This window comes from Neolamprologus brichardi, chromosome 11 (genome assembly GCF_056152115.1).
Source record: "Neolamprologus brichardi isolate AB-2024 chromosome 11, ASM5615211v1, whole genome shotgun sequence".
Classification (NCBI taxonomy): domain Eukaryota; kingdom Metazoa; phylum Chordata; class Actinopteri; order Cichliformes; family Cichlidae; genus Neolamprologus; species Neolamprologus brichardi.
Window position 1 is genome coordinate 30,134,951 of NC_142114.1, and position 142,550 is coordinate 30,277,500.

General features: G+C 41.8%; 4 protein-coding genes, 6 long non-coding RNA genes and 1 pseudogene across 13 annotated transcripts; 5 read left to right on the plus strand and 6 right to left on the minus strand.

The window, feature by feature from the left end:
* Window positions 1–4,608: 4,608 nt before the first annotated feature.
* On the minus strand, window positions 4,609–26,647 carry scn1ba (sodium channel, voltage-gated, type I, beta a). 3 transcript variants are annotated; one of them, XM_087848538.1, is made up of 7 exons: window positions 25,440–26,647; window positions 25,278–25,336; window positions 12,339–12,505; window positions 10,306–10,543; window positions 8,865–9,006; window positions 8,579–8,650; window positions 4,609–6,497 (listed from the first exon to the last, which is right to left on the minus strand). In XM_087848538.1, exons 2-6 carry the CDS (start codon window positions 25,333–25,335, stop codon window positions 8,584–8,586), a joined length of 672 nt encoding a protein of 223 aa, XP_087704664.1. In that variant the 5' UTR covers window position 25,336; window positions 25,440–26,647; the 3' UTR covers window positions 4,609–6,497; window positions 8,579–8,583. The 3 variants fall into 3 exon arrangements, with proteins under 3 accessions (XP_087704664.1, XP_006809315.1, XP_006809316.1); XM_006809252.2 differs by having other exon boundaries at window positions 25,278–26,647; XM_006809253.2 differs by lacking the exon at window positions 8,579–8,650 and having other exon boundaries at window positions 25,278–26,647.
* A 4,754-nt stretch (window positions 26,648–31,401) lies between these two features.
* LOC118455930 (uncharacterized) lies at window positions 31,402–44,136 on the minus strand. The gene is made up of 5 exons (XM_087847864.1): window positions 44,039–44,136; window positions 39,604–39,963; window positions 38,412–38,681; window positions 31,685–31,738; window positions 31,402–31,558 (listed from the first exon to the last, which is right to left on the minus strand). Exons 1-5 carry the CDS (start codon window positions 44,130–44,132, stop codon window positions 31,461–31,463), a joined length of 876 nt encoding a protein of 291 aa, XP_087703990.1. The 5' UTR covers window positions 44,133–44,136; the 3' UTR covers window positions 31,402–31,460.
* On the plus strand, window positions 34,565–36,479 carry LOC148100716 (uncharacterized; annotated as a pseudogene).
* A 4,608-nt stretch (window positions 44,137–48,744) lies between the features above and the next one.
* On the plus strand, window positions 48,745–58,846 carry psmc4 (proteasome 26S subunit, ATPase 4). The gene is made up of 11 exons (XM_087848539.1): window positions 48,745–48,854; window positions 49,351–49,449; window positions 51,980–52,166; window positions 52,497–52,643; window positions 53,392–53,501; window positions 54,118–54,211; window positions 54,320–54,487; window positions 54,594–54,670; window positions 56,412–56,580; window positions 57,004–57,059; window positions 58,408–58,846. The coding sequence occupies exons 1-11, from the start codon at window positions 48,822–48,824 to the stop codon at window positions 58,519–58,521; spliced, it is 1,254 nt and encodes a 417-aa protein (XP_087704665.1). The 5' UTR covers window positions 48,745–48,821; the 3' UTR covers window positions 58,522–58,846.
* A 369-nt stretch (window positions 58,847–59,215) lies between these two features.
* On the minus strand, window positions 59,216–59,975 carry LOC148100717 (uncharacterized). Its single transcript, XR_015719749.1, has 3 exons — window positions 59,888–59,975; window positions 59,527–59,780; window positions 59,216–59,446 (listed from the first exon to the last, which is right to left on the minus strand). It is a non-coding gene; the product is annotated as an uncharacterized LOC148100717 (long non-coding RNA).
* A 2,459-nt stretch (window positions 59,976–62,434) lies between these two features.
* Window positions 62,435–89,197, plus strand: LOC102786339 (beta-1,4-galactosyltransferase 3). Of its 2 annotated transcripts, none has more exons than XM_087848540.1 (7): window positions 62,435–62,619; window positions 76,371–77,580; window positions 81,992–82,227; window positions 83,126–83,313; window positions 84,958–85,080; window positions 85,427–85,531; window positions 86,300–89,197. In XM_087848540.1, exons 2-7 carry the CDS (start codon window positions 77,307–77,309, stop codon window positions 86,511–86,513), a joined length of 1,140 nt encoding a protein of 379 aa, XP_087704666.1. In that variant the 5' UTR covers window positions 62,435–62,619; window positions 76,371–77,306; the 3' UTR covers window positions 86,514–89,197. The 2 variants fall into 2 exon arrangements, with proteins under 2 accessions (XP_087704666.1, XP_087704667.1); XM_087848541.1 differs by lacking the exon at window positions 62,435–62,619 and adding an exon at window positions 62,678–63,481.
* Window positions 89,198–97,909: 8,712 nt separating this feature from the next.
* LOC148100718 (uncharacterized) lies at window positions 97,910–99,155 on the plus strand. The gene is made up of 2 exons (XR_015719750.1): window positions 97,910–98,042; window positions 98,588–99,155. It is a non-coding gene; the product is annotated as an uncharacterized LOC148100718 (long non-coding RNA).
* A 20,195-nt stretch (window positions 99,156–119,350) lies between these two features.
* Window positions 119,351–123,199, plus strand: LOC148100719 (uncharacterized). The gene is made up of 4 exons (XR_015719751.1): window positions 119,351–119,506; window positions 121,764–121,847; window positions 121,945–121,970; window positions 122,978–123,199. It is a non-coding gene; the product is annotated as an uncharacterized LOC148100719 (long non-coding RNA).
* A 3,698-nt stretch (window positions 123,200–126,897) lies between these two features.
* On the minus strand, window positions 126,898–130,892 carry LOC148100720 (uncharacterized). Its single transcript, XR_015719752.1, has 3 exons — window positions 130,691–130,892; window positions 130,242–130,577; window positions 126,898–127,095 (listed from the first exon to the last, which is right to left on the minus strand). It is a non-coding gene; the product is annotated as an uncharacterized LOC148100720 (long non-coding RNA).
* Window positions 130,893–131,462: 570 nt separating this feature from the next.
* Window positions 131,463–132,262, minus strand: LOC148100721 (uncharacterized). Its single transcript, XR_015719753.1, has 2 exons — window positions 132,135–132,262; window positions 131,463–131,692 (listed from the first exon to the last, which is right to left on the minus strand). It is a non-coding gene; the product is annotated as an uncharacterized LOC148100721 (long non-coding RNA).
* Window positions 132,263–133,227: 965 nt separating this feature from the next.
* LOC148100722 (uncharacterized) lies at window positions 133,228–142,469 on the minus strand. Its single transcript, XR_015719754.1, has 3 exons — window positions 142,347–142,469; window positions 134,035–134,124; window positions 133,228–133,938 (listed from the first exon to the last, which is right to left on the minus strand). It is a non-coding gene; the product is annotated as an uncharacterized LOC148100722 (long non-coding RNA).
* Between the last annotated feature and the right edge of the window lie 81 nt (window positions 142,470–142,550).

The following is a 142,550-nucleotide window of genomic DNA, read 5'->3' on the forward strand; positions in this document are numbered from 1 at the left end:
AGGACGAGGAACGCGCTCCCACTTCTCCCGGCTCCGTCAGGGTTTCACGTCTTTTTCAAACTCATTGCGTCCGACTGTTTCCTGGACCATGACAGTATTTATTGTTGCCGCTGACTGTCTCGTCCTGCTCTGAAGAAGTCATGTGATGCCTGTTTCCTGCTCTGATTTGCTGTTTTGTGTGGGCCAAGAGGGGCTCCACAAGAACGATCACTGGCCCCAGCAATAATAGTGATTCATGTTCTGAATGTTTCAAGCTGAGTAGTACATAGAGATACATATATATATATATATATAATGGTAATAATGAACCGTGTGTGAGTGTGTGTGCAGCAGAGGACATTTGGAGGTGAGAGACGGCGTTCGTGTTAGTTTGTTTTTGAAGATTTCTCTTTCATGTCGGGTTCAGGTGGAAACTCTCAGGTCTGATCCGTGACGCAGCGACTCCTGCGAGGACCAAGCAGACCTGTGAGGCTCCCGGAGAAGAAAAAAAGGGAATTTTTCTGGCAGTATTGTTTTTCTGTGTGTGTGTTTGTACGATTCATTTTCTTTTTATTCAGTTTTCATCTTCCGTCTTTGATTTTTGTCGTTATTCGTCCTCCCCGCTCACTGGACCTGAAAACATTTCACCCACCCGAGAGCTTCCTCTCTGGTTTTCTTTCCTGCTCTTCCTCACGCTCTCGTTCTCTTTCTCTCTCCATTTCGTTTTGGAAAACGGCGTCTGCTGAAGCACGCGGGCCCTGCTGTGCACGGCCGTGCGTGGGTAACAAAAGGATGTAATATTTATTAAAGGAGGGAGAGAGGGATGAGGAGCAGAGATGGGAATGTACTGTAAAGATGTGATTGTACACCATGCCATTGGAGAGAAATGAAAAGCTCTAAACACGCAACAACGCCTCACTTTTCTTTGAGTCTGTGTTTGTCTCCTTTGGCTTAATCCATTTTGGTTCACAAATAAAGTTCCTGCAGTCTTCTCCAACCGAGGAAAACCTCCGTCAGTGCAGGTAGGACATGTTGAAACAGGAAGCAGAGTCTCCAAAGGGTCTCATCTTTCCCCCCACCATGTCATCCCATCCCGGGAATATCTGAGCTCCTCTGCTGTTGAAACAACAGTGAGGATAAACCAGGCTCTGCTCTACTGTAATGCCTCTTTGCACCACTAGAAGGTGCAGTTAGTCTGTGTGACTTTCACTTAACCGCTTTATTTACAGTGGTGGTGGGGGTGGGCGCAAAAATTAAAAGAACAACAGAAAACTTATCAAGACTAAAGCTGGGGTGCCCTGATGCAGTTCCCTCTCTCGGGATTGCTGACCATGCGTGTCCCTTTATGACCTCAGCGTGCCATCTTCTTATTGGCTTCTCCTGGCATGCTCAGAAAGCTCAGATCATCTCAGCACCTTTGGGAAAGTTGGAACAGGACCGAGTGCAGCAGCTGTGTGATGTTATCACATGAACATGGTCCAAAATCTCAGGTGTTTCCTGCAACTTTCTGAATCTGCGATGTGAAGAATTGAAAGGGGCTCAGACCTGGTGCTAGCAAGGTGTAGCTAATAAATAAAACTACAAAAAGTGCTTCATGTGTCTATGAAATAAAAGGTCTCAGCTGCGAACAGACAACATGAAGTCCAAGGAGCTCTCCATGCAGGTGAAACGAGCCACCTTTAACCTGCCAAAGCAGAAAAAACCCATTAGAGAAATCGCTCCAATATTAGGATTAGCAAAGTCTCAGTTTGGTACACCATGAGACCGAAAGAAAGCACCGAACTCAGCAACGCAAAAAGTCCTGGATGTCCACAGAAGACAGCAGTGGTGGATGATCACAGAATAATTTCCATGGTGAAGAAAAACCCCTTCAAAACAGCCGACCAAGTGAACAACACTCGATATCCAAGTCTACCATAGAGAGAAGACTGCATGAAAGTAAATACAGAGGGTTCACTGCAGAGTGCAAGTCACTCATAAGCCTCAAGAATAGAAAGGCTAAAAAAGATTCTTTGGACGGCTGAAACCAAGATCAAGAAAAAAGTCAAGAGAAAACGTGGAACCGCTCATGATCCAGAGCACATCACATCTGTAAAACACGGCAGAGGCTGTGTGATGGCGCTGAGACACGAGTGTTTTTTAATGGTGTGACTCAGGACCAGAGATGGGCAGTAACGCGTTACTGTAATCCGATTACTTTTTTCAAGTAACGAGTAAAGTAAGGGATTACTATTGCAAAAACAGTAATTAGATTACCGTTACTTTCCCGTAGGAACGCTGCGTTACTGTGTTACTAAAACCGTGATTTTTGCGAGAATGTCTCATGACAGTGACGTAAGCGAGTGCGACGTTCGTGACAACAGCTGTGTGCAGATCAACAATGGATCATATATCGAGTGCAGAGAGAGTATGAGCGTGCAGCGTTTAAAGCGTGGAAGTACTGACCTTACTTTGAGTTTGATTCCATAAAAAGTGACAAAAACATTAGTGTCTGTTGTGCGTGGGAAGAAAACTTCTTTTTACACCGAAAAAAAAAAACCCCTAAACTTCCGAGCAAGCACCGAGTAGCTACGACGTAATGGGAAACTCACAGAGAAACTCGTGGATTCTTCCACTGACCGCTGCACACCTGCACCAGGGTAAACCTCCGCCTACCCCACTCCTGCTTTACAGGTGAAAATAGAGCAACAGGACCGCTAGTCTTTGACTTTATTTATTTTCTGCTGTGTTTTACTTGCATCTATTTGTAAGACTGAGTGTAAACACACAAAATATTTTATTTTATGTGCTGGAATGTGCAGAAAATAGGTTTAAATATTAAACAAATTTCTTCCAGTCAGAGAATGTTGCAGATAATTAAATGTTTGCTTGATGCATAAAGTTAAAAGATTAAAACTAATAAAACAAGTTTTAAAAAGAGACTTTTCCATTTGATTACATTTTGTATGATGATTATGTAGAAAAAGTAGAATTGGGCTGAAAGATCTATCACTTTATCACCTATTCAGGTTGTAAATCGTGTTTTTAAAAAGTAACTAAGTAACTAAGTAATTAATTACTTTTGAAAATAAGTAATCAGTAAAGTAACGGGATTACTTTTTGGGGGAAGTAATCGGTAATTAGTTACTGATTACTTTTTTTAAGTAACTTGACCAACACTGCTCAGGACAGAAGCAGCTGAATAACCTCTGAGGTGTTCAGAGACAGACTATCTGCTCACATCCAGCTAAATAAAGTCAAACTGATTGGGCCTCATTTCATAATAAAGATGGAGAACGACCCAAACCAGCAAAGCAACTCAGTTTATTAAAGCAAAGACGTGGAATATTCTTGAATGGCCAAGTCCGTCACCTGATCTTAGCCCAACAGAACATTTCACTTGTTGAAGACCAAAGTTCATAAAGTCACTGTTACGCTGAGCTCTGCACGCTCTCCTCGTAGTAAACTCAACTTTGTTCTTAGAAAACCTTTCAGCTCCTCTGTGAGGTGACATCAGACTGGAAAAAAACGGTCTTAAACAATTTGACTCACAAACCTATAACATGAAGAACTAACATTCCTAACATGTGACCAGCCAGGAACAGAATCTATAACATGATACAGAATCAGTGTTGGGAAGGTTACTTTTAAAATGTATTCCATTACAGATTACAGAATACATGCCCCAAAATGTATTCTGTAACGTATTCCGTTACGTTACTCAATGAGAGTAACGTATTCTGAATACTTTGGATTACTTAATATATTATCATGCTGTTTACAACTACATGAATGTACTATTGCTGTGATTTATTACTGTTACTGAAGGTCCGCGGCTCCGAACCGTAGTAAAGGGACCTCTGGCTAATACGGTGGGTTCTGTGTCTCGTAGCCGAAAACTAGCTTTACTTTGTTGTCTGGGTCAACTTTGCTAGCAGAGACAGAGAGAGGCGTTGAAAGGCTGCTCCAACAGAACTTATTGTTTCAGAGGAAAACACGAACACGGTGTACAGTCGAGTCTTAATAGCTTACTTACAGCTGGGCTCGTCAGGCTCTCTTCTTGGCTGCAGTGGTTTTTATTATATTTACATGCTTCCAGCTCCCGTTTCTGCTCGATGACAGCTCGTACTTTTCCTTTTTCTCCCTCCCTCGCTCACAGACACATAACGGGTATGGCAGTCCATTCTCCCTGCAGCACGGACTACACTGCCCATGATGCTACATTCTTTAGAGCTATACCTGTAGCATTCTGCCTGTTAGCTTAGCATAACAACAACAACAGGCGCTCTCTCACCCAGGAAACACGCAGAGCGAGAGCGTCACCCTGTAACCATGGCAACCGTAACGCTGCCGCCTGGAACAACAGAACGTAGCTGTCAAACAAAACCCAAACAGTCCTGACCCGCCACAATATGAAACAGGGAAGTACCGCCGTGTAATCCATTTATTTCAACAAAGTAACTGTATTCTAAATACCACCTTTTTAAACGGTAACTGTAACGGAATACAGTTACTCATGTTTTGTATTTTAAATACGTAACGGCGGTACATGTATTCCGTTACTCCCCAACACTGTACAGAATTCACTTTAAAAACTAATTTGTGTTTGCAGCTCAGTTTAACTTCATTCACAGACATCCCTGCACATTAACCCGACACACATGTAAAGGCCTCAAACAGCTTATTGTGTCAGAAGTTTGATTTATTTCAGTTTGTTTCCAGTAAGCAACATTTCCACACCTAAAACTGCAGATTCTGATTTGCTGAAGCACGAGCAGTGCAGCGGGGAGGGCTTCTTCTCGTTTCGCCGGTTCCTTCATTTGTGCAGGAAAATGTATTCATCGCTTACAAAGGAGGGCACGGACGCTCATTTGTTCTTTTTTTAGCATCTCAAACTTTTGGTGTTTGTTCTGAAAAGAAAACATCACATTTCCGCCTTTGCATTATTCCAACACGCAGCATGCAGGTACGTGTGTCTCGTTCTTCTCAAAGTATGAAACGTACTTTTGTACAATAGACGAGCAGTAAACATGCAGACTGGCAGTGTTGAGCTGCCATCTAGTGGCTTTCTGGAAACATGTTTTTCTTAAAAGCTTTTAAGAAAAACATGTTTCACATTTTTCCCTTTTGTGTTTCCACTGGCTTCTCTCCGGGAGGCACACTGGGCACGGTTTGTGGTGCATTTGCCCACGGCAGTTTTATAATAGTTTGAGTCCTTAAGTTTTCTACAAAGACACTAAGACATTGGTGTGGAGTTAAACATCAGTGGGAAACTTTCAGCTGCTGAGGGTTACACTTTCTCAGGGGCATCAACTTCTGATCTGTGACAGGAAGTCACTGTTTTTTTTCAGCACTGAGGCTTGTAAACAGCTTTGAAGGGCAAGTTTAAATGAGGAGCGAGCCTCCTCGTGTCAAACAGCCAGTTTAAACAGGCGGTGATCTGCTGAAAAGGCCTGTCAGGCTTTTTTAACCTGGCCTGTGACGTACATGAGATAAAACAGGATCTAATATTAAACCTTAAAAACTAGCTGCTGTAGACCTATTCTGCTCATTCCTGCTCCGTTTATATTGCTGGTCTGAAATGGAATAGCTTTGCATGCCTTTTGTTCACCAGTGCAAACAAAAAGTCTGCAGCAGTAACTAGCATCACCACAGCACACGGCAAACAGCTGCAGAAGCTGCAGTTCCCCTAACGTCCACCAGGGCGTGCCTCCAGCAGTGAGTCGTAGACTCTACAGTAAACTTTACAGCAGAAATAAACATTTTTACAGCCTGACACAAAAACAGGATTTGGCCTCTGAGGAGGAGGATGACAGCTTCATCTGGGGCTGAAAGTTCAGGGTTTGAATGGCATCGTAGGAATGTATATATGACTGAGAAAAAGGAAAAGCAGAATATGTCCACTGTAAGCTAACAGTGAGGTAACATTTGCACCTTCCTGCTGCGTGTAAAGGTGAAGCTGTCGTGTTTCATGTGCTGCAGGTTAAAAAGGTGTTTGGACTCTTTATCCGGCTGATGAACAGTGAGCTGCACGTAAGATAGACCAGCACTTATATTTGTATTTGACATTATTTTGTGGTATAAACTGATTATCATGGTTATAAAGATAAGGATGATAAACAGTTTTTATGTGGCTCCACAGTTTAGTGAACCTGCAGAGGAAACCAGTGATTTTAACGCTCACGCATGGAGAGTGATGAAGTATTTCTTGATAAGCTTGTAATCATGCAGTTAGTGAATACATAGCGTATAATAGACCCTACATGTGTTCTGTGCAGACGTATACACCTATATACAGCATGACTCCCTCCCTCTGTCCAGCTTAACAAAGACCTGATGCATCTGTGCGTTCCCTCTGAACGTTCGTCCTTCATCCTGCTGCAGAAAGTCACTTTAGAAAAAAAAAAACTTTCCATGAAGATCTTTCTCCTCGCTGTGGTTCCATGTTTCCAGCTTGTGGAGAGGATGGTGAGAGGAGGAGAGGGCACACAAGAGGACGAGCAACTCCTCAAAGAAGCCGCCTTGAACGTTTCCCCGAACTGAAGATTTAAAAAAAACAAAGAAAACTGTAAGTCGCTGACAGCGAGTGATGTGAGGCAGTGAGCTCAGTTTACATCTGATAAACGAAATTTAAAGCACGGGTTTCAAACATGAGGTCCAGGGGCCATAAAAAGCCCACATAATTCATCAATGTGATGTGGCTCAGAGGTGTGCAGCACTCCTGACTGCTCCTGATCAGGTCTGTGGGTCTGATATGTAAACTCCACAGCTCCTCTGCTGGATTCAGGTCTGGGAAATCTGAGGGTTGGCCGGTGACAACGCCAATCATCAATAATCTGCTTGCATGACTACATGAAGCTGGCCAGTGAAGACTGTCCTGCAGGAGTTATGCACCGCCCACTTCACCAGCTGATGGTGGTACCTAACAGCATTCAGGGTGCTGTCGGCTAACAGGTGGAGGTCTGTGCGGTCCTCCCTGACCATCGCTGACACACCCAGGTCGTGACAGGTGTCGACAGCAGAAGAGTCACCATGGCGTCTGCAGACTCTTTCGTGTCTGTTGCACATGCTCAGTGTGAACCTGCTTCCATCTCTGAGCACACCGCAGGCCCACAGCAGTGGTGGACCTGCCAGTGCTGGTTTTCTGGACAGAGCTGTGCTGTGAGCACAGGATCAGGTGTTCTTACAGCATAAAATCTGAAAGTATTAATGTCATGTAATGCTCTCTAAATGTTCCTCGAGATGTTATTTTGAAGATCTCCCGCCTGAGTGTAGCTATCTAACGAGAGGCGCTTGTAAGATGAAGCCTGGGGTCACCAGACTGATTCAAAACACATAATTACTGGAATTTTTCAGTTTCATTATTAATTTATGTAAAAGTAAAATCAGAATTCAGTAAAATGATGAGAAAAGTAAAGCAAGACCTGACCCACAGTGAGCTTTGCTGCAAATGTATGACTTGTATGTTGTAGGGCTGCCACGATAAGTCGACTAGTCACGATTACGTCGACTATCAAAATCGTCGACGACTGATTTAATAGTCGACACGTCGTTTGAAGCTTTGTAAGATCACAAAAGACGCAGGAATAAGTAGTAGGATTTAAGAGTGTAATAACGGACTGAAACAGAAGATGGCAGCACTGCATGTACAAGGATGCCAGCTGCCGTTAAACCCCGAAGAAGAAGAAGCTGTGTCCCAGAATTCATAGCGCAGCCCAGTTCAGTTTCCAACAATGGCGGCAGCTAGTTAGTTTAATATTACTCTTATTATTCTTTCTGGGTCACAAAATAAACGTTTAGCATATTTTCAGGCGAGAATGTAGCTGTGTAAACCTCAAATATCTGCTCAGTTTATCAAGACACCACATATTTTCAAAAGCGCTCCGACGTTTTCGGAGACGTCTGTTACCCACTAGCTCGATAGCTAGCCGGGGGCTAGGCTAACTAGAGCCGTGAGAACACCGGACTCCCGGCTAATCGTTTTCAAACCCACCGCCGTCTTTCGCTACTCAGGTTAAACATGATATATAAGTCACTTAGATAACTTAAAAATGTTATTGTTTGGCTTTTTCAGTATTTTATTTGTTCCTGAGTAAATCGGTTTGGCTGAGATTAAAGTTATAGTTTTTACACAGCTGAATAAACGTCAAGCAGACAGCTGATTATCAGAAGTGTGAGATGCTCAAGAATTTACTCCGGTGTCCTGTTATATTTTAGATAGCAAGGAGTTTATTAAACTTCACAGAAACAATCTGCAAATTTCATTAAAATTTAATAAACTATCATCTTGTCTTTATTTTTAGTTAGCACATACCTTAAACACTTCAAGCTGTAAGCTAATGATAGTTATATAAGAGCAGATGCTGCTGGTGCAATAAGCTGTACGTTTTACGTCCAATGGATGATGATCTGATTAGTCGACTATCAAAATAATCGTTTGTGGCAGCCCTATTATGTTGACATGAAAACTACTTACACATGTGTTCTTATGTGTCTGCGTGATTTTTGGATGTAATCTGATTACTGCATGACCTCCTAACCCGCCCTTTTTGCATCTTCGTAAAATGAAAAAGCAAACAAAAGAAACTAAATATGGAATTTCACGGTGATCGAGACCTACCCGTGCTATTCTGCCACTTGTGCACCTGCACAATTATCTTTACTTTCCGATGCTATAGCTAAATACTCCTCCCTGGAAGAAAGCGAGAAGGAAAAAGGAGAGAAACAAGAATCAGAAGATGTCAGCTCAGTGAGAGGAAAAGGAAAATGTCATGTTGAAAACAGCAGATTGAAACAGTAGGATGGAAACACGAGGTCGGAAGGTGGGAAGTCGGGACATTTGGACGGCCCGGCGGGATCTGGAAACAACGTCCTGCTACTGCTCGTGTGCTTTAGGCGGTACTCACGCGCTCTCTCTCAGAGCTTCCTCTCCTGCTGCCGAGATCTTCCTGTAGCAGTAAATCATCTCGACCAAGAGCCAGAACTGCAGCCCGATGATGGAGACGTACATCATCACCTCAGACAAGATGGACGCCATTCCCCGGGTAACTAGAGACACGCACAGGGTTAATTTGGATGTTTATGCAATACGAGTTTTACAAAGATACAACTCCTGGATTTAAAATCATCATTTCCTGAACTTCACATAGTTCAAAATCTTCAATTGTCTTGATTCGATCTGAAACGAGCTGTTTTAACTCCACCTGACCCTCTATGACATCATAAAGATCCAAGAGAAGAAAAAAAGTGTCTGAAAATGAGTGTTTAACTCGTAATCTTTTACTTAAGCATAGACTGACCTCATTACTGAGAGGAGACCTCCAGGCCGAATCAGGACCCTGGAGAGCTCATGTCTCTCATCTTTGTTAGGAAGGGAATTTATAAAGGATGCGCTTAACCTGTAGAGCCAAGTGCATCATCATCTTCTACATCATCAATATCAGTTTTTTAAATTAGATTACATGATGCATTTTGAGTGATAAATAAATCAGTAAGAAATAGAATCTAATTGATTGCAGAGGCGATCGTGGCTCAAGAGTTGGGAGTTTGCCTTGTAATCAGAAGGTTGCCGGTTCGAGCCCCGGCTTGGACAGTCTCGGTCGTTGTGTCCTTGGGCAAGACACTTCACCCGTTGCCTACTGGTGGTGGTCAGAGGGCCCGGTGGCGCCAGTGTCTGGCAGCCTCGCCTCTGTCAGTGCGCCCCAGGGCAGCTGTGGCTACAATGTAGCTGCCATCACCAGTGTGTGAATGGGTGGATGACTGGATGTGTAAAGCGCTTTGGGGTCCTTAGGGACTAGTAAAGCGCTTTACAAATACAGGCTATTTACCATGATTTGGTAGCACAAACAATAACTGTTTCCTCTGTATGGTTGCAGGTCTTTACCTACAATATGAATCACTTTAAGGAAACTGTTGCTTTGTGATGTGATGCTGCAACGTATTTTAAACCAGCGTCACGTTCAAAGCCGCTGACGTGGCTCATTTACACACAAGGTGTCCTTTGGTGGTGAACTGAGTGGTGACATCACTGAGACAGGGTGTTGCTCGCCCTTTTTCAACATCCAGGGCTGCTGTTTTGGAAGGGTGTGGTGCTCTCTCCCAGAGGAGGAAAGTGATGAATAATCTGTTAAATACTAGCTTGCTTAAAAAGATGCACCAACAGAGTTGTACTGACTACTTTACTACACGCCAAGTGATCGTATCTGCCAGATAATGGCATTTAACACAGCCAGCATGTCCAGTTCAGTAACTCTGGTTAGTGTGAGAAATGAGGCCCATCTCAGAACTCATGTAAAAATTAGGAAACCAGAAATGGAAGTACGAGTCAGTTTTGAGTTCAGTGCTTACGCCGTGCAACCACATTAATGGTGATGTTCTTCTCTTTGGTCTTTTCGTAGGCATAGTTGCTGTATCTGAGGGTCCGGCTAAATTTGCATTTGTAGGTTCCAGTGTCATTGTAGGTCACGTTGAGGATGTAGATGGAGCCATCCTGCAGGTCCCTGGTATGTTTGCTGCCGTTCCAGTCCAGACGCTTGTAGAAACGTGGGTCAATGATCTCGCCGGGTTCATCTTTATAAATGTACAGCTGGAAGAGGAGGCGGAGGGAGGGAAAGACATCATTTTACACTTCTGGTGTGTTTCTCTACCTGTTCTTGGATTGGATTACAGGCTTCACATGAAATCACTCTAATCATTTCATCACACAGAAGACTCTCTGCATTTTAAAGGTTTTGGTTTTTGGAGCTATATTTGAAAGGAGAGTGTAGAGTGCTGCTCTGTCCATCGCCCAACACAAGCCTGATGAGAAAACTGCATCCATAAACTACACAGGTGCAACCTGGGTGTCATCTGCATAGCAGTGTAAATGTCTTCTAATGATGCTGCCTAAGGGAAGCATGTATAATGTAAACAGAATTGGTTCTAGCACTGAACCCTGTGGAACTCCATAACGCTCGAACGCTCACTGAGGTCTAGCAGGACAAGCACAGAGATGAGTCCACTGTCAGAGGCCAGAAGAAGATCATTTGTAACCTTCACCAAAGCTGTTTCTGTGCTGTGATGAACTCTGAAACCTGACTGAAACTCTTCAAATAAACCTCTGCAGATGATCTCAGTCCAATCTTTCATATGTCTTGATGCATGTTCAATCATCCAGGTAAGGAAGTCCCAGAAAGTGGATTCTGTTCATCTGGACATCCAGGTGAGTTCTTCAGTCTGACTGCAGGTTTCCAATCTTATAAAAAGTACATTTGCACAATGATTGAAGCTAGCACCACTGAATGAACAATGGGCTGGGAGGTCAGTTCCTTTAATATGCAAATTGTCATGACCACTGATCAATAACCATGAGTCCCATTCACAGAGAGTTGGGGAATGGCTGCAATCACAGCATGTAAGATGGTGACAGATGTACCCTTAGGCCCCCTCCTCGATTCAGAGATGGTCTTTCCCTTTTCACGTAAATGGCCTCCTTGGCTCCGCCCTCAAACCAGCGTTCCTCCCTGTCCAGGATGTTACATCCTCATCATTGAAAGAGTGTCCACAGGCCTGTAGGTGTAAACAGACTGCAGAGTCCTGGCCTGACGAGGTGGCTCTTAGTCACAGGCTGTTTGATGAATACATCATCCTCCTGCGTTCACACCATCTTCCAACGCTGTGAACGCAGCCATCCCCCAACTCTCTGTGAATCTCAGAGCCATTGATCAGTGACTCATGCATGTTTAAAGAAACAGACATCTGGTCTCCACATCTCTTCCCGATATTGACTGAGCTGCAGCCTACATCTCATATCTGCACTTGCTGGTGAATTAATGGATGCTGAAACTAAAAGGCAGCTCAAGGCTAATGGGATCTTCCCTGCTGTATGCATGAGGCGTAATGGCCTTTTGCTGTGCCTGGTTGTGTCTCATTAAGTAAGTAGAAGATATTTTCCAGTCGGTGCTGAAAACCTGTCATGGAAAACGCATCTCTCTGCTCTGCCTCATGATAAATGCATTGGCATCCTTTTCCCAGAAGAGAAGAGGCTGCTGTGATGATGTGTTGAGACATCCAACATCTAGCTTCAGAACATTTTACTATATTTCTGGCTAAATAAATTTCACCTCTGCTATTTTAGGGATATGCAAGCATAACTGACAGGATTTGGTCCCTGCTTGAAGAGCATCTACAGCTCATCCAACCATCTGATAAATAATACGACTGCTGTGGGCCTAAATGTGCTAACGCAGCATCCAGGAAGTGAAAGCACCGAATAGGCAGTATGTACATGCCACACATTTCACCTCCACAGTTTATGGATGCAGCTTGTTAACCAAACACCAACCAAAAACTGAGGCTTCAGAAACCGTGAATGACATGCATATTCTGTGCTAAAATCTTACGTCTGAGAAGTTGCTGTCGCCTGAGCCCTTGAAGGACCATTGGACTTTGGCCGTGGCATCCACCTCGCCTCTCATCTTACAGTAGATGCAGCCCAGCTTGAAGCCGTCGTTGACAACAGCCTCTGTGTCCGAGTCCACTTCCACGCAGGCCCCGTGGCACAGCGGAGCTGCAGGGTGAGGGAGACGCAGTTAGTCTCTGTCTCTCGGCCTGTTTGCGGGTCACGGGGTCAGAGGTAAGTGCCGTGAGTGGCCGTCTTCCTCTCTGTCGTGTGCCCGTGACTCGAGGGAAAGGCTGGTGTTTTCTCTCAGTACTTGCAGGCAAACTGTCTAAACTGTACTCGAGAAAACAATGCTCGCTGCTTGACTTTTACGTGCTTGGTCCCAATGCTCATTACATGCAAGTTTTTTCTTGCAATTTTTTATTTCCCCTCATTGTTTCAGCTCATAGATGGATTAGATTTGGTAAGTTTGGGTTCTCTGTTTGGCGTCATTTTCACTTCTGGTGTTTTTAACTGAACCTGGGGGGAAATAAAGAGGTTGCAGTGAGCGACACCATTGTCTTGCATTCTGGCCACTGCTAACTGAGCTAAATCCATATATAGAAGCGTGAGTCTATATATGCCATCATCATCATGACACATACTTCTCATCGGCCAGGAGTTACACACCTGCAACTCCAAATGTTTCTGTCTCACACTGCACCTTGCAGTTTCCACTGCGGCCTCAGCATCGCTCTCAACCAATGATCTTGTGCTATTCTCAACTCTCACCTCTGGGAAGCGTTTGATTTGAATCGTAAGATGGTGGGGAGGGGAATGAGGGAGAGGACAGAAACACAGCACACAACGCTGATCAGAAAAATCATTAAACAGCAGCCGCAAAAACGCCGCTCTGTTTCTTTACTTCCTGGGACGTTTAAAAGAAACACGCAATCGAAAAGCCACCACACGGAGGGACGTGGAAGGGGAGACATGAAAGAGGGCAGAAAGAGAAGGTTAGCACAGGTATCAGTCGTTAACAGCCATTTCTACAGGAAAAGCACGGGAGACGGGGAAGCAGGAGGGGAGAGGGGTAAATGCTGTATGATGCACTGCAGAGAGGAAAAAAGGGGAGGAAGGGGGAGAAGAGAGAGTTAAAAACACAATTTAAGGCTTCACAAATATAAACCCAAACACTACTGAGCCGACAGCTGTCGCATTACAAGAAGAGACTGAAGCAGACCACAAACCCCCCAGATGGACCCGAGAACAGCCGAACCCGAGCCAGACGGCAATGATTGCAGAGGACTTGGAGAGCAGGGATGAGTGATTACATGAGTGTCTCATTCAAACAAGCTGTATTTGATTTTGGGCAGAAAGCGCGTCGTGATGAGCGCGCTCAGAGAGAGCGGCAGCTGTCAGTCCTGACGCCCGGTTCACTCGTCACGACGTCAGAAGATCTGTTGAACTGGTTCAACGCCTAGCTGTGAGCTGATTTTATTAGTTTGTGTTGTAAACTCATAATTTATGAATGCTCATAATTCAGAGCTCCACCCTCTTATCCAAACAAGTATGCACGCTTTTGGCATCCCCTCCAAAAATGATAGTGTGGCAGACCACTAGGGGGCTCCACTCACACCCAGCGAGAAGGGAAGGGCTAATGTTTTTGGGTTGTAGGAGGTGTTTGCCGCCCTGTGAATTCGGTTGGTTGAAGCCGAGATTAAAGTTGGAGTAAAACGTGGCGAGCTCTCGTGTCGTCCTTACGTACCTCCACAATGGTGCCCGTGTCTATTTTTAATAAACAGTTTATTACACTTTAAATATACAGTGTGGTTTGGGTGAACTCGTTTACCACCATTCGCCGTCACATGCTCGAGTCTCGGCACCTTCTTCTCATATGTTATTATAAACATCTGAAACAGTTGAATCATGATTTTGCTCTAAAGCGCGGGAGCTCGGGGTTTGGCGGTTTTCTGGGAGGCGAGCCTGCTGAACACCAAACAGGCCTGAGGCAAACGCCGTCTGCACACACACCGCTCAGAGGACAGAAGAAAACATTTTTTCCCTTCAGATTCATATCTGCTGTAATTGGCTCTCGTCTCTGTTACAAATGCGATCTGATTGTTTGCGTTAATTGCACGCTGCTGTAAGCTGCACCAGCTGTCAGCGCCGCGGCTAATCCTCGCCACCAATAGAGGTTGATGAGAGTCAGTCATCAGTTAATGCCCCTGTGAAATCCCACAGGGGGGGCATCTGCAAATCAAACGATAGCCATTTCTTTCTACAAAGAGGTTCCACCGAGTTTCCAGCTGAGCATTAATGTGCAACAACATTTTGACTCAGGTCTGTGTACTGCTGACTTTACCTGATACAGATTCTACCATGAAAAGCAAAGAAAGGAAACAGGAAGGCAGTAAAGAGACACCAGGAAGAGGACGTGCAGAGACACATAGAAGGGTTTGACATGAGACCTGGAATACAGACAGCAGAGACACATTAAAACAGGAACTAACCACAGCACAGATCAGGAGGAAGATAGAAGAGAGCGCTCTGGCTGCAGAGCCACAAGGCCTTTCTCAATATGCGTACTTGCGTTGTCGTGATACGTCATCAGTCAGAGACCAAGTACCGCTCCAATTCGAAGTACGCATCAAGCCGAGAACGCAAAAAAGTCCCGGATGCGTTCTCGCTCCGCCCGTTTTATCGAGCATGCATCGGTGGTGACTTGTGTGGACTTGGTACAGCTAAATATCCCAGAATGCATTTCGTCCAAAACTCAAACAATGGCGGACGAGCGGGGCTAAAAACTTTTAAATATTACTCTTTCTGGGTCACAAAATAAACTTTTAAGTTCTTTTCAAGTGAGAATGTAGCTGTGTAAACTTCAAATATCTGCTCGATTTATCAAGATATCATATATTTCCAAACAAGCTCCGACGTTTTCGGAGACGTCTGTGACCCGCCAGCTCCACAGCAGACAGCGAGGTCGAGGAGTATTACAGCCGACGAGAACAGCGGACTCCCGGCAGATCGTTTTCAACCCCCCCGCGGCCTTTTCGCTACTCAGGTTAAACAAACCCCAGTAGTTGTCTATTGTATTGAGTGTCCACTAAAATAAAAATAAAAGCGTTCTAACATCTCACCTGCTTGTGTTTATTAAGGTATGTACACGTATGTATATGTACACTATTTTTATTAATAGAGATTTCACTACTGAGGTTAAACATGATATATAAGTCACTTAGATCACTTCTAAATGTTAATGTTTGGTTTATTTCAGTGTTTTATTTGTTCCTGAGTAAACCGGTTTGGCTGTGATTAAAGTTAAGCTTCATAACATATTACTCACAGTTAAATTAAGAGGGGGCGGCAGTAAAACCTCCGGACCTGTGACATCATCAAGTACGCTGGTGTTCCAATTGTACAAATCGCGAGTCCGTGCTCGCGTTCTTGGCGAGTCCGTACTCCCGTGCGTTCTCGGCGAGTACGTACTCACCGAGAACACGAGTACGTACTCGCGTACTTGAGAATTGAGAAAGGGCCACACTGTAAACCCGAGAAAGTTCAACTCAGAGTCAAGCTGACAAGGCTCAGTTCACATATAAATTAATTAAAACTGCTATTAAACTTTTGATGATTGAGTTTGATCTTTTTTGCAGTATTTGCAGGACCTTTGTTGCTTTTCTCTTGTTATGCTACAACAGGTGCAGGCTGCTGGGGGGTTCCCACCGGGTGTTTCTTCTTCCCTCACTATGTGTTTATACACCTTTCTGCACTGAACCATTACTCATTATTAATCTCCGTCTTCCTCCCTCACCCCAACCAATCACAGCAGATGGCCCCGCCCCTCCCTGAGCCTGGTTTTGCTGGAGGTTTCTTCCTGTTAAAAGGGAGTTTTTCATTCCCACCGTTGCCAAAGTGCTGCTCATAGGGGGTCATATGATTGTTGGGCCCCTTGGGGCAACTGTTGTTGTGATTTGGTGCTATATAAATAAAACTGAATTGAACTGCAGAACTTGAAGGTAGTTTAATGTTTGCAGGTCAACCCGCTGCACTCATGTTGTCACCGATTAGCACAATATGAACATCTTAACGTTCATAAATCTAATTAAACAAACATGTGATGCAGAATATTTTAACCAACATTTGTAATCTTTGCTGCTGCAAACATCACCACACCCACTGACCTGATGACATCAGACACACACGTTCATGTTGAAACAGAAATGAGTGCCATGAAATTATTCCATCAATGCGTGTTCATCAGAAACTCCTCACAACGGGAGAAAATGTCACAGGAACTCAAAATACTTTCCCCCCCTTGTTTAATATTAAGTTTACACAACATATTCTGTGTAATTACTTTATGCATTCAGGTTTACAGTGCAGATGTAAATCCAGCTGCACACAGACAGCATGAGGCTCTGATCCTGAGGGAGGGTGACACAGTCAGAGGCCACACTGTGCAAGGTGAGCAAGGATGTTGCTGACTGTCCAAAGCTGAGGCAGCGAAAAGGCAGCGAGACGAACATGCAAGCAGACACAAAGAGGAGCTCACATCCAAAGTGCAGACTGGACAGTCAGCAGAGTCCCCGAGCAACGATTCCTCAGAGCAGCAGCCGCAGCAGTGCACAAACACAGAGCATCAAAAATGCAAATCCATTGCATAATCTGCAGACGGAGGTTCAGGATTATGCAACGGATATTCCAGAAAATGCCGATTAGGAGATTTCTTTTTCCCCCAACAGGCTGGTTAATCTCTCATTTCAGTTGCCGTTTGCCTCCTGAGGTCTACAAAGCAAAAACAACCTGACTTAACTGCAAAAAAGATCATCCGCCCAGTGAGGTGAGCTAGCTTAGCATGTCACAGGAGGCTAAAGAAAATACAGAAAGGATCAAGATTATTTGCTGAACTGGGCACAAGAGGAAGAGAAGAGAATTGGATAAGCGACAGGAAAAGAGATGAGAGAGGACGACATCTGTTTCCATGGCCGGGTTACCAACACCCACAGACACCGTGGGCATATATGACCCGGGTTTAATGCCAAGCATCCGTGACATTTCCCCCGACACAGAGCCGGTGAGGGACTTTCTACTGGAACAAGGGAAACAAAAAGACACACAGCTCCGAGAGCATCGCTTTCGTTTTACTCCACAAAGACGCCACTTGATGGCACAGACGCAGGGCTTTACTTCGTGTGTTTTCCTCTGCAAGAGCAGAGTCTGTCCATTTCCAAAATCTAAATGAAACCGCTCAAAAACCAAAACAAGACCCCAAAACTACCAAAACCAGTGCAGAATTTTTATCACAGCTAACTGAGCTAGAAACTAAAACTACATATGAAACTTGTTTTACTTGGCTGGGATGTCTTATGTCTTAAATTTTTACTCCATCACTTTAAATAAAACCTCAGAAAAAAACTGAACGATTTTAAACAATAAAAGCTAAATAGAAACAATCAAGATCACCATGGAAACCAGCTGAAAGTAAACTGAAAAAAGACTAATTAAAAAAAATCACAAAACTGTAATAAGCATTTACATTTTTCTTTCATAAATGACATTTCCAATGTTTTTCATGGGTTTCCAGTTTGGATATTTGACAAATAAACAATTTTAATATAAGATTTATTTAACAGTTTATTTTTAAAAAGATTATTTTTTATGTTCACTAGAGGCTGACTCCTAACAGCGAGTCATTCACAGACTCCCATGTTAAAGTGTTAATGTTGACATGTTTATAGCCACAGGTCTTTACTGGCAATATTACAGATAATTTCCCTTTCATAACGACTGTACTGCAGTTCATTCATTCAACTCGACCAACTGGATTTTGTTAATGTGAAAATAAGAGGTCAGGGTTAAAAAGAAACAAATAAATAAACACTGAAAAGAACACAGTGGAAAACGTTAAACTAAAAATAATACAAAAAATAGACACAAAATAAATATAAATGTTGTATTTATTGATGTTCAGTTGTAGCACTGTTAGTAATATGAATTATATTATTGGCACATTTGACAATATTTCATTTATTTATTGGCAGTATTGGGCCTCCACACACAGACAGTGTTGGGAAGGTTACTTTTAAAATGTATTCCACTACAGATTACAGATTACATGCCCCAAAATGTATTCTGTAACGTTACTCAATGAGAGTAACGTATTCTGGATACTTTGGATTACTTCATATATTATCATGCTGTTTACAACTACACGAATGCGCTATTGCTGAACGATTTATTACTATTACTGAAGGTTACTTGCCATACCAACACCAATTAGATGTTTAAATCTTAATATAAATGAGTAACAGTAGGTGGACATTAGGTAAGGCTGCAGTTTTTGCATCGATCTTGTATAGAAAACTATTCCGCGTGTATATAAAACAGGTCCATGGCTCCGAACCGTAGTAAAGGGACCTCTGAATAGGGCTGCCACAAATGATTATTTTGATAGTCGACTAGTCACCGATTATTTTTGCGATTAGTCGACTAATCAGATCATCATCCATTGGACGTAAAACATACAGCTTATTGCACCAGCAGCATCTGCTCTTATATAACTATCATTAGCTTACAGCTTTAAGTGTTTAAGGTCTGTGCTAACTAAAAATAAAGACAAGATGATAGTTTATTAAATTGTTGACAACTGAGCTGGACTGCGCTATGAATTCTGGGACACAGCTTCTTCTTCTTCGGGGTTTAACGGCAGCTGTCATCCTTGTACATGCAGTGCTGCCATCTTCTGTTTCAGTCCGTTATTACACTCTTAAATCCTACTACTTATTCCTGCGTCTTTTGGGATCTTACAAAGCTTCAAACGACACGTCGACTATTAAATCAGTTGTTGACGATTTTAATAGTCGACATAATCGTGACTAGTCAACTAATCGTGGCAGCCCTACTGAATAATACGTCGGGTTCGTGTCGGGCTCATAGCCGAAAACTAGCTTTAGTTGAAAGGCTGCTCCAACAGAACTTATTGTTTCAGAGGAAAACACGAACACGGTGTACAGTCGAGTCTTAATAGCTTACTTACAGCTGGGCTCGTCAGGCTCTCTTCTTGGCTGCAGTGGTTATTATTATATTTACATGCTTCCAGCTCCCGTTTCTGCTCGATGACAGCTCGTACTTTTCCTTTTTCTCCCTCCCTCGCTCACAGACACATAACGGGTATGGCAGTCCATTCTCCCTGCAGCACGGACTACACTGCCCATCAGGCTATGTTCTTTAGAGCTATACCTGTAACACTCTGCCTGTTGCCTTCATATTAAATATTTTTTGACTAATTTTTAAAAAAATTTCTTACCCACGGGCCGCAAGTAGGGGTGACATGGGCCGCTTCAGAGCCTCTTAATGTGTGTTTTGTTTGGGTTTCCACCGGCTTGGAATTACCAAAAATAGAGAGGGCATAGCTGACCATATGAAACAGGGAAGTACCGCCGTGTAATCCATTTATTTCAACAAAGTAACTGTACTCTAAATACCACCTTTTTAAACGGTAACTGTAACGGAATACAGTTACTCATATTTTATATTTTAAATACGTAACGCTGGTACATGTATTCCGTTACTCCCCAACACTGCACACAGTACATCCAGGGAGTTACATTTGTGCTTTAATATCTTTAAAACATCTCCAGTGAGAGAAATCCTTTGATTTCACTTCAGCTGTAATTACGTCTACAACAGGTCTTCAGTTTTTTCCTGTAAGCTAAACCAAAATACTTTCCCTTCAATATTATCGAAGACGTTATTGGATCAAATCTGTTCCCAGTGATTGTTTTTACTCTCCAGGCTGTGTGGAAGGTCACCTCGTCCTTCAGAGCCCATCAAAGCCCATCAAAGCCTCCCCTTTAAAGCAGCAACAGCATCTCACCGGGATTACAAACCTCCACACAGCTGGATGAACAGAGGCTCAGGTGTGCATGCGTCTGCCTGTGACGTGTTTGTGACACTATCGAGAGGGACACACGAAGCCCGCAATTAGGTCGTGGCACAGTCTCTCGCTCCAGATTCGTGGGTTAGAAAGGATCTCGCCTGAAACAGAATCAAAACGAAGCTGCTTCCTAATCAAAGGCGAGTGGCAGCTGCAGCCTGAGAAGACGAACATCATAACATCATGTTTTTGTTCCTGTTGCATTCAGATGAAGCACATCAATCAGCAGCATCCAAGATCCAAGCATCTCTGAGCTTTCAGTGCCACGCATTTAGTTCCTCTTAAGAAAGGGCTGCAAAACTTTGTAGTTTCATCGTGGGCTGAAAGCAGTGTTGGGGAGTAACGGAATACATGTACCGCCGTTACGTATTTAAAATACAAAATATGAGTAACTGTATTCCGTTACAGTTACCGTTTAAAAAGGTGGTATTTAGAATACAGTTACTTTGTTGAAATAAATGGATTACACGGCGGTACTTCCCTGTTTCATATTGTGGCGGGTCAGGACTGTTTGGGTTTTGTTTGACAGCTACGTTCTGTTGTTCCAGGCGGCAGCGTTACGGTTGCCATGGTTACAGGGTGACGCTCTCTCTCTGCGTGTTTCCTGGGTGAGAGAGCGCCTGTTGTTGTTGTTGTGCTAAGCTAACAGGCAGAATGCTACAGGTATAGCTCTAAAGAATGTAGCATCATGGGCAGTGTAGTCCGTGCTGCAGGGAGAATGGACTGCCATACCCGTTATGTGTCTGTGAGCGAGGGAGGGAGAAAAAGGAAAAGTACGAGCTGTCATCGAGCAAAAACGGGAGCTGGAAGCATGTAAATATAATAATAACCACTGCAGCCAAGAAGAGAGCCTGACGAGCCCAGCTGTAAGTAAGCTATTAAGACTCGACTGTACACCGTGTTCATGTTTTCCTCTGAAACAATAAGTTCTGTTGGAGCAGCCTTTCAACGCCTCTCTCTGTCTCTGCTAGCAAAGTTGACCCAGACAACAAAGTAAAGCTAGTTTTCGGCTACGAGCCGACACAGAACCCACCGTATTAGCCAGAGGTCCCTTTACTACGGTTCGGAGCCGCGGACCTTCAGTAACAGTAATAAATCACAGCAATAGTACATTCATGTAGTTGTAAACAGCATGATAATATATATAGTAATCCAAAGTATTCAGAATACGTTACTCTCATTGAGTAACGTAACGGAATACGTTACAGAATACATTTTGGGGCATGTAATCTGTAATCTGTAATGGAATACATTTTAACTGGCTGAAAGTGCACACGCAGAGGAAGAATGGTTTGTGAAGAGGACAGACGGTGATTATTTTTAGATTTTCTCACCTGACAAAGATGCTTGGAAAACCGGTTCATCTCATGTTTTTGTATAAGTGCCGTCCATAAATCATGTTAACTGCTTTTTAAAGGTTTAGTGCACTGCAGCTCTAGAGTACTCATAATTAGCTTATCTGGCAAATCTATGAGCTCCTCTGTAATGTAATCTTCCTTAGTGATGCCGAGGATGGAGTGAACTGATGTAATGGCGATGGAGCCGTTATTGAAACAAGCCATTCGCAGACTAAAGGACTCTGCCGTGTTACAACTTTGGACGCAGAGTTTTAATACGGTTCGGGTCAGGCTTGAAAGGGAATCTCACACAGTGCTGTCAAATGATTGTCGTGGCTTTTTAAAAAACGCAGCTTGTTATCAGATCAATTGTTTTTTCCCACTATCTGAAATGAACGATGTGACAAACATGCGACTTTTTACCAACAGAGAGGATCGTGGTTGTGACAAACAGAAACAATTCTCCTCATTCCCAGATCTGCGCTCCACAGGCAGCTTTGCATGATTCACAGTTCAAAATAAGTTCGTTATTCAGTTTATTATGTTCGTAAAACAAGCTCCTTTGGCTCATCCCATTTAAGCCAACTGTCGCCTGACTGGCTATCCCACAGCAGGTGGGCGGGGCATCTGTGTCTGATGTCAGGATATCAGGTCTCTATGATATCACACAGACCCAGGAGTAAAAAAAGTCAAGTCACAGCACGTTTATGTATGTTTCATACACTGACCTCGTTATTTGAAACTTAAATATGAGCACCATTGTAACAATATAAACATGACAGCACAAAAGAAACAAAGAAGTCTCACAATTTTTATCCTATCAAAAAAAAGAAATCAACAAAAAAAAAAAATTCAGAGGACCAAGTACGGCACCTTGAGGGACACCTCTTCTTTGAGTTATGTCGTTTTTCTTGTAACAGTATTAGGTCAGTACCATTCAGTTTGGAACAATTACAGCACCAACTTTACTCACAGTCTGCCTTTTTCTAAGACGATTATGTGAAACCCAACCACTGTCTGCACTAACACTGAAAATTATATAAATAAATACTACATTTATTTATTTATTTATTTTTCCTTTTTCTTTTTCCTTATGTATTTTTTATTTATTTTGTTTGTTGTTTCCTGTTTTGCTTCTTTTTCTTTCATTCTTATTGTATGGATATTTTAGTTGTTTAAATATAGAAAAAAAAAGAAAAAAATGTATGTACTGACAGATAGCTAAAGTTGATGGTATTGTATAGTAATTCTAAAATGTCAATTTAAAAAAAAAGAAAATTATATAAATAAATATAAAGATAAATAAAGATGTAAATCTTAAAATCTGTAAATAAAAAGCAAAATACGTGTGAAATATCGAGCAGGCTTCTTTTCAAAACAAAGAAATATCACATAAATACTGAAGCCATTTTTTAATCATTATTTTGTCATCAGATACAGGGTACCTTTTTTCTATGAGCTAAACTCAGTTTTTGGGTGGATTTAAAAACATCAAATAAAATGTGCTTTTGTTTGGGGGGGTTAAAATTCTCAAAAAGCTCATAATCTCATAATCTCTTCTGTTCCTCTTTGTCAGTTTCCATCCAGTGTGGTGCTTCGCCTTCTATCTTCCCTGTCTCCAGCTCCAGATGTAGAAGCTGACTCTTAACCTTTAACTAACCCACCGGCCCACATCCAACCCGTCCCTCCCGCTGACAGACGTTGTGTAACCTTAGTACTTTGCCCAGATCGCTTTCCTGCAGCTCTGACATGTGTTCACTTTTGGGCGGATGAAGCCGTGTTAACACGTCCACGTGCAGCTCTGAGTGACTGAGTGTGAGTTAAAGAGCAGCTGGCTGATGGAGATAAGAGCTCAGTAAATCTCACTCTCAATGCTTTGTAGAGGTTTCTGAAGAAATTCATCAAAGAACACTCTTGGTTAGGCATGCTTTGTTTTTATGGTCAATACTGATTTCATTTGCATACTGTTATGTTTATATATATGAATTGATGGCTTTACATTTAGAAACATTTTCAAACGCCTGCTGGTTTCATGAGACTGGCAGTAATTAAAATGTGATGGATAGCGAGGTTCAGGCTATTTTCGCACATCAGTGGAAGGTGTTTCTCCTGCTTTAAATAAATAAATGTCGGTAACCAGATTCCTGTGAAGGTGAGAAAGTGAGTCGTGATATCTGAAAGGATCCAGAAGGAGCACAGGGAGCTGGTTCGAGTCAAAGGATGATGGTTTTCACCCAAGTGCTCGACTTCAAAAACCCCTCAAATCACACACCTGCATGCAGCGTGATGCTGGCAGGCTGAGCTGTCTGAGAGTGCGTGTACAAAAGCATGAATGATGGACTCCATCAGCAAAACAGGGGACGGTGATAGTCCATTTCTCTCTGTGTGTTTTGGAGGGCAAAAACGGTTCATATTTAAAATTGGGTAGAATGTAAATTTTAGTCTTAGGTTTGAATGATTAACTGTTTAACTGCAAAACATAGAAACATGGTTTGTCCATCGCTGGCTCGACGCTTCATCGAGTGACAGCCTGAGGTCTTTGTTCTTTGTGCACCTCGTACCTGACATGTTAGGTTACCTGGTGACTCTAAATTGGCAGAAGGTGCAGATGCTAGCAAACATGGCAGACGCCATGAGGTTATCCCCCTCGTCATGTTTCAACAGCAAAAACTGCACCAAAGATGGACAGATGTTGTTGTTTCAACAGTAACCAGTCAGACTGTTGGTTACAGAGCAAACACACGTCTTTGTTCGATACAAGATTTGATTGACAACTTATCTGGTTAGAAGATGATTTGGACACAACATTCACTCCACCCACGCAGACTAATGGTACCGAGCGCCTGCCGTGTTTGTGCGAGCAACATTTATCTTTGTGTGAATTCTGTCTCATTATGTGCTGCATGCAAAAGGCATCAGTTCTAGTTCGATTTGGCTCATCTTTTCCAGAGCTTTTGATGTTTGGTTTGCTTTTTGTTCCGAGTCCTTAAAAGAACGACCTAAAACAATTCTCAGAAGGACAGAAAAGCTATGTCTTGAACACAACTTTGATCTTTGTCCCGGTTTCTAATCAAGACCCAACAGTTTCAGTGTTTGCTGAGACAACATTCAAAATGAATTACTCTTATAATAACCTAATGGGACTCTTGCACCTTAAAACCAAACAAAAGGATCAAGTCCAGTTTTAAACCTGGTTTCCATACAAATAAAAAACAAGCTTCAACTTCAGAGAGCAGGCAGCTCTGCAGGAGCTCATCACTGTTACTGATCTTTGCCAGTTAATCGATCATTTAATTGTTTACGTTATCCTCGCTGACTCCAGCTTCTCCAGCCTGTTTGTAGCTTCGGTCTGTTTATCGACGTAAAACTGGACGACATCCATTTCACAACGATTAACCAAACATCATGGGCATGTTAATAAATAATGAAAAGCAGTCATTAATGGAGGCTCCACTCTGTGAACACAGGCACACATTGTTCCTGACTTTTAAGATACACACCAGATGCTGCGTCGGTATGTGTGAGTGCGTTTGCGCTCGGCATTTTAAAGCCGCCACCTGGCCTCATGTCATTTCAAATTTTGAACAGCTGGGCGTTTGGCTCCACGGTGGAACAACAAACAGTCGGACGCACACGGAGAGCAGAAAACACCTCAACAGAAACCATCGAGGTCACCACTCACCTTCAAGTGGCAGGAGGACCAGAGGCAGCAGCAGCAGCAGCTCCTTCACCGCGGACATCCTGACAGAGGACAGAGGGGTGGTGGCGTCTCTCAACAGTGCACACACAGACACACACATACACAGACAGGACAGATCTGGAAACCCTCAGAGCATAAACACACCAAAGACGTCCCAACTGTGACTAAAAGTCGCCTCCTGTTTATCTGAGGGGTGGGTGGTGTGGGTGGGTCCTCCTCTTGCTCTGCTCCTTGTTCAACAACAGCTCACATCAGCAGCAGTTCGTTCGTGCGCCTCTCAGTGTTTGAGCATCTAGAGTTACCAGAGGGAAGAATCAGACCAGGTCTCAGGTTTCGGCCTCTTTGTTCAACTATTTATATTCCGCGGCACACCCTCGGGTCTCCTTATTGACACTGCATGCACCACACAATGTAAGAGCCAATGGAAGCCCGGTGTTTGAAGCTCAGCTGGTGGGGGATGATGGAAACAGTGCTGGAAATGGAAGACGTGAAGTTTGTGAGAGCTGGTGATGACTGCGCAGCTCGAGAGTCTTTCAAAATGTTGCATTCATGAATCCACGAGAAACACCGAGCTGACTTTGTCCTCGTGGGCAACCTGAGTTTAAAAACGGAGGAGCGGAGCTCGGCTGGGCCAAGTGGAAGCAGTGGGAAGCGTGCGCCTCTCTTTGGCTTTGGAAGACTCAGTATCGCGTCTCTCGGAGTTATTGCTGTCTGCAGAACCTTTCGGGGAAGAGTCTTGTGTTTTCCCTCTTATGAAATCACCCGCTGTGCGCGCACATATGCGTGGTTTGGCTGCTGTCTGCGCATGAGCTGCACAGGTGGCACGCACCGGGCGGTGATCCCGCGCGTTTCTGGGAAAAGTGCGCGTTTCCCGCTGTGCGTTCCAGCAGTGCAGCCGTCTTTAAACTCACCTCCGGTCTCACAGCGCGAATCTGTCGAACCCGAACCGTCAGCGCCCTACTGGCCGTCTGTTCTCCCTGTGAATCAAACGTAGTCCCGTTTACCTGTACAAAGAATCCTCCTCTGGAGGAGAAATCCTGCGCTCCTTCCTGAGTTCCTCGAAGCGCCTCCTTCTACTGACAGGTTAGAGATGGTCTCTCTCCCACATCGGAGAGATTTCACGATCACACAAGGGGAGAAAATCTTCTTTTCGACCTTTAAGAACGAGCAGAGCTTCACATTCCTGAGTGAGGACACACAAACACACACACAGAGCTCCAGAAATTACGTGACGTGTCAGCGCAAGGATGCCGCGCTAATCAGTCTTTGGGATGGGTGAAGGCTCGGGGGGAGGTGCATGGAGGAGGAGGAGGAGGGTATTATGCATTACAGCAGCAGAGGGATGGAGAACGAAGAGGAGGAGGGAGAGGTATAGAGCCGTTGTTATGGCAACAGCGATGGTTTCTTCCCTTCCAGAAACCCCACGTGCTGGCAGGAGAGTCAGGTCTGAGTAACGGAGCGGTGTCACGTGACGCCTGGATTTAGACTGAGCCATTAACGGGGTGGGAGGTACAAAATAAAAGATTTATGCCTAAAATACTGACTTCACGACCTGTGATTAGACGTAATTTTCCCCAGAACTAAAGTGTAAAACGTTCATTTTAATGGAGAAAAGTGAATAAGAGACATTAGAAATAAACAGTGTGTACAACAGAGTGGTTTGTACTGAGAAAAATGGTTCCTATATATGACTAAATTCATATAACGTGTGGGAGTAAAAATTATACCTCCTGTGTGCATAAAGCTCAGCCTGACTGCTGCTGGGATGAAGGAGCTGAGCTCCACGGTCCCATCCGGGGGTGAGAGGTGCTGTCCATAATGGACATTAGCTTGGCTAACATCCTCCTCTCACTCATCTCCTCTGTCCAGGACAGAGCTGACCCTCATTAACTGTAAGCCGTTTCCTGCCCCTCTGTGGCAGACAGCCACATAAAAGCCTACAGAAACCACCACAGTGCTCCTCAGTAATGTCCTGCAGACCTCAAAAGACCTCAGCCGACTTTTTGATGGAGCTCAATTTTTTCAGTGTACGATGAAAATGAGACAGAAAACAAACGCAAACATTTCAACCAGGATTAACCTCAGACAGTCTTGTCCCTGCCAGGGGGGCTTCTGCAATAAACAACACTGGATCTCTTATCCTGTACCTGCAGTGGCTGACAGAGCTGCATCGTTAAAGTCAGGCTTACATGGAATCAGTCTAAATGCAGCTGATGTCATTATTCAAAGTCAGAGTCTGGATTCAACCGTCTAGTTGAATAGTTCCAAAATAAAAGTGTCAGAGATTGTACCTCATTGCCTGCTTCACACCTTTCTTATCGTCACCTGGAAGGAGAACTTTGTGTTTTTTTATAATCCCTTCATCAAATAAAACAACATAAAGGAAAACAAATCAACCATGGGCGACTAAACTGTGACTGTAATGGGCAAGCGAGTGCATCAAGTAATAATACACAATTCACTAGGGATGCAACGTTCCCATTTTTTCAAACCGATACTTGGATCTGAGTACTTGCCGATACAGAGTAAAAATCGATACTTCTACTACACACACACACACACACACAAATGCAATGAATTGGAAGACAGGTTTTATTTTATTCTCTGCCGATAAAAAATAAAATCTTAATAAAAATGACCACAAAAAAATTTCAAGTGAAAAATAAGCACTTCTGTTAAATTATTGCAGAGTCTCCACATTGTAATTTAACAAAATATCACTGAACTATTGGCACTGTCTCGAGCTTTCAGAATAATAAATAAACACTTCTGTTCGGAATAAAATAAATACAAATTAGGTTTGAGAATAAAATAAACTTTTAAATTGTTGCAGAGTGTCCATATTGTAAACAAACAAACAAAATAACGAAAGTATTTGGCATTGACGAACGAACTCCCCATCTGCCCGTGGATCATCAGTCCACTGCGCCGTTAAACCGAGGACTGACATCGCGCACACACTGCTTGTCTTTACCTCTTCAGAAAGTTTTGGCACCATTATCTCCCTGATGTGTGGGCGGCTGGGAATTTCATATCGCAGCTGGAGTATGCTGAGAAGACGGTGCAATCCTATGTTTTCCACGACCAGCATTGGCTGGTCATCCAGAGCGATAAAATGAGTCAGAGTCTCTGTTATTTTAACTACCCGTGGATTTTCTCTTGACATTTTTCATCGCTTTTCCAAAACCTGAGTTAAAGTTGGCTGTTCCACACTGCTGACATTTTGTTTAGCCTAGCTACAGCAGCCTCCAGTTTCTCTTTTTATCTGGAGCCGCCAGTCTCACTCGCCTAACCCTGTGCCTGTTTAGCGCGGGATGTCCCCCTAGTGGCCAATCTAAAAAACTACAACAGAAATGACAAGCCACCCTCTGATTAATGAAATAAGTTAGTATCGGTTCATGGTATCGGTTAACTTTTACGAGTATGAGTACACACACATTTTACAGTATCGGCCCCGATACCTGATGCCAGTATCGGTATCGGGGCATCCCTACAATTTACAAATGTGTTTATACTCTTAAAAAAACAAACAAAAACAAACATTTGTCAACTAAATTGGTTAAAATTCAAATGTAATCGAATACAAAAAAAGAAGGAAGCATTTCCTTCTTTACTGAAATAATTGGAATAATATTTCTTATTTCGTAAGACGTGTCGACTGAAGGTTTCTACTGGGAGAGTGCAAATGATTAAAATACACTTATCGGTCACTTCATTAGGTACACCTGTTTAGCTCCTCTGCAGTGTAAACAAACAGCCGATTACATGTCATTGACTCGGTGCATTTAGGCATGTAGACATGGCCAAGGCGACAGAAAGGTGACTGCTGGGATTGCCCAAAACAACCATCTCCAGTGTTTACAGGGAATGGTCTAAAAAGAGAGTGAGTGGCAGTTCTCTGGGAGAAGAGGTTTTGTTGTGGTCAGAGGAGAATAGTCAGACTGCTGCAGGAAGGCGACGATAAGTCACATATCCTCTCATAACAACCAAACTGTGCAAAAGTCTCTGAACCTTGAAGCAGATGGGCTTGTTACAGTTTTAGCAGGGCCTGAATGGGTACCCTGTACGTCCTGCCTTGAGGGTCACCTTTTCTGGGGCAGCTGGTTGTACTCAGCAAATACTCAGAGAGTACTTCAGGCCAGCGAAAGAAGAGCTGAGTGCCAGCTGTGCTGTGTGTGGCGGCTTCTTTCTGCTGGTCTGTGGAGAGGAGAGCGTGTGTTTTGGTGATTTAACATTTTTAACCTGCTTTTCTGTTTCATGACCAACTCGTTGATTTTCTTATTTTTCCTCTCTTTTATAGGAGACAGCGGTTTGTCCATCACTTTCAGTTTATTAGTAATCAAAATCTTCACTACTACTACTTTGCCTTCATGTCTCCCTTTTTCAACCCCGACACTATTTGTTACTTTCCCCACACCCGCTTGACCTTTTAGGGGAACATAAAAGGGTCACGGCAGCAGACGACCAGACAGAGTGTTGCTAAGAACATGCCTGCAGGGAAACGCAAGACTGTAAGATTCATAAATTCAAAGAAAAAAATAAGATCAAACAGAAAGAGGCTGACTCGTGTGACTGAATGGGCACAGAAAGGAAATATTTAGTCATCATAAGTCTCCAAATGTTGAAGCGAACAGCAGGCGAGGTCCTTATTTGTCATTCACAGCTCAGAAGTGACAACCACACGGAAAGTGTTGTTGAAAATCAATCCAAGCTGCGTGTTGTTGAAACGACCGTTGGTGGGACCTTTTAGCTGTCACAGCTTCACTGAGGTGTTTAACAGCTCAGACGTGGTTTTAATATTCATGTTAGAGATTCAGTTACAATAAAATGTATTTCTAACAGTATTTTTAACGGTTTCTGGGCTGAAGCATCCTTTCAACACGCTGCAGGGTTTCTCTTCTTTTTTGAAAGTCCCCAAAATACTGTTAAGCTGTCATTTTACCTCTCTGTGCATCTTTATCAACACTGTGTTTGTTCTTTTAATGCTTCAGTAATAAATCCCTGTCGGGGCAGCTGAGATTTCAGTGGAGATGAAACTCGAGATGCTGGTTTTTGATAATCCAGACTACGCAGCAACGTATGAATGACTAACGTCACCTGAGACGTTAAAATTACAAGAAATGTTTCAGTTCACAAAGAAGAAACTCTGAGTGTAATCGTAACGATGGTTTTATACCTGTGAGGAGCCAGGAAAAGTGGCACCTGTGGAGGAAGTGACAGCTAACAAAACAAAACACATTTCTGATGAAAGAGGAACCAGAACAAAGTTTTACAGCAAAACCTTTCAAAATAAAATGCACAAAAGACAAACAAAGACCTGTAAAAATCACGGTTTATTCACATATTATAGTTAGATTAATAATTCATTCCATTAGTAATGCATGTAAACATTATTACATTAATAAAGATCCCATGTATGTAGGAGTTAGAGCCATAGCTGATAGGTAGATGTTGTCCCTGGTTAAGCTTTTAAGGTACAACACGCTAATACAAACCAGGAGCATCTAAGAAACAGAAACGTGCGCTTTAAGGTGCTTATTGTAAAAACTCTGCGTTTAAAATGAACTGAAGCTGTTAGTAGAATTTAATGAAGTAGCCGCCGTGTCTTTATGTCAGCATAGTGTCTCAAACAGATATTATCTCGAGGTAAAGACATGGCTGAGCTGTCCTGGCTGACTTTGACATCTAATACTTTTATTTCTGGTGTTTTATTGTGAAGCACTTTGTGATTTTTATCTGTGAAACGTTTGACATGAGTCAGTTTTACTTACTGATGTACTGTAATATCAGTTTTTGTGAAAGAATAGTGTGGTGAGTTAGCTGAACCTTTATTTAAAGGCAGCTCTTCAACAGTAAACCATCATTTACAATGGCGGCTTGGCAAAGGGAAAAAAACCAGGGTGGAGCCCCCTGGTGGTGAACATTTCAGTTAAATTTTGCAGCGTTTTTTGTTTGTTTTTGTAGTTCGTTCTCTCAATAGTTACCACTTTAATGTCTTTTGTTACCTTGATGTGTTTCTAAAAGTTGAGTGATGAGGAAACTGATAAATATTTGCAGCCTTTTATCGCTGGTAAATCTTTACTAAATATTTCTGATTATTTCCGGACAGACTGGATCTCCACAGCTGCATCTCCGCTTCTCCATTCCAGCCAGATGCTGATAAAGTCATCTGCACATCAGCATGGCGCTCAACAGACCTATGAGGACGGTGACAGGCACCAGGAGGAGGGCCACGTACAAGAACCACGGCTCTGGATACACGCCTGAAATCAAAACGCACAAAAGCCTTTGTGTGAAGTTTGATCCCAGTATCAATAACACACGAGTGCAGTGTTGGAGTCCTTTTTCCAGTAAGAGCAAATTTCTAGAAGCTTAAATGACAAACTCACCATGACGCACTGATGAACATGTAGTGGACTCATTTTTATCACCACCTCCAACTTCTGAAACCAATGAGAAAAAAAACATTCACGATTAAACAGGTTTCCTCTTCAAAGATACATATTGTACATGAAATCAGTTTAAACGCCTCGGAGTGAATGTCAACATAGGGAGAAAGAAAGACCTTTCATGGACTTTATGTCCAAAAAAATCTGTACTGTGTTGAAGAGACAGCGCCTGAAGTTGTTAGAGAGCCAGGCTGTACTTTTGTGTAATATCAACATTGTACCACAAGATGGCGAAGTGAGTCAGTCAGGCTAGTTGTTTAGGTAAGCATACTAAAACATACCTGTAGTTACTTCTTTCCTAGTCTTTAGACACTTTACTTAAATAACCACTGAAGAGGTTGAGCAAAGGGGTTCAAAAACTTGCTAAATTTACCATAAGGTAAAAGTTTCTGAAAAACATTTAGTAAATCTACAAAGATTTAATGGCCAGTTTATGAAAAGAAAACTTGTGACTATATGAGAAAAAATGTCAAATTTATAAGAAAAGCTACACCAAAATAAAATAAAAGCAGACGACCTGCTGTGCCGTCTGAAAAAGCACGACAATCACATCATTAAGGAATTATTAGCTCATGTTCATTCAACGAAGTCATCTTAACTACAACAATATAACATGATATATCAATAAATTAAAGTAAGAAATACCAAAAACTTTAATAAACTGTAGAAAGTATAAAGTCCAGATTTCAGACACACAGCTGCTGTGCCCCTAAAAAAACATTTTAGCTCATCTTTTAAAGAAGTGGAAGCGAACAGAGTCGTGCAAGAAAATCTCACACAGAAATTCAGGGTTTTTCTTATTTGTTAAAAAATTCTGTTAAAAAAATTCTGTAAAGCTTAATTTGTACTGTTCAAAATCTGCAGTGTCATTGATTCCTATCAGGAGGAAGATGATTAATCTGATGATTGACTCAATCAGAGGTCACTATAATCAATATTGAATCGGTGTGCAACTTTGCCAAAACAATGTGGGACTCTGGAGTGTTTTCACACCAGCCTATTAATCAACCAAAGACCCAGACAGACTTTTAATTCATTTGAAAGCCTGATGCTTAGCCTCGTCCACCCCAGCTGTGAAACTCAGAAACCAGTCTTACTTGTTATCATCTATCGTCCACCTGGGCCTTACACAGAGTTTCTGTCTGATTTCTCAGACTTTATATCTAATTTAGTTCTGAGCTCAGATAAAATAATTGAGTCATTCCATGAAAATGGCACAATTTGAGTCCCTCTCACCTCTTATGGCGTATTTCATCTATTTGGTCGCCAAACTTTCAATTTAAACAGCTTTACATATATATTAAAATGTACCCTTTAATACAGTGTAAAAAAATGAACTAATTTTTTATCTTTTTATGGGAAATAATACAGTTTTTTCATTTGACACCACCTATTTTGTCATGTCCCTCATGGCCTTGATGAAAGTTTACTTTGAAAATACCAAATAAAACTTTTTAAAAAGTCAATAAATTTTGATATCAACCTAAACATCTATTTGTGCTCTTTTGTTGTTACTATTTGTTTTTTTCAAATTTAATTGTTAATTATTCATTAAAATCACAATTATTTCTGTACCTGAGTAACCCCTCAACCCCGTTACACGAATGATCCTACCCCCATAAATACAATGGTGTGATCCAGAATTCCATATACATCAGGAAGTGACATCACTGAAGTCTTTTGGACAACAGGACCACAGAGACAGGCAAGTTGCTCCCATCTTTTCCTTTATTTTAGTCATTTATCTTGTGATATTGTGGTCGTCAACCTCAATGACTCAACACCGTAACATGAAAAAAAGATAGAAAACTATTACTTATGAAAACGTTTTTTGTTAGTTCATGAATATATGGTGATTTTGAATTTCATGCATGCCATGTGCTCTCTGTCTGGTATTCACTATATTGAGCAGCGGCCAGTTTGTGCAAAAATCTCAACCCCGTCACACTCAACCCTGTTATGTTTTTGATTGTAACGGGGTTGTGAGATTGTGATGGGGTTGAGATTTTAATACTTTGGTTGTTAAGTTATCCAATTATTTAAATTAATTATTATTATATTCAATCACCATTTTTATACTGCATGCATGCTGAATGTGATTTATGTTACATGTTAAGGATGCAAGTAAGATGGCACCAACAACAGCAGCAGAAAGGCAAAGGAAGTATCGGGAACGCCTTAAAGCTGATCCTGAAAGAAGGGAGAGATACCTGCAGAGTGAGCGTGAGAGATGGAGAAAGAATGTAGAGGCAGGGAAGAAGAAAGCAATTAATGAACTGAGTAAAAGAGAACAGCATAAGAAAAGAAAAATGTGGAGAGCAGCTTACCATAGGAGCAAGGAGAGGAAAGAAGTGCTCAAGAACATTAGCACTCCTCCACAGAGTCCTGATCAGGGAGATCACCCAGAGCAGCCTTCACAGCCAAGATCTTCAAGGTTAGGGCAATGGGTAGTATAACTATAACAGTGTTATAGTGAAAATGTCATTTTATGTCACTTTCACAATGTCATTTTAGAAACAGGGAGGGCAGGAGGAAACGGCATAATTTTCCACACCCAAATCAACTTTTATTGTTTTATTTTATAGGCAACGTCTGGTGGCTCGGAAAAAGTACAGAACAGAAAAAAATAAACTCAAGAGGCAAATAGCGGAACTCCAGGAAAAACTTGAAAAAGAAAGAAAAAGCAAAGAAAAATACAAAAAAAGGTGCCAACGTTCAAAGAAATTTTCGGATTCCCCACAGTCGAAAATAACACGACTCACTTCAAATTGCTTCGTTAACCCCCAAATAAAAAAAAACCTTACTTTTCCATGAATCACTCATTGAAGATATTAGGAATAAATACAAAAAAGCCACCAAGGACAGAGAAAGGCAACTGATTGCCAAAGTTGCGACAGGGAGAATTATAAAAAAATACAGGTTGCAAAAGTTTGCAAGTGACTCCCTCGGATTTTCAAACAAGAATTTTAGACATCATGACAGTCTTAATTTTGAAAGAAAGATGACCAGCAGGTTCACTGAAGACTTCAAAAAAAGAATCAAGGCGTTCTATCTCAGGGATGACGTGAGTAGAATGACCACAGGAACCAAACAAACACTCACAAAGGACAAATTAAAAATGCAGAAGAGGTTCCTGATGGACACGATAGAAAATATCCACAGAAGGTTTTTGGCAGAAAACCCAGACCAGATGATATCCTATTCCCTTTTCTGTCATCTTCGCCCCTTTTGGGTTGTGAATCCAACACTCTCTGAACGTGACACATGCATGTGTAAGTTGCATGAAAATCTCAGCTTTCTGGCAGTGAAGCTCCGTCAGTTGAAACTCATTGAGACTGCCAACATTGAAGAGTTGATAGAGAAGGTTTGCTGCAACTCATCCAGCAAGAGTTGTATGTATGGAGAGTGTGCCCATTGCAAGGACAAAACTGTCCACATCACAAGTGCATACAACAGCACCGCAACCACATCATTTACCCAGTGGGTGATAGAGGAAAAGGAGATAGACAAAAAGGGAGAAAAGGCAACTGTCAAGGTGACAGTCAAGAAATCTGTGGAGGGCACACAAGAGGACCTCATTGAGCTCTTCCAGAGCTTTGTAAAGAAATTTAAAATGCATCACTTTAATATCAAGCAGCAGTATGCCTTCTGCCGTGAGCTGAAGAACAACATGTCAGGGGACGAGGCTTTGATACATGTTGACTTCTCAGAAAACTACAGCTGTAAATACAGTTCTCAAGTTCAGGCGGTCCACTTTGGGGCTTCACATCAGCAGGCCACCCTTCATACTGGTGTGTTGTATGTTGGTGGACTCTCAGAGCCTGTGAGCTTTAGCACCATCTCTCCCAGTAGACATAAAGGCCCTCCAGCAATATGGCAGCACCTAAATCCTGTGCTAGATTACCTTCAAGGCCAACATCCACAAGTGTCTGTGCTGCACTTTTTAAGCGACGGACCCTGTATGCAATACAAACAACGAGGAAACTTCTACCTTTTCACTACAGAACTGGACAGAAGAGGATTCAAGGCTGGTTCTTGGAATTTTTTTGAGGCTAGTCATGGAAAAGGAGCACCAGATGGTGTCGGGGGAGCCTTAAAAAGAGCAGCTGACATGATGGTAGCAAAGGGGCATGACATCCCAGATGCAGAAGAGTTATTCAGGGCCTTGTCTGAAACAAACACAAGTGTGAAACTGTTCTTTGTGAAAAGTGAAGATGTTGAGGAAGCTATGGAGAAAATGCCGAAGCAGATACCAGCTGTTCCTGGAACCATGAGAATTCACCAGGTCGTTACTGTAGCTCCAGGAGAACTGATGGTTCGTGATGTAAGCTGCATGTGCACAACACGGAAGCAGTTTAACTGCAAGTGCTTCAACACCAAGTGTTTCACTTTTGGCCAGAAGATAGAAACGGCTGTATCACAGACAGGCAGTGGGGGGAATCCAGAAAAAGAAATCCAGTGGGAAAGTCCAGAGCTGATTGGTAAATGGTGTATTCTCAGATATGATGATGATTTATATCCAGGCATCATTCTAAAAATACAAACAACACAAGTCCAGGTCAAATGCATGCATCGTGTTGGGTTAAACCGATTCTTCTGGCCGCATAAGGATGATATCCTCTGGTACCTGTTTGATGATGTCCTTGAACTCATTCCACCCCCACGGGCTGTGACAAAGCACCATGTGGAAGTCTTGAAAGAGGTGTGGAACCGACTCACAAGATGAATTCATAAAACAACCGTCACATTCATGATTATATACAGACACACTGATGCAGGCACACACATGCAAAAACACTCTGACATGGACACAGGCACTGATACAGACAGACACATTGAAATCGTTAACTGATTATTATTGTTATTAGTTCAACCAGTTCATCAAGTTTAATTGTATGTTATCGGAGCAAGGATGAGGTGACTTTTAGCACACCTCATGAGGCTCTCTTATGCCTAGACACACACACACACACACACGCATTATGTTACATTTGAGCAATTCACTTCACAATGTTTGCTAGTTGTTAATGTGCTGTTGTGGTTGTTTTTACTTGAGATTAATAAAACTTGATTCTACGGTAATTTGTATCTGGTGTCCTTCCTATGGTTACAAAGTGAGATATAATGCTAATGGAAAGCCCTGTACATTGAATTTAAGAGTAAACAACTGTTTATATGTAAAGCTGTATTTGTCTCTTCAACCCTGTTACCATCTTCAACCCTGTTATGCTAGTCTCAACCCCGTCACACCTACATTTTCATATATAATTTTCTTAAAATGTTGAAAAAATAATTTAATGTTTGCTGATTTCTGTCTAAAATATTGAGCGCTATCATCTGATCATTGATTTAGATTACAATTCTTAGTTAAACTAAATTTTTGATGAAAAATGAAAAGATTGCTTTCACTCATTAGTTACATTTCAGGATTTAAAAGGGTAAAAATGTGTGATTTTATGTCATATTTCTATGTAAAATTATTGAATTAGTATGGGGGACATCTAACTAATGTAAACATATTGATTTCTTTAGAAATACATTTTATGATAATATTCAGAGAGCCTCCAAAATGTCCATAACAGGGTTGAAGAATTACAGTCACTACATCTTAAAAATATGATCAATAATAAAAGAAAACTAATGCCTGAGATGGGAAAATACATTTTTCTGATAGTTAAATATATCCTTAATGATGTGGGATATACATATAAATAATACATTTTGGTAAAAAATGTGAAAATATCCAAGTCCAATTTTAGCTATTCTCGTGGAATGACTCAATTATTGTGGGTGATTTTAACATCCATGTTGATGCTAAAAATGACAGCCTCAACATGGCATTTAATCTGTTATTAGACTCAATTGGTTTCTCTCAAAATGTAAAAGAACCCACCCACCACTTTAATCACACTCTAGATCTTGTTTTAACATGTGGCATAGAAACTGAACATTTAACAGTGTTTCCTGAAAACCCTCTCCTGTCTGATCATTTCCTGATAACATTTTCATTTACAATAATTGATTACACAGCAGTTGAGAGTAGACGTTTATCACAGTAGATGTCTTTCTGAAAGCGCTGTAACTAAGTTTAAGAATATAATCCACCCACTGTTATCATCTTCAGTGCCCTTAGACTCTTTTTGTCCAATCGATCTTTCTGAGTTAACTTCAATAATTACTTCCTCCAAACCATCAACGTGTCTTTTAGACCCCATTCCTACAAAACTGCTCAAAGAAGTCCTGCCATTAATTAATTCTTCAATCTTAAATATGATCAACCTATCTCTAATAATCGGCTATGTACCACAGGCCTTCAAGCTGGCTGTAGTTAAACCTTTACTCAAAAAGCATCTCTAGACCCAGCAGTCTTAGCTAATTATAGGCCAATCTCCAACCTTCCTTTATATCAAACATCCTTGAAAGAAGTTGTCAAACAGCTAACAGATCATCTGCAGAGGCTTATTTGAAGAGTTTCTGTCACTTTTCTCACTCACTATGTGTTAATAGACCTCTCTGCACTGAATCACACTTGTCATTAACCTCTGTCTCTCTTCCACAGCATGTCTTTTGTCCTGTCTTCCTTCTCTCACCCCAACTGGTTGCAGCAGATGGCCGTTAGCAGCAGTGTTGTGATTTGGTGCTGTATAAATAAAATTGAATTGATTACCAGACAGGTTGCTGTGGAAGATGCTCTTTGTAATCACGTCATCCCTCAGGTGCAGCTGGCACTCGTATTTCCCACGCGACCACAGAGGTACAGTCTCAGAGAGAGTGACATACGGCAGAGCGGCGTCGGCGTCTCCTGGAGCTGAGGTAACATTTCGGAGTCGACGGCCATTGTGAAAAATGTGCAAAGAAAATCCAGCATCCCGCGTCACGCTGACCTCACAGCCTAGCATGCAGGGAGCGTATTTGGTGACATTAAAGACCATGGTGCCTGAAACAAGAGACACACGTACAGCACGGTCATAGACACACATATTTTTATAAAATTCTTTCAGAACTTCGGGTTTAATCACTGGAGCAAGAAGTATTTAACATAAATAATAAATTTATTCACTAATTTAAAGTTTTTTTTCAAACAATATCGAACTGGATGTCAGCTCTAGTTTAATTCCTTTTTCATGTGAATCTTTTTACACACGTCGCCTTTCCCTCATTGTTTTTCTTTCTGTGTTTTTACCTTCATACTCTAAATAACTCAAGTGCCCATTGTAATCCTACTAATCTAAATGTAATGATCAATCATCACCTATCATTAATTTTGCCCACATCTTACCATCCAGGTGCAGCTGCTTCTGTCATTAGATGATTAGGATGACCGTGTTTCAGAGATTTAGACTCAGCTTTAACAGCCCCCACGGGCCTTATGTTTGACACCGCTGTTTTAATTACGTTTTAGGAAACTCTGGGAGATATTGGCATCTTTTGGTTCAGGTACAGACTATTTGTCTGCTGGATATGGTCTCATGGATCAGTTGAAACATTTTGTCAAAAATACAGTAAAAATACTGTGAATCAGGAGACGACATCACACGCATGATTAATAAACTGTAATTCTATCTTGCATAGTGATAGATCATTTGTGAGGGGATTTCTGTTTGGTGACAGGAAATCAGAGCAAATATTTCACAGCTTTTCTGCAGACTGCTCTGTAGGTCTGCAGAGGAAACTGTTCACGTGCCACAGAGGGCTGTTCTGTCCTCCTGACACAGTCTAATGTAATCTAACCCCTGACCTTTAACCTTAAACCTCCTCTCTGTCAGCCAAACTCTGCAGAACAAGAGTCAGTAGATGTGAATACTGTGAAATGTGAAGCAATAAACAAAAAAACAACAAATCTTCTGCCTTGTATTTACCGTAAACCACAAGGGAAGTTGTGTCCCCCTTCTGCCTAAAATTTCCATTCCTCTCTGTGTGAAGCGAGAGCTTGCACCGGTACTTCCCGCTGTCAGCCCACTGCACACTTTTCAGAATCATCGACTTGTTTGTTGACGTCCCGTTATTGTCCAGAAGGGTTGCACGGCTATTGTTCGGGGTCTGTGAGGGGATCAACCGTATGAAATCAGCAGCCATCTCGTTTAACTTCCACCAGTAGAGGATGGGCTGGGACAGGAGCTTCTCATCTTGCAGCCGGAGCTCACAGGGCATGATGACATCCTGACCCAGAGCTGCAGAGAGCACAGCAGGCTGGTGAACAGTGACCAAAGAGAAAGCACCTGAAAGACAGCCAGTAAACATGAACTGTCAAAAACAACTTTATTGATACAGCACCGTTAAAAACAGTGTTTACAGCATGCTTTAGAAAACAGGAAGTTGTGATGTCCAAGAGCAGTGTGACACAAAAATGCCCTCTTCCTCTTTAAACCTGTGTTTGGTTGTGGATACACTGACAGCAGCACAGACACACAAACCAACGACCACACTGTTTTATTATTTGCGGCTGTGGTCATCACTGGGCTATTTTACCAACCAATGTGTAGCTTCATACGAAGAACCACTTCTGTCTTGTGGTCATGGGACAGCTGGAGTACAGCCTTCTCCTCAAGTTTCATACCTCCGTGTCTGAAAAACGAGTGCGGCTGAAATTCACAGGCTTTACAGAAAGTATGTGACTCATAAGGGAATGTTTTAAAACTGTTTCTCTGCAGTTACTGGATGCAAAGGTTATAATAAGGAAGGGTCAGCTTTAAACGGAGTCAGGGACTAAACTTACAGTACTGGGTTTTTCCACATTTTAAGTTTCTGTTTAGTGAGCCACTCGAGGGCCACTGTTGTTTCAGGGACCCAAATGCACAAGGAGAAGTAGCTGCCCTTTGATTGAGGCTGATGCAGAACACAAAACACTAGCAAAGTCCAAAAGATCAAATCCAAGCAGGCATGAGGAGCACAACTGAGGAGCATAGAAGACGTGTTGACCATGCAGGAAAGATTGGAGGAGGCGTTAGACACAGGAGAGAAAGGCAGGTGAAACTAATCAAGAAAATCAGAAACACAAGGAAAACTAATGCAAGGCATGAAAATATGAACAAATTTCAAAGTAAAACAGAAAATAAGGAGAAGTTAGATCGACAGGAATACTAACGCGTCAAAGACAAGAGATGACTGAAGCAAGACATGAAGGAGAGCAGAAAAATAGCGAAATTAAAAACAGGAATCAAAAACAGAAACACGAAATCCTAGAAGCAAATCCAGGTCGCAGGAAACATTATGGTTTGGATTAAAACACATCCTTTAACAACAGCAACCTTCTTAGTGGAACTTTCAGTTTCATCCATTAACTCCAAATCACAACAACAGTTACCTCGACGTGTTTTATATTGTATGTAATTAGAACAAAATATCAGCAACAACCCCTATAAACAAGCACTTGGTGACAGCAGGAAGGAAAAACTTCCTTTTAACAGGAAGAAACCTCCGGCTGCAACTGGTTGAGTGAGAGCAGAGATACAGGACAAAAGACAACGCTGATACCTGCAAATGATTAAATACAGTAGTACAAACACACGACAGGCAGACTCAAATGACATCATGTATGTAATGAGAACAGAGGAGGCTGTTTTATCTTTAAAATTCTTTACTGATATAAACATTTAGTCTGTAATGATGGTGAGAAGAAGAGGTGACAGTGCATAAAAGTTTTCCTGCAGATGAATGAAGGTAAAGTAGAAACCAGAACAGTCGTGAGGGTCGCCTGCTGGTCACGCTTCAAGAACTTAAACAAGAAGTGACACAGAGGAATTTTCTTTAAAAATCCCTGAAAGAAGAACTTTGGGAAGACGTTATTTTTAGTGGATCTGCATCATTCGCTTCTATTTTCACTTCCCCCAAAAATATGTACAGTATACACCAACATTTCCCATCAGCCAAATTCAAGCGCAAAAACTGTTGAAAGTGACAAAAACAACTAATCAGCATAAACATAAACAACAAGTTACTTTTCATATTCTAACAGAAGAGACCGTGATGCTGGTACAGCACTCTCCTTTATGTCTTTGTGCTTAACTCAAGTTTAAGTCTGGGACCTGCATCAAAAGCAGTTTGGAAGAACAACTCTTCTTGCTAAATGTTTCAGTTAGAAACATTAGCTTTCATCCTCTTACAGTTATAGGAGTGGTTAACCTCTTAATATGCACCAACACTCTTGTGTTAGGGCTGGGCTGCATTTGCCTCACAATCTAAACAAAGATAATGATGCATGTTTCTCGTGGTTCTCAGCGTCCTACTGGTTGTGCTTTGATATTGCATTGATATGCATTTTTGACTTTGCTCTCTAAGAGAGACCAGTGCTCGGTCTTTCTTTTAACAGATTTGTAGCTCATTAGAATTTAAACTGCTGGCAGTAAGTCAGGAAGTTCACTGAATTGCTGAATGTGTGTAATTCCCATCACAGCTGCACAAGTGAAACTTTCTAATCTCATCCGATCTGAGCAAGCTGTGTTTTTCCGAAAAAAACACACTGAAGCAGAAACACACCTCTATGCTGATGATACTGATATTTATGCACGCGCTCCCTCTGTGCTGCAGGCGGAGCTTCAGACTGAATATCACTCACAAACGTAAACATTTATGGTGTACTCGAAAGCTCATCTACAGCACTGTGCTGACTTAGCAGTTTTACATCTGATACCAAAGGGTGTACAAGTATACAAGAACTTGAGAATATGGATGGATGACAAGCTTTTCTTGAACTTGTTTCTTTTAACCCTCTGATATGTTATGGTGGTTTATCTCGTCATTCAGTGTTCATGCCTTTCTGTCTTTAATTAAAAGTCTCTTTTTCATGAATTGGGTGGATTATCATCACAGACTGCTCACAAGAAACAGTGTGGTACATGTGTACCTGTGAAACAGTGTCTCAGCTACACTCCCCCAAACAGTTGCTTTTTAACATTTCTGGCTGTTTGGAAATCGTTATGTTCGGGCCTGCTGCTGGGTCAGCACACTGGCAGCAGATGGCCCCGCCCCTCCCTGAGCCTGGCTCTGCCGGAGGTTTCTTCCTGTTAAAAGGGAGTTTTTTCTTCCCACTGTCGCCAAAGTGCTGCTCATAGGGGGTTATATGATTGTTGGGTTTTTCTCTGTATGTGTTATTGTAGGCTCTACTGTACAATATAAAGCACATTGAGGCGACTGTTGTTGTGATTTGGCGCTATTTAAATAAATTTGAATTGAATTTCATATTTTTTAATCTAATGTACTTTGCAGAAGGATCTGATCTGGAGCTTATATCCCAGCGGCACTTCCTTTTTACATACAGATAAATATAATAGATAAAAGCTGACGTGTTTATGTGGCTTAAAATGACAACTTTTGAGTTTGTGTTTTAACATTAGCTGTTAGCTTAGACAGAATGAATGAGTGTATCCCTGCATGTTTGCTAACAGCTGGGATTCTGATTGTTTTAGGAGGTAATTCAGTATCTGACACAGCATTTATGTTACAGTTACCTTTAACATTGAACATGTAACAGTTTAGAACTGTCCACACATTTGTTAAGGTTTTGAGACTGTGGTCATGCAGGCTTCAGCCACTCATTGATGATAAGCATCATGTCTGTACCAACAAAACGAAACGATTCCAGCATGGTTGCATTTTAATTTGTGAATTGTTGTTGTTAAGGTTTACTTTATCAGTTCCCGAGAAACGATTACATGTTTCAGCTGGTTGGCACCGGCAGAGATTTTACATCTGTCTGTTTAAACCACAGGAAGAGGTAACCTCAGTACTTTGTGTTACCTTGTAGCTAGTCATCGACATCTTCAGAGAGGAAATGGGTCAACTAAGGTAAAATCTTTGCAGCTCCTTAAAAATATATATTTTAAAGAGTTCTGAAACAAATGCAGAGAAAGATTCAGAGAATGAGCTCTAAATCTAAAAAAGAGCAAGCTAAGAAGTCACATAGATTCATTCACTACAAGCTTTTTATGTGAATAATAAATAAAGTTAGAAAAAAATGGGCTGAAAATTAGTTCTGCCCCTCACTGCAGAGGGAAAGATCATAAAAAACATGACAGACTCTAGATGTTGGAGTCCATGATCCAAATTATTCTCTTTATTCATGACGAGTTAAGATGTCTCCATTCAGGACAGACTTTTATTGTGAAGGGTCACATTTCTGCCAGTATCTTTGAGGTTTAACACTGAAATGCTCGCAGCTTCTTAAATTTATGACAACTGAAATGTCAGATCGCCAGAAACCAAATCAGAAATACGTTCATGAATATTTCAAGCGACGGTTCAGGATCCTCATCACAAAAATAACACAAAATTTAACAAAATAAAACAAACATGTACCTGAGAGCACAAAGCAGAGAATAATCCATGATGTCCTCCCCCATTTTGACAAATTCAAGCTACGATGACGCTCACACGAAACAACGCTTGACATGTTTCCTGACTGAAACCACAGGATAAAGATTTCCTACTGCGAGAGCGCGCAGATTAAATACTCCAGGGTGGGGTGTGTGTGTGTGTGTGTGGGGGGGGGGGGGGGGGGGGGGGGGGGGGTATCACTTCCTCCCAGCATAACGAATCTGTGTGGGGTACAAAACAAAGTTTGCAGCAGCAGGTTGCTGCCCAACATGTTGATGAAATCATCTCTCATCAGGGTCCAGTGAGTTTCACGATCAGCCTTTTTCAGCCTTTTACACGTTTATTTGGTGTCATGAAAATTTTACAACTTCAAACTTCACTTTTCCTCTGAGTGTTGTTACAATGTCTCCACCATGTTGGTGTAAAGGGTCAGTCTGATTCACAGGACCAGATCCACTGACAGTCTGCACCTGTTGGCTGCACACTTTGGGACTGACTCCACTATGTTTGTAGTTTCAGTTTTAAAGAGTAAAATGTTGGAAAGTGTACCTGCTACAGGCCCGGCGTCTCAGAGCTGTGACTCCTCCCACCTGGAGGACTCGTGTTTTTGGTCCTCGTGTTTACTGGTACTGTGATGAAACAGAGGGAGGAGGTGGACATTCCCATTAGAGGATGTAAACAAGGCTGCGTCTTGTATCAGTTGTCACAGCCAGGCGAGTTATTTTTTACTGTAAGCTGATGGTTTTTCTGTGTTTCCTGTTTCTGGCACATTTCTAATGAACGATTTGCACAAAAAAGTCCCGGCATGTTTGTACTTAGCAGTGCACACACAAAGACAGACTGTTTTTTCTACTTCTCTATTAATTTTCTTTTGTTGCATTGTTGTTTCAGATTCTCAGAGATATTCTCAGAGATGTTCCCACACTGTTCAACAATTTACAGACGTTTCATTGTTTCTGTCATGAAGCAGTGCTTCTGTATCAGAGCTACGATGGAGGAGCAAACACTCCCTGGAACAGCTGGAGCGATGTGTGATCGGCTCTTCACTCTCAACGCTGAACATCCAGAACATCCAGCTACACATTTCAGGCAGCCCAGAACGTTGTTGGACTTGGAGAAACATGCTGATCTTGGATGATACGTGCCGGGATGTGTGGAGGACCCCACACACCCCTCACACACACTCTCCATCCTGCTGCCTTCTAGCAAAAGGTACCGGAGCATTCAGGCCTTCACTGTCAGACACTCAGTGACTGGACTGACACACACACACATTCATACACCAAGTTGATTTTGCACATTTCTATTGCAATGTTGTGTCTGTATCATTCTGTTCTGTCTTTGTTTGGTTTGGTTTTTTGCAATTTCTGCACATTCCACACATTCACGTCTACTGATGTGTTGGTGGTTCAACTTATCGTTAACATCAAATAGTAAAAGGACGTGTTTGTAAAGCACCCTTCAGCTGAGCTGCAAGTCTTGTTCACCCTGTTACACACACACACACCTGCACAGACACACACACACACTTTAATTTACAGCATGTCTAAATACTATCGAACACTCAATGGTGTCGACCATTATGTATTATTCATCTCTGGCTCTGTCTTCCTCCCCTCACTCCAACTGGTTGCAGCAGATAACCCCCCCCCCCCCCCCCCCTTCCTGAAACTGGTTCTGCTGGAGGTTTCTTCCTGTTAAAAGGGAGTTTTTCCTTCCCACTGTCAACACTTGCTCATAAAGGGTCACATGATTGCTGGGGATTTCTTTGTTTTTAGTATTGTGGGATCTTTACAATATAAAGTACCTTGAGGCAACTGTTGTTGGGATTTGGTGCTATATAAATAGAACTGAAGTGAATTGTTGAACTTTAAAAGCACCGAACCCAAACAGCTTCCTCCAAAGCGTACCTGGCAACAGGAAGGCACTGAGCTCAAACTCAAACAGCTGGTAGTTTGGTCAAATCATGCTCTTACTACAAATGAACGGCTCTGGAGTTTGTTTGGAGTTTGATCGAGAGCATCATCACTAAAACATCTCACCCGATTACAATGACAGTGTTCACATCAGAGCTCGATTTAAACAGAATGAACAGGGCAGGTGTAAAAAAAACACCCCAAGAGTCATAGCAAGGCATTTTTACTAAAAGAATTTTAAAAATTCAGTCATATTATTGTCTCGGTGTAAGAGCTGTAGGCGTTTCAGACTCAAACGTGGGACGTCTGACTAATTTACAAAATTTGCAAATTTGTAAATTAGTAAATTTACAAAATGGTAACAACAGGTGTTCAAAAGTTTCTGATGAGGATACCTTAATCTGCCTCAATACCCAAGACTAAAACTAACACTAAAACACTGAAACACATACAAACTAAACATTTAAAAAGAACAAAATGAACAAACACACTCTGGAAACTATCTGAAGCTGAATTAAATCAAAAAGTCAGAATGGTGATTACAAAAACGAATAACTCTGCCCGTTCATTCTGGCACATGAAAGCTAATGAGTTTCGCCTCGGTCTGGCACGTGGGGTTCACCTATCTCAGTCCTCACACAGGCACCGCTGAGTCACAGCTGTACTTTTCCATGTCTCTCCCACATACATACATTTAGCCAACAAGTTGAACCCTCGATGGAAACTATACATGCATAACTAGCTCTGTGCGTTTGCAGAGGTGTGAAGACCACTCGCTCTTGAACAACTTTTTTAGCCACTGACAGTGTCGGGCTGCCTCAGCACACCTACTTGTGGTTAAGACATGTAAAAAAACACCAACTTTGTACTCAGGCTTAAGAAAATGTTAAAAATGTGTTAGCTGTGTTTCCATACTGCTTCTCCAGTTCAAACTGGCCTGTTTCTCACTGGTTCTTACAGATCTCAGAGCAAACCTCCTCATAGACTGTATATAAAAGATGGACAGAGCCAACTTTAGATCAGCTGTTGGTTTGTGAAGCCCAGTTTTAAAGCTGCAGCTTTATAATTGTGGCTGCTAACATTATGACCTAGACGGGAGGGTGAACTGCAGTGTTATTGGCTAACACTAGCTAGCTTAGTTAGCAAGTTGCTTTTATTTTTTTATTATTAGATAAAGATCACCTGACTTTAAAAACTGCAGTTTTAGAATGATAAACCACTTATTATGGGAATAGAGGTTATCCAAACCTACCTGGCCCTGTGTGAAAAAGTAATGGTAACCTAATAAATAAAAGAGCCACAATCAAGAATTTACAATACCTGGCGATGTATATATATACACCCCTAATTAGGGGTGCAACGATACTCGTATCGGTATTGAACCGTTTGATACAGTGCTTTCGGTTCAGTACGGATATGTATCGAACAATACAAAAACTTTTATTTATTTTATCAACTTTTCTTCTGACGATGCTGTCTGTGTTGAGCGCTCAGTGAATCTGCGTTTGACTACTCCGCCTAGGCTGCACTGTCGAGTGCAGATCCACTGAGCGCAGCGCAAGCTAGCAAGACAGAAGCTAAGTTCGAAATTGAACCTCCCCCACCCTCATTCAGATCTGGCGTTTGGAACTATTTTGGTTTTCATGTGACGTATGACCCTGAAGGTAAGCGCGTCATGGACTAAAGTAAAACAGTATGTCGGATGTGCCATGCAATGCTCGATTGGTGGGAACTAGTGCGTTAGCGCAGTTAGCTCGTTAACGTGTTGGCCGTCCAGCCCCACGCACGGGGCGATCCGCGATAACTTGTTAACGAAGATTTGCTGCGTTATGGCGTTAACGTCATTTTAACGAGATTAACGCTGACAGCACTAGTGGGAACACAATAATTATGACTGCACATTTACACCGACATCATCCTAGTGCAAAGACAAGTGGAAGCAGACAAAAACAACAAGCACGCATGCTACAAACTTTACCCGAGTCATTTAGACAGCCGTTAGCACATGATTCTCCTTATGGGGACCTGATATGTTTAATATGCTGCTGAGAATATAGCCCAGAAGAAGCGTATAGTACAGCTTTTATTTTGGAAAGAGACATTTCTCTGTAATAAACTCTCTTTTCCAAAGATGAGGGATTTCTCCATCAGATAGATTTATTATTTTATTACTTTGTTGTTTCAGCAACATTACATTTAAAAACTGTACTTTTGAGTTAAAATATATATTTATAATTTTAATAAATGACAAATTAAAAAGGCATGAACATTTTTTGTATCGAAAAAATATCGATCGAAATTTATGTTTTATTCAATAAATAAGTAAATTGGACCTCATAATGCAACGTTATTGATGCCAGTTGACGTTGTATAAAAAATGTCTAAAAATGTAAAAACAAGAAAAAAAAGAATGAAGCTTACTGACACCTTGTGACAGTGTGGTGAGATATAGAAAAACAGGCCTGATAGAAAGCATTTGCTATTTTTTGTTTGTTTTGTATTTGTTTCTGTCACAGAAAATTTGTTATTTTAAAAAAAGTTATCACAAGGTTTTTGGGATAGGTATCTCATATTTACTAACTCAAAATTTCAAATTATTAAGTCAAACTTTGAAACTTTGAGTTAGTATCAGTGGCAAATTTCGAATTACTCGAAAGTTTTGAGTCAGTACGTGGAAATATTGAAATATGTGTCTCGAAACTTTTTTTTCTTTTCTTTTTTCCTTTTTCTTGATTGGTGTTTGTAACGCTTACACTCCACTTCAGCAGGTGGCGCTAACGCACCTCTACAGTGATTATCCAACCACCGGTAAGCACTACGGAAGCCGTAGAGGAAGAAGAAACTCGAAGATGGAGGATTTGGTGTCTGTTGAGAAGAGTCCGGTAATAATCGGTTTCCCCGGTTTTCCTTTCTTACAGTGAATTCTGTGTGATGGGCTTTCGTAAACTCACGTGTTAGAGTGTGTCTGTCAGCGTGTGTGTGTCGCAGTTTGTTTTGCTGGTCGTTAAAACGGTGAAACGCAAACATGCCGATTCATTCTCGGCGCCGCTGCTATGTCATCCAGTTAGCAGCTAATGTTAGCATCACGTTCGCAGATCTCAAGGAAAATGATTTGTTTCTAAGTATGTGAGGAGTTTGTAAACCCGTACTCAGTAAATGTGTGTATTAATTAGTCAGATGATGGTTTAATTGCGGAACTCGGTGTTTTAAGCACCGCAAAGTAGTCCGTTATTGGTAGCTAGCTGTGAAAGTAGCTAATGATTGTGATGATTGTGTAAAGCAGCTGCTGTGCGGGTCTCTGTGATTTTGGATTTGTCCCTGAATGCTGAGAGCTGTTTATAACTCCACATGTTTGTGTTTTTATTGTCGCCTTCGCAGGAAGACATGCCGGCGGTACTGAGCTCCAGACCTCAGACGGGACTCTCCTTCCTGGCACCAGAACCAGAAGATCTGGAGGACCTGTACACCAGATACAAGGTCTTATTATCTGCTGTTTAAGTTTCACAGATTTACACACACTTAAATGAGTCCACTTTGGTAAAAAGACTACAGGAGTCCTGAAAAATCCTATCGTGGAAGGACACTGTTGGTTCTATAGGATTTTGCATTGAATGTTAAGTAGATGGTAAATGGACTGGTTCTTATATATCTTTGTACAACTTGCGTCATTCACACACCTGAGTGCTTTTAATGCACACATTCACAACTTGGGATTCATTATCTTGCCCAACTAGGGAATTAGAACCACCAACCTCCCAATTAGGTGACCTGCTCTACTTCCTGAGCTAGGAAGGGAAGGTGAGAGGTTGGGGACACAGGTTCATGTAGAAGGCAGTTAGATCCAAATTAGTGGCTTTTTCTGATTTCAAAGCTCTTCTCACATGGGCATCAGCAGGTTTCTGCTGGGGTGTGGTGGAAGACACAGGAGAAGAAGTGCAGCTGACTCAGTTGATCTGCTTCAGTAGCAAACAGCAAATTAATGGCGACTTCAAAACAGACCAAGTGAGAGACACCTACTTATTTGAAGTTCACCGCCTGGAAAACATATGTAGGTGGTGCATTATAGATCCAGGATTATACTTTGTTGGGTCCACTTGACAGAAATGTGGATGCGTGTACCCTTTTGGCTTCAAACAAAATGTTGATGGTGTCATCAAGCTGCGCCTGTTTTGGTCGAAAGCATTGCAGCAGCTGGAAACAACGTCATCTGCAAATTATGGCAAATAGCAAAGAGATAAAGCACTTTTGGAATATGGGGAAAGCCAAAAACTGCGCTTCCTCCACTTCCGTAACATTGATTCATTAATGTTGAATTCTCTCCAGCTGCTCTGTTCCCATGTAGTTGCAGTATATTAATGAATAACCTGTGGATGGATTATCTCAGTTGTTCTCCTGACTGAAGTTTGGTCCGTTTACAGCATCCTGCCATGCGATTGCATTTGTCCCTGACCACCAGGAACCCTTACATTAACTTTTATCAAGTGGAAAAAAGTTGGCGTTCATCCTCCAGCTTCACTGTGCTAATGTTATGCTAACATAGCTGTGTCGCTAGCTACCACATAGCACATCATTATATACCAGGTAGTCAAACTTCATTAACCCTACAAACGTTTCATTTATGTTGGAAGTGGTAGCAGAGCTGTACGTTTGCATTTTCTCAGAAATCGCAGTCAGACCATGCTATATCATGTTTAGGTGGAAACTAGCGAGCTAACTTCCTGCTAACTTCTAACTGCGTTAAATTTAATAGATTCCGTTTTCATGGATGTTAAACGTAATTGTTACACGTGGTAAAGCAGCAACGCTGATCATTTTATTACAGATGAAATAATTTAGACAGTTTTTAACTCTCAGTGATGCCGCAGTGTTCGTTTGACTTTGGGACCTGAAGAAGACGGAGTTTAGGACCCAGATTACTCCGCAAGGCTCCTGACGACGGTAGCTGTAATGCTGCGACAATCCATCAAGCAGTGCGGCTTCATAGCTACCAAAGTCTATAATTTTTGGACAGATTTCTGCGCGCCATGTAGCACATAAAATCGGTTCGAGGTCAGTAAGCACAACCAGAATTCATACATAAGGCAAACTGTCAATTTTTGAGAAAATTAAAGGATTTTAAGTGTGCCTTATAGTGTGTGAAATACGTTATACAGAAGAAAAGAATATATCGCGATGTATATATCGTTCCTGCACATGCTTCAAATTATACGGTGATATGGACTTTAGGGCATATCGTCCTAGTCTGCAGCTTTCTGTGTCCACATTGTCTTGCTGTTGTCGCCCTCACAAACATGCCAGAAATGGTGTCACGGCTGTTGCCACGTGTTGCGCTCTGGTGTCATTTCAGCTTGTTACACGCACACTCTGGTGTGAGTGGCACATTTGTGTTTATTTTCCTTTCAGTGACATATGTATACATGAGCAAGTAGTATTACTATGAGATGCTGAAAGAAAAAAAAACCCAGAAACCTTCACCATCACTTTCCTGCTCTTTGAAATGTCGAGGAAAAGTGCCGAGCATGTACAATGTGTGGACGTGGCCTCAGTAACAGTACCAATAGTTGAAGTGTTGAGAGGATGTTCAGGGTGAACATGTTTAATAACAGTTGCTTTTGTCTTTGGAACATTCAGTGTTTCTCAGGTGGGGAAAAAAGGTTTGTTTCAGAGCTGTCAAAAAATGTTTATAGAATAAAGTAAATAATTTTTTACTCAGAATTCCTCTCAGTGTGTGTGTGGTTAGGATAAACAGCCTGTGCTACTCCCTGCAAGACAAAGTTTACAGTCAAAACGCCCTCTGCTCAGGGCTTAACTGTGTCCTTCAGCACTCTCACATTTTGCTTAGTTTGAATTCAAATTTTTGTTTCTAATCATCATGTTAAATAATCCAGGTGAAGTTATTGTGGCTGTTTTCATCGAGCAGCCTTTGGCATAGAAGCTGCAGATGTGACCTGCAGCTCCACCTTCATCTCCAGCAGGCTCTCATGCTGCTTTTGCTGTGTCTTTGCAGAAGCTGCAGCAGGAGCTCGAGTTCCTGGAGGTGCAGGAGGAGTACATCAAAGATGAGCAGAAGAATCTGAAGAAGGAGTTCCTGCACGCTCAGGAGGAGGTGAAGAGGATACAGAGCATCCCTCTCGTCATTGGCCAGTTCCTGGAAGCTGTTGACCAGAACACAGCTATTGTTGGTTCCACTACAGGTACTGTGGGGGCAAAAAGGCAAACTTTAATAGATCTACTCAACCAAAAGAAAGGGTTCTCTATTAGCATGAATGGATTATTGCATCACTAGGAAATCAGTAATAATTGTTTTTGCTATCTTTCAGCAAGCCCTTTAACCTGACTGTGTGATAAATAATTAAATAGATTATAAATGAATGAAGCTGCAGATGATGCATACAGGCTTTATCATGTTCCGGCTTTCAGAGTCTGTTGGGAAAACCTGGATGAGATGTTCCGTGTGCCGTGTACGCCTTAAATGTGTAATGAGCCCTGTTCCTCCTCCTCATTCCTCGTTGTCAACCTTTCAGGGTCCAACTACTATGTGCGGATCCTGAGCACCATCGACAGAGAGTTGCTGAAGCCCAACGCCTCGGTGGCCTTACACAAGCACAGCAACGCTCTGGTGGACGTGCTCCCCCCGGAGGCTGACAGCAGCATCATGATGCTGACGTCAGGTACGAAGACTTCAGGCTCTGACATGTTCAAGTTAGGGCTGCTCAATTAATCGAATTTTCATCTAAGTTACGATCTGGGCTTTCAACGATCATTAAAAATGACTGAGCCGATTATTAGCCCCTCCCTCGCGCTTTACTCTCGCACTGCTCCGTGTGGCAAATCGAGCGCACCTCTCTGCGCTTTGAACACGCGTCACAACAATAAGAGGACCCGAGGGAAGCTCGGAAAGCTAAGCAGAAGTTATTTGGAGAGGAGAGTGACTGCTGTTGGTTGAAAAGAGGTAAAAAAACTTGAGTGGTGTGGAAACATTATGGGTTCTGAGTCAGACGTGGATCAAGTAGACACAGTGTGTAAACTTTGCTACAGTGTCGTAGCTGCACCACAGAGCAACACTGCAAAGTTCACTAAACATAGATGTTTACATTTTTCATTTATTTCTTATATTGCAAACATTTGCACTGTTATCAGTATTTGCACTATTTTATATTATGTTTTAAAGTCATTATTCAACACATTGTTATTGTTAAATAAATATCGTCAAATAATCGAGATCTCAGTGAAAATAATCGTGATTATCATTTTTGCCATAATCGAGCAGCCCTAGTTCAAGCCCTGTCGTGGAAACTCATCACAGTGGGCCGGAGCTTGCTTTGTTTCTGCGCTCGCGTCTCATTAAAAATATCTGAAGCTGGCGCGTTCACTTTAACCATCAGAGCTGGTTTAACTTGTGCGTGTTTCTGCTTCCAGACCAAAAGCCTGACGTGATGTATGCCGACATTGGTGGTATGGACATTCAGAAGCAGGAAGTGAGAGAAGCTGTGGAGCTGCCTCTCACACACTTTGAGCTCTATAAACAGGTCAGATATTCAAGTGACATTTTCACACTCGTCATGGTCCACACTGCTAAACGCCAGACGCACAAACACTAAAGCTGAGTGTTAACTACACCTGGTCTTAGCAGTGCAACACAAAGGTTAAAAAAGAAAGTTTTAAAAATGTAAAATGAGATTTACACTGAGCGCAGTGGTCGTCTATGCTTCCTAGACGTGCTCCAAACTAGTCACATGACTTCTGGCCACAGGCTGTATATAAAATATGGACGTTGTGTCAGCGTTTGGAAAGTGAAGCCAGCGTAAACCTTAACCTTGATTCTTCATAATGACCTGCAGGACCATTATTGTATAGATGTGTATGAGAGAACCTCAGTAAAAACCTTCCTGATAGATTTATGATCTCAGTCGCTGTTGAATAAAACATGTTAACTTTTACATTTTAGCTCCATGAAAGTTTAAAAAAGACTCATTGGGGGATATATGTAGACTGTAGTACACAGCTACAGCCAGAAGGTGGCAGAAATGCATGAAGATGTTTGTCAACAATGACTGTGCAACAAATGTAAACAAAGGATGTTACGTGACTTATTTTTTTATCATGAACGACTCGGTCATGTTCAGCCTTCTGACTCTTCCTCAGATTGGCATCGACCCACCCAGAGGCGTCCTTATGTACGGACCTCCAGGCTGCGGTAAGACCATGTTGGCCAAAGCCGTGGCTCACCACACTACAGGTAAGTGCAGCAGGATGTGATGTACACCTGTAATACATTTAACTTTAAAAGGCTTTAATGTGATTTTTATAATAAGTTGTGTTTCACCGATTGTCTCTCTGCCCGCAGCGGCGTTCATCCGCGTGGTCGGCTCCGAGTTCGTTCAGAAGTATTTGGGGGAAGGTCCTCGTATGGTGAGGGACGTGTTCCGGCTGGCGAAAGAAAACGCCCCCGCCATCATCTTCATCGACGAGATCGACGCCATCGCAACGAAGCGTTTCGATGCACAGACCGGAGGTACGAAACAGCCCGACTTTTACACATGTTTTTTTTTATCCCTTGTCCTGCACGCGACTGTCTGCGTGACGAACTCGACCGTCTAACCTCTTTGTTTGCTCTGCAGCTGACAGGGAAGTGCAGAGAATCTTACTCGAGCTGCTCAATCAGATGGACGGATTCGACCAGAATGTCAACGTCAAGGTGAGCCGAGCCTCTTAACTGTTTCCCCTGTGGCTGCAACACCTCTCTGCGTGCCGACTCGAGCTGCATCTCACTGCATCGTTATCACTGCGTCTGCTGTAATCCAGCTTAGAGAGCATCCCCGAGGCTCACGGCGTCATTCATCAGCACCTTAAATGGACATTTTGCCCTTGAGCTGTTTACACATGGAGTGCAGCTAAGACTTGTACAAAGAACTCCTTCCTGTTCTGATGAATGCTGTAACCCAGAAAGCTTTTTGGGGCAGATTTGTTTTTCTCTGCCAAAATAGTTCTTACAGTGAGAAAAGTGCCAGAACCTTTTAAGGTCCGTAAATCCAAAGCTTGCAGGAACTTGATGGTTACAATGTTACAAATGCACACGCTCAGAAATAATCAGGAACACTGTATCGTATTTATTCTCATTTTTATCATTAACGTTTTTATTTGTGCTTATTTATGCTCATGTGAGCATATTTCATAATATGCAACAGATTCATGTAGCGTAGGTAAATCCTGTCTACTCTTTGTGGTCTGAAGCTTGCTTCGAAGGTGATTGCTGTTCAATTGCAGGCAGACAATTCCAGGCTCTGGTTGCCTAGGTAACCCACTAATATATTTACTGTCAATCGGCCTTTGCCTGTGCTCTCACTGTCAGTCACTTGAGGCGATCGCCTGAAAGCTGAGAAAAGTTTCTTGGGTTATTTTCTGTTTTTTATAATCGCTCGATGTGGGGAAATCTCACTGAGATCACGTGGTCTTCAGTCGCCACGTTGCTTCCAGTTTGGACGCAGCTCAAGTTGAGAGTAGTCCTCCAAAGAAATGATTATCCACTCTTCCAAATCATTTCTTCGCCATATTTCCAAAGTGAGTTTAAGGCCTCTAATGAGGATCAATCTGCCTGTCGTGACTGTGGTTTGGACCACATTCTCAGTATGTTTGTCTTCTTCTAACTCTGGATGTTTTCCCAGAATAAATATTCTGAGACTGAATTCCTAACATATCACAGATGTTCTTGTCCAAAGTCTCTGAACTTTACGTGACGTACAGCCTGGAGTAAATCATCCTCCTTTCCCGTCCAGTAAAAACAACACACATCTCTAAAGTTAAGTAACCTCTAGTTCATTGACATTAGTTTATTCTACCACAGTATCCACTCGAATTCTTCATCATCCCAGCAGAGAATAATACACAAAGACTGTGTGTTTTCTTCCAAAATTCAAAATTACTTTGTCAAGAAGTTTAACAGCTGTCGGAGCGGTAAATTAGATCTAAAGGTCCGTAATGGCAGATCGTGGAGGATTTAAAGAGATCCAAGTATTCCAAACGCAATCCAAACTGGTACTTCATATAATATATAATGGTTATTCATATAATAACCATTGTAAATAAATAGGAGATTAGTAATAAATAAAGCTCATTGTGCGTTATCTTTTTATAAATAGTCGCAAACGCCATGAAAAAGCAAAGATTTCTGACAACACGACGCAGGCTCACTGCAGCTCGACGGTGTTTACAGCAGAGTGATGTCACTCCCTGCTGTCCTCCATCACCTCCACCTGTTTGTTTTCTCTTTATTTTTTCTGTTTTTCATTTGAAGAGCTTAAGAGTTCAAGGAAACCCTGTGGAGAGACGGTCCAAGTTAAAGAATAATCATGTCTTTGCCTTTATTAAGTGAACACATCACATGTCACGATATGTTTACAATCATGTGCTTTAATCACATGTCAACCCCCCCCCTTCAGGTGATCATGGCCACCAACAGAGCCGACACTCTGGACCCGGCTCTGCTCCGTCCGGGTCGTCTGGACAGGAAGATCGAGTTCCCGTTGCCCGACCGCAGGCAGAAGCGTCTCATTTTCTCCACCATCACCAGTAAAATGAACCTGTCAGAGGAGGTCGACCTGGAGGACTGTATCCTTTTGGCCCTTAAGCTTCTCTGCAGCGTTCACCACAGCACGTAGTAACTGTCTCACTTCAGGTTTTCTCATTTATACGGTTCACTGTGAGTTTCTACATTGTTGGGTTTCGTTTTCGACTCTGGGCTGTTGACTTCTTTGGCTGGAGGTTTTATTGTGTTCAGTCTGCGAGTCCTTCCATCTGCTTTTACTTTTGCATGTCTGTCCTCCACATTATTCACTTGGATTCAGGGCCGAACTGGCTTCGACACTCGCGTTTGGCATAAAACACACCAACGGCTTGCTTTGCATTGTAAAGTGTTAGAGATGAAAATGTGCTCCCTGCGTACTGTTTACATCGCACCTCCTCCATAGACACCTCAACACTGCTGATTCATTCAATGCTGTTTTTGTTGATTCGGCCTTCACTGACACACAGATGTGGCCCGACCAGACAAGATCTCTGGAGCTGACATCAACTCCATCTGCCAGGAGGTGAGCTATGCGCTACACCTACTTGTTTACACTTTTTTAAATAATGTATCCATTAAGTATGAGTTATTAATGCTAATGTTTTAAATACAGTTTGGAGACGTCTTAAAATTTGATCTGCTGTGAGCTGAATGTTACTTCTATCAGCCAGTTTTAAATGTAGAAGCTTTTTTGAGCCGTTCGCTCCACGTGTTTAAATTTGGGAGAGTTTTCCGTCCGATGCTTTTCCTGACGCCACCTAAAGGGGGTTTGTGTCACCAGCTGGAACTGAATTGACGACCTTTTGTTGACGACCTCTTCCTGAAAGCGTCGGCTCAATTTCAATTTAAACCTACAAGATCATAAAACAAGCGCCAAACGTGGCCAAAAACCACCTGTGTGAGATTTTATGTTTATTCTGGGAACTTTAAGTTAGACTTATAATGGTTTTAACTAGGGATGCACCGATACCGATACTGGTATCGGTATCGGGGCCGATACTGTAAAATGTGTGTGTACTCATACTCGTAAAAGTTAACCGATACCATGAACCGATACCAACTTATTTCATTAATCAGAGGGTGGCTTGTCATTTCTGTTGTAGTTTTTTAGATTGGCCACTAGGGGGACATCCCGCGCTAAACAGGTTAGACGAGTGAGACTGGCAGCTCCAGATAAAAAAGAGAAACTGGAGGCTGCTGTAGCTAGGCTAAACAAAATGTCAGCAGTGTGGAACAGCCAACTTTAACTCAGGTTTTGGAAAAGCGATGAAAAATGTCAAGAGAAAATCCACGGGCAGTTAAAATAACAGAGGCTCTGACTCATTTTATTTCTCTGGATGACCAGCCAATGCCGGTCGTGGAAAGCATAGGATTGAACCGTCTTCTCAGCATACTCGAGCTGCGATATGAAATTGGACACTCTGCAATAATTTAAAAGTTTATTTTATTCTCAAACCTAATTTGTATTTATTTTATTCCAAACAGAAGTGTTTATTTATTATTCTGAAAGCTCGAGACAGTGCCAATAGTTCAGTGATATTTTGTAAAATTACAATGTGGAGACTCTGCAATAATTTAACAGAAGTGCTGATTTTTCACTTGCAATTTTTTTTGTGGTCATTTTTATTACGATTTTATTTTTTATCGGCAGAGAATAAAATAAAACCTGTCTTCCAATTAATTGCATTTGTGTGTGTGTGTGTGTGTGGTAGAAGTATCGTTTTTTGTACTCGATATCGGCAAGTACTCAGATCCAAGTATCTGTATCGTATCGGTTTGAAAAAATTGGTATCGTTGCATCCCTAGTTTTAACCTTATTTACTTTCATTAATGAGATAAAACTGATTACTTTTCTTCTTGTCTTGTCTCAGGCCGGCATGTTGGCAGTGCGAGAGAACAGGTACATCGTCCTCGCCAAAGATTTTGAGAAAGCCTACAAAACGGTCATCAAAAAGGACGAGCAGGAGCACGAGTTCTACAAGTAGACGGAAAAGATCATCGGGAAGAATAAAGAAGATTTCCAGACACACGTCTGTTATTGATTTCCGTCTGTGTCTGTAACTACGGCGAGTCTTTTGTGAATTCACGACCTGCGTTGATTTTTGGACTAAATTTACTCACTGTGGCGCTCGTGGCCTCACGTCAGCCCCGTGTCACACCACCATGTGAAGTAGTGCGTTTTCCTACATGCGCTCCTCTGGTTCCTGAAACATCTGGCCCTGACTGTAGCTAGGATAGAGCATTTGTATCTGTGTGTAGTCTGAATAACCCGAGAAATACATTAAAGATGTTTTCCATAAAAACAGGAAATGATGGTGATTGTTTTTCTACTTCTGGCTGAGCCATTAGAGCAGCAACAAATGTTTGTTATTCAATGGAGAATATTAAGCGGGAGGTCACTTTAATTGATTTAAACGCAGTCTCGCATATTTTAGAGCGGACCTTAGAGCCACGGCAGTTTTAGATGCTTCGATGTTGACTTCATTTTTCAGACCCAGCAGTCGCTGCGTTGTCACCACTCCGGACCAGCACCAGCCTTTTCATTTCATCTTTGTGGCACTGAAGCACCCGTTTAGACCTGATACTCACTCTCTGGGTGGAACTTGGCTTCATCGATGGGGATCAAACAACACAAAAGTTACCTGTTCTTTAACGGCGTCATTAATGGCTGAAGTAATATCAGATAAAATAGATACATTTATTAATCAACAGTGGGAGCCATACATGAGATAAATGTAGTCCCGTGTGGATAAACTGCTGCCGTTTTTTGGCTTCTGGAGTTGACAGAGTCGACTCAGATGGATGCCGGTGCTGGGCCGAGCTTCTCCGCGAACCCCTGCCGGTCTTTGCGTCTCTGTTTTTAAGTTTGCCCACGAGTCGAAGCATTGCAGCTGGAGGTTACCGCTGCCCCTTGAAGTGGGAGGAAGATGATTAGGAAATCAAATACACAAGTTAAAGAACCGCCTGTCCATCAGAGTGGTGGTACCTACAGGGGCGTGGTGGGAAGGATGTAGGTGACCTGGTCGAAATAAAAGGGACAGAGCTGCGGGATCGCTAATTCTGGGCAGGAGGACATCCTGGTGAATATCTGATCCACCCTGTGGTTTCTCCCAAAGCACTGTCGAGGGAAGAGTCTGTACCACAGGCCTGACACCAGAGCATCCATGCTGCTTTGAGCCGCTGAGGCGCTGACAGGAAGTAACCTGTAGTGAGGTGGCTGGCCTGTCATCTCGATAACTGTTATCTTCGCGGAAACACAGGTAAACAAAGGTGATTCAGTGCAGAGGCAGCCACAGCGATCATCCGTGTAAACACTTATCTTCTGAAAGCATAAATGTTATCATCTCTTACCTTAAATGTGTTTGTAACCTGCTGCAGGCGGTGAGTGAGTTGTTTATCTTTAAATTCCAGATCATCACAGTTTTAAATGACGACTTTGGAATGAGTATACAGACTGTATATTAAAGATGGATGGGTCCTAGCTGACATTTTTTTGGGGGGGGCCTCAGTGTGCCCGTCTATAGATACACCCTTACTGAACCCAAAATATGATTATCATACAGAACAGCAGTTCAAACAACTGTTACCATCAGCTTAATAATCAGCGTGGAAACACAAAAGTATCCAAATACTGTCATACAAGAAGTTACTCCATCTTTGTAGTTTTTACTTAGTTTCATCTGACTGCTACTTGGCAAGTAGCAGTCAGATGAAGTATATTTGTCCTTGTTAAATCTCAGACCTGTAATGTGCATTTTGTGTAAAGCCCTTTGCAGCATTGCTTGGCGTCTCTGCTAACACCTCCTCTTATTTATGATGAACCTCAACAGCAGTGGTGGCGTGACGATTACACACAAACGTCTGCAGCTTTCCAAATCTAAAAAAGTAAAAGTTCTGAGCAGAGCTTGGGAGTATTTGTCATCACTGAAATCGTTTCCAGCTTACAGGTGTGTCTACAGATGGACTTTGATCTTTAAAGCTTTTATGCTGCTGTTTGTTTTACTTAATATCAAAGTAGATGATTCTTTGTATGATCGTGTTTTACAAACAGACTCAAAGTGGCCTACTTATACACTCACCACTTTACTAGATTACATGAAGACCATGGCAGGAGCTCACTGCATCTAACCATGCAGACGTGGTCACGATGACCTGCTCAGGTTCAACATCAGATCGCTTTTCTTCTCCACTCTAAGCGACTTTAAAGTGGGAATGTTGTTTGAGCTTCCAACCTGCTAACAGCTGACAGCAGCGCCTCCCAACGAAATGAATGTCAGCTTTGATTTCTGTGAACCAAATTCAGATTAAATGGAAATTACTGCAGTGAGCTTTCTCTACCTGCACACACCCTGCTATGCTTCTTGTGCCATTTACCCTTTAGCCACTCGCTTAGCAGGAAATTTATGCACCTCACGAAACTCATGGCCTTATTCTGGATTATGTAATTGCCAGGGACACCCTCAAAACCCAAAAGTATAAAATAAAGTTGAGCCCACCACTGATTGTATTGCAGGTAATATTTCAGGGTAAGATTTATAGATTTGTAATTCAGATGAAATGTCTATACAAAGGTCAGGAAAACAACTAATCTCCTTTAGGAACCTGTAAAAATAATAAAGCCATAAACGGTGAACAGAGGCGCTGAGTTATTAAGAATATAACAGACTTGACTTCTAAAAACTGTCCTCAGGTTTGGCTGTGGAGGAATAAAGCACATTTACACAAAGACAGCACTCAGGTACAAACCTGAGTACTTGTACTGGAGTATTTCCACGTTATACTACTTTATGCTTTCACTCAGTCCAGAGAGAAATGTTTAGTCTCTACTCCACTGTACTTACTAAGCTTCACTTCATGCACGATGGCTAACATAGCAGGCTTAAAAACAACACAGTGTTGAAGTGCACTCGTTCTGCTCATTCTCAGCTCCACATTTTTAATGTTGGACTCTACTGGAGCGGCTTTGCATGAGTCACAGTTCAAAATAATGCTTATTTGTCTTACACTGGGCTTTTGCCCCTTGGATTTTATTAAATGAACCCAACCCCCAGTCAACATACATATAATGTGCCACGTTTCCCAAAACTGAAGGTCTATGCTGACACTTCATTTTCTCTGTACCATTCATAATATTAATTACCTATAACTGGGCTCAACCATCCAACGTGATGGACAGTGAAAAAGAGAGAGCGCATCCAGGGTGGAGACGAGGGTCAGAGGTCATTTGTGACAGAAGGATAGCAGGAGAAGTGAAAGGGCAAACTTACAAGATGGTAGTGAGCCCTGCTGTGACGCATGATTTTGAGACAAAAATTTGTGACAAAAAGGAGGAAGGCTGAGCTGAAGATGTTAGGATTTCACTGGGAGAGACCGGGATGAACAGGATTATAAATGGACATGTCAGAGGGACGGCTCAGGTTGAGCAGTTTGGAGACAGAGCCAAGACTGAGACGTTTGCACATGTGCAGAGGAGGGATGTAAATGAGGGGCAAAGGATGATGAAGAAGCTGCCACACAGGAGGAAAAAGGAAAAGCTCAGAGAAGATTCATGGATGTGATGAAGGAGGACATCCAGATGGTTAGTGTGACACAGGAGGGGTGCAGAGGATCCCCTGTGGTGACCCTTAAAAAAGGGCAGCAGATAGAAGTACAGGTTAAAGATTACAGCTGGAGAACGTAATTAAAAGAAACCACAGACAGCAGTGATAAAGAAACATGTAAAAAAAATAACCAAGGATGATTTCCATATTCATTGCTAGTTTTTATGTCAAAGCCCAACAAAAAATAAAATAAAACAGTCTCCCGTGGGTCTTGGTGGGCTGTTTTTGGAGCTCCTGTGGTAAAGCAGCAGCAGCTGTGGCCGTGGCAGGTTGTCGGTGTTGCTGAGCTCTGAGCTGTGACCGCGGAGGGGAGGAGAAAAGTGCGGAGCTGCAGCGGCTCTGCTCATTCAGCCTCCGAGCCAGCAACCAAACAGCAGCTCCAACTTCAGCGCACATCGGAAATACTGAGCAGGAAACGGGCAGCTGGAGGGACACCGACCGCTAACTGTCGCTTCACCTGCAGGGGGATAAAAACACCATCAGGTAAGACTGAAAAAAGACGTTTGTTTGTTTTTATGATGGAGCCAAAACAGCTCCGTGTGGGGATGCTAGCCCGTTAGCTAGCCAGCTAAGTAACTAACTAACAACGTCCCCTCCGCGGTTAGCGCGGCTCGGCTCGGCGTTCACAGCTGGCGAGGATCGGCTTAGAGTTGGGGTGGGAGCCCTTTTCTCGAGTGTTTTTACATGATTAAAAACCAGGAAAAAGTGAGCCCAGTTTAAAGGCAGTCGGGACTGTTGTTAGCTCCACTTAAAAGTAATCAGACCCCTTCTGGAAAACTGTCGATGCGAGCCCGAGTGTTACCAAGAATAGGGGCAAACACGGGGTTTAAATCAGTATATTAGCTCTTAGCAGCATTGCGTAAGCTAATGCTGATTAATACCAGCTCTAACTAACTTTGTCTGCTATAAAGCCCCCCGAAGTCTGTTTTTATCTTCCGTTTTAGCTGATGTGTTGATCCTAAAAGCAAAAGCCGACCCCGATAAAAGTTTAACGATGGCAGCTGCATTTACCAGGAAACTGGGTTCATTATTAGCTAACTACTCACTGAGCACTTTAACGTGCGGACAGAACTCGTTAATTTCGACATTTCCCGCTACCTCCCTGCTATTAGGCAGGTTTCTCAGCCTGTCTTCCTGCCCATATGTCCTCGTATGTGTGCTCTCCACAGCGGGACAAAAGGCCCAGCATGGCGGCCCCCTTCCCCCTCTGAACCCAGCCCACACTGGAGGTGAGAGAGCAGCAGAGGGGCTGCTCTTCTTTGTCCTACCGGGGAGAGGACCAGAGCTTCAGTCTGCCTCTGAAGTCGTCCTGCTCTTATCAGTCAGAGTAAACATGCTGTCACAGGTATTAAAGAGCTCAAAGTCCAGATTTATATCTTTAGAAACTGAACTGAAGTGTGAGGTAAGCAGAATAAACAGTGATACAGATCATGAGGGCAGGTATTTTAAAAAGGTTTTCATGAAGATATAATACTTGAGCTTGTGTGTTTCAGGAAACGGTTTGGTCGAAGCCACTTCTCTATCTTGATTCTCACTTCTATAGTTTTTCAGGCTGCTGTGGTCGGGTGCTGTGAGCAAAGATCTGTTGGTTTTTGAACACTGACCCTTAAATAAAATGAAATTACAGAACCAAAATAAGTAATCTGTACTGTTAGGTTCTGTTACCGAACCGTAAATGTGGGCTAAAATCACTAACAGCTGCTGGTTCTGCACCAGGTCTCATTTAATCTCTTTTTTGTTGCTGCTGTTATAAAGTCAGATTAGTGTGGTTGGTGTCGGAGCTGTTATGTGTGACTTTAAAACACGCTTCATGCGGCCTTATCCTTTCTGTTTCAATATAACCCTGGGTCAGATTTGCTTAGGAAGGCTGAGACTCAGTGGCAAGCTTAATATGAACTTTCAGATGCTTCACTGCTTCCTGTATAAGCTCTTTCTGCAGAGGAGACACTCGACCACACTTTAAGAACGTTTCTGTTCTTTTCATGCCGTTTCTTCCCTTTTCTTTTAAATAGCACCCTCTGTGGTGCTTCCTTTTTTTGGCCTGCATGAAGCGTTATGCTCAGACCGCGTTGTTGATAGCATCTCAGACAAGCTTTTCAGGATGTTGTTTCAATACAGCTGAACTGCTTCAGCCTTCAGTGTTACATGGAGCTAGTTATTGTTACAGCATGCCTTTTGTTGTTAGTGTAAAAAAGCCTTTGACACGTTTTTGTTTCCATATTTATCACGATAAAGATTTATCTGCAGACGAATTGCATCATTGAATCATTTCAGTATTGCTTGATTTGAACTCTTATTTTTTTTAGGTGTTAACTTTTAACATCAAAACATAAATTTTTATTACCTTGAATCCTGGATGTTGAAAAAGCTGCTGTGTTGTTATGTTGTTGCTTCTGGGAGGCCTTTTTGTTGTGTGTTATCTGTCCCTGAGGAGATTTTCTTATCTCCATGGCTCCCATCTACAAACTGGTGCAGGTTGCTTTGATTGTCATTAGATGAGTAACTTTCCCTAATGGTTTGGTGAGGAAGGCCTCACTATGGAAACAGCTTGAGCCACCAGAGGCAGAAAGAGAGGAGGTGGAAAAAGCTGGAGAGTGATGGGCTTTTTTCCACTCTGTTCTCCTTCTCATGTCTCGGTGGAGTCGGACTGAGGAACAGCCATGGCGACGTGTACCAGCTGCACTGTGATGAATGGTCGGGGCTCAGGAGGCGTTGCCATGACAGGGTCCCTGGCACGCGCTGCTATGCAGACGCCTCTTTTCTCAGGGCATGTTTACACATTATTTCATCGCCTGGGCCTGCTTGGTTGGTACTTGAGAGGAAAGGCCTGCCTGAATATGCAGAGCTTTTAGGAATGATGCGTCTTTTTCTGTTTTGATGACAGCATCGGGAAAAAAACAGCTGTCGTGTAACCACACCTGACTGCACCTCTCCATGGTATTGTCACTAACACTATTAAATACTCCTGTCGCTCAGCCTGTTTTTGGTCAGGACGGAGCTGTTTGGGTGTTGAGCAACACCGTGACGCGCTTTCTCAAACAAGCTTGATGTCCTTTTGCTCGCCTGACTCAGTGCTGGTCTTTGCTGGCACTAACGTGAGAATCTAACCTGAAAGTTTTTGTTGCCAAACTGAGTGAAGCAGTTTATCTCGCCTAAACAGAATCGAATGATGAGTGAAATCGCTCCAGCTGTTTCTCTAAATAGGAGTATAGGAGCCCAGTCAGTGGTCTCACATGAAGAATTGAATTCTGTGGTCTACATTTGAGGCTGGAATTCCTAAAACCTCACTTTGAACGAGAAAATGAAAATGAATTTTAGTTCTTAATTCCCGAGTGAAGGGAAACGTATGTTCGCTGTGGCGTTTTCATTTTTGTGCGTCTTTCTTTCAGTGGGGGGGGGGGGGGGGGGGGTTTCAGGTGTAGCTCAAAGTGGAAAAGCACCGTGGCCAAAGAGGAGTCTCTGGGGGAAATACTTCCCCACTTTCACCTCAGCTCTGCTCACAGGCTGCACTTTGGAAGCTCGTGATTGTGCTCCAGATAAGAAGTCGTCTCTGGTTTTTAAGAAGCTACGAGACCTCAAACATACAAATATTTAGGTTTGACCCATCTGTGTGGATTTACAATAACTCTGAAAATATTTAGAGTATAAAGCTGTAAATCTGCATAGCTTTATGCATCCATCCGTTTTCTGCAGCTGGGTCACTTTGTTAAATATAATCGATTGTGCACACGCTGCCTCTGAGACATTTGGGAATAACTGAAGTAAAGAATTAGTAAGAAAAACTTTTGCCTTGAAGGCAGTTGCAATCAGTTTTGAGCAGCGAAGCAGATTTAACGACTTGGGGGCGGGGCTTGACGCAGCCAGAATTTCCTGCTCAGATAACCACGACATGTAAACGAAACCACATCAAATTTCCATAGAAAATTTGTGATCAGTTTTCGCTCAGTTTAGACAGGAAGTTGTGTTTGTGGTGTTCGGCCTCCTCCGTGGTTGCCGCCACCACGGCTGTTCTCTTTATCTCCCTCTGTGCCCGCTGTTCTTCACTTCTGTGCTGTGCCTTTAGGAATTGAACGACACTGCTGACCGTAAGCTACGTGATCTAAATATATCTCCGCTCTCTCTCCCCCCCCCCCCCCCTCCCCCTTTTTTTATTTTCTCATCTGCTCTTCATTTCAGCACTTTTGTTCAGAACCCTCTTGGCTCCTCTTCATTCATTCATGTGTGCAAACACGCTGCACCACATGGAGCTGTTGGTGAACTTTCTTTACTTGATTATAGAACTAAAGTCAGAGCAGATGTATTTGAATTAGGGCTGCCACAAACGATTATTTTGATAGTCGACTAGTCACTGATTATTTTTGTGATTAGTCAACTAATCAGATCATCATCCATTGGAGTAAAACGTACAGCTTATTGAACCTGCAGCATCTGCTCTTATGTAACTATCATTAGCTTGCAGCTTTAAGTGTTTAAGGTATGTGCTAACTAAAAATAAAGACAAGATAAGAGTTTATTAAATTTTAATGAAATTTGCAGATTGTTTCGGTGAAGTTTAATAAACTCCTTGCTATCTAAAATATAACAGGACACCGGAGTAAATTCTCACACTTCTGATAATCAGCTGTCTGCTTGACGTTTATTCAGCTGTGTAAAAACTATAACTTTAATCTCAGCCAAACCGATTTACTCAGGAACAAATAAAATACTAAAAAAAGCCAAACAATAACATTTTTAAGTTATCTAAGTGACTTGTATATCATGTTTAACCTGAGTAGCGAAAGACGGCGGTGGGTTTGAAAACGATTTGCCGGGAGTCCGGTGAGCCTTGCCCCCGGCTAGCTATCGAGCTAGTGGCTAACAGAAAACGTCGGAGCGCTTTTGAAAATATGTGGTGTCTTGATAAACTGAGCAGATATTTGAGGTTTACACAGCTACATTCTCGCCTGAAAATATGTTAAACGTTTATTTTGTGACCCAGAAAGATTAATAAGAGTAATATTAAAACTAACTAGCTGCCGCCATTGTTGGAATTCTAGGACGCAGCTTCTTCTTCTTCGGGGTTTAACGGCAGCTGGCATCCTTGTACATGCAGTGCTGCCATCTTCTGTTTCAGTCCGTTATTACACTCTTAAATCCTACTACTTATTCCTGCGTCTTTTGTGATCTTACAAAGCTTCAAACGACGCGACGACTATTAAATCAGTCGTCGACGATTTTAATAGTCGACGTAATCGTGACTAGTTGACTAATCGTGGCAGCCCTAATTTGAATATGAAATGAATAGATGCAAAGCTGCGTTTCCACCTGGAGCGATGTTGTAGAGAGAGGAATGTTAATAATTTCACGTACTGTAATTAAATAAACATAAACAGTCAGATTTCAGCTGACGGTAAAAGTAGTCGATAACATCTATCTGCTCCTTTTAATCACGTCAGACATTTATCAGCCTGCATCACGCAGGCTGCCTGGACTGATTTTGTAGTTCTGGCTGAGGAGTTGCAGTAATGTGAAGTGCACATGGTGAAATAGAGGCAGGTCTGTGGTTATGTTGCGCTACCCCGTGGATACTGTGTGCTACCGTGATGCACCAAATAAAGCTCATCATCCCTTCTTTGCGACACGTTTGAATGTGGTCTGTAGCAGAAATGAGTAACAGAGTTAGGACGTGTCTACGTGCCTGTTGCTGGGCCTGAGCTGTCTTTGAGGCTGTTTTTGTTTCAAAACCTGGTAACGATCTCTTGTAGTTTGAGTCTTGTGTTAAAAAATAACTTTTTACAGTGAGTAATCCAAACCACACGGGAATGACTAACCTCGTGTTGTGGTTGGATCATCTCAGACGTGTAGTCTGTTTCTTTCTGCCATGATTGTTTGTCTTTCACTGAGAACAACTTAACCCTCATCCTCCATCTTCTCTGTGCTAATGTGTTCCTACTCGCCTGACAGTTGCTGTTTAGTTTTCATCTTTATACCCTAGCAGCTGGTCAGCTTGCTTTTGTAAATAGTTTAAATAAATAAAGATGGCTGGAGGTTAAACTTTAATGAAGACTTTGGGTTTGGGTCAGTTTTTAAGCCTCTACATGAACTCGTAGTGACATAACAAATGCAACATGAGTCTTATAAATTACAACAGTGCTTTAATGGATTATTAGGAAATCATTATGCAGCTATTAGCCGGCCTTGATTCACTCAGGAAATTCCCCACCCGAGCTTATCATCTTACAGGGAAAAGCAGAATATATTAACAATGACAAACCAGCACAACAAGAGGGACTAAAATCTAAACATGTCTTCTTAAAACAAATGAGGATGTTGTACAGAATAGACTCTTCCTCAGCACGGAAGCTGAAATGCTCATGAAACCAAGGTTAATTTAACCTCATACTGAAGGATCGTTTTCACAGAGGACTTAGTTGAACTTCAGATATAATACAAGTGATGAAAATAAATTACCGAGGGGGAAAAAGGGTGAAGGACTTGGTTTTATCTGGTAAAATGTATTTATACAGTTTTTTTAAAAAACATTTATTTATTGGTTTTAACCGGTTTTACATGGTGTACCGTGAGCAAAAAAATAAATAAAATTTAAAAAAAAATAAATGAATGAATAAAATAAAAAATAATAATAAATAAATAAATGAATAAAATAAAAAATAAATAAAAAATAAAAAATAAATAAAAAATAATAAAGTAAAAAAAATAAAAAATAAAAACAAAACCACAACAACAACAGAAACAGAAACAACATAATAATAGAAACAAAAACAAAGCAAACCATAACAAAAGGGAAGGACAGATATACAAATCAAGTTAGAGTTTCAGGCTGTTAAGTCCACAGTGTGCACGCTGCAGTTCTCCAGAAAGTTGTAGAATTTTGACCATATAGCCCAAAACTTGTCCAGTTTATTTCTTAATGTATAAGTTATTTTCTCCATAGATAGTACAGATGTCAGTCCATTAAGCCACTGAGATAGTCCACATATTTTTTGATTTTTCCAACACATAGCAATACAGCGCTTGGCTTCCAAGAGTCCAATCGTTAACAGAGCTCTATTGTTTGCAGCAGGTACAAAATTATTCGGGTATATATTTAAAATACATATGTTAGGATGAAGAGGAATCACATCACCAATAATTTGACTCAACAGATTTATTACCTTTTCCACTCCCATATACAGTGAAATAAAGTGCCCCTGTGTTTATACAGTTGAAGCTGGTGACATAACCCACACATGTGACCAACATTTGTACTTAGGGCAGGGACGGCTCAGCAGGTCGAGTGGTGGCCCCAAGATCAGGGGTTTGGCTACCCTGAGGTACCGTCTGTACACGCTGTTCCCCGCGCGCCCAGCGGCTGCCCACTGCTTCAGACTGAGTGGGTTGAATGCAGAGAGGAATTTCCCCACGGGGATCAGTAAAGTATACATCATCATCACATCACATCATTATGCTGGTGGGCCCGAGTCACTCAGTAGGTTTCCTGCCAAAACACTAACAAGCAGCTGATTCAGCAAGACAACAAAAGGAGAAGTGACCAGGAACAGAAACGGGAAACAGTGCTACAGAAACCAACTAGTCACTGCAGAATTTCAGTGTGACTCTTAGTTATGTTTCTAGGAAGCTACACGTCAGGATACAACCAAGTCTGAAGAGCTTGAAGTGAAGCAAACTGTGTTGCTGTTTGATGTGTGTAGATGTTCAGTCTCTCATCACAGAAGTGTCTTCACTTCCAAAAACCAGGATCCCGTGCCAGGCTGTCCAACCCCTGCTGACTTCAGGGAGGGTCAGCGACTCTCAGGACCTTCTGTAGGGAGAACCCACATGTTTGGGGCTCTCACCTTTTTTTTTTAGGACTGAAGCCGTTTTGTTGATTAGAGGCGAAATATCTTCAGGAACCTGTAAGACGTCCTCTTGTCTTTAACTGCATAGATCTACCATGACCTGGCCTGTGGCTTGAACATCCAGTGAGGTGCCTGCGGTGGCAGATGGTAGCAGACTTGTTGCCTTGGAGGAGCAGCATGTTGGCCAACAGGCAGCTGACACTTGGAGCCCTTGCAAGCTAAAGCAAGTACAGTGTTAATGACCTTTTAACTGCTTCAGCTTGTTAAAGGTCGACTGTAGCTCAAAAGAGCAGGCTGTCCGTTGATACTGGCTGCTCCAGTCTCTGAATGTAAATGCCCTCGAGCAACATGCTGACCACAGGTCGCTCTCTAATGCATGTGATTGATAGAAAGCACTTAAACATGGGTGTGAACGAGGCATCTTTTATAAAGTGCTTTGAGTTCTCTGGAGTAGAAAAGCTATATGAGAATCGTTCCATTCAACCTTTCCTGTTGGGATGGACCGATTCCATATTACGCTCCGATACTGAACTAAATTACTGGATTGGATATTGGAGGGAAACCATTAAATATCACAAAAGCACCTCACAAAACTTGCGACATGGCGTAACTCGGCTCATAACTTTAGCATGTCGTATGCGTCACGTGATAGAGCGGCTGTGGCGTGCGAGACCTGTCGGCGGTCTGGTTGAGCATTTGGAGCCTCGCCACCAACCCGGCATTTCATCTCCGACAAAGTTATCACAGAGAGAAGTAAAGCAAGTGTGTAAGTTCATCTCTGAATGTTTGTAAAGCATTCCCACGTTAAGCTTATGACTCCCCCTCCCTCTCCTGTTGCTACTTCAATCATGATCAATGATCAGCTGATCGTCTCTCTTCTTTGTTTTTGTCTCACTTTGCACCAGAAAGAGGAAACCAGCAGCTGAACAACAGCAGCACGTTTAAGCTTGATAAGCTGTTGTTAGAATTTATTTAATATTATTTCTACACCAGGATCTTTTTCTACAGCTGACGTAACTGTGCAGGGGCGGATCTAGCAAAGTTTAGCCAGGGTGGCCGATAGGGCATGAACAGGGAAAAGGGGGCACAAAGACATACTTTTCTTTCTTATTCTCATTTAAAATGTCGAGCTTTTAATAAATAATTATCCGAATCTTACACCCAAAGTTTTAATCTGATGTAAAATATATAGAAGTCCATTACTGTGTATAGTAACTGTTAAGTCTAATATACAGTAAGCTATAGTACTTTTTCCTTTGGGAAGGTACCATCTGTGCAGTTCTGTTGAAGAAAGATGTTGAATCTATTTAATTATTCTTGAAAAATAATTTAATTCTGTGCATTTGTTTTAAACACATGCATTAAATTAAAATTGGGGGCTGGTTCACTTTTTTTTTTTTTTGCTGGGAGTTTGCAGCCCTGTTAGTTATGATGTTTAATATTTCTGCTAAGTTCTCTTTAAAATACCAGAATAGGGAGGATGGAGCAGGTTTAAGTTTATTAGATTGATCAGTTTTGCTGAACTATGAAATATTTTAATGCAGTGTATTTTTTGCATACAGGTTTAACAGAATAGCTTTAGTGTTTGTTTTGTTTGTTTTGTTAAAACTTGAGTATGAACTTATACAAAATGCATTAAAAAAAAACTGTTTTATTGATTAAAAACACACTATATCAGATTCATATCGGTATCGGCAGATATCCAAATTTATGATATCGGTATCGAACATAAAAAAGTGGTATGGTGCCATCTCTAGTTTCTTGTTGATTGGCGATTCTTCAGCCGGCTCGGCTCGAGTTGAGCTAAACAGCGAGTGGGTACCACATGTGTTTGACATGTGCTAATAAAGGAAAATGTAGAGATCGTATACTTGGGTGAAAAAAAAGAACACGGTAATGCTGGGAACAAGAGCAGAAAAGGGTCTTTGATGTGGCTCTAAATGCAGAGAGGAAGAGCATCCGTGCAGGAGAGACGATGAAGTCAAAAGCACAGAACGTCACCAGACTGCTGCTCTTCCTCTCCGTATTTAGTTCACTCCTCATCCTCAGCCAGCACAGAAAGATCCATGCAGCTCCGGGCCTCTTTTGTGTGCGTGTAAGTTGGCGCCTGAGCTTTATTTAAAAGAGGCGCTCGCTGCCAGGTTCTCCCTTTGTGTGAAGCAGCGCAGGTACAGCACGAGCCTCGAGCGCTGAAGTATCTTTATTATTTCTGCTCTTTATAAAGAAGGTGAGAATAGACGGGAGCGTCACAGATCTTCTCCAGTTGTCTAGTAGATCAAGTTGGCACATAATATTAACATTAATAGCCATCTTATCTCCTTTGGTTAAAAACTGAAATTCAAGCATTGATTTGTGTGCATTGTTGGTTAGTGTTGGATCATATGTTGAGGTCTCTCTCGCGTCCACCTATAGATTGTATCATTTGTGGAAAATAATAGAAAATCGAGTATTTTGGATTATTTTTCAAGGCCCGATTTTCATAAATTGAGTTTCAGTGATGCTTGGCTGTGCTACGACTGGCCAACACCGACATCCTCGCCCTGCAGTTTCAGGAAGTCTGTCAAACACCCTTTAAAGAAAACGCTGTGTTTGTTTTCCCAGGTACACGATGTGCTTCATCTGTAATAAAAGCAGGTCGACAATTATTCAGCAGGTGAACATGAAAATATTGATAGTGGAAACGACTTTATTGGCCAAAAACTCAGCTGGTGGTATGTGGGCACGCACAAATGAAATCTGTGGGCAATAGGGCTGCCACAAACGATTATTTTGATAGTCGACAGCTTATTGCACCAGCAGCATCTGCTCTTATATAACTATCATTAGCTTACAGCTTTAAGTGTTTAAGGTATGTGCTAACTAAAAATAAAGACAAGATGATAGTTTATTAAATTTTAATGAAATTTGCAGATTGTTTCGATGGAGTTGAGTAAACACAGCCATCTGCTCCTTGCTGTCTAAAATATAACAGGACACCAGAGTAAATTCTCGAGCATCTCACACTTCTGATAATCAGCTGTCTGCTTGACGTTTATTCAGCTGTGTAAAAACTATAACTTTAATCTCAGCCAAACCGATTTACTCAGGAACAAATAAAATACTAAAAAAAGCCAAACAATAACATTTTTAAGTTATCTAAGTGACTTATATATCATGTTTAACCTGAGTAGCGAAAGACGGCGGTGGGTTTGAAAACATTAGCCGGGAGTCCGGTGTTCTCACGGCTCTAGTTAGCCTAGCCCCCGGCTAGCTATCGAGCTAGTGGGTAACAGATGTCTCTGAAAACGTCGGAGCGCTTTTGAAAATATGTGGTGTCTTGATAAACTGAGCAGATATTTGAGGTTTACACAGCTACATTCTCGCCTGAAAATATGTTAAACGTTTATTTTGTGACCCAGAAAGAATAATAAGAGCAATATTAAAACTAACTAGCTGCCGCCATTGTTGGAAACTGAGCTGGGCTGCGCTATGAATTCTGGGACACAGCTTCTTCTTCTTCGGGGTTTAACGGCAGCTGGCATCCTTGTACATGCAGTGCTGCCATCTTCTGTTTCAGTCCGTTATTACACTCTTAAATCCTACTACTTATTCCTGCGTCTTTTGGGATCTTACAAAGCTTCAAACGACACGTCGACGATTTTAATAGTCGACGTAATCGTGACTAGTCGACTAATCGTGGCAGCCCTAGTGGGCAATACTGATCACAGCTGTGCTGGAATCACAAGTCGAGCTGGTTCAAAAATCCTATGATCATTGAAGGCGCCGCCGTAGCAGTCTCCTGTCGACTACAATAAAATAAGATTAAGATGATTCATTAGACGGCAGGTACTAGCAGTAAAAGTTTATTCAGAGCTTCTTTGGCCCGTTAAGGCTCCAGGGTTGGATGCACTTTAGAGATGTGCAGACCTTTATTCCCTCTGTCCAGTCACATGGTCGAAGAGCAGACCTCCGATGTCATTGGAGGGCTTCGGACTCATAATCCAGTGAATGTGAACCTTTTAGAAAGCGTCAGCGATTACTTCAAAACAGATTACGTTATTTATTTATCTGCTCAGAGTTGTTGAGATGAATTTCTGTTCTGTGGGATTAGCCACAGTCTTTATGACATATCATGTCATAAACCATATCAAGAGGTTATAGGTGCCGGGCGACATGTCAGGGGTCAATCCTCCCATCTGCTCCCAGCGCTGATGAAAGTCTTTTGCAGAGGATTTCCTCTGGTTTGATCCGCGTGTTCTCTCAGAGGGGAAATAGGAAACCCTTTTAATATCCTTCACATGAAAATCCCCCCAGTCAGCTGTTAAAGAGCGAGGAGTCAGATATCATCAGTACATTTCTGCAAGTTGATCAAAGTGTATTTTGCAATGTTGCTTTTGTATTTCTTCATTTCCTGTCTGTCGTTTTAAAGTTTGCGTGGAGTTCCTGAGGCACTCGCTGTTAAATGCTCAGAATGCGTTCGCTTTGTTGTCCAAATGATCAAGGCTGACACGGCTTTGATAGTATAAAGGAACAAAAAGGGCTCATTTTTCTCTCAGCATATCTTTGATCACATCAGTCAGTGTCTTTTTTTTGTTTGCCTACCTTTACAGCTCTTTTTTTGGGTCGTCCTCACATTCTGTGATTCAGCAAGCGGCTCTTATCTCCTGTTGCAGAGCAGGGATGGAGCGTGTCCTGCAGGTTTTAGATGTGTCCTTGATCCAACACAGCTGATTTACATGGCTAAATTAGTCATCTACAGAGGAGGCAAAATGCCGCAGCTCGTCTTTTAACTGGCACTCGAAAGTTTGAGCACATTTCCCCTGTTTTAGCTTCACTTCACTGGCTGCTCATTTCTTCTAGGACTCATTTTAAAATTCTTTTATTTACTTTTAAAGCTCTCCATGGCCTCGCCCCATCTCATCTCTCTGAGCTGCTACAGCCTCACACACCCACCCGCTCTCTCAGGTCAGCTGATCAGCTGCTCCTGCATGTACCCAGGACTGGGCGTAAACTTCGTGATCGTGCTTTTGCTGTAGCAGCTCCAAAACTGTGGAACGAGCTTCCTTTAGAGATTCAACAGGTTCTTTATCTGTTTTTAAGTCACTCTTGAAAACCCACCTCTTTACCCTGACCTTTGACACCACGTGAGATGTTGGTTTATTTTTTATTTTAGTTGTTTTTAGGTGATTCGATGCTGTTTTATCTTGTTTTTGTTTTAATATAGGGCTGTTTTAATTTTATGTTTTATGTGTTTTACTTATTTATTGTTTTCTGTTATTCTATTGTTTTAACTTCTTTTCTGTACAGCACTTTGTTCCTGTGCTGGGTATTTTAACGTGCTTTATAAATAAAATTGGATTGGATTGGAAATTAGCTCCTCAACATGTCTTGAAGTTCTGCAGAGGCTGATAATGAACTAATCATTTGATTCAGGTGTGTTGATGAAGGGTGATGTCTAAAACCTGCAGGACACCGGCCCCCGAGGCCTGGAGTTCCCCACCCCTGTTGTAGAGTCTGAGCAGGAACAAATGTTCATAATGGGACATTTTCCTGTGGGTACTTGATGCTCTAAGTGCTGAAGATCTTATCATCTTCTTGGTGATGTTATACCAAGAATTTTCATGTACCGATGATCCGCCATGGAATCATTTCTGTATCTAGCACTGCTGCCACGGGTCTGTAATCTTTACCATTTCTAGAGTTTTCAGATATTTTTGAGGTCTTGTTAATCTGTCTCTTTAAACACAGACTATTTGTCCTCCTCTGAATGTTTTTCTATAAAAAATGTAAAAAGCAGAAGAATAGACATGGTGGCATCTCCACAAAATGACAATAAACAAAAATACACATTAAAAATGAAACTGATTACTTTTCAGTTAAAATAGGGTGAACTCCAAGTTCATGTTCAGGATAAAATCTGTTTGATTTTGGGTCGCGGTGTTTGATGTAGGCGCAGGTTCTCTGTCCATGTCTCCACCAGCGTTCAATAGGATTGGGATTAGGATTAGTGCTCTGAGCACGGCTGCTTTAACGAGCGCTAATTGATTTGTAACTGAGGATGTGCTCGGCATCGCTGCAGCGGAGCTCAGGCCAGGAAGGACGACATCATCGGGTCCTTTCATCAGCAGCAGAAGGATGCACCGCTCTGGCTGCAGGAAACTTCCTCGCCGCTGTGATGCGTGGCTTCCCGTCTGCCGCCCACCGTGGGCAGCAGGCCTCTCTCTGGGGATCTCCCACGGAGTGATTAGTGCAGGCTTTCCAACTGTGCTGTTTGGTCTCTGTAAACAAACACAATCCATTTGTTTGCCTGAGCTGTACACGACAGCTCATTGTTTGTGCTGAAATCGCTGACTTCAACAGTTTTAGCCAAAAGCATGTCAGTCAGTTTTAACACCCGCCCTGTTTCCTGTCTTCCAGAGCCATGCTGGAGTGACCATCCAGTTCCTGTCGATCCAGGTGACCAGTGAGCGACATCATCATGGAAGAATAGCATTGGGAGTCAAAGCTCGACCTCCTCCTCCTCGTCCTCCTCCCCCTATTCCTATTCTCTCAGCCTCACTCTGTACTGAAGCCTCCCCCTAACAAACACTCACCCACCCACTCACTCATGCAGGACCCTTCTGACCACTCCTCCCACGCAAGTCACGGTCCACTCCCACCGTCTCTCCAGCCAGTCAGGCGGTGAGCGGCTGGAAGCCGTGTAATCCTCTGTGAAGTATAGCGCCTATACGGCCGCATATGCTCCCCTTTGTCATGGCGGCTGTTGTTGTTGTGGAGGCCTCCCTCAGGAGAGAGCAGCAGAAGGCAGCGTAAAGCTCACAAAGGCAGGAAGGGAGCTGGAGAGCGAGCGAGAGGAGGAGACGCTGCAGATTGTTTGGCTGGAGGCGAGTGAACTTCGCAGGGCAGCGGATGGTGCTCGGTCGGTGTGAGACTCCATAATGTGGGGCTGGCATTATCTCCCCAAACCAAACACAAAGTGGACCAACAGTCAGCTCTGGAGATACCTACCACCTGCTGAGCAGCAGCGGGGAATGCAGTGAGGACAACGTGGACCAGATTTTTTTTTCTTTTCTTTTTTTGTGTCTCTGTGGAATATTTTTCTACTTTTGTTCTGTTTGGGGTCTTTGTGATTACAGCCTACCAAAAGTGCCTTTATGTGTGACATCGTCTTTGGACATCCTGAAGTTAAATATTTCAGATTATCACTTGACATTTGCCGTGTGCTGCCATATTCTGGATTATATAGGAAGTAAAAGGCTTGACGCCACCCTCCACTAAACCTGACAATCATCAGCTGCTACGCCCGAGCAGCAACTTCCACCTGTCTCCACTGGACCCATCCGAGCCGTCGCCATGTTCAGTATTCAGTCCAAATGGCGCTACCTTATCATGTTCCTGGGCATCCAGCTGGTGGTGATGGCGCTGCTGTCCCGAGAGGGATACCAGAAGAGGGTCACTTACTTCATACGCATCTTCCGCAAGCCGGACGGGGGCGCTGTATCGGGCCGCAACCACACCACACCCACGATCGGCGGAGGGGACGTATACGCCAACCTCTCACACCTGCCCAAAGCTCACGGCCATCGAGACGACATGCCCTACTGTCCCAAAACGTCCCCTTTAATAGGTGAGTGCTCGTGCCACGTCTTCAGGATTAGGCTTTCCTCCGTTTAGCCTTAAATAGATGTTCGCTAGTTAAGTGGATCCATCGTAAAGGTTTAAGACAGCGATTCATACTTCAGGTAACCCTTAAAAGCTTAAATCTCTTGTTTAAATAATATAAAGCATTTGGGACTTTGCGTCCTTGTAGTCCCTAAAATTCAGCTCTGATTGATGAAACATTATAGGTCATGAAAGTTTTTTGGCTTGTGAAGTTGAGGTGGTTCAGGCATCTGACGAGGACGCCTGCCGGGCAAGCTGTTCCAGGCTTTCCCTGCCTCAGTGTTCCTCCAGACAGGCTGGACAAGGTAGCCGGGAGAGGGAGGTCTGGGCTTCTCTGCTCATGCTGCTGCGCCCACGACCCGGACAAGTGGAAGAAGGAAGGATGGAAATGAGGCTGTGATTGAACTTGTTCAGCTGTAGATTAGATGCCATGTTTTGGTGCAGGTAGCCTCGCCTGCAGTCAGCTGAGTGTGAGCGAGGACTGAACGGCAGCTTTGAGGATTATAAACAGCACTTTTATGATAAAATGTTTCTATAACTTCTGATTTTGTCTCACCTTTATTTAAATATAGTGTAAATCTTCTTGTAATAGATAGGCAAACTAGACCAGTCACACGAGTCTCGCTGCAGGGTTTTTCCTTTTTTTGCATATTTGAGTCACGTGACCTTTTTTCTTCCTCGTTTAGCTCTGGGTTCAGTCTCAGAGAGGATAAACAAAACAGGTGGTATTGACTTGATTTTAACTGAAGAGAAAATGGAAATGTATGCAGCACTTTTGTGCTTTTCTTTCTCCCCGTTATATAAAAGCAGTGTGTTTGTTCCTGTGGCTGACGGTCGTATTAAACATCATTTGAGTCAGTTTGCAAGTAATACCTGTGAGCTGAAAGCTCTAATCACTCTACAGCTCTGGCTGCTCTCAGCTCCTGATATGGTTGCCATCAAACACAGAAGCCAAACTTACCTGCTGCACAAACCTTCTGTTTTGAAGAGGCAGCCAATCAGAAGAAAGTTGGATTAAATGGAGCGGAGCCAAAACGCCTTGTTTCAGACAGAACTGACTCATTAAAGGCGATGTTAATGAAGATGTTAAATAATGAATAAATACATTTAAGAAGTGGAAATGAAGAATAACAGCTTGTTTACTCTCAGCTGTGTGCCATTAACACGAGTTAACCAACCAGATTTTTGGCGTAACCCAACAATAAGTGCCACAAACCGTCTCTCCTACATTCCAAACCAATGTTGCCTCAGGGCAACATCGAGTCTCTTCAGAGCTGCCTCTGTGAACACGTCAGCTCGGCGCCTTCACCTGGTCTTCATCTGGTTTCTGAGTGCCTTTTAGCTTTGAACCTGAAATCATGCACCTGGTTTCAGGTTTTCTATAAAAATAGTTTGCGTTTTTCTCAGCGTGCTCTTTGTGTGGTTCCTTTCTCAGATGTTCTCAGACACAGAAGTAGAATCAGTTCAGTTTAACAGAATCAAAATAGCTGTGGAGATGAGATTGACCTGGTTCAAGTTGCCTCTCAGATGAAGCCTGTACACAAACAGCTGATCTGCAGTCAGGTTTCCTGAGCGTGTGTGTGGATGGTAATAAAAGTGTGTTTTATTACCTCCAGTTCACTTTAGTTTCAGTTTTTTTTAATTGTCCTTATGGATAAAAGCCAAATGTCACTCTGACCTCTTTAAAAATATTTAAATGTTTCTGCATGTTTCCCGTATATCTGTCGGATATACAGGAAATGATCTGCGTTTGATCGCTAACAGGCTGGGGAAGGAGCGCCTGTGTGTAAAGGGTGTGACACAGTCGCTGCTTTTATGGTGCTAAGTTTATTTCCATCAATCATCTATAAAAACATGACGCTGCAGAGGGGTCGTGACCTTCTCCGCCCTTTTTCACCTGCTGTGGGGAAAGTTTCAGTCAACTTCATGTGAGTTGATGTCATCAAGTGAGCGCGCCTTACATTTCCTCTCGCGTGTCATATAGGGCTGCCACGATTAGTCGACTAGTCACGATTACGTCGACTATTAAAATCGTCGACGACTGATTTAATAGTCGACGCGTCGTTTGAAGCTTTGTAAGATCACAAAAGACGCAGGAATAAGTAGTAGGATTTAAGAGTGTAATAACGGACTGAAACAGAAGATGGCAGCACTGCATGTACAAGGATGCCAGCTGCCGTTAAACCCCGAAGAAGAAGAAGCTGTGTCCCAGAATTCATAGCGCGGCCCAGCTCAGTTTCCAACAATGGCAGCAGCTAGTTAGTTTTAATATTACTCTTATTATTCTTTCTGGGTCACAAAATAAACGTTTAACATATTTTCAGGTGAGAATGTAGCTGTGTAAACCTCAAATATCTGCTCAGTTTATCAAGACACCACATATTTTCAAAAGCGCTCCGACGTTTTCGGAGACGTCTGTTAGCCACTAGCTCGATAGCTAGCCGGGGGCTAGGCTAACTAGAGCCGTGAGAACACCGGACTCCCGGCTAATCGTTTTCAAACCCACCGCTGTCTTTCGCTACTCAGGTTAAACATGATATATAAGTCACTTAGATAACTTAAAAATGTTATTGTTTGGCTTTTTTTAGTATTTTATTTGTTCCTGAGTAAATCGGTTTGGCTGAGATTAAAGTTATAGTTTTTACACAGCTGAATAAACGTCAAGCAGACAGCTGATTATCAGAAGTGTGAGATGCTCGAGAATTTACTCCGGTGTCCTGTTATATTTTAGATAGCAAGGAGTTTATTAAACTCCACCGAAACAATCTGCATTAATGTCGCTGACAGTCGTGTAGGCCACGTCTTTGGCTCTGTGGAAATGACGTGTGCACAATAAACGTAAGAGATACCAACCATACGGCTGCCATCAAACCACTGAGCTCTGTCACACCGTGTGAAGGCACCATAAAGCTTGTGACAGTTTTCCACCTGAAGAGGTCTTTTATGCTCAGTGTTTGCCAGGATTTGACGTTAAAAGGGAATTCTTTGAAACTGCTCTTTGTACCAGGAAGCTTTGACTATGAGCCCTGAGCTCGAGGTGGTGCACTGTGCTCTACTTTAACTCTTCTGTCAGCTTTGTTCCAGCAACGCCGTCTAAACCCAGAATCCTGCCGCGTGTTTATTCAGTAATTTGAAACGACTTTAAGACCATGAATTGATATGAGGGAAGAAAAAGACTCTTGAAGAAAAAACAAAGATGTTCGTCTCTGTAACACAAAGACAAACGAAACCTGCTGGAGATTTGAGCGGCTCGGGTTCCTCCTCTGGAACAGCTGAAAGGCTCGGGCGGGGATATGAGAGCCGGTTTCATTTGTATTTAGTCTGTTTGAAAACAGAAATCTGAAGCTTCCATGATGAGCTGACCTGGGTCGGCAGTAGGGGTGGGGGGAAAAAATGGATACTGTGTAGTATGGTGATATTTTGTTTGCTAATAATGTATGGATACAGGGACAGCAGAAATCGATATTTTGTTACAAAAAGGTTTTTGTGCTCTGACTTCAGAGCATCCTGAATCCTGACATTCCTTCACTGTCCAAATGTGTTTAACTTTTTTTATTTAATGTAAAATTATATTTTGTTTTAATTTACTTTCAAATTCTTCAGTTGCTGAAGGGGCTGCATAGTTTTCATAAACTGCATAGTTCAGAATAGCTATAATTGTACCAGATGGTTGATTCAGTTAAGTTGGACTAGACTGTAATACAAACCGTTCAGTTTGTCAACAATAAAACTGAAATGAGAGAAAGACTGAGTGTGAGACTTTGATATTAGATAAAATGAATATTGATAAAGTTTATGTACAGAATCTGAATATCGCAAAATATTTTTAAAAATTGCGATAATATCGTATCGAGGGATGTGTGGTGATTCCCACCTGTAGTAGGCGGCACACACCTGCATTTGTAACCCACCACCTGTTCACGTGATCTGATAAGTCAGCAGGCGTTGGAGCGACTTTAAAAAAACAAACGTCAGCTTAATCTTGATTAATACAGTGTATATATACTTTTAATATAGTGACAAATTTTCTTTCCTTTTTATAGATATTTTTTTTCTGTCCCCCTGACCTCAGGCGGGCGGCTGGACGAGCAGAGCGTGCAGGATTGTCAGAGTGATTTCTACTTTACAAACACGGCTGACTTTGTGCTTTTGAATTTGAATTTATTTATTTAAAAGGGACAGTGCAGTTAAACATAGTTCAAGTACAAGACATGAGACTGATGTACCGCACATAGGTTTATAGCTACTGCTAAAGCTGACGTCTGACTTAATGTCGTTTCAAAGCTTGATGTCGGCTCTCGCACCCCGACCACATCATTTGCTTTCTCCGGTAACTACATTCATTCTTGGACGTAATTAATAACTTCTTTCCACAGGAGGGCCGATCCACGTCAGCTTCCCGTCACGCCTTAGTCTGGCCGAGGTTGAGAGGAAGAATCCGCTGGTGGTGCGCGGAGGACAATACAGGCCGCCGGACTGTGTGGCGAGGCATCGCACGGCCATCATCATTCCCCACAGACACCGAGAGCACCACCTCAAGTTCCTGCTCTACTACCTGCATCCGTTCCTGCAGCGGCAGCAGCTCAAATATGGCATTTACGTCATCCACCAGGTTTCTATTATTTCTATTTTACACTAAAATTCAGAAGGCGGTTAGAAATAAATTTTAGTGTCTTTGTGTTAATGTTTAGATTTATATTTGGAGTATTGAGGGTTTTTATTGTCTAACGTGATGCACTAGTTGATGCTTGATAAAGAGCGCCCTCTGGTGTGTGGTCACTGGATGTGCATGTTGGATGATAAGAAATCTGAAGCAGCTCAGAGGTTTAATCTGCTCAGAGCTCACTGATGTTTCACCCTCAGCTCTTTATCTCCTGCACCTCTTGAGCTGGATCGTACCGTCACACTCTATGATGATTTTCAATTAAATGCTTTTATGATATTTTTATTAGTTTTGCTGTTAAATGTGTATTTAATGTGCTGGGAGCAAAACTTTCTGGTTCGTGGCCTCTTATTTATCAGAGTACATGTTACACAGCTGAGTCACGGCCCGCGGTCACAGGACATCGTTGCTCCGTCAGGTCTCCTGGAAATGAGACGCTGGGTCTCAGTGGGACGACCTGTGGAAAAGTAAATTAATAAAATACAAAAAATGTGCGTTTGGTCCCGCTACATCGTAACCCCCAGTGGGCGGGGCTTATGTCTCCTTTGTTCTTTGATTCTCCAGCAGCGCATCGGTTCATCCGGTCTGAAACAAGCTCCTCCTCCTTTTATGCAACAGTCTTCTGATTGGTTGCTCGTTCCATCCAAAGATGACTTTTTTCACACTCCTTTTATAGTTTACCTCACTAATCCTTGTTTAGCACAAGCAGAATTTTCTGTGGCTGAATATTTGACCTGCTAAAGTCTGTCGTGCTTCCTTCTTTGAGTGAAAACGTCTGACTTTGTTACACAAATATTCAGTTTAAACTTGTTTCACGTGAAGAAACATTTTTGTTTTCCTTCTGCAGGCTGGAAACTACACCTTCAACAGAGCCAAGCTGATGAACGCCGGTTTCCGGGAGGCCATGAAGGAGGAGGACTGGGACTGTCTCTTCTTCCACGATGTGGACCTCATTCCAGAAGACGACCGGAATACGTACGTCTGCGACTCGAACCCCAAGCACGCGGCCATCGCCATGGACAAGTTCGGCTACAAGTATGTCTGAGAACGACCGATACATGTCGTGATTTCAGTGCAAAATGTCGAATGAAGTGCTGTCTGAAAGCAGACCTGTGAGTGGGCAATGTTTCATTTTAGTTCAAATAAACCAAACAATAGAAAAAGTCCACAAGCCTTTTCCATTAGCACCTGCTCAGATCGCCACGACTGGTTTCCCACTACAATCCGGATCTACCTGACATGCATGGTTGTCCTCATAGCGACACGTCCGAGCGTCCTGCGACGTGACTAATATGCGACACAAACGCTACAAAAAAGTGGATGTCGAGGCGACGATATCCCTGCTGCTCTGTCTGTGGCTTTTCATCAGACTCGGAGAACACGGCGTTGTTTTTGTAGCCGTTCCCCTCGTTGCCAGGTTTCAAAAATGGCGGTTTCATGATGACTCATCGAGTGATACTGCTGACCAGCCAATCAGTGGCAAGCATTCTGATGACATCACATTTTAGTGCCTGCTCAGATCGCTTGGGGACCCCGAGAGAACCAAACGTAGGTGCTGATGGAAAAGGTGCTGCTGAGGGTAACACTGGCTCAGTCAACACATTTAGATATTAAAATGAAATAAATTCAGATAAAATGTCCTGAAAAAACAAAATGAGTTGATTAGAGTAACTCGATAAAATGAATTAAAATACAATGTGACAAAAATGTGTCACGTCAGTTGTATAAAAGGTTGCATTTAATAAAACAAATAATTTAAAATAATACATAAATGAAGCAGCAGAATAGTAAAGTTAGGCAAAAATGTAAAAGTACAACAAACCTTACTGTTAATGTAGTTTTTCTATATGTAATAATTAATGTGCTAAAGAGCTCTGTAACTAAAAATGCATCATCTATAATGTATCCAAGTGAAATGTATCAGATTAGATTAGATGAAACTTTATTAATCCCTCGGGTGGGTTCCTCCGGGAAATTCAGTTTCCAGTAGTAAAGCATCAAAAGAAGTTGCATGTTACAGATACATTAAGGGGAATGAGAGTAAGGATATAAGCATAAATACACCACATATATACACATATATAGATACAGAATATACAATATGGATAAATAGGATTGAAGTGTAAGGAAATAAACACTGAGGTTGAACATAATCTCTGTGGTGAAACGGTCCAATCAGCAGAATAAAGCAAAAATAAGGAAACAAAAATAACTTAATGGGTGAAGAATAAAACAATAATATTCTATCTGAAGGGAACAGTGCAGGGTAGAAATAACCAGATGTTTCTGTGCTGGACAGATGTGTTGGCTTGTTTAAAGTTCTTACTGGAGAGCCGGAGGTGAAGAAGGGCAGTTTCTCGTCCACTCCACGTGTTTACTGTTGATTTGCTTTTATCTTCACTTGAATTTGAAAACATTTCCCTTGACTTGAAAGTGTTTGTGCACTGCTGTAGTTTTAAATGCGTTACAGAAATAAACTTTAGCTGCTGTGTGTTTGCTGCATGAACCCGGCGACTCTGCAGAAGCTGCGTGTGTGTGTTTTATTATTTAAATGCCAGAGTTCAGTTTCCACACACTTGGCAAATATTCTGTCTGAACAGCATAGAAACTAATAATAAACCCTGATGCTCTTTATTTTGCTTTTAATTCGTCTTGTTTTCTAATCCTAACTCTCTCCAGGCTTCCATACAAGATGTATTTTGGAGGCGTGTCCGCTCTGACGCCCCTGCACTACCTTAAAATGAACGGTTTCCCTAACAATTACTGGGGCTGGGGCGGCGAGGACGACGACATCGGAGTCAGGTGAGCATCATGCAGTTCAGTTTCAGGGTTCCTCATAGGCGCTACATGAAAGAGCGAGGCAGCCTCTGTCATATTGCATTTTATGCGCTCTGGCATCCATAAACTGTCCGGGGCAACAGTAGAAACCTGTTATTGATCAGGTGAATTCTCCAACAGTCACCAAGAGCACAAACATGGTCCAGAGATCCTGACACAGCCGAGTGAAACGTTACTGGAGACCGAGGCTAGATGTCAGTCAAAGTGACCCCACCCCTGAATTTAACCCGTAATCATGTGGGAAATGCTGTGCGTGTCCTCGGTGATCAGGAGGAACGATCGGTCTAACGCTTGTTTCTGGTCTCCACAGAGTCTCTCTGGCTGGCATGTACATCACTCGTCCTTCACTGAAGGTGGGCCGGTACAAGATGATCAAACACAAGCTGGACAAAGGCAACGACGTGAACCCAAAGAGGTACTGCGGCCCGAGTGCTCGCTGGGATAACCAGATCTCGAGTCTGAGCACAGAAACGACCAGACGTGTGTCGCTGTTAGATAGTTAGAAACCAGAGTCAGACACATGCTGTGTAGCTACGTCACAGCTGGCTGCAAGTTGGGCTGCGCATCGTCACAGATTTCTAGAATTGATTCGAATATTATAATTCTTATCATTTATCAGTACATGTACATATTTTTATATCTATAAAAAGAAAGCTGACACTTGTGAGACTTTATCAAAGGTGTGAGCATCACAGCACACGCCTTTGTGTCAAAGAACTGAGGATAAAACAGAAAAACATGAAGGAGATTTTTTTTTTATAGCAGATATAAAATAAAAAATATTCAGCAGCAGATCAAAAACAAAACAAAACCATGAATCAACCTGATGCTGCTGACGTGAAGCAGAGCAAAGTTACAGAGGTTTGATTAGAGACACAGCCGAGCGTTTTGCAAGTTTGCATAAATGTAAACGGTTTAAATTTCTTGCTCACGTGGTTGCAGAGCTACCGGGATTTAAAAATAGTTACGCAAAACAGAGCGTGCCCGCTCCGACCGGTTTTTAAGGGTTAAGCCAGATTACAGTCTGTTCACATGTTTGCTTATGGACACCTGTCTACTGCGCTCTCAAGGTGGAAAAGTGTTTGTTTGTTTGTAAATAATGAGGTCATGATTTTGCTGTAATCGAGCAGCTGTGCTGTTTCTCCTGGAGGATTGAAGATGCTCTGCTTCGTGTGTCTGTCAGGTTCAACATGCTCGCTAAGACGCGTCAGACCTGGAAGACGGACGGGATGAACACGGTGGAATACGAGGTCATCTCGCGGGAATATCTGCCCCTGTACACCAACATCACCGTGAACATCGGCACGGAGGTCGGCCTGCACCCGCCGCCCCGGACTCACGGGCCTGCTCCCAAGGCCGAAGCGAAAGACGCCGCTGAAAAGCTCAAAGAGAAGTAGTCATCACTACTCTCGCTTCAGACGGATAATCCTATCAGTACATGCTGTATGAAGGTGTTGGGTTTTTTTCCTCTAGATTTTTCTTCTGTAAGTTTTGTCGCCCGAGTGTCGCTCTGCCTTCACGTCGTCGGGCGTGCTGGATGATGAAACGCTTAAATCTGTTAAAGATGGATCAGCTCTTCTAAGTGACGTGCCGCTTCCTCCGGTCCTGCTCTAATTTATTCTTCTGAGGGAGCCGCAGCCGAGAGAGGGGGCGGGGCTAACAGTTGGACTCTATGAGTTTATATATCTGCAGCGCTGTGGTCGCTGGTTTAACCGTGTGAGGCCTTAGAATCTATTTTTTTGTCTCGTCTTTTCACTCGTACCTTACTCTGCCGAGGACGGTGGATTTGAAGGCGCAGCAGTCGCACTGTGTCAGACTCTCGTCTCAAAGCTTCTGTGCTTCTGTTACAGTCAAGGCAAAGTTCTCGTGCACACCTGTCTGTGAACACCTTTATTTTACAAAGACAAACGTATCTTTTAAGATAATAGATGAGTTTGTGGGAGTACAGCGGGAGTGATTTCATGGTGTAGATGAAGTTGCGGCTCCTCTTTTTTTCAGCCTTTTACACCATCTCCTTAAACTTCAGTATGTCTGACGTCTTCTGATTGAATTCATCTCTTCTGAGTTCAGTGGGGTTAAACTTTGCATCAAAATGGAGTCTTTTTTTCTTTTCTCTGACGCTTTATATGCAGCGAGTTTAGATGTGACACTAATGATCCTCAATCTGCACAAATCTGGGAAATTAAATGGAACGATGAAATTCAATGGTCACATTTATTAAGCTAATCAAACATTAGAAGAAAAGTGTAATCAATATTTAAGGCCAATGACATTGGGCAATATTTGGGGTACTTTATGTAAATCCTGGTGTTTTTAATAATTGTTAAAATCCTTTGGAAGAGGTTTCAAGAGATGACGACACACTTTAGTGTAATGCCAGTTACATTACGAGTCACCGTAAATAAGAACTTGTTGATGGAGCTAAATAGAAATGTAAGAAGTTGGTGGTGAAACACTGCCCCCCAGTGGTCAAAGTTGTAGTTACATTTTGTAACTTTAAGGTGCCTTTAAACTATTTTAATTACTGAAACAAGAACACTGAATGATGGCCTTGCAGGAAATTCAGCTTCCAGGTTTTTCCTGTAACAGCGAATCATTTTGGTACCAATTATTTGATAAAACTGGCACCTGCTTTACCTGTTAACCACAGAGATCAGCAGCCACCCACCCAAATAGTGTTTATGAGGCAAGTATGGAGGGCAAAGTTTGTGTGTGTGTGTGGGGGGGGACATGCATTTATTTTTGTAATTTAAACTAAATAAATAAATAAAATGTGGTTTGAAAATGTAAACATTCGATTTTTATGTAATACAGATTATGTAGACGACATGAGCTCAGTCTTGATTAGAACTGGTTAACTGGCCAAACAGAATTGAAAAAACACTAATGTAAGTATGAATAATGCATGCAGGTGTTGAATATTATTATTTTTTAACAAACTGTGCACCAACACGGAAATGGCTCAAATGTAGTATTTAACAAGAAAGTATTTATTTTCTTGTTAAATTATGCCTTTATTTTGTTAGTCCTCATTGTATCCTACATATGCCTCAGTTTCTTCCACTGACAGATCTGTGTATGTGGGAGGGAGGGGGGGTCGTCACCAGTGGGGCTGGCTGTAAAACCAAAGAGGATGCTGACGGTGTGAAAAGCTGTGAAATAATAAAGTATAGTCCAAATATTTGTGTAACACTGTCGGTGCAGAAACACTACAGACCACACAGGTATCAGACAGACTGTATGTAAAAGATGGCAGAGATCTGTGGACTTCCTGTTTCATGTGACGGTCCAGAATGAGCGGGCCTCTGAGGAGTCGCAGAACCAGCATGTACATTTATTAAAGTAAAAATGTTTTTGATGGAAAGGATTGATGTGATGTCACAGTGGCTCCGTCCATCGTTTATATACAGTCTATTATCTGCAGCAGACTTCTGTCCGACGCGATGAACAGGAAGCAGGAAGCAGTCAGTCCCCTCGACTGGCTCTACATGTTAGTGCAGTCCTGTTTTTGGGGCCACCTGCTGGTCGTTAGAAAAGATTGCAGGTTTAAGGCACGATGCTACAGCCATCTTTTATATACAGTTTTTGGACGGGGATCATTTTTGACGTTTTTTGTTTTTTTGCTCTGTAAAGAACTTCGTTTTGTCCTGTCCTGTGTCGTTTGAAGACTATGACTTTACTATGAAATCATATTCAACCTTTGGCCTTACACACTCATATAATATCATCTATATATCTGTACTGGGAGTTAGCATGCATGGCCAAGAACAACTTAGTGCTGAAGTTGATACATATCAGTGCTCACTTCAAACATATGAAGCATGCTGTGTTGTGAACTGGAAACTTGTATTTTGAGCATTTTCTTCAGCGTATCAAGCCGCCTCTACCTGTGAATATGTTTGATTCTTTAAGCTGCTTAAACGTTTGCTTTGGTTTGACTCCGTTCTGATGTGAAAATAGAAATCCGTAGCCGCAGAGTGAAGTTACCCAGGATGATGTAACTGAGTTATTTCTGCGCCCCTTATGAATTCTGCACAGTCCAGAGTGGCCTTAAATTCATTAATAAATGATTACTCAAGAAGACGTGCCGACTCTACTTCTTTGGGGGTGAGTGTGTATCATAACTGATAACCGCCAGCCAATCAAAAATCACTTATTCAGCAGCTTTCAGTAAAAACAAAATTTAAGGGGCTTTTTAAAAAACATTTACACGTCTTACATTTATGAGAAAGACTGGCAAAGTTAATAGAAAAAATGACACATTTATTAGGAAAAAAACAAGCAAAAATTTGGTAAATGAATAATAAAGCTGGTAGAAGGAAGAAGCAACGCTAACACAGTATGTATGAAATGTTCACATTTAATGAGAAACATTAAAGAGGAATTTCTACAACACATTTTTCCACTGAAGACCAATCTCGTCGCATCTGATTGGCTCAGCAGTTCTTGGTTGATCGAGTCCTGAACCAGCTGCACTTTTAACCTGTGCGATGTTTCAGGACGAAGACGTCGCAGAGTTCTCATGTCTACTCAAAACTGATGAAGAAGAAGGCGTTCAAAGAGCCGCTGTGAGTGAAGCGTTTCTGACACAGACGTGCTGCCTCTCGCTGCTGTGACTCCTCTCGTGTGCGTTCATGCTGGACTTGTAAACGTTCTCTCACGACTCTGGGAAAACGGCCTCTCTCCTGCGTGTCGTCTCATGTGCTCGCCAGTTTCAACGGCCCCTTTGCAAGGAAACTATCGCAGCTCTGAGCGATTCTTTCAGTGCTTATGCAGAATCGACTTATAACCAGTGTTGGTCAAGTTACTTGAAAAAAGTAATCAGTAACTAATTACTGATTGCTTCCCCCTCAAAGTAATCCTGTTACTTTACTGATTACTCATTTTCAAAAGTAATTAGTTACTTTTTAAAACATGATTTACAACCTGAATAGGTGATAAAATGATAGATCTTTCAGCCCAATTCTACTTTTTCTGCATAATCATCATACAAAATGTAATCAAATGGAAAAGTCTCTTTTTAAAACTTGTTTTATTAGTTTAAATCTTTTAACTTTATGCATCAAGCAAAAATTTAATTATCTGCAACATTCACTGACTGGAAGAAATTAGTTTAATATTTAAACCTATTTTCTGCACATTCCAGCACATAAAATAAAATAGTTTGTTGTGTTTACACTCAGTCTTTCAAATAGATGCAAGTAAAACAGCAGAAAATAAATAAAGAGCGGTCCTGTTGCCTATTTTCACCTGTATAGCAGGACTGTGGTCGGGTCAATCATTCATGCCACATCCTGTTTGATTAGCCATGTGTGTGTTTAACGATGAGCTGGAGCCCAGACTTTCCCCACAGGTTTTACAAATTTATGGCTTCTCACCTGTGTGAACTCTGTGATGAACTTTAAGTTCTAACTCTCCTTGAAGGATGCGTGTTTTCTGCTGTTCAACAAGGTTTCACTGCTTTTTGGAGCTTTGCTGCAGGTTTTGCAGGAATACAGTGTGGACCTCTGCTCTGTGTGTTTCCTCAGTACGCTCTGGTCCTTGAAGGTTTTTCCAGCTTGTAGCACCGCTACACCAGCTTCTTACTACATTCTCACTTCTGTTCTGTCTCTTTTGAGACTTTGACTCTACATTTTTAGTCTGAGTGCTCACTTCCTTTCTTATTGCGGTTTTCAGCTACACGCGAGTTGTGAGAAAGACGCTGCTTGCTATTTTCACTTTGTTTGTATGAGTCACCATCAGTGTTGGTCAAGTTACTTTGAAAAAGTAATCAGTAACTAATTACTGATTACTTCCCGAAAAAAGTAATCCTGTTACTTTACTGATTACTTATTTTCAAAAGTAATTAGTTACTTTTTAAAACATGATTTACAACCTAAATAGGTAATAAAGCAACAGATCTTTCAGCCCAATTCTTTCTGCATAATCCATCATACAAAATGTAATCAGATGGAAAAGTCTCTTTTTAAAACTTGTTTTATTAGTTTTAAACTTTTAACTTTATGCATCAAGCAAACATTTAATTAATTATCTGCAACATTCTCTGACTGGAAGAAATTAGTTTAACATTTAAACCTATTTTCTGCACATTCCAGCACATAAAATAAAATGGGGTTTTTTTGTGTTTACACTCAGTCTTTCAAATAGATGCAAGTAAAACACAGCAGAAAATGAATAAAATCAAAGACTCAGTGGTCCTGTTGCTCTATTTTCACCTGTATAGCAGGAGTGTATGGGCAGAAATCTGTGCCGTCATAGTCACATATCATATCACTTCAAACAGAGGTGATCCAGTAATGCTGCACTAATGAATTAGACTAACTATTCACTTTAGCTAAAGTTATTAAGTTAGCTAAAGAGTTGGGATGCTGTGTAAGACATAAATAAAGCTAAAATACAAAGGTTTGGACACCGTTTTGCATGTTTCCCTACAGTAGGGGTCTCTGCAAGCATACAGAGGGGGTACTCTGAGAGGGTCCAACATGACAACTTTGGAATTCTACTAGAAACAGTCGATCATATTTGTTTGCCAAAGCTGAATCCAGGGCTAAATTAGCGTTTTTAGCTAGCAGCTACAATAAGCATAAAAGTTACTGTACGGCTATCATTTGTTAACATGACGCTTGTTCTTATACATGTAAAACATTTATTACCAACCTGAGAGTTTATCCGCTGGTCATTCAACATGACGAATGACTTCTGAAGTTTTAATTCAGCTCAAGATGCTGTAGATTCCCGTCAGTAACACTTTCGGTCCGCTAGTAAAACGTAGTTCTATTAATCTGCGCTTGAACCGGAACCGGATGTAAGTCCCAAAAAACTGAATTGTAGAACTGAAACTGAATGGTGAGAAGTGAATCTGAAGTTATTCCAGAGCAAAATTTTTAAAGGATAAAATACAGTTTCAAAGCAAATGAATTCATTTTCAAATTAAAATTTTCAATTTGGTGATGATCATTTTCAAGCCAATAAACTGAATTTCAAATTAGGCTAATTCATATTCAGTTTGTAAAAGCATTTATTCAAGTTACAATTCAGAGTCAATCCGAGCAATTCAAATCCGAATTTAACTTATTCAGATTCAGTTTCTGATGGCACAGATTTCTGCCCATGGGGAGGAGGGTAGGCGGAGGTTTACCCTGGTGCAGGTGTGCAGCGGTCAGTGGAAGAATCCGCGAGTTTCTCTGTGAGTTTCCCATTACGTCGTAGCTACTCGGTGCTTGCTCGGAAGTTTAGGGTTTTTTCGCTGTAAAAAGAAGTTTTCTTCCCACGCACAACGGACACTAATGTTTTTGTCACTTTTTATGGAATCAAACTCAAAGTAAGGTCAGTACTTCCACGCTTTAAACGCTGCACGCTCATACTCTCTCTGCACTCGATATATGATCCATTGTTGATCTGCACACAGCTGTTGTCACGAACGTCGCACTCGCTTACGTCACTGTCATGACACATTCTCGCAAAAAAATCACGGTTTTAGTAACGCAGTAACGCAGCGTTCCTACGGGAAAGTAACGGTAATCTAATTACCGTTTTTGCAATAGTAATCCCTTACTTTACTCGTTACTTGAAAAAAGTAATCAGATTACAGTAACGCGTTACACGTTACTGCCCATCTCTGGTCACCATGAAGGTATCAGTCTGCTGCTTCGCTACGAGCTGCTCTCCCCCCTGAACGGTGCAGACTTCCTTTGTTCTTCCTTAGTCTGGGGAAGCTCTCGTTGCGCCTGATCATTGCTGACTTCCATACTTTCACTTTCACTTTATTGCTAAAGCACAGCTGACCAACGTGCTGTACAAAACAATAGAAAATAATTAAACAATAAATAAGTTAATACATAGGAGCTAAAGAAACAAACAGTACAGGTACATACAAAAGGTAAACGTTTAAGACAGATGACAAGTCACTGGGTTAAAAGCCAAGCTCAGACATTAGAAGAGGCAAAACCTTTACGAGACTTAAAACAAATAAAGGAATTATAAATGGATTCAAACTTGAACGGGAAGCCAGTGAAGGCACACTGACACCGGGGTTAGGAGCTCTCATTTGCTTTTACTGGCTACACATTGTGCAGCAGTGTTTTGTAGCAGCTGTAGACGTGAGGGGGAGGCCGGGCTCATTCAGTCTCAAGACTGTGGAGATGAGAACATTATGGTCCACACTTTGTTAAAAGCAGCTGTTAGATCTAAAAACACCGTTCCCTGAATCCACAGCTAAAAATATGTCCTTAAAAAGAGCAGATTCAGTGCTGTGGTGTGTTTTAAACCCAGACTGGGACACTTCCAAAATGTTAGATTTATCAGGACGCCCTTCAGCTGGGTGTAAACAGTTTGTTCCAAGTTGGAGATCGGCCTGTAGTTAGACAAAGTGGAAGGGTCAAAGTTCAGGTTTGTTGAACAAGGGTTGCATCACAGCATGTTTGAAACCTGGCCTCAGGTTTCACGTACCTGCGGTGCTCTCTGGTCTGCGCTGACTGCTCAGCTCCTCCTCGCAGTTAATGACACTTTCTTCAAAGGTGCGTGAGAGGCACGCTCGTCAGCATCAGCATCTATAAGCACTCAGAGGAACACGTACGCACACATCCACCTAAACAGCTGCTACGGCCCCGCTCGCCCGCGGTGACGAGGGAGACACTCTTCCTCTGATGAGGAATTCAATTCAATTTTATTTACACAGCGCCAAATCACAACAACAGTCTCCTCAAGGTGTTTTATATTGTCAGGTAGATCCTACATTAATAGATACAGAGAAAACCCAACAATCATATGACCCCCTATGAGCAGCACTTTGGCGACAGTGGGAAGGAAAAACTCCCTTTTAACAGGAAGAAACCTCCGACAGAACCAGGCTCAGGGAGGGGCGGGGCCATCTGCTGTGATTGGTTGGGGTGAGAGAAGGAAGACAGGATAAAGACATGCTGTGGAAGAGAGACAGAGATTAATAACAGGTATGATTTAATGCAGAGACAATTTCAACCCTTAGGATGAAATTGTCTCTGCTGGTTGTTTTTATGTCGCCTGTATTGAACAACATGGTTGGAACACTGGGGTGAAATAAGACGCATACATTTTCAACTTTTTCATATATTTCTGAGGGTTTTTTTAAATAAATTTGGCCTTTTTCTCTTCACTAACCTGCAGTTCCTTCTTATAGATTTATTAGAAAAAACTGTTTTTGTGAAATTTTACTCTCCTCATTCAGGCTCAAACTTTTTTCTTTGTTTTTTTCAGTGGCCTCATCTTAAAAAAGCCGACTCACAAAGCTGAGGCTCGTTAAAGGCTGTAAGCTTTCTCTCGTTTGGAGAGTTTCCATTTAGACACTCCCCCCCTCTCTCTCTCTGTGTCTCAGTCAGTTTGTGTCTCTCGTCCAGGATGAATGTGTTGCTCTCCGTCTCTCTCTGGCTTGCTCTGATCATGTCGTCCTGTTGTGGTGAGTGACCTATGACCTTTCACACATCTGTGTTATAAATATTCAGACTAAACCTACTTTTGCACTCAAAGGTCTGATATTTATCGAGAGATCCATGAAGGTTTTGTGTTTCATTCTTTCAGTTACAGGTTGAGTCACTGTGAGTTTTTTGTTTGTCTGATAGACTAAAAATGACTAAACAAAACTGTACTCGATGACGTGTCTTTATAAACTGCTTCTTTATAAACTGGCCTTTGAACTGAAAGCAGAAGCGACCACGAGACTCACGGTTGTTGACGTCGTTCTCTAGAAACCCGGTCATTTCAAAGGACTGAGCTACTTGTCATGTTGTGTTCGTGGGTTTTAGACCAGTTTAGGACATCGTCCTGGAAATACTCGAGTAGCATAAAACATAATCCTGTTTACATGTTTGTGGTTTTATTGTTTCATCAGAAAGCTGGGTACGAGAGGGAGACAAAACAACGTCATTTTAGCAGCGACCCAATGCTTCTGTAATATCCACAAACTGGAGTTTTTTCATGTTTAGGCAACAAAACAATGCAGGCGTCAGTTTAAAACTGGGAACAAACTAAAGACAGCATAATGTGTCTGCCTGAAAACAAAAATGTTGCTGCAGATTTGACTGCAGTCACGCCTCAGACACTTTGCATTGCATTGTGGGTGTGTGATGTGGACGTGGGTTTAGCTTTAGATGTGAAGAAGACAGGAAATGAGGCTAAACTGTTGCTCTGTGGGTATAACATCCAGACACTGAAATAATCTGACCTAGTCATACAGTGCATCTGGAAACGACAGCACATCACAGACCGGCCTGTGAACGTCTCGCAGTTGCTCAGAACATGTGCACAGATGCTCACCATCCAACCCGATGGAGCAGAACGTCTGCCCCAAACTGCTCTGTGTCGGAGTTTAAGGTGAAAATGAATTTGATCTGTTTTGGAATAAGACTGTAACAACACACATGAATGTACTGCAGCAGGTAAAGACGGTGTTGAACTCGTCTTCTATTTGCTCAGTAAATATATTTCTAAAGGCGCTACTGACATGAAATTGATGTTGGTAACAACCCATCCAATCCACTCAAGCGAGATCGTGGATTTCAGCTGCTGTTACTCACTGTAAAGCGTTTTCTGGCTTCTCTGCAGCTTAACTCCCCCATGAGGGAGAGCACTGAGAGGAAATGTTTTGAATTTCACTTCTTTATTTGTTGGCACGAGCCCTAAAGCTACAAAGATTATTCCCAGAAACTTGTACATCCTTGTATTCACGCAGCAGGCTGTGCTGGGTGTTTTGGTCGTGAGCTGGCACAGAAACGTTTCAGGAAGTGGGGAGATGAACCTGGAGCATGAAGCAACTGCTGGGCTTCCAGTAAAGTTAGCAACAAATAAGCTAAGGTCTTGACCAGATGGGTTAAAATTGTGCAAGAATAACATTTTGAATAGTAAAAGTCCTCTATTGAAGAGAAATATAACATATACACATCCATGGTGTGCCCTGTGTCTCACAACAGACCTCAGGATTATTTCCCTGCTTAAGAAAAAACACTTTACAGCATCTAACCAAGTGAAGAAGACTCAGTGGGACATCACTGTCAAACCCTCATGGTGCTCTTGAGCAAGACGGCCAGAGTAGACTTCACCAGAAAACATCTAAAGCTGCACAAAGAACAAAATAACAGAACAAATGAAACCGAGGTTGACGTCTATCAGAAGGAGAAACAGCTGTGAAGCACATGGGCTCACTAATATGATGGAGATATTACTGCAGGGCTGCCAGCGGCTCGGGGTCACTGGTGTTTATTACTTCAACCAGGGAGCTTCTGGTTTTGATAGCATGCATTTGTCATTCTTTTAGTGTGTTGTCTGTGAAACCCCAAGACTGACATGATGAATTTATTAAATACATAATTAATTAATTAATTAAATGTGTCATAGATATTTATTTAATTAATTATTTATTTATTTCACATTTTAATTAATTATTTATTTATTTCACATTTTATTTATTTATTTCACATTTTAATTATTTATTTATTTCACATTTTATTTATTTATTTCACATTTTAATTCATTATTTATTTATTTCACATTTTAATTCATTATTTATTTATTTCACATTTTAATTCATTATTTATTTATTTCACATTTTAATTATTTATTTATTTCACATTTTAATTATTTATTTATTTCACATTTTAATTCATTATTTATTTATTTCACATTTTAATTCATTATTTATTTATTTCACATTTTAATTCATTATTTATTTCACATTTTAATTCATTATTTATTTATTTCACATTTTAATTCATTATTTATTTATTTCACATTTTAATTCATTATTTAATGGTGTATTTCACTGATTCATTATGTCAGTCTTGGCGTTCCATAGTTGTTATATTATCCATTCAAACTCTGCTCACAAAGTCTTCAAGGTCAACTTTATGAGTTTATGTATGGAAAATTGACAAAATGCCCAATAGTGTGGGAGCATCATCAACATGTAGGAAGTACCATATAAAGATTTAGTCACCTTTGACCTCTGACCTCTTCTTCAAGGCCATAATAATAATACTGAGGGAAATATACATTTCCTCAGGGGTTAAATATTACATCATGTATATTCTCATATTTATAATTCTATATTACATAGAGCTATTTAAACTTTCTTCTTTTTCTGTTTGTATTGACAACATACAGACATGTTGGAAATTTATAGATACACATTCTGTATATCGTGTCCCTTTGGACCTCTGACCTCTTCTTCAAGGTCAAAATGAGGTCAAAGTTTTTTAAAATGTCTTTAAAAGTACGATTAAAATTCTTTGCTTGCGTGGCCAAGATTTAGGACATGATACTGAATACAAACAAAGATAACAATTTGTGAAATACAGTACTCCCCTCAAAGCAGATACGGCCCAGAGCTGGCGAGCGCAGATGAACTGTGACGTGTACGGAGCGAGGGATCGGACAGACCTTCATGGTGCAAACGGATAACGATCCAAAGACACTGAAGAGTTTGTCAAAGCAAAGAAGTTGATTTTCTTCAACATGAGAGCGCGCTGTGGTCAGCTGCAGTAAAAGCACAGCATTTGGTAAAAACCATGAAAACGCTTGTGATTCCTAAACAGCTCAAACATCTCCATGAAAGCTGAATGTCAGCAGTTTCATCTTGATTGTTTTAGCCGCTGTTAGCAAGAGGAAAACGGCCTCCTGTAAATCCCAGCTGCTCACATGTTGTTGATGTTTCCGCTTCATTTTCCTCCACAGGACACGAGACGGAAGAGCTGACCACCGATCACACAGTCACACAGACGACAGACTACGACTACGACTACAACGACCACACCTTTGATTACTCCATCTTCCCCGGTAACAGCAGAGACGCAAACACACAAACTCTGTTTAGTAACTGAGACTTGACGGCACTACCATCAGCATCTGTGCTTTTCTGTGTCTTTGTGTTTTCAGAGGTACATCTTATGATCCCAAACAAGGTGAGCAAAAGGTTTTATGTCCATGTATGTTCAGACGCATTATTAAAGGACAAATTCACAATATTTAACTCACATTTATATATATGCTGTATTCTGTTTATTAGTATTTTCTGACTTTTTGTGTTTATCCTGGTCGAAGGTTCAAATAATAAATTCTAGTGAGCCAAAAATTTGGGCTTCAGATATTTTTTTCTACTCTTTTCTCGATGACATCATAGAATAAGTCTAATGTGGCTGTGTTCTGTTTTCAGTGAGACACAAAAGCAATAAAACCTTTATTAAACATAAATCATCCTTAAAATTAATGTTAGTCAACATTATTAAAATTTAAGAGAAGTAGCTCCTTTTAACATTTAAATATTAATTCAAATACATGTTGATAGAGAGCACTGATTACTTATTGTTGATTATGTTAATTCCACAGCTTTAAAGGTTCTGAGCTGATACGTTTAGATTTTAGTCTGGATAAAAATAATAAAGTTCATAAATGTAAAACATATCAAAGTAGCTGTTTTCGCTTCTGTGAACCATGTGACTTCTCTCAGGGCTCAGGGATTGGCCAGCTGAACCTGGTACTCCTGCTGGGATTGGTGATTCTTCACGCCTGGAATTGATTGGTGGGCGGAGCCAAGGACGAGCTATCATTTGATGATTTCTGAACTCACTTCCTGTTATGCATCTGCAACTTTCAGCTTCTTCTTTCACATCTCTGCACCTCGATTAACTGCAGCGGGTTTCCTCCTGGAGGCCAGAGGAAGTCAAGCTTCCCCATTTTTTAAAATTTAAGTTTCATTTTAATAAAAGCAGTTTTTAAAGCAATAGATCCACTATAATCACTCTCAACACTGGCATCATTAGTGTAGTCCAATCATCTTTATGCTCGCCTCCTTTGAGCCAATCAGCCTCCGCTCCCCACCCAGCTGAGTCACTCGAGCTCCGTCCAAGCCTCAGGGTTCACCTTCACCACCACCAGCGTCTGACTCTGATGGGTCACCACCAGTCATCGGAGTCTAGTCACCAAATAGATTCATTAAAATAAATTTCTCTTTCTCAATAAACGATGTTCAATTCTTCTGAAATGTTCTCTTTATTGAAATAAAATACAAAACACGAGGTTTGTGATGGCGTAAATAAATGTTTTAAGTCTGAAAGGGAGCAGGTGGAATTTATCACTTATTAAAGTTTATTAAGACGCACAAAGTACAAACAGGCTGTGTACAGCCTCATTAGCTGTAAGTATGTGCACATAATATAATAATAATAATAATAATGGTCGTATCTGGATGAGCAGAGTGGGAATCCTCTCTGTACATAATGTTTTTCCCCTCTGCTCATCCTGTGTTTTCTTCAGACAGTAGCAGCGTTTCCACTTATATCCTGTTGGCCAACAACGCCGGACGCCGTCATCGGCACCGTGGGCCTGATCAACCTGGTCCTTGATTATCTGCATCCTTGATTTCGTGCACTTCCTGGCTCAGCCCTCCACATTTATCCAGGTTTGCTGGCTCTAAGGGAACTCTGGCTTGTGCCCATAAAAGGTTAATATGTAATAAGCTCAAATTTCAACAGTACAAAATGCAGTGAGTAGTTGATCCCTACACATCAAACTAAGACAACAGTCTGCTTTGGTGATGGGAGGGTCATCGGCCGTCTTTTGCTCTAATCTGAAAATCTTTGAATCTCTGCGGATCTCCTTTGAGAGTATATAAATATATGAAAGTGACACTTCTCTGTAACGTGTCCTACAGCATCACTGACACCCGGTCCCGGCTTGTGACTGATGCTGTAAATAGTGAGCAGGTTTGGGTTTTTCACAGGAGTCAGGAGCAGAGCCAACAAACCGTGCACATCTCTTCTTCACAGCAAGTGTTTGTGCAGCATGTGGCAGACACTTCAACAAGTTCGAAGAAGCTGCACATCTTACCTTTGATGTAAGAGTGTTACAAGAAAAGGAGCTGTCCGCCTTCCTGTTCATGAGGTCATCTTTCACACACTTTAAAGAGTCACTTTGACTTACGAGCAGATAAACCAACACAGAAAGTCAGACAACGTTTTCGTTTTGACAGTAACATCAGAAACAGAAAGCCCCAAGCTTATAACACTAATAATAAAATGAATCTTTCTTTGCCCATGTGACACATCTCCACTACACTTCATTAAAGTGAAGAGTTGCAGTTTTTTAGTTTTGCTCTCAGATAAATGGCTCAGCCGTCACAGACGAGTTCACGGTGAACAGGAGCTGAAGTTCAGGACCTGCTCCAGATTTGTTTCTTAAATGTAGTGGCTCTTCATTATTCGAGTGAAGTTTTACTAACTTAAATGGAAAATTAAAAATCTGAAGGAGAAATAAATCTGCACGTTCACAGAAATACGAGCTGGTAACTGCACAAACATGCAGACGTCTCTGTGTTTCTTGTACACACGTCGTGCTGGTCTTGCACATAGCAACAGTTTAGCAACCACATTTCCTCTCTCCACTTAAAGTCAAGATACGTGTGAAAACCACCAAACCCTCTATGCACAGTGACAGAGTGCATCTACTTACGCTACTTTCTCTGCTAACACAGGTCAGCAAGCGTATATGCAGGTATGAACACTCTACACTCATTGGCTGAAAGAAAAAAGAAAAGAAAGAAAAGGATTTTAAAGCAGAGTTTTTTCTAATTAATATTTAATTCATTGCTTATATTCCTGTCTTATACATTTTATCCTCGTCTGCTGTTAGCTGCTGGTGTGGACTGCAGAAACACAGACGTTGGTGTGAGTTGAGTGACCATGAGGGAGATAGTCGGGACAACAAATGTCTGAAACAATATGTGAAACATCTGGAATCATGTCCTGCAGCTGTTGATGTTTGCTTCTGTCTCTGCAGCTTTGTGCAACACTGCTTCTGGGAGCATTTTTATTGGCTCTCTTCCACAGCATGTCTTGTTTGTATGTCTGTTTACAATAGTCTAGTATGAACGCCTGTTGGGTAGATTTTCATCTTTAGTAAAAGCTGTACGACCCATGAAAACACTTAAATTGATGCCTTTTTCACATAAGCAGCGGGGCAGATTGGGGTCCAATTCTGGCCCCCGAACCTTATGTTGGATGTAACTGTCACATCTAGAAAGTGTTTTTTGGGCTCACCTAACGAGTTCGGACTTGCTGATGACAGATAAACTCGTTTGGTGGGAAAAGAAAGTTTTTGTTTAACGTGTCAGAGGACTCAGATCTCATTCCCACGCTCTCTCTCCGCCAGTTTGTGTCTCTCGTCCAGGATGAACCCGTTACTGTCCGCCTGTCTCTGGCTGACTCTGAGCGTGTTAGTCTGCTGTGGTGAGTGAACTGCAACCAGAGCCTTAGGTGTTATAAATTATATATTAATGTTATAAATATGTCTTTGTGAATAGGAGATTTTTTTAAAAAGTGTTTGTTCTTTGTTTGCACAGTCATCCGTCGCTGTCACGCGGTCTCGCGGATTTTTTTTTTTTTGTGTGTGTGTGCGCGTGCAACTTCCCATGTTTTGGCTATTTTTTTGTTTTTGTTTCTGTTTTTTGTTCTTTTTTTAAAAACCCCGCATTGTGTTCTGCGTCCTGATTGGCTGTGGACCGTTGTAAATAATCGTGTCATGTCTCCTGCAGTACAGAATGCGTTCAGCTTGTCAAACTTACAGAAATCTTCGATCGCTTAAATAAAAGTTTGGGGTGGTGACTCTCATTTTAGATGAATGGTGTTCTCTGGGAGATTTAAGGGGAAGAAAAAAACAGCAAACGTAACATTCACACTGATGTTTGGCTTTTCAGATCAGTAATTACGGACTTTACTCAAAATGTTGCCCAAACCAAATAAGTTAAGTGTTTAGTTTTTTGTGTGTTATGTAATATTTATTATGACTCATTTGTTTTATATATAAGATATTGTTTATATTGTTTGCTTCTGTGTTTTGTGATTTCTTTCTTTCTTTCTTTCTTTCTTTCTTTCTTTCTTTCTTTCTTTCTTTCTTTCTTTCTTTTGGGGTCAAATTAGTCTTAATATTGGGGTGGTGACTGCACTGTATGTTTGTAAGTTTTCTCCACCAAACACAACAATGTCGATGAAACGTTTTGCAGCGTCAGAGGCTCCTGCGGCTGACTTTGATTCTATAATACTGGACTTATTTAGGTTTGAACTTTGAGAGTTTAAACAAGAGAGAAAAGTGTGTAAATGTTCATGCCTGTCTTAAACAGTCTTAAAACGTCTATAACAATTGGAAAAAAATAAAGTTGGCTGCTTCGCGGATTTCGCTGGTTATTAATGGGATGTCCTGATGTGACGCAGGTCACGGCCTCGCCTTCAAACCGAAAGCAAAACTGACAGCCTTTTTTTTTTCTGACCAATTAGCTCCAAACATCCACAGACTTCAGACTGTTCAGATGACCTTTATTTTCCAAAGCTGTTAAAAAGCTTCATACTAATTAAATAAAATATTAACCCAGAGTAATACTATATTTAATAATATTTATTACATATACAGAATGAATTATAACTGGGTTGTTTTATAAAGGGTGTGTATGTGTATGTCAGCCAACTTATGTCAGCTTACGTGCTTTTTATTTTGTTTCTGCTGAATTTCTATCACAGAAAACAGTGAAAAAGAAGATTATGACCTCACAGAGTTTGACTGGACCGACTATAGTGACTTCAACTGGACCGACTATAGTGACTTCAACTTGACGGACCTTGACTACAGCCTTGACTATATCGAATTCAGCACTGACCTTGTCCACACTTCTTTTAAAGGTAACAGCAGCACACCAACACAGCACAGACACTTTGTCTATTATTGGTACTTTGGTACTGATGCCAGTATCTGTGCTTTCTCCTGTCTTTTAGAGGATGAGTCCAATTTCAGGAACAAGGTGAGAAATCCTGTTTTTTTTTTAGACGTGTCAGTAAAAGACAGATTTATAGTATTTAACTTAAAACAATAAAATATTTATTTATTGAATCTGCTTTTCTGTATTTTCCGTCACATACTGTCTGTCACTCTAACACAGCCACAGTTTCAAAGTCAGTGTTTGCAAAACAAATCCTGATCACACATGATGGCATCATGAGTCACAAAAGAAGCTGCTAACATACAACATTTCACCTTTTTTGTGCCGGATAAACATGCATGTATGTGTGTCTGTCATTCACTCTCTCAGGCCTCAGGGATTGGTCAGCTGAAGCTCGTGTTCCTGCTGGGATTGGCTGTCCTTCAGATGTGGAACTGACAAAGATCATGGTGACGATAACACGGTCATCAATGATTCGTTTTAGTTAAAATTACATTACAACATAATGTCACGTTATGCTGTAATGACACAGAACCAAAAATGGAACAAAAACCAACATCATCCACTTATCGGCTAAAACTGTAATAAAATATCTGCGGACAAAAAAAACCAAACCAACAAAACTTTTTTGACAACATTTGATTCATGGAGTCATTGTTTGCAGTTCCTCTATCCGGTCGTTCAGTCTGACATCACTAGCCGTGTCTGGGCCTAAACTTCGCTGCAGGTCGATATATCAAACGATCACTAGGGCATTACTGAGAGTTGAAAAACTGTCTAAAGTCTTTTATCTTTAATAAAATGATCAGCGTTCTGCTCTACCAGGTGTAACAATTGAGTTTAACATCCAGGCATCCATGAAAACGGAATTTATGACATTTAACGGAGTTAGAAGTTAGCAGGAAGTTAGCTCGCTAGCTTAAATACTAAATACAATATAGCATGTCCTGACTGCGAGGTTTTGGAAACAAATTCAAACGTACAGCTCTGTTATCACTTCCAACATAGATGAAGACAGAAAACTAAACAGCAGTGACGTTTGTAGGGTTACTGAAGTTTGGCTAGCTGGTATATAATGATGTGCTACGTGACCGCTAGCGACACAGCTATGTTAGCATAATATAAACAAGCTAACTTTTTTTCCACTCGATAAAAGTTAACGTGAGTGTTCTCGGTGGTCAGGAACAAATGTAATCGCATGGCAGGATGCTGTAAAAGCACCAAACTTCAGCCAGGAGAACAACTGAGATAATCCATCCACAATACGAGGTTAGTCATTCATATACTGCTGCATGGGCTGGGCTGTAGTTACATCCTAAGGTTTTAAAAACTGAGCTTAAATAAATGATTAGCAGTAATAAAAGCCGAGGGAGGTCAACAGTGATCACTGACTGTTTTAGGAGCTTTTTGAGATTAAATAGAAGAAAATACAAAACATTTAACATGTTAACAACACAAAAGCCATATTAAACGCAGACTACTTTAGGCCCAGAAGTAGGATTCGTCACGTCATCACTTAATGACCGGATAGGTCACTAGTGCATCTTTCTACGGTCACGACTTCTTTCATCTTATTATGAAAGCTGAGTTCTTCTCAGGTTCAGTCTTGTATATTTGTGTTTTAGATTTTTAACTAAATGAGAAATTTAGTTAGAAAAGAATGTTTGAATAAAAACGCACACTGATAAAAATATTTGCTGTGACTTTTTAATGATTACTTCATGCAGCTGATTTTAATCAGCTTTGGTCCTTCACAGAAACTCTTTACTAAAATATTTGATTTATTCATTACAATCTGTGCAATCTTCTATTTAGGTAGTGCTATTTATTACCCATATTTACTTCTTTACAAGGAAAATATACATCTTTCAATACAAAACTATCATAATTTAAATTTTAATCATTGGATCAGCCTCTGAAATGCCTCGATGCATTTGTATAAGTCATTTAAAGCGCAGCAACGTGAAAGACTTGAATAGTGACATCAGAACTCCACAAGTAAGAAAACAAAGGTGTACATAGTTATTAATCCGAATGATGTTTAAGCGTTCACATTATTGTTATCCTGCTTCACGTTTTTGTCAAGTTATCTGGTGCTTCTGTACAGCAGGAGTTTTTAGGGATGATGTAACTCAACAGGTTTTTTTTTAGAAACTCTGCAGAGGCAGGATCATAATCAAAATCTTAGCGTACTGTACGTAAAAGGTCAAATGAGTGCATTCATGACGCTAAGTGCTCCTCCTTTGATTGAAATCATGTCTGTGCCACTTTGTATCTGTGGGTTTGTGATGTTGTTACGTTCCCCTAAAAGGGTCCAGGCGATGAGGGGGGAAGTAACAAAAAGTGTCCGGGTCAGAAAAAGGAGTCAAGGAGGCAAAAGGGTTAAATTAAATAGTTTTATTAAAGTAGCTCAACTAAAAGAGACGGACAAGCCGCTATCACCATTTAAGGAAACAAACACAACTCAAGCGTTGGTCAATAAAGTAAAAAGTAAGTCAAAAAGAGAGCAGCTCACTAGCTGCAACCACACAAACACACAGCTCACTAGCTGCAACCACACAAACACACAGCTCACTAGCTGCAACCACACAAACACACAGCTCACTAGCTGCAACCACACAAACACACAGCTCACTAGCTGCAACCACACAAACACACAGCTCACTAGCTGCAACCACACAAACACACAGCTCACTAGCTGCAACCACACTAATGGCACTCTGGCCCAGAGCTCACCTTTCCCTGGGCTTAAATACTTTTAATTACTGACGAGAGTCAGCTGCACAAAAGAAAGGTGGCAGCTAAGGCCGGAGAGATGGTCGGACACGCCCACACAGACAACTTCAGGAGGCGGCCCTGCTAGGGCCGTAACAATGTTCACATCAGTTTGAATTTCGAGCACAGATGGTGTCTAAACATCTAGCTTTGTGGGTATAAAACACTGATAAAGTACTGACACTGTAAACTCTGCAGCTTTTACATCCCCAACCCCCTATTTTGTGTGTGTGTGTGTGTGTGTGTGTGTTTGTCAAACTTAAATGTTTTAACAAAGAAAATAGAAAATGCAGTTTATAAAAGAGGCAGTTTATTATTCAGGGGGGAAAATAATCAAAATCCAAACAGTCAATCTGCCCAAAAAAGAGTACTCCGAACTGAGGGGATTGCACTACCAGAAGGAAACATTGCAGACACTGAGGACGCCTACGAGTACCTGGGAATCCCACAGGAAAATAGGAACAATGAACAGGCTGCTAGGAAAGCTGCAACCACCAAGTACCTGCAGAGGGTCAGGCAAGTCCTGAGGAGTCAGCTGAACGGTAAGAACAAGATCTATCAACACTTATGACCTGCCAGTCATCAGATACAGCAGATCTAGGCTCAGGGAGGGGAACTAGTTTTTCAGCGTCACTCTGAGACAGGATATTTCTAACTTTAGAGATGTTGCACAAATGGAAGAAAGCAGTCTTACATATTTGTTTAATATGTGCGTTGAAGGACATGTCCTGGTCAAAAATGACTCCAAGGTTCCTCACAGTGTTACTGGAGGCCAAGGTAATGCCATCCAGAGTAAGAATCTGCTTAGATACCATATTTCTAAGATTTTCAGCGCCGAGTACAATAACCTCAGTTTGATCTGAATTAAGAAGCAGAAAGTTAGCGGCCATCCAGGTCTTATCTGGCTTCATGGACAGATAGAGCTGGGTGTCATCTGCATAGCAGTGAAAATGTATGCTATGTCTTCTAATGATGCTGCCTAGGGGAAGCATGTGTAATGTAAACAGAATTGGTCCTAGCACTGAACCCTGTGGAACTCCATAATTAACCTCAGTGTGTGAAGAGGACTCTCCATTTACATGCACAAACTGGAGTCTATTAGATAGATATGATACAAACCACTGCAGCACAGTACCTGTAATACCTACAGCATGTTCTAATCGCTCTAATAGGATATTATGGTCGACAGTATCGAACGCTGCACTAAGGTCAAGAAGGACAAGCACAGAGATGAGTCCACTGTCAGAGGCCAGAAGAAGATCATTTGTAACCTTCACTAAAGCTGTTTCTGTGCTGTGATGAACTCTGAAACCTGACTGAAACTCTTCAAATAAACCATTCCTCTGCAGATGATGAGTTAGCTGTTTGACAACTACTCTTTCAAGGATTTTTGATATGAAAGGAAGGTTGGAGATTGGCCTATAATTGACCATAAGGAACAAGTAGAAGTCAGCTCTACTATGTTTCAGTACAGTGCGTTCTTCAGGCATTAGACTCATCAGCAAAATGAAAGTGGGATTTCAAAGCCCTTCAAAGCCACAGCAAGACTTTTACCATCTTGAGGCTTTTAAGCAGGCGACTTTCATTTCCCTGCAGACACAACAAAAGCAGAAGTGAAAGTTGTCAAATGTGCAACAGTTTTTGGTGGTTTTATTTTATTGGCTTGTTTTTTGAGCATAATTGTCTATGTTGTCTTCACATAACTGCGTGATGAATTTAGAGGCTGCATAAATGGCTATAAGCTAAATATGGACTTTTACTTCTTCTTTTTTTCAGTAAAAGCCTGAAGCTGGAAATCAGCCAAAAAGGTCAAATTTATTACAAGGAAATCAAACCATATCAAATCACACTGTATGAGTCTGTATATTACACCAGAGTCTTGATGCATCTCAACCATCCAGATAAGTAAATCTCCAAAAGTTGATTCTGTTCATCTGGACGTAGCGTTTTGTGGGAGAAACATTTCGTCACTCCTCCAGGTGACTTCTTCAGTCGCAGCTGACTGCAGGTTTCAATCTTATAAACAGTATGTTTGCATAATGACTGAAACCAGCCCACTGAAGGAACACTGGGCTGGGAGCTCAGTTCTTTAATCTTAATTATGCAAATTCTCATGACCATTGATCAACAACGCATATGGATCAGTACTTAAAGGTCTGACTCTCATCATCCACTGGAGCATAAACTGGGTGTCATCAGGACACTACAACAGCGGCCGGGGAGGCAGAAGAACATCACATCAAGAAGGCCCTGAGTAAATGTGGTTATCCCAGCTGGACTTCTGTCAAAGCTGGGAAGGCGCCAAAAGAAAGCTCCAACTGATCCAGGAGAGAAGGACAACCGCTGCCTAAGCGAAAACCTGTAGTGATCCCATACGTGTCAGGAGTATCGGAGCAGCTGAGACGCATTTTTTCTAAACACCGGGTCTCTGTGGCTTTTAAACCCCAAAACATGCTGTGCCAAAAACTGGTCCACCCCTGACCGTGGCTCAGGGGGTTGGGAAGCGTATCTGTAACCGGAAGGTCGCCGGTTCGATCCCCGGGCTCTCTGTCCTGGTCGTTGTGTCCTTGGGCAAGACACTTCACCTACCGCCTACTGGTGTTGGCCAGAGGGGCTGATGGCGCTCGCCTCTGTCAGTCTGCCCCAGGGCAGCTGTGGCTACAACCGTAGCTTGCCTCCACCAGTGTGTGAATGTGAGAGTGAATGAATAGTGGCATTGTAAAGCGCTTTGGGTGCCCTGAAAAGCGCTATATAAATCCAATACATTATTATTATCATTAGTTGACTTTTATTTTTCCGACGTTACTTCAAAACTACAAGTAAAGCTGGCGTGTACGCCCGTCACTCACTTGTGACTCTTTAACTTTCCTGCAGACGCCTGATAAACAGAAATGAAAGTTGTTGAGTTTCTTCCCGTCTGCATGTTTGTGGTTTTGTGTCACGTACTGTACTCGTGACTCTGCTGAAAATGATGCGCAAACTCATCTCCTGTGCAACATGTTTATTTTTCACAGAAACTGTAGAAAAATAGAAAAATGACAGGTTAACCAGTTCTTTCTTTCAGTTCGTACGCTGCCTCTTCGCTACTGACTAACACTTCTTCTAGTGACAATGACCTTACTTTCTCTAAACTTTACAGTTTCATAGTCACACGCACCACTTTTATGTACTGCCCAATCACAAAAGTACATTTTACTGTTTGCATGAATACAAGAGTGAACTCTCATTACAGTTTTATCTTGTTTTCATCTATTCATCAACCTGAACTGCATTCATCAAACTGACTGACACTCGTGAAGCGCCAGCTACCGATGGTTCGAGACTGAGTGCCCCCTGCTGGCGAACAGTACAATCGACATTAACAGTGGCCTTACCAAAAGAAAGTGTCTTTGAGCATAAAATAAAATGGGGGGCTACGATTTTTATGTCTTTATCTTCATCATAGCGCCACATGTGAGGACGCATGCATCCATGCGTGTAACACGTGTCTCCATAATCAGATATAAAGTTGTAGAACGATGATGTGGAGCACCTTTGAGCTTTTATCATCTTAATATGGTGAAAATATCTGAGTGATGTTCGCTTTATTGAATCTGTGCTGTGAAGAATAAAGGAAGCTGTGAAGGAAATAAGGATTCTGATGTGGTACCAGCACGCCATCTGTAACAAACTAATCACTTATGTTGATGACACTGACTTATTTTTATCTGACGACAGAATTTTAATGATGAATTTTAATGATGCCATGAATGTTGGCAGCATCACCCACAAAAGAAGCGTCATCAGAAAATTCCAGCATTTTTAACCTTTGAGTTTGGGCGTGCATGGCTGCCAGTGGCCAGTTTAAGTTTACTGAGTATAAAAACAAAAAAGTTTATGCCGTGAAATTTGTGCCAGAAGAACATTTCTGCATGTGTGTTTGTATCATATCAGTCAAATAACTATTTGACCTCTGTGTGACCTCTCTCAGGCCTCAGGGATTGGTCAGCTGAAACTGCTGCCTCTGCTGGGATTGGCTGTCCTTCAAATCTGGAACTGACTGTGGGCGGAGCCAAAGGCAGAAGCTTTATCTGCAAAAGATGTAATAAAAAATAAAAAATAAAAGACTTTACTTTTGAAACTCTTTAATTCATGGAGTGACTGTGTTTATTATTTTTGGCCACAACCGTCTGCGTCCCTGCTCTATGGACCACCTTGAAGTTAAAAGGCTGCAAAGCCAGATTCCACCGGGTGATCCGGGTGTTGGGATCTTTTATGTTGTGGGGCCACTGTAGCGAGGTGTGGTCTGAGCAGAGGGTGAATGAGTGTCCCAGGAGGTAATAATGCAGGGAATCACCACACGTCAGACTGCCAGAAACTCCTTCTCTACAATGTTGTACCTCGTTTCTTGGTCGTTCAATTTTCAGCTCATGTACGGTCGACCACCCTTACCTGTTAGGACAAAACTGCCCTCTGTTTGAGGTGTCCGTCTGCAGGACGAAAGGGAGGGAGACGTTAGGTGTGTGGAGCAGCGGCTCCCTAAACAGAGACTTTTTGGGCAATTTGTCTCTTATGTTCATGTAGGGCCGTGAACGTACCGTCACACCAGGCTGCGTTTCAAAATGATGCTCTATGAGAGTCGTACTGCAGCAACATCTGCTCTCTGTGTGAGATGGTTATCAAAATAGATATGTGCAATTTGGCACCAACTTATCTTTCTTAAACCATCCTCACCAGAGAAGCAGGTTCAGCTTCTCTCCTCTTTAAGGAGGATGTGCGACCATATCACTTCATAGTCCATAGAGCTGCTCACGGTAACTTTCTTTCACTGCACCCGCCTGCACGGAGAAAGATGCAAAAAGCTGTTGTGAAAGGTTCAGACCTGTAACGTGTTGAGTTAATGTATTCTGTGAAGAATATACCGGCTGGTTTTTATGTGGTAGAAATCTGCTGCGAATTATTGTGGTGAACTACATGTTTGCAATAATTCAAATGGTTTGGGTTCATGTCGATGTTGTTTTGGACAGTTTAAATGTGTGAATACACTCAAATCTCTTTTCTCCTTTAAGTCATTGTCAGTGTCTCATTTTGAGTGGAGGTTTTTTCTTCTCTAAGTTGAGTTACCACTACGATCCTGACTGAACCCAACAAGAGTAGATTCCAGATATTTGGTTTTTATTCGACTTTAGATGACAGATTACTGTGTATTTGATCAATTCAGATTACTCAGTTAAAAAGGGTGACAGTCCACTAGGGATGCACCGATACCACTTTTTTGAAAACGAGTACGAGTACTTGCATTTCAGTACTCGCCGATACCGAGTACTTAATAAAAACATGATTTAAATTTACAGGTAACAGCTTTAGTCCTATAATTTAACAAAAAACAAACAAGGGACTAGTTTGGAATTAAGAACATTTATTTAAAATGAAAAGCATGTTGTATGCAACATATTACAGAATAAATAATTATAAAAAAACTAAATTTAATTTTAAATTTATTCGTCTGTTTCTCTGTTTAGAAGTCTCACTAGCACAGTCACAGCTGGGATGACATCAGAGGCTAGTGCGTCGTAGCTGCTCACTTTTTTAGTTAGTTCCTCAAAGGGGGCGAGGACGGCAACAGTCGTCTCCATAAGAGCCCATTGGTGAGCGGTGAGATAGTCAGGGAGTTCGTGCTCGGACACGCCCAGCACTCGCTTTTGCTCAATGAGGGACTGGAGCATGTAATACGTGCTGTTCCAGCGCGTCTGTACGTCCTGCTGCAGTCTCTTTATTGGCTGGTTGAGCTGTCCCTGAATGTCCTCGAGGCGGGAGTAGGCTGAGGCCGAATGTTTAAAATGCCCAACTATTGTCTGTCCCACTGCTAAAGCATCAGCTATGCTCCTCTGTGCTAATAAGCGTGGGTAAATAAGCGTGGGTAAATAAGCGTGGGTAAATAAGCGTGGGTAAACTCTTTGTACTCGTTGTCCTGTTGGGATTTTGGTGCTTGATTAAATTACTTGTGTTAAATGCGCTACCTTTAGAGCCTCCTCTGGACAATTTCGCTGAGCACAATTTGCAGTCCACCTTTGTTTTCGTGTCTTCGTTCACTTTGAAATAGTTCCACACGGCTGACTTGTCTCGCCTTCTCCCAGCTCTTAACTGCAGCCGGGGCCTGGGGGCGGGCACTCGGGGCCTGTGATTAACCCCTTACATGCCGCTCAAACATAGACAGGTCTCAGACCGTGGTATCGGTCCCCGGTATTGGGGGACTTTTAACGAGTACGAGTACTTTAGAAAATGTGGTATCGAGGCCGATACCCGATATCGGGTACCGATACCGGTATCGGTATACCCGATACCGGTATCGGGTATCGGTGCATCCCTACAGTCCACTGAAATGGCTCGATGAAGTCCATGCCAATGCACTCAAACGGGATCTCCATTAACGGCAGTATAGCACAAAGGTGCATATTGGATGGCCGGCTGGTTAACCAGCTGACACCATCGGCACACATACTTGCTGACACTTTCGCGTGATGGCGCCTGTGTTTGGCTTTGCCGCTGCAAGTTGCAGTTTGTCCTGCTCTCTTGTTGTGCTGTTTTTCTCTGCTCTGTTTTCACTTTGCATCAATGATGTAGCAGCTTGTTATCCATCCAATCTTCAATGATGGGTCAAGACGTCTCATCCTCCTGTTTTGGCATTTTCCATCCTCCGCCTGTGTCTGGATCTTTGTCAGGCGACCTCAGCGGTCCCCTCAGACCACGGAGAAGATGAGGAGGAAGAGCAGGTGTCCACGTGAAGCTCAGGCTAGGGTGACCACATTTCGATTTCCAAAAAAGGGGACAGGTGGTCGATTCATGATGAACTTCAATAATGCTGTTTGTAAATTAATACTTTAGCAGCAAAGGGCATGATGTCCAGCACTGATAACTGACAGTGTCAGTAGTGATTAAGGTGCCACAATAACAGTTCTTGTCCATTATGCACTTAGAAGTCTCACAGCTTTTGGAATGAAGCTGTTTCTGGTAGTTTTGTATTTAATGCTCCTCAGCCTGAGGGGAGCAGGACAAGGAGTGTGTGTGGTGGGTGAGTGGGGTCCTTCATCATACAGGTGGCCCTCTTCCTGCATCTGTAGGTGTTATTATCCCCGATTCTTTTGTCCCCATGATAGAACAGAGAAAACCCGACTCATTTCTTTTTATTCAATCATCTTCTGGAAGAGAGACCCCTGCACAGCCCAAACGCTAGTTGCAGGATCTCTAACATTAGAATCATAAACTGTGCCTCATATAGGTTTTATTTTGGTACTTTATACGTCACACAGTTTCAAACATTGCTTATATGGCAAAGTTCCTCTTTTCTGTGTCTTATCTATTGATATGGCTGTGCACTAAAACTTCCTGTTTTTCAGTCTGGCTGAGCACTTTGTGAGTCAAACTGCTGTTTGCTCTACAAACCGTCATGACTAAAGAACATAAAACAATATAATAAGAAAATAAGGACACTAAGGATATTAATTTCATGACAGTGTATATGTCTGTGATGGTTGGGAGGCTGCCCCTGACGACTCTCTGTGCAGCCTTCATCATCCCCTCCTGAGAAGACACAAACACACTTCCCCTCCCTTCATCGAGGCTTTTACAAGTCAACAGGTGCCAAAAAATAACTTACAAACCTCTGGAATTAAATATTGGTACAGAAATGATGCCCCATCTGTATAAGAAAAATTATCAGTAACAAAATATTTCCCCTCCTCTTTCAGTTTTACTGAACAAAGAAAAATCTGAAATATGCTTTCAACATCAGTATTCTCTTCTTTCTTCTCAAAGCAATAATACAAAGCAGCAGTCGTCTGACATCTATTTAGCAAGAAGGGTCATTTGTTTTCTTCATCCTCCTTTTCTGCCCATCCATACTTTTCTTTGGAGCACATCTTTCTGAGCAGTTTTGGTTGCTCAAAAAATAAGAATGAACGTCTTTGGAAGAAGTGTCTTTGAAATTATATTGCACAAACAGAATCTCCTTCAGTGACTCGACAGAAAGCTGGTTCCTCTCCTCTGCATTTCAACATTTGCACTGTGTGACGGAAGTGCAAAGACAAACTGTGCAATCCTCAGTAATTCTGAGCAACATGTGATGCTTTAGGAGTTCTCCAAATATTTGGTCCACTGAGGTCATCACTGCTGCGCCTCTCTGTGAATTTCTTCAAACTGGTGACCTGGTCAAAAACGTTTACATGATCAGTTTCTGCTGCTTTCTCTTCTGGGTATTTGATACAGACTTCAACACCACATCTGGTGGCTCACTCAGATCCATCCACCTAAATATAAAAAACTCTTCCATGGGAGTCATCCACTTCTCAAGATACTTCAGACATGCAGTGTACAGGCCTCGAACATCAGCTCAGAACTGGTCACATTCCTTAACAAGTCCATCTTTACACTTTTGTGCCAGTAGCCCCTTAACTTTAAAGGACATGAAGTTTTTGCTCTTACGTTCATGAAGAATGGTGTGGATGCTGTTCAACATTTTTTTTAACCTCAGGTTTTCTTTTTCCATTTCACTAGCAGGGACTACTTCCTTGGTAACGATGGGCAATGAGGGATGAGGAAGTGTGATTAGTAGGGATGGGTATCAAAAACCGGTTCTTGTTGAGAACCGGTTCCCACAGTTTCAATTCCTTGGAATTGTTTGCCATTTTTGCAAACGATTCCCTTATCGATTCCAGTCGCCCCGAATGACGTCACCACGTTGCGGAGCGTCATTTACCTGGCAGGAAACACGGCGGCTCAAACGCTCAAAAGTTTGGTTATACTTTACGAGAACGGATGACAACAGGGCAACTTGCAATACTTGCAAAGTAGATATTTCATTTAAGGGAGGAAACACTACGAATATGCAAAAGCATTTGCTCACAAAACACACGATGACCTTAAATGAATGTCGTGTTTTTAATTCCGCTCCGGACTCGTGAATCTCAACCCAGCAGCAGCGGTAACGTTTGCACGTCCTCTCCCGTTAATGCGGCAGGTAAATAATCAACTAACAGTGTGGATTATGTTAGCGCGATCTGCCTTATTACAAACCTGCCGTTACTGTGCGTTTAGGTGACCATGATGAGACAGACAGAGTCTGGCTCAGATGCTGGCAGTTCTCGCTGCAGTCTACCGTAGCGTCTCCTTTCAGGCAGGATAGACGAATGTCACCGAGCAGAGACTCAGTTTGTGGTCAAAGGCTTGCACCCGTTTGCCACAGCAGATGATTTTCGGTAAGTGAATGTGTTTAATTGTAGGCAGGGACATTACTGGATATTCTTGTGTAATTACTACAGAATAATTTATGTTATACTTTGTTATTGCTACAGAAAAATATTTATTTTATTATTTTACATTTACAATTTTTTTCTGGGGACCCTGTGACCCATTGAAGAGCCGTAGGCTGTGGATCTCTTAAGATCTCACTGTTGGGTTTGTAAGGCCATGTTACTCCTAAATTTCTATCTTGTTCAAAGAGAAAATATAAAACAAAGTTCTAAGCTAATCGACCTTAGTGTTCTCCTTTTTTAAAAAGAATCGAAAATGGAATCGGAATCGTGAAAATCTTATCAATACCCATCCCTAGTGATTAGTGCTGCGGTTTGGGGAAGGCCTTGAAGGGGACTGGCGACGGCTCTCGGGCCAGGCAGATCCCCCTGTACTAACGAGAAATAAAGGGAGGAAAGGAAGAGAGGAGAGGAAAGAAAAAGGGGGGGGGGGGGGGGGCAGGGTGGGGCATGAAAATGAGAACAGCGGGTGTTGGAGAAGGGTTTTATAGCCTGAGGCCAGACGGGGCGTGAACGAGGAGTGGTCCCGCTCCTGAAATTCAGATGATATTTCCACTTCTTGAACGTTTGTGCGGAACACAGACATGAGTGAGTGCATGTGCCAGAAGTAGATCTCACTGAAGTCATCTTCAAAAAACTTCTTGATCACTATGGGTGGAAACATCTGTATCATCCTCTCAATGCCTCGGAGCAAAGCTGTGAGAAAGCCTTGTTCTGTTTTCAATATCAACAAATTCACAGACCTTCAGGTTCTCAGTGCGCACTGTGTCAGTGTGGAAATACTGATAGATTTTGAACATGATGATCTTAATGTCAACGTCTATTGTGTCTAGCCCATGATAAACACAGTTAATCAACAGGTGTGTTGGGCATGCCACACCAATCAGATCCTTGTTCTGACGTAACCTCTTTAAAGGCAAACACATTCTTTCCTCCTTCATCTAATTCCTCCAAAGTTTGTGTTGCAGTTGTCTCCAGTAAACGCGACACATTTTTCAGACAATTGGTTTTCGCCAGTGTCTCAGTGAGGTAATGTGCAATGGTTTCTGCCGTCTCATTTGACCTCAACTAATTTTGTTTGCATGTCACCATTCTTCAAGTCAAAGTAACGAATTATGATTGGAAATATTTTCTCTGCCGTCTGTAGAAATGCTACAGTACTGATTTCATTAGCTTCACGAATGACTTCCTCCAAATGTGGAGCTATCACACCATTGGCAGTAACTTCAGTCTTGGTGCTGCTGAACCTTTTAGCTGTGTAAGAGTCTGGAAATGCTTTTTTAAATTTATTTTTTATCTCCGGCACTTTTGTTAGACACACAAACGTATGTGCCAACTCTGCACACTGTGCGCTCCGCCTCGATTTATTCCAACCAGGACAGTATGTGGGAAATTTGTTTTGCAGTTCATCTAAAAGAAAAAAAAAGCGCACTGGCGCTTTGGCATTTTTAAACATCATCATCATGCTGCACACTGTCTGTCTGTGAGCGCAGAACAACGACTCACAAAGCAGCAGCTCGGGGATGACGTCACACATATGGGTCCTCTGTAGGCCTATAGCAGGGGTCGCAACCTTTCTGATGACGAATGCATCTAAAATTTCCTCAGAAGTCAGTGTGCCATATGATTGCATTAGCAACAAATTTAATAACGCTCTATATTAACGTTACACACTATATAGAACCACTTTATAGAATTATATTTGTTCGCAGATGTTAGCAGCTATCAGCGAATAGTTATCAGCTATTTTGAAACAAAAAAAATAAAAAGACACTTTTTATCCATAACAGCAAATGAACTGTACAACAGAAAATACAAATGCTATTTATGGTCTCCTCACAACAACGATAAGAGAAATAAACTGAGCCAATATGGCATGTTTGTTAGTACACTCTGATCTCTGGTCTCCGAGTGTCCAGCATTCACACGGCTACCTGAGGACTCATGTGAGAGAAAATCTGCTCACACAGTCGGGGGGTGATACAAACTGATTTTGCTGTTTGATTTTGCATAGGGGTGAATATTTCCTGTTCTGACATCAGCTGGGGGGGGGCTGCTGTGTGAGGACTACCTGCCGCCTGTGAGCTCTTTGGCACGGGCGAGGTGCCCACGGCAGCACTCGCTGCTTGATGAGAGTAAGAGTGATACGTGCTTTCACGTTAAAAAGTTGTCATAAGTCTCCAATAACACCAGAAAAGTCACCAGATTTGTCACTAGTCGCTTTTTAGAAGAAAAAAAGTCGCTAGGGGGTCTGAAAACTCGCTAAATATAGCGACAATGTAGCTAAGTTGGCAACACTGCGCACAGCCTCCACTCACCCTCCCCCCAGCTAAACATCCAATCACTGTTAGCATGCAGATGACCAGGTGTCAGGTTTCTCAATAGGCAGAGCAGAGGAAAATTAAGCAGCTAATCTCTGTCATCAAGATCATAGCGACTGTAACTGACTGTAACTGACTGTAACTAACTTAATTTTCCTTTAAGTCCGGGACTTCGTTTTCAAACTTGGTTGGGCCGAAGTAATGCTCAGCTATTTTTTAGTTACACAAAGCATGTAAAACACAGGTGCACAGCGGGTTGTGCCGCATCGTGCCATCGCCTTCAAGCTGGACTCAAGTTTATAAAGAACCAATATCAAAGTATTGTGGTGCATTGGAGTTTCTTTCATTTATGTATTGGTCACATTGTTTTAGTTGTACTGAAACTGAAAGAACTATGGTGTTCCTTTGATGTAGTCTCTTTCTTCACTTGCATACCCACCTTGGAGGCAGTGGAGACTGTCAGAAAACGACTACGAGAAGACAGAACCAACTTCACCCCAATCAGATTTGCACACTGTTAGACCTCTGCCTCACCACCACGTATTTTAAATACAACGAGGGTTTTTAGAGACAAAAACATGGCTGTGCCATGGGCTCCCCAGTGTCACCTACTGTAGCCAACCTTTACATGGAGGAAGTGGAAAGAAAGGCTCTTGGCTCTTTTAAAGGGAGAGTACCCAGCCACTGGTACAGATATGTGGACGACACCGATAACTGTTTGCCTTTCCTGGACTGCGCTGTGCACATTGAAGAGAACGGCAACCTCAACATTGAAGTTTACCAGAAGCCCACACACACGGACCAGTACCTCGTCTTCGACTCCCATCACCCTCTGGAACACAAACTTGGAGTAATCTGGACCCTACACCACCAAGCAGAACAAGGAACACACACATGTTATGGAAGCTCTTAAAACGTGGTTATCCTAATGGGGCTTTCATCAAGTCAGTGAAGATGCACAGAAAAGAAGATCAGACACCAGCGAGGGAAAAAGGACAGACGCAACAGCATTGTCATCCCTGATGTAGCCGGTGTATCAGCAAAACTCAGAGTTTTCTCCAAGCACAACATCCCGGTGTACTTCAGACCCAGCAACACACTCAGACACAAACTGGTTCACCTGAAAGACAAAACTCCAAAACACAAACTTAACAACGTGGTGTTTGCTGTACAGCAGCGAGGAATGTCCAGACCTCTACATCGGAGAGACCAAACAGCCACTTCACAAGCGCATGGCACAACACAGAAGAGCCACCTCCACGGGACAAGACTCAGCAGTCCATCTGCATCTAAAGGTCAAAGGTCACTCTTTCGAGGATGCCAACGTTCACATTTTGGACAGAGAGGACAGATGGTTTGAAAGAGGAGTGAAAGAAGCATCTATGTCCACTGTGAGCGACCATCTTTGAACAGAGGCGGTGGTTTACGACACCAACTCTCTGCCATCTATAATCCAGTGTTGAGATCCTCCCCAGACGCCTTAACGCCCACTCACATCCTGGGCCATCTGACCTCAGGAATTCGCATGATAGGGTGGGGCCAGGTTTCCCAATGAGCTCACCTGAAACCCTGGCTGATTGGGACCCACACCCAGTTTCACACCTCGGCTTATGTGGGATCTGGGACTCTCCACCATTTGACCTTAGAACTGAAGAAGCTTCTCGGATGAGAGGTGAAACGTCTTCAAGCAACTTAAAGAAGTCCAGATGCTTTTCTTTGCAAGCTCCTTAGACTTTCTATGACAATGTTTGTATACTTATTAAAGGTATCATTTTTGGGCATGTCAAGTGTACACCACTTTGTTTTCAGCTGGGAGTTGTTCTGAAAGTGCCATATAAATAAATTTCTTGCTTGCTTACGTTATGCAAATGTGCTGTTGTTGAGATTGGGGAAACTCTGCAGTCAGCTGAGACTGAAGAAGTCACCTGGATAAGTGACGAAATGTTTCTCCCACTGAAAACGTCAAAACCAGATAAGCAGGATCAATTTTTTGGGACTTACTTCTAAAGTTCATTACTTGCTTCTTTCACGTCGCTCCTCCAGGCCCTTAAACTTTTTTACTTTAAGTTCAGTGGCCTCATCTAAAAAAACAAACCTGTTGGGCCTGACTCACAAAGCTGTGGCTTGTTAAAAGCTGCAAGTTCTCTCTTGTTTGGAGAGTTTCTATTTGAAGACGCCCCGCTCTCTCTCTCTTTCAATCAGTTTGTGTCTCTCGTCCAGGATGAATGTGTTGCTCTCCGTCTCTCTCTGGCTTGCTCTGATCATGTTGTCCTGTTGTGGTGAGTGACCTATGACCTTTCACATATCTGTTTTAATTACCTGCTTTTGCACTCAAAGGTCTGATATTGATCGAGAGATTCATGAAGGTTTTATCGGCTCTCAGAAGAAGTGTGTTGCAGTCTTTCAGTTACAGGTTGAAGAGTTATTGTGAGTTTTTCGTTTGGCTTATAGACTGAAATTGCTAAACAACACTGTAATCCACAACATCTCTTTATAAACCGCTCGTGGACTTGCCCTTGAACTGAAAGCATAAGCGACTTGCTCCATGATGCTCACGGTTGTTGACGTCTTTCTCTAAAAATATGTCGTAGTGAACCAGGTCATTTCAAGGTGCTGATCTACTTTATTTGACATGTTGTTGGCATTAAGGATAAAATTTGTTAAAAAAAAACAAAAAAATCTAATGACAGCATAATCTATCTGCATTAAAACTAAATTTTTGTCATGAAATAAAAAAACATTTCTGAACAAAAAGTCATATTATAGCAGGCTGCACTGCAAAATGTGTGTATGAGTGTATTCATGGAACTAAGTGTTCTTCTTTGTAGTCAAGCCTCAGAAATGTGGGTTTGGATTAAGAAGAAAACAGGAAATGAGGTGGCTATGATGTAGCTATGTGGGTATAACATGCAAACACTGTGAAATCATGCAGCCTAGTCATGCAGTGCATCCAGAAAGTATTCACAGGCCTGTCTGTGAATGTCCTTGAGGTGCTCAGAGTCCAGGCTTAAACATGAGTTAGCATCTGAAGTTGGCCTGCAGGAATGCTCGCCATCCAACCTGTTAGAACTTGAGAGGTTCTGCAAAGAGGAATTCTGCCCCAAACTGACATGTGTCAACTTTTGAGGTGAAAAATTAATTTAATATTTTTCAAATAAGACTTCAACATAACAATACGCATGAATATATGTTGCAGCAGGTAAAATAAGTGTTGAACTCTAAATGGTGCAACTGACATGAAATTCTCACCAGATGTTGGTAACAACCGATCCACACAAGCAAAGAAATAAAACCATTAGATGTTCATAAGTCATGTGTGATGATGAAAAATGAGACGGGGAAAAAGACGTGAAACATGACACCAGCTGAAATCTATCTGTAATTAGAAAGCAATCCTGACAGACCTATAAAGTAATTAATCAATCTGATCAATCACCAGTGACCACTGATCAGTTACCATTGATCATTGATCAACAGCTACTGATCAATGGCCATGAGTCCCATTCACAGAGAGTTGGTCAATGGCTGCAATCACAGCATGTAAGATGGTGACAGATGTACCCTTAGGCCCCCTCCTCCATTCAGAGATGGTCTTTCCTTTTTCACGTAAATGGCCTCTTTGACTCCGCCCACAAGCCAGCGTTCCTCCCTGTCCAGGATGTTACATCCTCCCGGCACTTAACAGCGTAAGCTATGTTACTCTGTTTGCAATTTTTCTGCATGTGTTTTGGGGTTTAAAAGCCACGGAGACGCGATGTTTAGAAAAAAGGCGTCTCAGCTGTTCCAATAATCCGGACACAAACGGCATCACTACGGGTTTTTGCTCAGGCAGCAGTTGTCCTTCTCTCCTGGATCACCTGGAGCTTTCTTTAAGTGCCTTCCCAGCTTTGACAAACGTCCACAGAATGATTTCCTTGTTTAACAAAACTCCTTCACAACATCTAACCGAGCGAAGAACACTTTCAGAGGCACATGACTGTCAAAATCTACACCCAGAAGGCAACTTCTGTGCTTGTTTGTGCTTTGGTATGAACCTTCCAGATCCCTCAGGTCATCTGGATCCGGTCTTTTATCAGTTCCCAGAGTCAGAACCAGACACGGAGAAGCTGCATTCAGCTTTTATGCTCCTTATATCTGGAACAAACTCCCAGAAAGCCTCAGATCAGCTGAAACACTCAGTTTATTTAAATCCAGGTTGAAGACTCACCTGTTCTCAGCTGCATTTGAATAAAGCACCAAATCCACACTTTTAAGCTTAAATGTCAAAACTTACATTTTAACTACTGATTTTATCTGTTTTGATTTTTGATTTTATATAGTTTTGTTTGTTTGTTTGTTTGTTTGTTTGTTTGTTTGTTTGTTTGTTTGTTAGTTTGCTAGTTTTTTTTTGTTTCCGTTTTGTTTCTAATATATCTGTAAAGCACTTTGAATCACCTTGTTGTTGAATTGTGCTATACAAATAAACTTCCCTTGCCTTTGGTTATAGCATCGTTCCATCAGGTCATTATATTGTTTCTATTTAATTTTCATCACCAGGCAACAGTGAGAAGGAGGGCTCTCCCAAAACAAGAACGTTTGATTACCCGGAGAATAGCACTGAGTATGACTACAGTGACTACGGTAACGTCAGAGCACCTGCACAGACACTTTGTTTAGTAACACAAGTATTACTGAGCTGTACTCACAGCAGCTTCTGTGCTTTCTTGTGTCTTTTTAGATAATGAGCTCGGCCTCCCTAACAAGGTGAGTCGTCTTTTTTTTTCAGACGTATTAGTAAAGGACAAATTTGCAATATTTAACTTAAAGCTTCCTTTCCTTGTTTTGTCACGTACTGTACGTCATGTAATAACAATCAGATTAAACACAGCCAAACTGTACGTGTGTTTAACATCAGAAAACACAGATTTTTTTATGTTTGAGCTTAAATTTGTATTTTTTAAACTTCAAATGTTAATATTGGAAATAATTAGTAAAAAAAAATCCGACTTTATATTCAGGAGGTTTTAATTTCTGACAGTTTACTTCAACTTTGACTTCAACAATCCTAAAACTAAGCACAGCTAACCAGAGATCAGCCATCAGTGTTTAGTCGATTTTTATTTTTCCAACATTACTTCAAAAGTAAGAGTAAAGCTGGCGTGTACGCCCGTCACTTACTTGTGGCTTTTTAACTTTCCTGCAGACGCTTGATAAACAGAAATGAAAGTTGTTGAGTTTCTTCCCGTCTGCATGTTTGTGGTTTTGTGTGACGTATGTGAGAAACACCTGAACTCAAACACAAGCCTGTGAGCTTGTTGTAGAACGATGATGTGGAGCACCTTTGAGCTTTTATCATCTCAATATGGTGAAAATATCTGAGTGATGTTCGCTTCATTGAATCTGTGCTGTGAAGAATAAAGGAAGCTGTGAAGGAAATAAGGATTCTGATGTGGTACCAGCACGCCATCTGTAACAAACTCATCACTTATGTTGATGACACTGACTTATTTTTATCTGATGACAGAATTTTAATGACATTACAATCCATGACTGTTGGCAGCATCACCCACAAAAGAAGCGTCATCAGAAAATTCCAGCATTTTTAACCTTTGAGTTTGGGCGTGCATGGCTGCCAGTGGCCAGTTTAAGTTTCCTGAGTATAAAAACAATAAAGTTTATGGCGTGAAATTTGTGCCAGAAGAACATTTCTGCATGTGTGTTTGTGTCATATCAGTCAAATAACTATTTGACCTCTGTGTGACCTCTCTCAGGCTTCAGGGATTGGTCAGCTGAAACTGCTGCCTCTGCTGGGATTGGTTGTCCATCAAATCTGGAACTGACTGTGGGCGGAGCAACGACAGAGATCAAAGTGATGATAAGACGGCCATCATTGAAACACTGTGTGAAAATGCAACAAAAAACGACATTAGCTTGCTACCTGTGATGAAAACTGTAATAAAACGTGGAGAAAATAAAAGCTTTTGACGTTTTGATTTGTGAAGTGATTGTTTGTGCGTTTTCGATCAGCTGACCTGAATTATGTTAGTGTGCCTAATAATTATCAGCACTTACTTCTCAACTTCTTTTAAAATATTTTGCATACAAGCAGGTGAATTAAAGCTTGATTTAGTGTCTTTCTGCTGTACATCCTTCAGATTAGTGATGCACCGATACCGATACTGGTATCGGGTATCGGGGCCGATACTGTAAAATGTGTGTGTACTCATACTCGTAAAAGTTAACCGATACCATGAACCGATACTAACTTATTTCATTAATCAGAGGGTGGCTTGTCATTTCTGTTGTAGTTTTTTAGATTGGCCACTAGGGGGACATCCCGCGCTAAACAGGCACAGGGTTAGGCGAGTGAGACTTGCAGCTCCAGATAAAGAAGAGAAACTGGAGGCTGCTGTAGCTAGGCTAAACAAAATGTCAGCAGTGTGGAACAGCCAACTTTAACTCAGGTTTTGGAAAAGCGATGAAAAATGTCAAGAGAAAATCCACGGGCAGTTAAAATAACAGAGGCTCGACTCATTTTATCGCTCTGGATGACCGGCCAATGCCGGTCGTGGAAAACATAGGATTGCACCGTCTTCTCAGCATACTCGAGGTGCGATATGAAATTCCCAACCATCCACACATCAGGGAGATAATGGTGCCAAAACTTTCTGAAGAGGTAAAGACAAGCAGTGTGTGCGCGATGTCAGTCCTCGGTTTAACGGCACAGTGGACTGATGATCCACGGGCAGAACGAAAGTATTCGTCAATGCCAAATACTTTCGTTATTTTGTTTGTTTGTTTACAATATGGACACTCTGCAATAATTTAAAAGTTTATTTTATTCTCAAACCTAATTTGTATTTATTTTATTCCAAACAGAAGTGTTTATTTATTATTCTGAAAGCTCGGGACAGTGCCAATAGTTCAGTGATATTTTGTAAAATTACAATGTGGAGACTCTGCAATAATTTAACAGAAGTGCTTATTTTTCACTTGAAATTTTTTTGTGGTCATTTTTATTAAGATATTATTTATTATCGGCAGAGAATAAAATAAAACCTGTCTTCCAATTCATTGTATTTGTGTGTGTGTGTGGTAGAAGTATCGGTTTTTGTACTCTGTATCGGCAAATACTCAGATCCAAGTATCGGTATCGTATCGGTTTGTAAAAATTGGTATCGGTGCATCCCTACTTCAGATGTTAGACTTAGCAGTAAAATTAAAGCGTTATTTAAAAGGCTGTAAAACCACAGCCAGCCTTCTTTTCCTGCAGTGACAAACGAAGCAGAAATGAAAGTTGTTGTCTGCGCTGTGCTGTGTCCGTGTTGGTCGTCAGAGCTGAAAGGAACAAAAACATTGCAAGTTTAACGGCTCTGCAGGAAAAAGGATAGAGCAGCTGTTAGTCTGTCCAGCCTCGTGTTAGAAATCATCTTTGCTCTTCACAGGTGATATTTTCTGAAAACTGAACTTCCTCCAGCCATCAAATGTTGTTGTTTTTTACGGTTACTTTATGAAGCTAATTTGTAACCATGTTTTATTGTTGTACAAATCTGCTTCATGGACACTCGTTACTGAAATATTTGTTTTATTTTATAAAGAAAATACAATTTTCTATTAAAGTTGAGCCATAAATCAAACATTTCTAACCAAGAAAATATATTCACCTTTTATTTAATCAAATATAAGTACAGGGTAAGTGTCAAAGAGCAACCAGAGGCCAGAACTCCAGCAGCAAGAAGCTCTGTACAAAGTTATGAGCGTCTAAGAGTAAGTGAGTCAAACACAGCAGAGCTCCTGCAGCCGCTCAGCACCACAGAGACTCTGGATCGTTCAAGCTCAGACATGTTCAAATAGTTTTGGTAAATTGTCCAAAGAAATTATGTCACTCAGCAGGTTTACCGGTTTTGTTTTGTTTTTTAGAAACGCTGCATAAGCAGGAGGAGAAGGAGGGTGCAGCCCCTCGGCCGGCTTCCAAGAAAACTTCTTTACTTAGAAGAAAGTGGACGTTTGATTCAATTATGTTTTATTCATGTTGCTCCAAATCACAGCAATAACAGCCGCCTCAGAGTGCTTTACATTACAAGGTAATTATTTATTTTATTTTCATTATTTTCTCATCTGGAAGCTGGTTTGAAACTCGAGTCTGAGTGAAGGACCCGGCACACTTCTTCTTACAGCGCTCATTAAACCAACGCAGACTTTATACTCTTCAGAGTCTGAGCTGCTTTTCTCTGATCAGGTTGTTCTGAGAACAAAAGCTCAAACTTTACGTTGCTGAACCACAACCGTCGTCCACATGCTGCCTGATCTGAGCCGAGCGATCTGCACACTATTCACTTTTATAGCCGTGCAGATGATTACGTTGAGGGTCAGAAAGCTTCATTGGTCCCAGGCCTGTATCACTGCCACTCAATTCATTTGACTCGTCATCAGAGATGGGCAGTAACGCGTTACTTGTAATGCGTTACTGTAATCTGATTACTTTTTTCAAGTTACGGGTAAAGTAAGGGATTACTATTGCAAAAAAGGTAATTAGATTACCGTTACTTTCCCGTAGGAACGCTGCGTTACTGCGTTACTAAAACCGTGATTTTTTTGCGAGAATGTCTCATGACAGTGACGTAAGCGAGTGCGACGTTCGTGACAACAGCTGTGTGCAGATCAACAATGGATCATATATCGAGTGCAGAGAGAGTATGAGCGTGCAGCGTTTAAAGCGTGGAAGTACTGACCTTACTTTGAGTTTGATTCCATAAAAAGTGACAAAAACATTAGTGTCCGTTGTGCGTGGGAAGAAAACTTCTTTTTACAGCAAAAAAACGCCAAAACTTCCGAGCAAGCACCGAGTAGCTACGACGTAATGGGAAACTCACAGAGAAACTCGCGGATTCTTCCACTGACCGCTGCACACCTGCACCAGGGTAACCCTCCGCCTACCCCACTCCTGCTTTACAGGTGAAAATAGAGCAACAGGACCGCTAGTCTTTGACTTTATTTATTTTCTGCTGTGTTTTACTTGCATCTATTTGAAAGACTGAGTGTAAACACACAAAATATTTTATTTTATGTGCTGGAATGTGCAGAAAATAGGTTTAAATGTTAAACAAATTTCTTCCAGTCAGAGAATGTTGCAGATAATTTAATTTTTGCTTGATGCATAAAGTTAAAAGATTAAAACTAATAAAACAAGTTTTAAAAAGAGACTTTTTCATTTGATTACATTTTGTATGATGATTATGCAGAAAAAGTAGAATTGGGCTGAAAAATCTATCACTTTATCACCTATTCAGGTTGTAAATCGTGTTTTTAAAAAGTAACCAAGTAATTAATTACTTTTCAGAATAAGTAATCAGTAAAGTAATGGGATTATTTTTTTGGGGAGGTAATCGGTACTTAGTTATTGATTACTTTTTTCAAGTAACTTGACCAACACTGCTCCCTAAGCGTAATATTTGACGCTGGGTGACAAATCGTCAACATTTTACGCTTTTGCGGAAGGTCACCTTTCGCGTTCCTGATGAACGCCGCGGGACGTGACAAAACGTCGGTATACTACGCCGCGGGAGTGAGAACGGGCTGGTTTGTCCACCCTGGTTTTATTTGTTGTTGTTATGTGTGCGTGTGTGTGTTTAAGTTCAATTCAATTTTCAATTCAATTTTATTTATATAGCGCCAAATCACAACAAATGTCGCCTCAAGGCGCTTCATAGATACAGAGAAAAGCCCAACAATCATATGACCCCCTATGAGCAAGCACTTTGGCGACAGTGGGAAGGAAAAACTCCCTTTTAACAGGAAGAAACCTCCGGCAGAACCAGGCTCAGGGAGGGGCGGGGCCATCTGCTGCGACCGGTTGGGGTGAGAGAAGGAAGACAGGATAAAAGACATGCTGTGGAAGAGAGACAGAGATTAATAACAGATACGATTCAATACAGAGAGGTCTATTAATACATAGTGAGTGAGAAAGGTGACTGGAAAGGAAAAACTCAATGCATCATGGGAATCCCCCAGCAGCCTACATCTATTGCAGCATAACTAAGGGAGGATTCAGGGTCACCTGGTCCAGCCCTAACTATATGCTTTAGCAAAAAGGAAAGTTTTAAGCCTAATCTTAAAAGTAGAGATAGTGTCTGTCTCCTGAATCCAAACTGGAAGCTGGTTCCACAGAAGAGGGGCCTGAAAACTGAAGGCTCTGCCTCCCATTCTACTTTTAAATACTCTAGGAACAACAAGTAGGCCTGCAGAGTGGGAGCGAAGTGCTCTAATAGGGTGATATGGTACTACAAGGTCATTAAGATAAGATGGGGCCTGATTATTTAAGACCTTGTATGTGAGGGGCAGGATTTTGAATTCAATTCTGGATTTAACAGGAAGCCAATGAAGGGAAGCCAAAACAGGAGAAATATGCTCTCTCTTTCTAGTCCCTGTCAGTACTCTTGCTGCAGCATTTTGGATTAACTGAAGGCTTTTCAGTGAGTTTTTTGGACATCCTGATAATAATGAATTGCAGTAGTCCAGCCTGGAAGTAATAAATGCATGAACTAGTTTTTCAGCATCACTCTGAGACAGGATATTTCTAATTTTAGAGATGTTGTGCAAATGGAAGAACGCAGTCTTACATATTTGTTTAATATGTGCGTTGAAGGACATGTCCTGGTCAAAAATGACTCCAAGGTTCCTCACAGTGTTACTGGAGGCCAAGGTAATGCCATCCAGAGTAAGAATCTGGTTAGATACCATATTTCTAAGCTTTTCAGCGCCGAGTACAATGACCTCAGTTTTATCTGAGTTAAGAAGCAGAAAGTTAGTGGCCATCCAAGTCTTTATGTCTTTAAGACATTCCTGCAGTTTAACTAATTGGTGTGTGTTATCTGGCTTCATGGACAGATAGAGCTGGGTGTCATCTGCATAGCAGTGAAAATGTATGCTATGTCTTCTAATGATGCTGCCTAGGGGAAGCATGTATAATGTAAACAGAATTGGTCCTAGCACTGAACCCTGTGGAACTCCATAATTAACCTCAGTGTGTGAAGAGGACTCTCCATTTACATGCACAAATTGGAGTCTATTAGATAGATATGATACAAACCACTGCAGTGCAATACCTGTAATACCTGCAGCATGTTCTAATCGCTCTAACAGGATATTATGGTCAACAGTATCGAATGCTGCACTAAGGTCAAGAAGGACAAGCACAGAGATGAGTCCACTGTCAGAGGCCATAAGAAGATCATTTGTAACCTTCACTAAAGCTGTTTCTGTGCTGTGATGAACTCTGAAACCTGACTGAAACTCTTCAAATAAACCATTCCTCTGCAGATGATCTGTTAGCTGTTTGACAACTACTCTTTCAAGGATTTTTGATATGAAAGGAAGGTTGGAGATTGGCCTATAATTAGCTAAGACTGCTGGGTCTAGAGATGCTTTTTGAGTAAAGGTTTAACTGCAGCCACCTTGAAGGCCTGTGGTACATAGCCGATTATTAGAGATAGATTGATCATATATAAGATCGAAGAATTAATCAATGGCAGGACTTCTTTGAGCAGTTTTGTAGGAATGGGGTCTAAAAGACACGTTGATGGTTTGGAGGAAGTAATTATTGAAGTTAACTCAGAAAGATCGATTGGAGAAAAAGAGTCTAACTTAACATCAATGGAACTAAGAGTAGCTGTAGATAATATTACATCTGTGGGATGATTATTGGTAATTTTTTCTCTAATGATAAAAATTTTATTTGTGAAGAAGTTCATGAAGTCATCACTAGTTAACGTTAAAGGGATGGTTGGCTCAACAGAGCTCTGACTTTTTGTCAGCCTGGCTACAGTGCTGAAGAGAAACCTGGGGTTGTTCTTATTTTCTTCAATCAGTGATGAGTAGTAAGCTGTTCTGGCTTTGCGGAGGGCTTTCTTATAAAGCAACAAACTATTTCTCCAGGCTAAATGATGATCCTCTAAATTTGTGACACGCCATTTCCTCTCCAGATTACGAGTCATCTGCTTTAGGGTACGTGTTTGAGAATTATACCACGGGGTCAGGTACTTCTGATTAGAGACCTTAGTTTTCACCGGAGCTACAGTATCCAGAGTCGTACGTAGTGAGGAGGTGAAATTATTAACAAGATAATCGACCTCTGTTGGGGTAGCGTTCAGATAGCTGCTCTGCTCTGTGTTGGTACAGGGCATTGACGATGATAACAGTGGCTGGATTATATTCTTAAACTTAGTTACAGCGCTTTCAGAAAGACATCTACTTTGATAAAGTCCACTCTCCACTGCTGCGTAATCAATTATTGTAAATGTAAATGTTATCAAGAAATGATCAGACAGGAGAGGGTTTTCAGGAAACACTGTTAAATGTTCAGTTTCTATGCCATATGTTAAAACAAGATCTAGAGTGTGATTAAAGTGGTGGGTGGGTTCTTTTACATTTTGAGAGAAACCAATTGAGTCTAACAACAGATTAAATGCCATGTTGAGGCTGTCATTTTTAGCATCAACATGGATGTTAAAATCACCCACAATAATTATTTTATCTGAGTCACAGTATTATTTTTTCTGATGTAAATTAAAAATCACTGAACTGTTACAAATTCAGCTCTTTTTATGTTTATTTCTTAATCATGACAATAATTAGAAAAACAGTCCTAATGTTGTGTGTGACACATGGCTTACACGAAGAGCAGAGTCAGTGACAGCCTGTTTCACTGTTACAGACGCGGCTTCATTTACTTCAATAACATAAAAATAAACACATTAAACTTGCTCCATAGAGGAAGGTCACACCTGGAATTGGTTCTGGGTCAGTTTCAACCCAGTATCTTGAGTTCCTTATGTTTTGGTTTATTCTGCATGTTGGAGTGTTTTGGGGTTGTCTGGTGTTTTGATTATTTGTGAAAAAATATATTACTGTGATTCTGGTTCAGGGTTTTTGTTCGCAGGTTTAGTTTTCTGTCCTGTCTGCGTCCTCGTGTAGTGATCTCTCGTTTCCTGTTTTATTGTGAAGGTCTGCGTCTCATGTGATTGTGTTCAGTTTTACCTCTTGTCTCGTCTTGTTGATTACTCCCAGCTGTGTGTAATCTCCTTGTGTTTCTCTGTGTGTATTTAAGTCGCGTCCTCTGTCATTGTAGTTGCTGGTCCGTCTGTGTGTGACCACGTTTCATTCGTGTGTTCCCTGCCGTCATCGTCATGTACCATCGTCTTCTTTCCTTTATGTCCAGGTTGGTGTTCTTGTTCATGCTCAGTAGTTTAGTTCTCCGTTTTGCCGTTTGCCTATCTATACTTCGTGTTCAATAAATCACCTTCACACCTGCCTGCGTTTGGATCCTCCTTTACCTTTTCCACACGGCTCTTCTCACTCGCCGTGACAGGAATTCTGTTTAAATGTGGAAAACAGGCAGTGCTGAACATTTACAAAGAAAAAGATTTTGGACCCAAAAATATTTAAATGAGCATTTCTGAATATCAATAAAACATCTGCATATTTACCAAAAAACCCCAAACCAACTGCATGAATACAGGTGTGGATGTGTGTTGTAGGCAGTGTTCCAGTTGAACCTGTTCTCATGTTGGACAGATGTTGAGTTTGTGAGCTCCTCTCAACTTAACGTCTGCAATATTCCCTGAAGAAGCTGATTGGAGCATCACTGGATGTTCTGCTGTGCAGAGAAATAAAAGTGCAAACCTTTGCGCTACAGATGAAGCAGCTATTCGACTCTCATCATGGCAAAGCTTCTCTGAGTGGACTGTAGTTCCCGTTTACAGCCAAAAGGGGGCACTGCTGCACCTCACAGACCACAATGTGATTCGTCTTGATGCATCTCAATCATCCAGGTAAGTAAATCTCCAAAAGTTGATTCGGTTCATCTGGACGTAGCGTTTTGTGGGAGAAACATTTCGTCATCATCAGGTGACGTCTTCAGTCTCAGCTGCAGGTTTCAATCTTATAAACACATTTGCATAATGACTGAAACCAGCCCACTGAAGGAACAATGGACTGGGAGGTCAATGGTACTCATGGCTATTGATCAGTGGTCTTTGATCAATGGTCATGAGAATTTGCATAATTATGATTAGGGAACTGACCCCCCAGCCCATTGTTCCTTCACTGGGCTGGTTTCCTTCTTCTTTATCCATCCTGCTTCGTCTTTGTGTTGGTGCCACTGTCTCTCTAACATCTTCTAAACCTTCACGTTCTGATTTTTGTCTCTTAGTAATTTTACACTGCCTCTTCTGTTTGATCACTAACCTCAGACAAAAACAAATAAAAATATTTTATTACACAAGCAGAACTTAAACATCCAAATAATACAAAACTGCAGAGATGCTCAGATAAAAACAAACAAAACAAAACCTGCTGCAAGAATCCATATAAACAAACAGGAAGTGCTGCGGGCAGGTAGTTGATGATCGATCATTAGTGAGGTCATCGATGACACTAATGACCATCAGGAAGCGTCCCGCTGTCTGGTCCTGTGAGCCCTCAGCGGTCTGGAATGAAAACAAAACATGTTCATTATGTTTGACCTTAAAGAGAAAAACCATTCAACCTGTGGAGTCACGCGTGCAGCCCACAGGGCCGGGGCCCAGGTGGCCCACAGGTTTCTTACATGCTACGACAATTTCATGTAACTTTAGAGGATTGTTGTAACTTCTGGCTCGTTTTATTACCATGCATCCACATGTTCAAACCACTAAAGGTTCTTTAAAAGGGCAGAGGGAGATGCACGATGCTGAAAGGAAAGACTGCTCACAGCAGTTTTACAGGAAGTTTGTTTTGGTATCAAAACCATCAAACTCCTAGATGAATACCGAACCAATAATAAATTAAACAAGAAAACATAATTAATATAAGAAAATAATATTGAGTAATACATTAAAAAGATGAAATATTAAGTGTTCTGCCATCATCGTGATGAGTCTCTGTTCTCACCTGGTGGCAGGTGGTTCTTTCCTCCAACAATCAGTTCCAAAGATGAAGGACGGCCAATCCTAGTGAGAGGACCAGAATCGGCTGACCAGTCCTCGAGACCTGAGAGAGGTCACACAGAGGTCACAGAGGTCACACAGAGGTCACACATTTATATTTGAAGTTTGTGACACAGACACATTTTTAAAATATTTATTCTTTTGTTATTTTTTGTATTTTCATTCTTTTAAATGTTCATTCTCTGTATTGTGAAGCACTTTGTGATTTGTGAAAAGCGCTATATAAATAAATTTTACTTACTTACTTTTTTTTTTTTTTACTTTTATTTAACCAGGAAGATCCCAATGAGATTAAAAACCTCTTTTTCAAGGGAGATCTGGCCAAGACAGGCAGCAGCAAGTGTCTCACAGTTATAGAAATTACTCAATTAAACACAGGCAGCAACAACACACATGCAAAAATAAATGGAAAATAAAATAATAAAATAAAAATCAAACAAAAATTTAAAAATTCAGTTAAAATGACAATCAATCTAATTGAAACAGTTGCATGTTGTTGACTTGACTTAGTTTAGATTTAAAAGCACTTAATGAAATGAATTCAGCCTTTTCTGCAACGACTGTATCGACTGTAAAGTGTGTGTATTTAAAATATTAACTGTAAAAAACAATCTTTTAAAACTTTAAACTTGTCCTCCGACCAACAGCCAGCTGAGCAACATTTGTCTGCAGTTTATACAGAGAAATAAAAACAGTGTTTAAAAAGACTCATTGCTGACCCCTCGTGGTGAAGCGTGAAGAGAATTGCAGGTAGCTAGTCTAAGGAGCTTGGAAAGAAAAGCATCTGGACTTCTTTAAGTTGCTTGAAGATGTTTCACCTTCATCCGAGAAGCTTCTTCAGTTCTAAGGTCAAATGGTGGAGAGTCCCAGATTTAAACCCAGTGGGAGTTTCCCCCCACAGAGGGACAAAAGGACCCCCTGATGATCCTCTAATCGCCTGAGCCGAGGTGTGAAACTGGGTGTGGGTCACAATCAGCCAGAGTTTCAGGTGAGCTCATTGTGAAACCTGGCCCCACCTTATCATGTGATTTCCTGAGGTCAGATGGCCCAGGATGTGAGTGGGCGTTAAGGCGTCTGGGGAGGATCTCAACACTGGATTATAGATGGCAGACAGTTAGTGTCGTAAACCACCGCCTCTGTTCAAAGATGGTCGCTCACAGTGGACATAGATGCTTCTTTCACTCCTCTTTCAAACCATCTGTCCTCTTTGTCCAAAATGTGAACATTGGACAGAGAGGACAGATCGAACCAGCTGTTTAAAACAGGGGTGTCCAACTCCAGGCCTCGAGGGCCGGGGTCCTGCAGGTTTTAGATACTTTAAAAAGTAGATATTGTTCTAATTTCCATCTTTTTATTCTTGGTCAGATTCACTGTTCACAATAATCCTTATTATTCTTTTGCAGCTCAGTTCATCCTCTCATAAACAAAAGATTTAAACTACTCTTAGTGTGGCTTCTGTGCTTGACATGACCATACAACGAGACCTGTGTGAAACTGAGTGTTTCTGAAGCCTGAGACTCACAGTGATTGTACGTTTCAGGTTATGTTTCATTGTGAACATTGATTTAAATTAAATACTATGATTCTGTCTTTTCCCAAAACACCAAGGAAGGAACAAATAAAAATGTGATTTCTCATCGTATTCCTGGGATTATACACTTTATTTTCGGAAACCTCATTTGTGATGGTCGTGGCAGTGGAGACTTCATTGTCCTCTGTGCTGTTTGTGGTGTTTTGAGCCATGGTCACTAAGAACACAGGAAGCACAGATAGTGCTGTCAGTACCGCAAAGTGCTACTTCTGTTGCTAACAGTCGCTATGCTGTGTGGCTCCTGCGCTGTTACCGTAGTAGTAGTCAAAGGTGGCGTTGTAGTCATAGTCGTCATCGTAGTCAGGCGTTGTTGTTGGCGTGTAGTTATCATCTTGAGAATTTCCTGTGGAGGGAAATGAAGAAGAAACAACAACGTGTTGAAAGATGGATTTAAGGGAAAGAGTTTTTTTTTTTTTTCAGTGTATAAAACGTAGCATCAAATAAGTGAAATGTTAGCATAAAACGCCTGGTCCGGATGAGCTGCTGAAGTGTCAGACAGGCTGGTCTCAGTATTTCAGACAATGACACGAGTCCCAATTCATGTCTCGCCCAACACGTTCTCACTCCCAAAGCGTAACATTTTACGCTAGGTGACAAATCGTCAACATATTACATTTTCGGCTACCCACCACATTCCTAAATGACGACCTTGGAAAAATGAGGAAATATGAGAACCGTATGGACTCAATCTACACATGTTCGCTCTTTTTCTTCAAATCGCTTAGAAACACGCTATTTAACATCATTAAAGTCATGGTTAACCTCGGGAAAAAGGTTATGGTTAGGGGCTAGGGATAAGGTTAGGTTTAGGGCTGGAATACAGGGCTGGAACGTTTATTACCGCGGGAGCGTCATTGCACTGGATTTCGGCCATAACCCGCCGCGTACCATAAGAACGCCGAAGGTCTCCTTTTGCGTTCCTCAGGAACGCCCCGGGACGTGACAAAACGTCGGCATGTTACGCCTCGGGAGTGAGAACGGGCTCGTCTCGCCATGCTTCCTGTTTTATTTTGAAAGTCTCTTGTTGTTTGTCTCTTGTTCAGTGTCTTTAGTTTTGCTTCCGTGTGGTGTCATGTTCATTGGTGCCAGCTGTGTTTCCACTTCCCTCATTCTCTCCTGTGTATTTAAGTCCTCAGTCTCTTATTTCACGCTAAAGTTTGCATGTACTTGTTTAGTTTCATGTTCCAGTTTTCATGCTTGGTTATGCCCCTGCCCGCCCTGCCTTGTTTTGACTAATAAACTGCTCGCTTTTTGTTATACTTAGTTTCTTCTCTTCTGCGTCTGCGTGGCAGGAAGCATGGATTTATCCTGCTTTGTGTCAGCGGTTCAGGCTGGAGATGCTGAGTAATCGCGTGTTGGATGTGATGAAGCTTTTCTCTGCTGCAGACACACATCCTCATTTTATTATGAAAAGAAAATCTAAGTGACTGATATCGTGGACTTCAAAACTCCTGTATAAAAGAAAAAAACTGAGGTTTACCAAAAACCCCTCTCTCATTTTCTCTCTTTGTTTTGTTAACTAATATCTACATTTAGGTGGATGTGACTACCGACAGTCCTGCTCATGTACCAATGAGACGGTGACTAAAAATCACTTGAGAGTTAATGATTTGCAGCTGAGATTGCACTCCGATTACACACTCGGGGTTAGACTCGGGGGACTTGGCGGTAATGTGATCACCTTCCTGTGGTTGTATTTTTAGACCTCGTTTACCAGAACAATCGGCCACTTCTGGTTTAACCGTCTGTTACGCACATTTTTAAAGACCTGATCATGAAAGAAACGATCATCAACAGAGCAAATATTATATTCCCTTCATGTTCACTTCTCTGTGTTCACAATACAAGACCGAAACATTAAGAACTACAATTTAGCCTTTTTCTTTAACCTTATGGGAATTACAGACATTTCCATTTATATTTAGTCTCTAAACTAAGAAGGACAATTTTGTCCAGAATTTATTTTTATAATATTTTATAATAGATATAAAATTCTAGGATGTATTAGGAAGAACCGTCATCTTGTTATTTAGGTTTGGACGATGTTTCCCTCCAGTAAACTGGTTTTACCAAAGATTGACACATTCAGGAGGAAAGCTGGAGAATAAAATGGTTCCAGTTAAAGAGCAAAGGAGGGACAGATACTGAAATGACAAACTGCAAGAATAAATAGTTTATAAAGTTATGGAATGAATAAATCTGAGAAAAAAAACCTGCTTTCTAGTTTTCATGGTAATATTTTGAATATCAACAACAGTTGGTGTAAAATGTTATCCAGGAAAAAACAGAAAAACACTTTTATTGTAGGACAATTAATGAATCCAGTTGACACCATGAGTGCAACAGCAGAGACTCTGAGAGTGAAAGTGTTCAAAACATTTCGTCATCAGGCTGTGAAAATGTGCCGCAGCACGCTGGATGAACGAGCGCTTCGTCTCATTCTGACAGTTTGGCTCAGAGACTCGCCTCCCTCGGTGAACTTGCATGTTTAGATAAGAATGAGGACTCAAACGCTCCTCCTCCACGGCCGTTACAATACGGACTGAGACGTGTCGGGACCCGCAGAGTGAACTCAGGAACTCAAAAGAGCATTTATGGTCAGCTTAATGAAGTCAAAGCTCACTCCGTTAATGTTCTTGTAGGAATCCTGAGAGGGTTGGCCTTTAAATACTTAAATGTTTTAATTATTTCTGTAAAAAGGTCACGTATTTGGGGATGGGGGGGGCTAAAACTTGAAAAACTTGAAGCAGGACTTCAAATTGACTGATTCTTGTCTACTTGCATCCACAATTTTTGCAGATTGTTGAATCTGTCAGCAGGTGATATATCTCCCATCTCCGTCCTCACCAGCTCGCAGGTCCCAGCAGGTTGGGAAACTCTTGCTAACTGCGCGTGTTTAACACAGTTGTGGAAGTGCAGATCTGCACGTCCACATGTTTTAAAGTCAAAATGATAAAACTGGTCCGTGCATTACTTCTAGTGTGCAGCTCCTCATCAGTCTATTTGACTCACTTTTAGTTTATTCACCAAATCTTGCTTAGAGTCACAAAAACATGAAGGCTTAGCGTTAGCTACACGCTGAGGTGGCAGAGTGTTGGTGCAACGGGTGGAGAGTCTGGACCTGATCTTCTCAGACACACTGGGGGGGTTTGGAGTTTGTGTGACCCATCGGTGCCCTGCAGGCTGTGCGGGAGATTACAGAATTACCACCATGAAATGTTGTAACAAAGCAAACGTGTTGGTAACTGTTTCTGTGCTATTTGATGCTTTGATCATTTTGATCTCAGCTCTTTTTTTATGTCATAAGCAACTAAAGTTACTGGTTGTGACAGCTTGCTGGTTCGTGATAATGAAATGTCTCATCTGTTCGTATTACTGGACATGAAGACTCATGTTACACACATTTTGATCTTTGTGTTTCGATGGTATCGTTGACAGACTGTGAAAGCCGAGACTTTCTGTCTGATCTCATCCAGGAGACAAAGTTTCACAATTCAGCTTGAAAAAATTCACTGGAGGGCAAAAATGAATCAACCTGCAGCTCGCTTACAGCTGGATGTACTCCGACTAACTCCCTTCATTATCTGAAAACACTAAACTAATGGAGACATCGAAAAGGTTCAGATGAAACCCAGATAAAGCTTTTTCCATCTTTACCCTCAAGACTAAGCTAAGTTAATCATATCCTGGATCCATTCATTAGTTTTAACTTTTAGCTAATTTTTTTCTTTTACTTGTTTGTCTTAGACACAGTATACTAGTCAGATACTTATATGTGGAGATATAACATGTTTAAAACAAGGTATGGCCTCCTCCAGATGTACTGCAGGCAGTCACCCTCCTGCATGTGGAGAGCATGGTTTGCTTTCGCTCTCCATTTCTGGATGAGTGCAGCCTACAGGTGTGTGATGGTAATGGGCTGTGGCTGAATCTCATATCGCATCAACCCAGTGAGTCTCAGGCATGTTTAATAGGAGATATATCAGGTTTAAATACTGACCATTGGAGTGTGTGAGTGTATGCTCCTGATCCAGAAAGGCCTGTGTTGCTGTGGCAGTGTGCTGATTATAGATGGTAAATGGCCTGTATTTATATAGCGCCTTACTAGTCCCTAAGGACCCCAAAGCGCTTTACACATCCAGTCATCCACACATTCACACACTGGTGATGGCTACATTGTGGCTACATTGTGGCTACATTGTAGCCATTGTAGCTGTGGCTATGTACCGACGCCCACAGCTACAATGGCTAAAATGTAGCCACAATGTAGCCACAGCCACAATGTAGCTACAATGGCTACATTGTGGCTACATTGTAGCCATTGTAGCTGTGGCTACATTGTGGCTACATTGTGGCTGTGGCTACATTGTAGCCATTGTAGCTGTGGCTATGTACCGACGCCCACAGCTACAATGGCTAAAATGTAGCCACAATGTAGCCACAGCCACAATGTAGCCACCCTGGGGCGCACTGACAGAGGCAAGGCTGCCGGACACTGGCGCCACCGGGCCCTCTGACCACCACCAGTAGGCAACGGCTGAAGTGTCTTGCCCAAGGACACAAGACCGAGACTGTCCTAGCCGGGGCTCGAACCTTCCGATTACAAGGCGAACTCCCAACTCTTGAGCCACGATCGCCCACGCCCACCAAAGCATAGCGGCACTCATCATGACTGTTGTCTATAATGTGAACCAATGCTACAAACTCCACAGTGGAGTGTTAGAAAACAAATTACCAGTCACGCCATTGACTAACATCAATAAACACTGCTATGCCGATGATACTCGACGGCCTCTCCTGCCTCACTGATGTAGATACTGTACTTATGTATTCAAATGTCCTCCAACTCAGTTCCAGTGTGTTTGACCTTGATAGCTTCTCTAACAAAGTCCGTCGGTACATCGCCCTCCTCGGCAGTAACAACGTTCTCAATTATCCAGGTAAGGAAATCTCCAAAATTTGATTCTGTTCATCTGGACGTCACTTGAATGAGTGACAGATGGTTCTCCCACTGAAATCGCGACGTCCAGATGAACAGAATCAACATTTGGAGACCTGCTAAGAAGCCCGTTATCATCTTTGGTAACAGACGCTTATTTAAAGAACAAAAAGGAAGAATTACATCTGAATTTTGCATCTTACATCTCAAACTCATCCAGTCTTTTTGCCTTCACCTCAGAAAAATTGCAAAAATCAAACCTGGAACTTACTGTCAGTGTTCCTGTGACTCATCCTCCACAGCTGATCTCTAATTGGTGCAGAATCCAGCAGCCCGACTGCTAACTAAAACTAGCCAGTGCTCACATATTTATCTTATTCTTGCATCCCTTCACTGGTTTGCGGTGAAACACATACAGTTACTGACAGGCGCCTGCTTCTGTCACTGCAGATGGCCCCTTCAGTCGTATAACCAGGGTCTCCTAACTTCAGTTCAATTCAGTTTTATTTATATAGCGCCAAATCACAACAAAAGTCGCCTCAGGGCGCTTTATATTGTACAGTAGTACTGTCCCTCTCTCTGATTTAAAAGCAGAATGTGGGATGTTGGAATAAATGTTGTTTGATTGATTGTATGTCTATTTATGTGTCTCTGTGTTCAAATATCTATACTTGAATTTAATGTTCAGCTTCTTCTTAATATTATTCAACTGGGTCGTTTGGTACCGGGCCACGAGAGAAAGGTTTTTATTGTCAGCTCGGTTTCCCTGGGTCTTTTCCCGTGTTGTAGTTGTGTGTCTTATTTTGAAAGGTTGGAGACCGCTGATCTAAGAGATCAAAAAATGTGCTAAGAAATTAATTTAAAACAAAGATTGAAAGCATATTTTAAAAGATTTTGCTTAGTGCACATACAGAAGATTTCTCCGTACAGGTTTGGGAGACGGGCAGTTCAAATATCTATGGATGTTTTCACAACTGACAGAAAGCCGCGTACTGTATGAGACGGAGCGGCGGATTGGCGCAGAGATAGAGTTCAACTTTCCATTTACAGATCAGTGTGTGCACGAACCCTCATGAGCTTTGGGAGGGTCTGAAACAATGAAGTCACACATGAGTGGCTAACATGAGAGAACATGCTTGTGTACCACTTTCCAGCTAATCATTGGGACAGTTCAGTCTGTTTAAGTTAAGTCATATATCAGTCAACAGCAGTACCCACTGACAGTCACACCACGTGCATCAAAGCTGATATTCCACCTTCTCAAATTACTGCCGTGGAGAAGCAGCTTCTTTGAGTCCCAAGCAGTCATTTGAGATCAGGAAGCCTCCTGGGTGCTTTTTGCCCTGAATATTTTCTCACAGAAGATTTCAGTATAGAATCAGAACTCGCTGGACAGACTGCAGATCTCGTCTGGCCTGAGATGGGCTTTGGTTCCCCGGGGGAAACTAAAAATTCTTTGCTAGGAGGCAGGATGTAGTCTGCTGGCACTGTGCCTTTACTGTTTCTACATTTAATATAATTTTTCCTCTGGGTCATTACTGTTAGAGCTGCTGGTTCTGGGCCCAAGGTCAGTCCCTGAAGCTGAGACAATGCAAGTGGAAGAGAATCATCTGGATTGAGGGCTGAGCCATGCGTCCGATTGGAATTCATGAAATATAATTTGGAAAGGAAAATAAAGGAAAGGCTAATTTTAGCTCTATGACTGCTGTCACGTCGTGTGTGTTTAAGTGTGGAGCTTTTTGAGTTTATACACAGGAGCCAGGCCAAAGGACCAGACGCTTATTTAGAGAACAAAAAGAAGAATTACAGCAGTTTCAGCTCTCTGGGCCTCACCGTCTAACCACTGGAGACTTTTAGAGGAATGATCGGTCTGTTTAATGATGCAGCTAATAACGACCCTCAGGAGACATCTAACTTATGACAAGAAGACAAAATTATGCTGAGATTTATTTATTTGTTTGTTTGTTTGAAAATCCACTTCATGAGAAAATAAAGATTTGTTCCATGAAGTGGATTTCTCATGTCTGTTTATAATCTGACAACAGACTAACTACTGTCAAAATGAGTGTAGTGGAAGAAAAGGTCCTAACACGCTCTACTGATGACACCACCAATCAGAAAGCGCTTCTTTCATGGCTTCTTTGCCATGGCAACATGTGGCGCCTTGGACAAAATGTTTGCTGCAGACGTGAAATACACTTCCTATTGAAAAACATGAGTTACGTGCTGACTATCAACCCGAGGAGCAACACAGTAAAAGTCCCAACACGCTTGAGGGACCACACACTCAGCAACCGTCACTCCTCAGGCGAAGACGCGACCATGAAAGCAAACAGGTCTGATAAGAGCTTCATCACACTACATAGCCCCGAACTCACCCACCCTCTTCTTAAACACCTTTTCAACATTCATATCATTTTATTTTTACGGAGCCCCACGGAGGACATGGGAGAAAAAAAATTAAGACGGACTTTTGCGAGATCTCACAAAACAAACTCGGGATCTCACAAAACAAACTCGGGATCTCGCAAAACAAACTCGGGATCTCGCAAAACTTTTGCAGGATCTCGCAAAACAAACTCGGGATCTCGCAAAACTTTTGCAGGATCTCGCAAAACTAACTCGGGATCTCGCAAAACTAACTCGGGATCTCACAAAACTAACTCGGAATCTCACAAAACAAACTCGGGATCTCGCAAAAGTTCTGCGAGATCTCGCAAAAGTTTTAGCCGCATTCTTCGGACGCTGGCTCGAAGCCGACCGGGAGGTCGAGGCACGATGTGCCGGGAAAGCGGTGTTCCTCCCGGCTGTAGTAGGTCTCCCGTTAGCTCGAAGCTAACGGGAGGCAAAACTTTTGCGAGATCCCGAGTTAGTTTTGCGAGATCTCGCAAAAGTCCGTCTTAATTTTTTTTTCTCCCATGTCCCTTGTGGGGCTCCGTATATTTTTAATAATAAGACAAAGTTACATAAATAAAGTTACTTTTAATTCAAATGTAATTTTTTAACTTTAATGTTTAATTCTTCAACAAAATGATGATAATAAAGTGTAAGGAGAGGTGATGTCATATCGGAGGGGTGTGGTTAGGGTTATGTACAGCCATAAAGCTGTCATCACTGCATTTCCTGGAAATTAACCCACAACATGGTGGCAGAGACACAATTTTACTCTTAATCTGAAGATTGTACCAAATCAACTAAAGTGGGCGGATCTTTGAAAAGACCTGATTTTCCTTTTCAAAGATCCGCCCACTTTAGTTGATTAAGGAACAAATGAATAACTAAAGGCTGATGTGATTATTTTGACCCAAGAGCTGATCTTTAATCTTTGACACCATCACAAATGCACAGAGTGACAGGTAAGGACATGTAAGAGCTGCAGGAGGCTTTTTACAGCATGATAACCTGTACCTGAAATAAAGCAACACACCTGTCAGCAGCTGGGGCCGACTCCCTGCATGAATATTACATTTTAGCTTGTTTATCTGTGCTCTGCTTTCTTAAAACCTCCCTGATACGGGGGCAAAAGGCAGGAGATCAGTTAGGCTTGGGGCTTAAGAGGTTAAACTGAAGATATTTACAACACAGACACTGGAACTAGTTTAGGTCAAAGGTCGCGGGTCACTTACCACGGCAGGACGGCACTACCAGAGCGAGCCAGAGAGAGATGGAGAGCAACACGTTCATTCTGGACGAGAGACACAAACTTTCTGAGAGAAAGAGAGAGAGCGAGAGACAGCCAGAGAGAGGGAGGAGGTGTGTCCTCAAACACACTCACCGAAAAGTAAATTCTTCCCAGCAGAGAGAATTTACAGGCCTTTAACGAGTCCTGA

Coding starts and splice junctions, on each gene's coding strand:
- LOC118455930 (XM_087847864.1), bottom strand. CDS start 44,132: ATGTCAAGCGTTGTTTCGTGTGAGCGTCATCGTAGCTTGAATTTGTCA. Junction 31,739..38,411: donor CTTCCACAGCAACCTGTCTG/GTAATCAATTCA, acceptor CATTGGTTTCAG/AAGTTGGAGGTGGTGATAAA. Junction 31,559..31,684: donor ATGTTCATCAGTGCGTCATG/GTGAGTTTGTCA, acceptor TTTTGATTTCAG/GCGTGTATCCAGAGCCGTGG.
- scn1ba (XM_006809252.2), bottom strand. CDS start 25,395: ATGTGTGTGTCTGTGTGTGCACTGTTGAGAGACGCCACCACCCCTCTG. Junction 12,506..25,277: donor GGTCCTCCTGCCACTTGAAG/GTGAGTGGTGAC, acceptor CTCACCCTGCAG/CTCCGCTGTGCCACGGGGCC. Junction 9,007..10,305: donor CATTAATGTGGTTGCACGGC/GTAAGCACTGAA, acceptor GCGTGTCTCTAG/TTACCCGGGGAATGGCGTCC.
- LOC102786339 (XM_087848540.1), top strand. CDS start 77,307: ATGTTCAGTATTCAGTCCAAATGGCGCTACCTTATCATGTTCCTGGGC. Junction 82,228..83,125: donor GCATTTACGTCATCCACCAG/GTTTCTATTATT, acceptor TTCCTTCTGCAG/GCTGGAAACTACACCTTCAA. Junction 85,081..85,426: donor GACGACGACATCGGAGTCAG/GTGAGCATCATG, acceptor TGGTCTCCACAG/AGTCTCTCTGGCTGGCATGT.
- psmc4 (XM_087848539.1), top strand. CDS start 48,822: ATGGAGGATTTGGTGTCTGTTGAGAAGAGTCCG. Junction 54,212..54,319: donor CGTGGCTCACCACACTACAG/GTAAGTGCAGCA, acceptor CTCTGCCCGCAG/CGGCGTTCATCCGCGTGGTC. Junction 54,488..54,593: donor TTTCGATGCACAGACCGGAG/GTACGAAACAGC, acceptor TTTGCTCTGCAG/CTGACAGGGAAGTGCAGAGA.